This window comes from Hypanus sabinus, chromosome 9, assembly GCF_030144855.1.
Source record: "Hypanus sabinus isolate sHypSab1 chromosome 9, sHypSab1.hap1, whole genome shotgun sequence".
In the NCBI taxonomy this organism is placed as follows: domain Eukaryota; kingdom Metazoa; phylum Chordata; class Chondrichthyes; order Myliobatiformes; family Dasyatidae; genus Hypanus; species Hypanus sabinus.
Window position 1 is genome coordinate 96,322,422 of NC_082714.1, and position 142,917 is coordinate 96,465,338.

The 142,917-nt window shown below is 51.3% G+C and overlaps 2 protein-coding genes across 2 annotated transcripts; one reads left to right on the plus strand and one right to left on the minus strand.

Annotated features, from left to right (window-relative positions):
* Positions 1 to 315: 315 nt before the first annotated feature.
* On the minus strand, positions 316 to 9,063 carry LOC132400100 (uncharacterized; the record flags this gene model as incomplete). Its single annotated transcript, XM_059981175.1, has 7 exons — positions 8,815 to 9,063; positions 2,840 to 2,890; positions 1,695 to 1,917; positions 1,351 to 1,653; positions 1,077 to 1,280; positions 878 to 994; positions 316 to 545 (listed from the first exon to the last, which is right to left on the minus strand). Coding segments are annotated over exons 1-7 (1,377 nt in total), but the record flags the coding sequence as incomplete, so codon positions are not given.
* LOC132399664 (CUGBP Elav-like family member 3) lies at positions 8,895 to 116,734 on the plus strand. Its single transcript, XM_059980300.1, has 13 exons — positions 8,895 to 9,212; positions 44,622 to 44,704; positions 64,910 to 64,958; positions 67,870 to 67,998; positions 72,569 to 72,648; positions 80,057 to 80,200; positions 82,688 to 82,826; positions 90,670 to 90,807; positions 95,120 to 95,194; positions 96,586 to 96,672; positions 101,745 to 101,888; positions 102,670 to 102,805; positions 113,153 to 116,734. Exons 1-12 carry the CDS (start codon positions 9,068 to 9,070, stop codon positions 102,795 to 102,797), a joined length of 1,341 nt encoding a protein of 446 aa, XP_059836283.1. The 5' UTR covers positions 8,895 to 9,067; the 3' UTR covers positions 102,798 to 102,805; positions 113,153 to 116,734.
* The last annotated feature ends 26,183 nt before the right edge of the window (positions 116,735 to 142,917 follow it).

A 142,917-nucleotide genomic window follows, 5' to 3' on the forward strand; every position in this document is an offset into this window, starting at 1 on the left:
GGAGAGAGGGGGGGGAGAGAGGGGGGGGGAGAGAGGGGGGGGGAGAGAGGGGGGGGGAGAGAGGGGGGGGAGAGAGGGGGGGGGGAGAGAGGGGGGGGGAGAGAGGGGGGGGGAGAGAGGGGGGGGGAGAGGGGGGGGGGAGAGAGGGGGGGGAGAGAGGGGGGGGAGAGAGGGGGGGGAGAGAGGGGGGGGAGAGAGGGGGGGGGAGAGAGGGGGGGGGAGAGAGGGGGGGGAGAGAGGGGGGGGAGAGAGGGGGGGGGAGAGAGGGGGGGGGAGAGAGGGGGGGGGGAGAGAGGGGGGGGGGAGAGAGGGGGGGGAGAGAGGGGGGGGAGAGAGGGGGGGGAGAGAGGGGGGGGGAGAGAGGGGGGGGGAGAGAGGGGGGGGGGAGAGAGGGGGGGGGAGAGAGGGGGGGGGAGAGAGGGGGGGGGGAGAGAGGGGGGGGAGAGAGGGGGGGGGAGAGGGGGGGGGGAGAGGGGGGGGGAGAGGGGGGGGTGAGAGGGGGGGGAGAGAGGGGGGGGAGAGAGGGGGGGGAGAGAGGGGGGGAGAGAGGGGGGGGAGAGAGGGGGGGAGAGAGGGGGGGAGAGAGGGGGGGAGAGAGGGGGGGGAGAGAGGGGGGGGAGAGAGGGGGGGGGAGAGAGGGGGGGGGAGAGAGGGGGGGGAGAGAGGGGGGGAGAGAGGGGGGGGAGAGAGGGGGGGAGAGAGGGGGGGAGAGAGGGGGGAGAGAGGGGGGGAGAGAGGGGGGGAGAGAGGGGGGGAGAGAGGGGGGGGAGAGGGGGGGAGAGGGGGGGGAGAGGGGGGGGAGAGGGGGGGGAGAGAGGGGGGGAGAGGGGGGGAGAGAGGGGGGAGAGAGGGGGGAGAGAGGGGGGAGAGAGGGGGAGAGAGGGGGGGAGAGGGGGGGAGAGGGGGGGGGGAGAGGGGGGGGGAGAGGGGGGGGGAGAGGGGGGGGGAGAGGGGGGGGGAGAGGGGGGGGGAGAGGGGGGGGGAGAGGGGGGGGAGAGAGGGGGGGGGGAGAGAGGGGGGGAGAGAGGGGGGGGAGAGAGGGGGGGGAGAGAGGGGGGGGAGAGAGGGGGGGGAGAGAGGGGGGGGGAGAGAGGGGGGGGGAGAGAGGGGGGGGGAGAGAGGGGGGGGAGAGAGGGGGGGGGAGAGAGGGGGGGGAGAGAGGGGGGGGGAGAGAGGGGGGGGAGAGGGGGGGGGAGAGAGGGGGGGGGAGAGAGGGGGGGGGAGAGGGGGGGGGAGAGGGGGGGGAGAGGGGGGGGGAGAGGGGGGGGGAGAGTGGGGGGAGAGAGGGGGGGAGAGAGGGGGGGAGAGAGAGGGGGGGAGAGAGAGGGGGGGGAGTGAGGGGGGGGGAGAGAGGGGGGGGGAGAGAGGGGGGGGGGTGAGAGGGGGGGGGAGAGAGGGGGGGGGAGAGTGGGGGGGGTGAGAGGGGGGGGGAGAGAGGGGGGGGGAGAGAGGGGGGGGAGAGAGGGGGGAGAGAGGGGGGGAGAGGGGGGGGAGAGGGGGGGGGAGAGAGGGGGGGGAGAGAGGGGGGGGGAGAGAGGGGGGGGAGAGAGGGGGGGGGAGAGAGGGGGGGGGAGAGAGGGGGGGGTGAGAGAGGGGGGGGAGAGAGGGGGGGGAGTGAGGGGGGGGAGAGAGGGGGGGGAGAGAGGGGGGGAGAGAGAGGGGGGGGAGAGAGAGGGGGGGAGAGAGAGGGGGGAGAGGGGGGGGGGAGGGGGGGGAGAGGGGGGGGAGAGGGGGGGGAGAGGGGGGGGGAGAGGGGGGGGGAGAGGGGGGGGAGGGGGGGGGAGAGGGGGGGGGGAGAGGGGGGAGAGGGGGGAGAGGGGGGGGGGAGGGGGGGAGAGGGGGGGAGAGGGGGGGAGAGGGGGGGAGAGGGGGGGGAGAGGGGGGGGAGGGGGGGGGGGGGAGAGGGGGGGGGAGAGAGGGGGGGGAGAGGGGGGGAGAGAGAGGGGGAGAGAGAGGGGGGGAGAGAGGGGGGAGAGAGGGGGGGAGAGAGGGGGGGAGAGTGGGGGGGGAGAGAGGGGGGGGGAGAGGGGGGGGGAGAGGGGGGGGAGAGAGAGGGGGGAGAGAGGGGGGGAGAGAGAGGGGGGAGAGAGAGGGGGGAGAGAGAGGGGGAGAGAGGGGGGGAGAGAGAGGGGGGGAGAGAGAGGGGGGGAGAGAGAGGGGGGGAGAGGGGGGAGAGAGAGGGGGGAGAGAGAGGGGGGGAGAGAGAGGGGGGGAGAGAGAGAGAGAGAGAAAGAAAGAAAAGGTGCCTTTCTGGAGATGCCTACTGACTAGCCACTCAGTACACCACCATGCATTTTTACAATTATAATACTACAAAGTGCATTTTGTCCAAAAATTATTGCTGTCATACACATTTTACAATCATGGTATATGTTCTAATTATATAGTTAATGCATGATTACCACAGTTATCAATCCTGCTGTGCTTTTATACTTTGTCATAGATATTGACAGATGTTGTGCAATACATATTCTATTGTACATTAACATAAGTAATAATGCAGACTATTAAATATTTAAATATAATTGCCCAAATTAAGTATTATCAATGATAACCAATATTATACACACTATATCATATATATGCCTAATAGCATTAGATATACACTCAGTGGCCTTTTTATTGGGTGCAGGAGTGTACCTAATAAATTGACCACAGGAGTGGAACCTGGTGTGGTCTTTTTCTGCTGCTGTAACCCATCCATCTTCAGACTGTGAGGCATTGTACGTTCAGAGATGCTCTTCTGCACACTACTGTTGAAACGTGTTTACTCAAGTTACTGTCACCTTCCTGTCAGCTTTAACCAGTCTGGCCATTCTCCTCTGACCTCTCTCATTACCAAAGCACTGTCACAACAGAACTGCTTGTTCTTCATGCCATTCTCTGTAAACTGTGCATCAAAATCCCAGAGGATCATCAGTTTCTGAGATACTCAAGCCATCCCCATCAGGCACTAACAATCATTCCACATTCTTCCTCATTTTGATGTTTGATCTGAACAACTGAACCTCTTGACCATGTCTGCAAGCTATGTGTTGAGTTGCTGCAACATGATTAGCTGGTTAGATACTTGCATTAATGAGTAGGTGTACAAGAGTACCGAATAAAGTGGCCACTGAGTGTAATAACAACATATTGTATAATCAACATTACATTTAGCCTGCATAGTACATTATATGAAATAATGTATCTCGCAGCAATGCGCCTAAGATTTCTGTAGGTATTGTTTTGACATTTAATTAATACGTTCTATTGGAGGTACAATAGTGAGGGAGCAAAGTTCAAAGGAAATTTATTATTGAAGTAAATAAATGTGTGTGTAAACATACACACTATCCTAATTCATTGTCTTGCAGGCATACTCAATGACCATAATAGAATCAATGAAAGACTGCACTAACAGGGTGGACAACTATTGTGCACATACAAAAAGAAAGGGTAAATAAATAAACAAACAAACAAGCAAACAAGCAACAAATATCAAGAATATTTCATGAGTCCTTGAAAGTGTGTCATAAGGTGGGCGTTGGGAACGGACCCAAATGCAAGTCACAGACACTGAACTACCAGGAACAGGACTAGGTGTGAGAAGGAAGCAAGGGAAGTGAGAAAGAAAGGACACTGGACATGACACAGGCCCTACACGAAACAGGATTCCTGGCCTGGGCAAGGACTTGACTAAGATAGCGGAACCAGGGCATGGAACTGGGAACTAGAAGCCTGGGCTTGGACTCCGAGCCAGAGACTGGGCAAGGACCCAGAACCTGGGTCTTGACTCAAGCTCGGATTCCAGAACTAGGCGAGGGCAAGACGTGGCTACAGGACAATGAGAGACAACAGGACTGAACGTGAGACTCCTGGACAGGACGAGGGAAACCCAGCACCGGGCTGGGTGAGACACATGGACAAGACAAGAACACAAAGCCGTGGCTTGGACAGAACAAGGTTCTTGGACATGGCTAGAACTGGACAAGACCCCAAAGCCTTGACTTGGTTGAGGAAGAGACAGGAATGCAGAGTCTTGGTCAAGGGAGAGACAGTAACATGGAACACAGAGCTGGGACCCCTCCTTGGAAACAGGACATAGGGCCAGGACTCATACACAGAACACAGAGCCAGGATCCCTCCGTGGGTTCAGGACGTAGGGCTGGGACTCATTACACCATCAATACAATGAGATGGTTCCCAACACAAGATAGCAGCAGACAGCTGGACCTACCTAGTGAAGGCATGGACACTGTCAGCTCCCAACACTAGGTAGCGGCAGACGGCCAGACCTACCTAGCGAAGGCGTGGACTCAGAGACAGTTCAAAACAACGAAAGACAGTTCCTTATCTTGCTCCAGTGGTTGAACTTGACAGCAGTGAAGGCGAGGCTCCAGGAGGAAGGTGAAGGGAAGGGGTTTGGACAGCAACAATCCAGCAGCCAGAGGCTGAATCCTGAAGCTATTTATGAAGTCAGCCCAAACGCGAATCAGCTGCCTCAACAGAATCTGGGGAAACCCGGAAAACCTGGAATAAGGAACATGGACCAGACCGTGAACTGGAATGTGAATTTCATGGACTGGACCATGACAAAGTGAGTCTAATTTGTGGGAACAGTTCAGTGATGGGGCAAGTGAAGTTGTCCACTTTGGTTCAAGAGCTTGATGGTTGAAGGGTAATAACTGTTCCTGAACCTGGTGGTATAGGTCCTGAAGCTTCTGTATCTTCTTCCTGATGGCAGCAGTGAAAAGAGAGCATGGTATGGCTTTTGTGGTAGTTGTCAGATGCTTACTCCACCTCTTTACTTTTGAGTCCTGATAAAAGGTCTTGGTCCAAAACATTGACTATTTGTTCCCCTCCATAGATGCTGCCTGACCTGCTGAGTTCCTCCAGCATTTCAAGTGAACTGCTCAAAGATTTCCAGCCCTACAGAATCTCTTGTGTTTAGAACTGTTAGAGGTAGGGTGGCTTGTGAGGTTCCTTCACAGCACTTTGAGGTTCTCAATGTCATGATTGCTCCTTCTAAAAGTCTGGACAGAGATGTGTGGATTCTGAGGAAATAATGTGGTTTCTTATCATAACGGAACACAAAATTTTTTATCCATGTTTGACATCATCTACAATACAGCTTTGGTCAACTGAAGAAATAGGAACTCAAACCTGGCAGAAAATACCTGGTCTACCATCAGTAGAGATCCGGCCCTGTAAACCTGACTACCAGGGAGGAATCATACCTCTGGTGAAGGGGCTTGGTGTTTCTATTCTGGGGCAGCTCACTCATCTTTTGTCCCAACCAGGGCTCTCACCTGTGGCTTCAAGTAGCTGTTTGCATGTAATAGCAATAACGACCACACCCCATTACACTGCCTCAACAGGCAGGCTAAACCAGGTTAGGGGAGCCAACTGCCTCATACGCTGGAGAGATAAGGTCCTAGTGTGTGAAGTCAGACTGGGCAGTGAGATCCAATGGACAGAAAGGCAGTTCTGCAATGCTTCATGGCAAATTATGGCCATCCACTGCAACAAAGGAAAATACCAGTTATGATGCTTGTTCATACCGCAAGACCCTGAATTCAGAGGTCAAGAGAGTGGAACTGCAATGGCTTGTCCACTTTAAAAACTCTTCGGCACAGGTCTCTTGCCATGATGGCCAACCAACACAGCAGGCACCTTAAGGCACTGGAACTAAATCCACCCACTAAATCCTACAACCTCAGGGGAAGGACGGGCAACAATGCCCTCTTCCACACAGCATGGGAAAGGCAGCACTGGGGGTGGGCAGCACTGAGGGTGAGCAGCACACTCCCAGATGGATTGTGTGGAGGTAGTACTTCACTCCTGGAAAGCATGTCTTTTAGACGGATACAGAAGAGGCTGTAGATGCTTGAACCCAGCGCAAAAATAAATTGCTGAAGGAACCCAGCAGGTCAGATCTGTGGATGCAGAGGGATAAGTTCAGGACCCTACATCAGGACTGATAGCCTTTTGGATGACACATTAAACATAAGAGATGGGCTGTCTCGGGTGGACCTAACAATTACACTCTTTCTAATCCAAACGCGAGATTGCAGATGCTAAAAATCCAGTCATACACGCAAATTACTGAAGGAACTCAGCCAGTCAGGCAGCATCTATGGAGAGGAATAAACAGCCAACGTTTCAAGCAAGATTTATGAGAGTCTTCAAGATTTGTTTCTTTTTCCTCTCCTTGGATGCTTCCTGACCCGCTGAGTTCTTCCTGCATTTTGTGTGTATGCGTGTTGCAGAATTTTACTGGGTTCAGTAATGGTTTCAGCACTGGCTCACGGCAGTCTGAGAGACGCTGGAGATGGAGAGCGCCCAGCTCAAACTAGACTGCCTGATACAGAGATGGCGTTCCTTTGCGGCATTCAGGGACGTAGATGGAGCTACTGAAATTCAAGGCTCAACCCGGGTGAACCCGGAGAGAAGGGGTGGGGTGTCCGAGCAACACCGCCGCCTGCTGACAGGTGCAGTTGCAATGTGACTTTCTGTCACTGTACGTATGGGACAGGAGAGAATGAATTGCGAATACGTGTGTTGGGCACAGGTCTCGACCTCTATCTCTAACCACAATGAACTCACACGGTCTGGTAACAGTACAGGCTTGTAAACATTAACGTGCAATAAGATGTGGTATGTGACATAGACAATGTTAGGTGCAGGGAGTTGGAAGGAAGCAAGTATGGATCTATTTCTATATTAATATTCTGATTCAAGATTGTTCATTGTCAATCTTCAATAAACAAGTGTAAAGGAGAACGAAGTGATTGTTACTCTGGATGCCATCTAGCATAAAAACAATAAATGTAACTACATAAGATTCGCTTATGTGCTTCCAATAGTGGGGGCAATAAAGGGGATAAGCCCCCACTACCTATTAAATGCTCCCAATGGCGTCCGCCTCAAATAGCCTCTGACAGCTCCTGGTCTTCACGGGTGGTTTAGCTGCTAAACCAGCGGAACCGTTCCCTCTGCCAGGAGAAGGGGCGCAAGCGGGATACTGGCGGCTTAAAACCAGTCTCTTCGGACAGATGGGGCTTGTCGGCAGTGGGTTGGCAGCTCATCGAGAAGAAGGAAGGCTCTGATCTCAAATTCCCGCTGTCTTGCGGCTGACACCTATTCAGCGGGGAAAGCTTCGGGAATAAACCCCGGGGAAAAATCCGGGGCTGGGGTCCCTACGTTGAGTTCAACGCTGACTGACAACTCCTGTGGCGCCGCTGGTGCCAAACTTGCTGCATGGGTAACAGCTTGCTCTCCATATCGTACTGCCCCGGTCTGCGTATCAAAACAGCTAGGACGCAACATGTGTGGTCGACCCCGACTAACGGTGGCTTTAGTGAGGACCAGAGGGCATAGCTTTGAAGAAATATAGAAACATAGAAATCTAAGCACGCATTACAGACCCTTCGGCCCACATTGTTGTGCCGACCATGTAACCTACTTTAGCAGCTGCCTAGAATTTCCCAGCAGCATAGCACTCTATTTTGCTAAGCTCTGTGTACCTATCTAAGAGTCTCTTAAAAGACCCTATTGCAGAGGGACGCCCGTTTAGAACAGAGGTGAAGAGGAATTTCTTTAGCCAAAAGGTAGTGAATCTGTGGAATTCATTGCCACACACGGCTGTGGAGCCCAAGTCATTGGGTATATTTAAAACGGAGCTTGGCTATTCAGGGCGTAAAATGTTTCGGGGAGAAGGCAGGAGAATGGGGTTGAGATGGATAATAAAACAGCCATAATGGAATGAAGGAGCAGACTCGATGGGCCGAATGGCCAAATTCTGCTCCTATACCTTATGGTCATATACATACGCTGATTACACGCACATAAAGTGACTGTACATAAGGTGACCGACAGGAAATGATAAATTAGTGGGTGGAGGTGTTGATCAGCCTGGCGGTTTGGGGGAAGGAACTGTTTTTGAGTCTGGTGGTCCCTCTTCATTGCGGTTCATTGGTTAAATGGGTACTTATTAACAGAGTTTGATAATGTTTCGGACACTTGTGTAATGTAACACAGGAACCGGGTCCTGTAAATTGTAATAATGCATTTATTACAGCGGAGTGGCGTACTGTTTTGACAATGATTGCGTGCGGAAAGAATTAACGGTGAAATACAATTAGAATTTTTTTTTAATGCCAGATGCCGCCTCAGAGCGAAATCCGTGCAGCTGGCTCGGAGCCGGCGGCAGAGAGCCTCAGGTGTCAGCACTCTGAGAGTCTGATCTTCCGCTCCACCGCTCTTCCGACCCCGCTTAACCCCTTCAGTGCCCGAATCTCCTCCCTCAATTGCGTCAGACCTTCTCCTCTCAACCCGTGACATCGAAGGAAGCCGTTTCGGCCCATCTAATCCATGCAAGCCCTCAGAACAATCCAATTCCACACACCCCGATCCAGTCAACTTACAAGCTCAGTATCTTTGGGATGCGGAAGTCACTGGGAGAGCGTGCAAACTCCACATAGTCAGTACCCGGGGTCGCTGGAGTTTTGAGCGGCACTACCCCCTGCCTTTATGTCTCCTCCCGCTGGATTCCCAGCCAAAATACAAATCAAAATTGCTAGATATTGCATTCAGTAAAACTTCTGAAAATGTTACATTAGATTTCAATGCATTCCTTTGACGTTGTCCCGTTTGTATTGGGCAAGATTGGAGTTAATGCACTTTGAAACCGCTATGTTAAGATTGAAACACTTTAATTGACGTTCCCGGAAATTGATTTGCCCTAAAGTCACTTTAGAAATGAACGCGATAAGTATGAGAAGGTGGGAGCGTTGAGTTTCCAGCTGTCTCGTTCGGTGATGAAAGGGTTACGGGTGATGTCAGTATTTTTTTCTCTTTCTCTCCCCTCCCTCGCTCGCCGGTATCCGGGTCTAATGTTGAAATGGCCGCAGACGAGAGAAGAGACTTCATCCAGACTCCAAGCTCTGCCACAATCAGCAAAGACCTGCCCATCAAAGCCACCAATAACTGCACCGCCGGCGCGGCCAGTAACCCGATCAATAGCCACGCTCCCAGCGCCGTTGCCAAATCCACCTTCCCACTGGCCAGCACTCCTTTCATCCGAATGAAGGACCAGGACGCGATTAAACTCTTCATCGGGCAGATTCCCAGGAACCTCGAAGAGAAAGACCTGAAGCCTTTATTCGAGGAGTTTGGGAAAATTTATGAGCTTACAGTGCTGAAAGACAGATACACCGGGATGCACAAAGGTGAGCGGAGAGCATCAACAACGATGCCCACAGAGAGAGCAGGTGCAACTGCTTATTATTGACGTGTAACCCTATTTTTAAACTGCAGATCTGGTGGAGAGGGGTAATGCTCTCCCTTATAGAGAGAAGCCGACACTAAAGAAAGCAGAGCAAGCAACCACTTTATGTTTTAAAAGCAAGAAATAGACAAAGAGAACAGATGATCCAGTGTTGGGGGAGCTGAGAGAATGTGGTTGAGGATTGGGAGAGAGGGCTGGAGGAAGGAGACTGGGAACAAAGGGATGGGACGCCTGTGGGTGATTCGGCTGGCTGGGAAACAGACTCCCCCCAAATGTGTACTGGTCTAGGTTAATCAACTAAAGCCACCACATCAGGCACGATGCGAGTGCATTGGCATAAAATATCTTTATGAAATAATAAACACAATGGATTGCGTTTTTTAAAAAAAATAAAAGCAAGATCTGGAACAAATGTTTAGTGCATGGTCACAAAATATCCTTATTAAATCAAAACACGAGAACACAATAGACTAGACTAAAACAAGCAAGAACTGGAACCAATATATTTATGACAATCATGTTGTGGGCTCCTCTATCTCTCCTGTACTCTGAAATCACAAGAGTACACATACTGATGGTAGTGGCAGGGGGTGGGGGGGGGGTGCGCGGGCGAAGAACGAGCGAGTTTGATCAAATATAGAGTTACATCGCTGCCGAGTTAAAAATCTGCAACGCTGATAAATTATACCCAGACAATAGACAGCACAATGAGAGAGAAGGACACCGCCAGGAGACTTCCCCATTCCATGCCTCATATTCCAGGGAGGAATGGTTTTCTTTTCTGGGTATAATCAGCTTTTTACGGGGTGGGGAGGGTATTGAGAGGCAGATTGAACAGGAGGCGAAGGGAAGAGGCAGGGTATCCTGGGTCAGCATAGGCCCAGCTGGGGGAACAGTGTTTCAGCAGAGCGAAAGAGAGCGGGATGGACCATCAGTTAAGCGGTTTGAAACAGAGGAAGCTTCCTTTTACCGCACATAAATTAGACAATACATGCTGTGCCTTCGGATATTAATCGGACAATATAACAGTGACATTTACAAGCCTTCAAAGGAGTGTATTAGACTAATGTGTGAGGAGGATTGGGTTACTCTGGATTTACAAGGTATCGAGGAGCACCACCATTCCCCTCCCCCAGTCCCCACCCTTCCCTCTTTGACCTAATAAATGGTTTGTGTCACTAAAACTGCAAAGAGTACAAAGTCGCTGATTGAACTTTGTCAAACCTGACACACAACTGAAATGATCAAAAATCAACTTGGACCACGCCAGTCACAGAGGGACGTCCCATGGTCTGCACACTGACCCAGTTACACGGGGACGTCCCATGGTCTGCACACTGACCCAGTCACACGGGGACGTCCCATGGTCTGCACACTGACCCAGTCACACGGGGACGTCCCATGGTCTGCATACTGACCCAGTCACACGGGGACGTCCCATGGTCTGCATACTGACCCAGTCACACAGGGACGTCCCATGGTCTGCACACTGACCCAGTCACACAGTGACTTTCCTTGGTCCGTACACTGACCCAATGGCAACAGGTTCTCCCGTGGTCTGCACACTGAGGCAGCCGCACTGGGACCTTCCGTGGTCTGGACTCTGACCCGGTCATACAGAGACCTCTCATTGCCCGTACATTGACCCAGTCATACAGTGTATAGTCATCCTTTGGTCCATACACTGGCCCAGTGGCAACAGGGATCTTCCATGGTCTGCACACTGGCCCACTGGTGACAGGAACCTCCCACAGTCCATACACTGCTTCAGCAGTGACAAGGACTACCCATGTCCACACACTGACCCAGTTGCACAAGGCCTTCCCACGGTCCCATCGGAAACAAGAACCTCCCATAGTCCCCACACTGACCCAGTGATGGCAGAGGCCTCAGGTATCAATGTGAAGACCACCGGAGCCCCTGTCACCACCGGCTCAGTGTGCAGACCATGAGAGGTCCCTATCACCACCAGATCAGATGGAGGTTCTTGTGTGACCAGGGCAACACGTGGACCACGGGGGTCCCTGTAGTCACTGGGTCAGTGTGCAGACCATGAGAGGTCCAGTCACCAGCAGGTCAGTGTGCAGACTATAGGAGGTTCCTTTGTTACCAGATCAATGTGTGGATCACAGGAGATCCCTGTCACCAGCAGGTCAGTGTGCAGACCATGGGAGGTTCCTTTGTTACCAGATCAACGTGTGGACCACAGGAGATCCCAGTTACCACCAGTTCAGTGTGCAGACCATAGGAGGTTCCTGTGTAACCGGGACAACATGGGGACAGAAGCTTCCCATGGTCTGTACATTGACCCAGTCACGCAGAAAGTTCCTGTGGGCCACACCTAGACCCAGTAGTGATAGGGAACTCCCATGGTCCGTACATTGACCCGATTACCCAGGAACCTCCTGTGGTCCTCACACTGACCGTCACACAGGAACCTCCCGTGATCTGCACACTGACCCAGTACCTATCGGAAAGTCCCATGGTCTGCACACTGACCAGTCACACAAGGATATCCTGTGGTCGGCACACTGACCCAGTGTCAACAGGGGTCTCTCAGGCTTGCACATTGACCAGGTCAGACAGGAAACCTCCCATGGTCGGCACACTGACACACTGGTGACAGGGACCTCCTCTGGTCTGCATATTGACCCTGTCACACAGGCGCCTCCCATGTCCGCACACTGACCCTGTGGTGACAGGGACTCCTGTGGTCTACACACTGACTGAGTCACGTCGGACCTCCCGTGGTCTGCACACTGATCTAATGTGACAGGGACAGCCTGTGCTCTGCCCACTGACCTACTGTGGTCCGTACACTGACCGTTCATGCCAGCAGCTCCCCAGCCACAATCTTGCGGGCGGTGGGGCAAGTACCACACATGGTACAGGTTTATGAAAAGTATGATTATAGAAGAATCAGATTTATTGGCCGACAAAAAGAAGTAAATGAAAATTTTGTTATTGTCTAAGGCTGAGGAACCAATAACTGAAGTAACAGATGCAGCGGTTTCATGTGATGGTGGTGGTGGAGTTTGTGAGCACCCTAAGGTGTACGTAATTTTGGATATAGAGACAAAGGTTGGGATATGTGGTTATTACAGACTTCAGTTTGAACAAAAGCATTATCATTGAGATGGAGTAATTTACAACAAGTCACTGTCTATCTCCACTGAATGACCTCAAAGAAAACTTTGACAATAAGTTAATTGAACTTTACATTTGGTGTTGCTCAGTTTAAAATGAAGTTAGAATGAAAATAATCTCTAATAAGACAAATGTGATGGAAAAAAAAGTGGCACAGGGTCCTCTTGTGGTTCACACTCTGAGCACACACAGGGGCCTCCCGTGCTCCATGCACTGACGCAATGGTGAAAGGGACCTCCCTCTGAATCAATGCCTTCTTTCCTCTGCCATTGAATTCAAAGCCACCTCCTTCCTGAATCCACACGTCCATCCCCCACCATCACAAATCCACACCTCCTTCCCCTTCAAAGCCATGCTTTTCTGCCCTCCCCCCAAGAATCTACACCTCTATTCCCCAGAGCCCACTCCTCTCCCTAACTCTTGGACATCACTTGAGGCCAACTCCACAGAAAACACAGTGAAATCCTGAAGGAAATTATGAAGAGAGTTGATAGGAATCCCTCTGGCTGGAAAGATGCAGATAGACATTGACGTGGTTTGTAGGTCTCTGAAGAAGGCACTAACAGAAGTGGCAAGAGAATGAGAATCAGGTTTAATACACAAAAATGTCGCAAAATTTGCTGTGTTGCAGCAGCAGTACATTGCAATAAAAACTAAACATTGCAAAAAGAAATATATAAAATAATTAAATTAAATAAGTAGTGCAAAAAGAGAGAAAAATATAGTGAGGTAGTACACGTGGGGTTTATTGTCCATTCAAAAATCTGATGGCAGAGAGGAGAAACTATTCCTGAATCATTGAGTGAGTGTCTTCAGGCTCCTATACCATAAGACTATAAAATATAAGAGCAGAATTAGGCCATTTGGCCCATCAAGTCTGCTCTGCCATTTCATCATGGCTGATCGAATTTTCCTCTCAGCCCCGATCTCTTGTCTCTCCCCGTATCCCTTCATGTCCTGACCAATCAAGAATCTTCAATTCCATCAATTTCAATATTGACTGTGCTGAGAGTTTAGTCTCTGCAGGCATGTTTACACACCATCCAGAAACTCTACACCAACACGCCTTGCACAGTAATAAGACAGACGGTGCTGTGCCCCCACCATACAGTCTCTCTGGGCTTCCGAATCTGATGCGAAGTGGTACACAGGAGTGTACAGACTGAGCGGATAAGGAAGCTGCCCCGCAGTGACAACTAACTAGTCTGGTGATGCCATCCGTTGACCAGCACTCCGGTTCCTCCGCATGCCACCAAGGTGGCTGTACCATTGCCCCTTTTGGATTCATCTGCCACAGACCCCATCAGACGCCCTGCTGCCAACGGTCTCATTGGGTGCAGCCTTTGCCTGAAGAGGCATAACCTACAAAGTAGCAAAGGCATGCTTACCTCCTTGACTTAGCCAGCCACGATCCTACTACTAGATCCAGTCTAGTAGTATACCGACGGAACATCACCTTCACGGCTACATTAGACCTGCCAGGGAATGAATCTCCCCCGTACTTCGCTGATGTTCGGTCAATGCCCCTCCTACACAACGGTGAGGCCGCAAGGTAGGATTTTGTAGGAGAGAATCTATCAACCTTGAATATGCATGTAGACTTGACTTCCACAGCTGCCTGTGGCGGTGAATTCTACAAATTCACCACTCTCTGGCTAAAGAAATTTCTCTTCATCTCCTCCTTGATGGTAGCAATAAGAAGAGAGCTTCTCCTGGCTGATAGGGTTCTATAATGATGAATGTTGCCTTCATGACACATTGCCTTTTGAAGATGTCCTTGATACTGGGGAGACTGATGGTCTGGGTGCTGGGGAGACTGGTGGACTGGGTGATGGGGAGACCGATGGTCTGGGTGCTGGAGAGACGGGTGGTCTGGGTGCTGGGGAGACTGGTGGTCTGGATGCTGAGGAGACGGGTGGTCTGGATGATGGGGAGACGGGTGGTCTGGATACTGGGGAGACTGGTGGTCTGGATACTGGGGAGACGGGTGGTCTGGATGCTGGGGAGACTGATGGTCTGGGTGCTGGGGAGACTGATGGTCTGGGTGATAGGGAGACTGATGGTCTGGATACTGGGGAGATGGGTGGTCTGGATGCTGGGGAGACAGGTGGTCTGGATGCTGAGGAGACGGGTGGTCTGGATGATGGGGAGACGGGTGGTCTGGATACTGCGGAGACTGGTGGTCTGGATACTGGGGAGACGGGTGGTCTGGATGCTGGGGAGACTGGGTCTGGGTGCTGGGGAGACGGGTGGTCTGGGTGCTGGGGAGACTGATGGTATGTGTGATAGGGAGACTGATGGTCTGGATACTGGGGAGACGGGTGGTCTGGGTGCTGGGGAGACGGGTGGTCTGGATACTGGGGAGACTGGTGGTCTGGATGATGGAGAGACTGATGGTCTGGGTGCTGGGGAGACTGGTGGTCAGGATGCTGGGGAGACTGGTCTGGATACTGGGGAGACGGGTGGTCTGGATACTGGGGAGACTGGTGGTCTGGGTGGTGGGGAGACTGGTGGTCTGGATGCTGGGGAGACTGATGGTCTGGTTGATGGGGAGACTGGTGGTCTGGATGATGGGGAGACGGGTGGTCTGGGTGTTGGGGAGACTGGTGGTCTGGGTGCTGGGTAGACTGATGGTCTGGGTGATGGGGAGACAGAGCCATCAACATACCTTATATGTTAACTTTTTCATTCCTGGGATCATTTGTGTGAACCTCCTCTGGCCCATCTCCAATGCCAGCATCACCTTTCTTACGCAAGGGGTCCAAAACTGTTCACAATACTCCAAGTAGAGTCTGACCAATGGGGGAGGGGGTAGATTGTGCATGAGAAACACATTTCACTTCTAAATGTGTTTTAAGAAGAACAAGGTGGTAGGCATTGTCTGCATGTACTTTAGTAAGGGCTTGATGAATTCACTTGTTGGCAGACCAGTCTGAAAGGTAAGATTATTTGGGATCTGGGGTGAGTTTATTGACTGGAATTGCCAAGGTGGAAGGGACAGAGGTTTGTGGAATCTGGGGTGAGTTTATTGACTGGAGTTGCCTTGGTGGAAGGAAGCAGAAGCTTCTCGTAGGGGGTTTGTTAAATTGGAGGCCTGTGGCAAGTGCTGTACCACAGGGATTTGGGCTGCCTTCCCTGTTGTTTGTCGTAAAGGTAAACAGTTTCAATGATGGCATAATTAATGTTAGATCCTAGCTGTCTACATGTACAAAAGCCAGGGCAGTATGACATGGAGAGTAAGCTGTTATCCATACAGGAGTCTCCTTCTCTCCACACAGCTGATGAATGCAAAGGATCAGCAGAATTCGATGCAGTTTGGCACCAGTGGCGTTGCAGGGGCTGCGAGTCCTTGCTAAACTCTTCATAGGACTGCCTCAGGGACTCAAACTCCAGATGTTTCCTCAGCCTTCCCCGTGAGTGGGTATAACTGCAAGGCAGTGGAGGTTTCAGATCGGAGTTTTCCTTCCAGATGAGCTGCCAACCACAGCTGATGAACCCCATCGGCCCAAAGCGACTGGTTTTTAGGTACTAGTAACCCACCTTTTCCCTTTGATAATACTTTTATTAGATGGCATAATTAACATTTGCCGATTGAAGGTGGGGTGGATTGTGAAGAAGGTTGTTTCAGATTGAACCAAGATCTAAATAAATTGGGGAAGTGGACAAGGAATGGCAGATGGAATTTAACTCTGATAAGTGTGAATTGATGCATTTTGGGGAATTAAATCAGTCAGTGACTCTTCTTGTGGTGCTGGGAAGTGTTGTGGAATGGAGACCTGGGGTATGAGTACATTGCCGACAGTGGTGACGCAGGTAGACAAGGTGCTGAAGAAGGTGTTTTTGATACCTTGTCTAAGGTACCAAATGGAAGCAGCAATGAGTACAAAAATAGGGATATCATGTTACAGATGGACAAGACACTGGTGAGACCATACTTGAGGTATTGGGACTGGATAAGCTAGGTATCCTCCAACCTAATGCATGAAAGTCGATTTCTCCCAACTTTTGGTAATCTTTACCCCCTCCTCTCTTCTTCAATTACCCACTTTGGCCTCTTCTCACTTTCCTATCACTTTCCCCTGGTGCCCCTCCTCCTCCTCTTTCTCCCATGGTCCACCCTCCTCTCCTATCAGATTCCTTCTTCTCCAGGCCTTTAGCTTTTCCAGCCACCTGGTTTCAACTATCGTCTTCCAGTCTGTCCTCCTTCCTCTTCCCCCCATCTTCTTATTCTGGCATCTTCCCCCTTCCTTTCTCGTTCTGATGATGGGTCCTGGCCTGAAATGTTAACTGTTTATTCCTTTCCATAGATGCTGCCTGACCTGCTGAGTTTCTCCAGCATTTTGTTTGTGTTGCTCTGGATGGGCTGGGACTGTTATCCCTGGAACAAACAAAGCAGAGGGGTGACCTTATGGAAGTTTATAAAATCACAAGGGACATAGATAATATGAATGGTCACAGTCTTTTTCCACAGTGTTGTTAAGTGCCATCAAGTCGTCGTAGACTCATGGTGACCCTATAGATAATTCCACTAAATAAGTTTCAATCCTCACGAAGGAGGCTCATTGTTGATAACTTCATGTTCATAACTGTCCTTATCATGTCCATCCATCTGATTCTCTCTTCCATTGTCCTTCCACCTTGCCATATCTTTTTCCAGGGAGCTGCTTGTTCCCATGATTTGCCCAAAGTACAATAGGCGGAGTCTTGTCAAGAGAGACTTGGTTTGATCTCATTGAGGACCGATTCATTTGTTCTGTGAGAGGTCCGTGAGGTGCACAGTATTTTTCTCCAGCACCACAGTTTAAAGGCGTTGATAAGCTTCATCTTCACTGTCCAGCTTTCACATCCATATATCGTTGAGAACACCATCGCCTGCACAAGTTGAATCTTTGTATATGGAGATAGATCCCTGTTCCCAAGAACCTTCTCTAAATCCTTCATGGCTGCTCTGCTGAAGGCGATTCGTCATTGGATTTCTTGACTGATTACCACTTTAGTGTTAATTATTGATCCAAGTTAGCTGCAACTGTCAACTGCTTCAATTTTCTCTCCATCGAGATTGAACTTGGTTGTGCTGCCAGTAGACACAATCTTAGTCTTCTTCAGGATAAGGTGCAGACCCAACTTGAGGCTACGTTCCCTGATGCTCGTTAGCAGTTGCTTCAGGTCCTCTTCGTTTTCAGCCATTATTGTCATGTCACCACCAGTCGTCCAGCATGTGCAACAATGTCTCTTGTTCCTCTTCCTTTCCTGAAACCTGCTTGCATCTTACAAAGCTCCCGCTGTAGATAAGTCTTCTTGCTGACTGAGGAATGAAGGCAATTGTATGATAATTTTCACACTCTGTTGGATCACCTTTCTTCAATATTGGTAAAAACGCTGATTTCCTCCGTTCATTTGGCCATGAAGTTTTTCTCCAGATCAGCTGGCAGAGTGCCGCCAGTTCAACAGCTGCGTCTGATTGCTGTAGAACTTTATTTGGAATTCCACCAATGCCAGGCACTTTGTTCTTTGCTAGAGCTTTTAAAGCTGTTTCAACTTCTTCCTTCATCACTATCGGCTCCTGATTGCAAGATATTGGATGATACTCCTGATCCAGTTGATCTTTCTGGTATAATGACTCACAGTGTTCCTTCCATCTTCTAACACTTCTAACACTTTGAACATGGTTTGTCGGCTTGTCATGCCATGAGGGCTTGTGTGCATCAATAATGCTGTTAGTTAAGTCATCGACAGTTCATCTGCTGGCAAGGTCTCCCATGACGGACAGGTGTCAGCGAGCTGAGGTGTCAAATTAATACATACCACCCACCTGGGCAGCGGCAGTATCTGTGCAGAAGAAAGGCCTGGCAATCTACTTCCATATCTTGCCACGAAAACCCCATGGATAACTACAGTAAAACAAAAGTAAAATATGACTTCACGCTGGAAGATGAGACCCCCCCCCCCCCAGGTTGGAAGAAGCTCAACAAGCTGATGACCCTTGAGAGTAAGGCCAAGATTATGATGTGGTTCAAGTAAAGCCTTCAGGATCTTCCATTGCTGGTGTTCTTGGGCACAAAATGAAGCTGCAAAAATACGTTGATTTTAGGTACATGGAATGTACGCAGTATGACTCAGGGGAAGATGGAGGCAATGAAAGATGAAATAAAATGCTTGCAAGTTGACTTACTTGTAATCAGCAAGCTGAAGTGGACTTGTATAGGACAGTTTCAATCTGACCTACACTGGATATACTATGTCAAAAATGACAAATACAGGAGAAACAGGGTCACATTCATAGTCACGAAGAAATTGGCTGGAGCTGTATTAAAATGCAATGCAGTCAGCAATCACCTAATCTCAATTCATCTACAAGGAAGACCTATCAACATTATCATCCTACAAATACATGCACAGACAACAGGTGCAGAGGAAGATGAAGTAGGTCACTTCCACTTCAGCAAGTGCAGGCTGAACCTGATGGAACATGCAAATATATTGATAACTATGGGAGATTGGAATGCAAAAGTTGGAAGTGGAAAGGATGGTCAAGAAGGTGGGAAATATAGACTGGGTATCAGAAGTGAGGCTAGACAACGTTTAGTCGATTTCTGAAAAACCAACAACTTGTTCATGTCAAACACGTTTTTCCAATGACACAAGTGAAGACTATACACTTGGACCTCTCCCAATGGATCACACAGAAACCAAATAGATTATATCTGCAGAAATCAACAATGGAAAAGTTTTATGATGTCAACAAAAAAAAAGCCTGGAGCTGACTGTGGCTCAGGCTACCGACTATTAAGAGCAAGCGCAAAGTAAAGTTGAGGAAGTGCAAGCCTTTCACCAGAGCACCAAAATATGATCTTCAAACCATTGCATCGGAACTCGAAGATGGCCTGAACAATTGTTTTGCTGCATGGTGTGTAAAAAGACTCAGCATAAGGCAAAAACACGGAAGAGACTGGAATGGATGAGCGAAGAAACTCTGAAAATCACACAGGCAAGGAAAGAAGCAAAGCTAAGGGGAAAAGGGTAGCAGTCGCAGTCCTCAATCGACCTTTCCAATGTTCCGCGAGGTGAGACAAAAAAAACTACCAGAATAATGTGTGAAGAAGTAGAAATGGAAAATAAGAAAGGAAGGACAGGATCATTCTTAAACCAACGAGAACCAAAGAGAAAATGCCAGCCTCACATGGGAATGCTGAAAGATGCACAAGGTGCCATGCTCAATGAATCTGAGAAGATCAAACAACGATGGAAGGGATACTGTGAGTCATGTTCCCCAGCGTAGGAGAATCTTAGCATAAAGGGCACAGGACAGTTTTTCAGATTTTCAATGTGTAGCTCATTGAAGATCCTTTCTCTCCCAAGGATGATGCTTTTGGAGGGTCTATTGCTGTTTCTGTAGAGCTGGGTTTTTATGGGAAGGTATTGCTAGCCCTATGTCCAGCCCTCCTCCTTTTGCAGCCAGGCTTTGGAGCATACATGGTGGAGTGGGTAATGTGTAAAAAACATCTGGACAGATATATGGACTGGAAATGTTTAGAGAGCTATGGGCCAAATTAAAGCAAATAGGACTAGGTCAGTATGGAAGAGTTGAGCCAAATGGTTGAATTTCCATGCTTTTAAGTCTATAATGGCAAAGAGAAAGAGTATGAAATTAAATATGATGGACATAGCGTAAAAATAAAACAGGGCTGGTAGCTCCAAAAGTAGACTTCAATAAAATATATCCCAAGCTCTGGGAAATGAGAGATGAAACCTCAAAAGTCTTCAGCCATCATCTTCCACTACAGGTGTAGACTGGAAAATTGCTAATGTGCTGGCATGGTTGATTACAGGTCAGTCAGTCCAGCCTCAGTGCAGAGAAAATTTACTGGCAAAGTTTGAGGGACAGCTTAAGTGAAACTCCCTTTTACTGGGCGTCTCTGGAAAACCGGCTCGTTAGCCTCTCTCTGACAGCCATTGGATTCTGTGGCGATAAACCCACCTCTCCCCGGCTTCACACAACTTTGCTGCCACCAGATGCATGAGGTTGGGATGTCTCATCCACCCAAACCCCGGTTTGTGTGAATGCTGTGTGAGTTACTGCCCCGGTATGAAATAACAGATCCTACACTGCATACAATTATAAAGAAGTATATTTAAGAATGTTTATTTAAGCAAACTCTTATTAAATGAAAGAAAAGAACGAAAGGTCCCATTACGCATAAACAGTCCAGTGTGCACTGAAGTTGGAGCTCATCTTGAACTTGTCTGCTTGTCCGTCACTCTTGCACTGGATCCTCAGTCTGCACAAAAGCATACACCACCTTCTGACTGTCACTCGAAATCCGTCTCGAACAAATTGGCTTTCCCACGGGAATCTTAGTCCTTCCTCCTTGAAGCCATTCATCTGCACAAAGCGCCTGTGCATGCTCAGCCATCTTCCCTCCTGGCTTCTCCCAGCTCGCGCCAACAAAGACCTTCAACCCAGCATTCTCCAGAACCTTCTACCAATTCCACTATCCTGACTGGCTGACAGCTCATCACTAAGTTGAACAACAAGCCTCAAACCCAAACACGCTGAAAGCAGAACAGACAGAACTGCTAAAATGAAATACCTGCAGCATAGCAGTAAAAATCTTAGTCACCTAAGTAATTATTCAAAAATAACTTGAGTTACTCTCGGGCAGTCAGTATGTGTGGCATGCTGTGTAATGAACGGAAAAGCCTATGAAAAGTATTGGCAGGGTCATGGGTAAAGCCCTCCTCACTTTTGAGCACATCCACTAGGAGTGTTGATGCAGGAAAGCAGCATCATCATCAGAGACCCCCATCATCCAGGTAACGCCCTCTTCTCGCTGCTCTCATAGAGGTACCCACGCCACCAGTTCAGGGACAGTTATTACTTCTCAAACACCAGGATCTTGAATCAGAGGGGATAACTTCACTCACCTCCATCACTGAGCAGATCTCATTGCCAATGGATTCACTTTCAAGGACTCTTCATCTCATGTTCTCCATATTTATCTCTGTTTATTTACTATTATTAATTTGTTTCTTTTTTTGCGGTTTCTTTGTACTTATTGTGAAAGTCCATGAAAAAATGTATCTCAGGGTTGTATATGGTAACATAAAATTTACTTTGAACTTTGAATGCGATCCTAGGGAAGGTGGCAAACTGGATTAAACATTGACAAGGAAGAGCAAGGAGAATGGCCAGTAAGAATGTTAGTATATAGTGAAATCTGGCACCATTGCTGGAGTAAGTACATGGACAGGAAAGGTTTAGGGGGATATGGGCCAAATGCAGGCAAAAGCTTAGAGTTGCATCTTCATGGGCATTGATAAGTTGGACCAAAAGACCTGTTTCCATGCTGTATTACTCCGTAACATTTCAAAGCTAGCAGCTGTTTGTGGTGTGTGGCAATAACTTACATGCAGGTCCAAGGCCAAATGCAGTTGTTAGTATTTGGTGGCTACCATGCCACCTCTAAACTACCATACCACCCCTACACCACCATGCTGAAGCCTTATGGACAGTATAGTGAGAATGCATCTCTAGACTGTTACATGTTGCTAATAAGTTTGGCTGCTTTGCCTTGAGTATTGATGGACTGAGGTCATCCACTTGTCTGCATAGCAACACTGCTGGCCTGTACCTTGTCGATGACCCCTGACCTGTACCTTGGCGATGACCTCTGATCAGTCCCTTGTTGACGGTGGAAAGGCTGTGGGGAGTTAGTTGGTGAGTTATTTGTCCCTGGATATTCCTGATCTGATCTTGGAGCCAGTTTTTGGAGGAGGTCCAGTTGAGTTTCTGGGTAGTATTAAACACTACCATGCTGACGATGGGGATGCAGAGATAGCAATGCCATTGAATGCCAGGTTTAGATTGGGGTTAGAGTGTGATACAGGAGATGGGGGAGGATTAATGGATAGGGAGAGGGTTTGGACTGTGGAAGGTGCTGGAGGAAGGGAATCAAAGTTCAATTGCAATACCATGCCACAGTCTCCCACAGCATTGTGAATTATATTGTGTATTTTGTATGATTTTACACACATCGGTAGTAAGCCACCTGGAGCCATGCTTCATCTTTACTCTGTCAGCCTTCTGCTCCTCTGTGGTATCACTGGGAATTGAGGACTGATGCCCATGTTTTTTCAGTTCCTCGTGCTTTCCCCAACTCAGAATTTTTGCCCAGTTGTGTACTTCAGCCAGGTGCATCCATTCCAGAATGACCTCCCCTCTGTAGGAGTGTATCAGTAAAATGGAATCAAGTTGAAAGGTGATTCAATTTGCAGTTGAGTGAGAGAGAGAGAGAGAGAGAGAGAGAGCAAATAATGAAAAAAACTCCCCAGCTGATGCCAGTTTTGGCAATGCCCAGGTCTCCCAGGAGTGTTTCAGGAGTCTCCATGCTTATCAAACTGTGAGCTTGCTGGCATAGTAACAAAGGGAAGAGATCCACAGCTGTAAACAAAGAAGGCAGAACACCTCCTAACACACACAAAATGCTAGAGGAACTCAGCAGGCCAGGCAGCACCTATGAAGAGGAATAAGCAGTCGATGTTTCGAGCCAAGACACTGCCGCAGTCCTGATGAAAGGTTTCAGGCCGAAAAGTCGACTCTGTATTCCTGTTGGATTCTACTGTTTTTAATCCAGGTTCTTTCAGAAGTCAGGAAGAAGGCATAAAACTTGTTGCTTCACAATTGTTTTATTAAGAGTTTGTAGAACAAAGGAAATTGAAAGTGGATAGTGATAGAGCTCTAGTAGGTGAAGGGAGAGAGGAAGCAAAAGAGATTGTGAGGCTTCATGGTCAATTCTTTTTATACCCTATAGATAAGAAACAGCCCATTCAAATTTGTAGATAAGAGTCCACCAATCAGATAGCCCCTATTCAAATAATTCAAATAAAACTAGAAAAGCTTCCAGAATGTTACAAAGAACTATAACCACTAGGGGACACACTGAAGCATTGCATATATATACAGTGGCCACAAGGAAACTGTTGCATGTGTATAAGTAGTTATAAAAAAATGCCAAGCTAATGACAAATAAACAGTTTAATCCAACATTCCTCTGCATAGATGCTTCTTCACCTGCTGAGTTCCTCCAGAATTTAGTGTGCATTACTCAGGAATTCTAGCACCTGCAGAATCTCTTGTGCTGTAGAAAACCTTTTAATCAGTGTGGCCCATCCCCAACCCCAGTCCAAATCCTTCCCTCCCTCCTATGCATCCAGGCCAGTGGTTTTAAAGAGTGTGGGCATACTACGGGCATTGGATACAAAGGTTTCAAACAATATCCCGAGTATTTCTGTAGGGATTTTGGATTTAGGATATGAGAGAGAGGACTGGGAAATCTAATATCGGAGATTGTGGGAGTTGGGATATCATAAGGGCTCTAAGATTTAGGGAATGAGGGAGGGGTTTTGGGACAAGATATGAGGAAGTGGCTTGAGGAAATAACTTTAGAGAATATTATAGGGGGTTGGATTATGAGTCGGAGGAGCTTTAGAAAATGTTAAAGGAAGGTGATTTGAAAGTTGGGGTATAGTTTGCAGGAGGAATGAAAGATTGTAGGTAGTTTGGGGAAAGGAGATGAGAGAGACGTTTGATATTTAGGGTGAAAGAGGAATGGGTTTCGTGGTATGTCAGGAGAATGGAACAACTCTGCTCTTCAAGTAACCTAATGAGGTCCTTAAAGTTGTCTAGACAGGACACGTATGACCTTGGTTTAAGATCTCATTCCCGGGGCAGCCCCTCGGACAGTACAGCATTTTCTCATTCCCAGTCTGCAGGTAAATGGCTTGAACCAATGAGCTACTGGCATAGCCAAGAGAGCTGCCTTTAGAGCCAAGGCTTAATCTCCTGGCTGTAATCAGACACATTGCACATAGCGTGTGGGGTGCTTATTTTGGTGGTGGCTGTCAGTATGGAATGGCATTGGATAGAACACCTGTGACCCGGGTTTAATCCTGATCTCCGACACTGTCTGTGTGGAGTCTGCAAGCTCCCCCTGTGACTCTGTGGGTTTCCTCTGGGTGTTCCAGTTTTATCACACTTCCCAAAGTGTTTGAATCAGAATGAGAATAAGGTTTAATATCACTGGCAAATATCGTGAAGTATTTTGTTTTGTGGCAGCAGTACATTCCGGCAAATAATTAAAACAATAAATATATATATAATGAAATTGGTCCACACCGGTCCCAATGACATGGGTTGGAGGGGTGATGAGATCCTGCAAAGTGAGTTTGGGATATAGTTGCTAACTAAAAGGACAGAATCTCCAGGGTTGTGATCTCAGGATTGCTACCCATGCAACGGGCTACTGAGGCAAAAAAATAGGCAGAGCATGCAGTTTAACACGTGGTTAAGGAGTTGGTGCAGGAGAGAGGGCTTCAGAGTTTTGTATCTTTGAGCTCTGCTCCAGGGCAAGTGGGACAGAAGTTGCACCTGACCCTGAACTGGAAAGGGACAAATATCCGAGCAGGAAGGTTTGCTAGGTGGTGGGGGGGAGGGGGCATTAAATTAGAGTTTCAGGGGGATGGGAACAAGAATGCCAGAGCAGATTGTGGAGTGGTTCTGGAGAAAATGTTACGGTTACATTCAAAGTGAGGGATCAAAATTTCGAGCACAGTGGGACCAATGTCCTGAGCTGTGTATATTTCAATACAAGGAGTGTTGTAGGAAAGACGGATGAGCTTAAAGCATGCAGCAACAGGTGGAATTATGACATTGTAGCCATTAGTGAGACTTAGTTGCTGGAGGGGCAGGACTGCCAGCTCTCTGTTCTGGGGTTCCATTGTTTTAGAAGTGATAGAGCAGGAGGAGTTAAAGGGGGAGAGAGGGCATTATAGTCAGGGGCAGCATGGTAGCATAGAGGTTAGCACAACACTTTACAGTATCGACAACCAAGTGTCAATTCTCACCGCTGCCTGTAAGGATTTTATATGTTACCCCCGTGACCACATGGCTTTCCTCCGGGTGCTCCAGTTTCCTCCCACAGTCCGAAGACATACGGTTGGTAGGTTAATTGGTCATTGTAAATTGTCCTGTGATTAGGCTCAGATTAAATCAGGGGATTGCTGGGCAGTGTGGCTTGAAAGGTCTATACCAGGGGTCAGCAACCTTTACCACTGAAAGAGCCACTTGGACCCGTTTCCCACAGAAAAGAAAACACTGGGAGCCGCAAAACCCGTTTGACATTTAAAATGAAATAACACTGCATACAACATTTTTTTTGCCTTTATGCTATGTATAAACAAACTATAATGTGTTGCATTTATGAAATTGATGAACTCCTGCAGAGAAAACGAAATTACATTTCTGCATGCAACAAAAACATTTTGAACTCCGAAAAAAAGACGTTGGGTTGAAGGTTACTTTTAAGTAAAATACTCAATGTCTATTTGAGTCCTTCTTGTATTTATGAAAAACGCTGAACTTAAATTTTCCGCCAGCAGCAAACCAAAAATAACGTCAGCCAGCTGTCAACCTGAAAAATAAAAGGACTATTTTAATGAACAATGAAAAAATATGAATATAAGTAAAACAATAGGCAATTAAAATATTTATCATACTTGGTTACTTGGATTTCTGCTCCTGGACCTCAGCGCACAGCGTCTGCACATCAGGGCTGTATGACGTCACCTTCATCTTTACACAGGATCGCAAGCTGTCATCTGTGAGGCGTGCGCGATGTTTGTTTTTAATAAAGTTCATGTTGGAGAACACCTGCTCACATACATAAATCGACAGGACTCCAAGCGCATACTTTTTAATGTTTACATAAATGTCGGGGATAGCATTCCATGTTTCGAACACAAGTTTGTCTGGTTTTAGGAGGTTTTCAGTATCACTCCATTTGTGATTCTGAGCAAGAACGGCCTTCTGACGGGCAACATCTTCAAGGTCTGCTGTCAAGCATCTAAACTTGGACACCCATATGTCTTTGTCGGGTATGTCGGCCAGTTCCATCTCAAGATCAGGTTTACTCACACCTGCCAATGCAGTCGTATTCAGTAGAGATGAATTGATGCTTATGGGAGTGACCGGGAAGGATAATGTGTTTTTTTTTCCTCTCTGAACTCACAGAAGCGTTTTCCAAACGATGTTTGCATTGCGATGATTGCAGAATGTAAATACTCCGAATTTATCATGTCGTGACCTTGTTTGAACTCTCTCAAATTGGGGAAGTGAGACAAAGTGCCTTTCTGTCAATCTCTGGCAAGCACTGTCAACTTGCGCTCGAATGCCAAAACATCCTTCAACATGTGTAGGGCTGTACGTCCTTTCCCCTGAAGAGCTGTGTTCAGCGTGTTCAGGTGCGCTGTCATGTCTACCATGAAGTGTAGCTTTTCCAGCTCTTTGCTGCCCAGGAAAGTTTTCACTTCTTCCAGACACGCGACAAAGCGTTTCAGCACCTCCCCTCTGGACAGCCACCGGACTTTGTTGTGCAGCAGGAGATCAGAATATGCGCTTTCCAGCTCGTCCAGTAACTAACGGAATTGACGGTGATTTAAACTTTTTGCCATTATTTTATTGACAATCTGAATGACAACATCCATTACTTCTGTGCATTCCGGAGGAAATGTTTGAGCGCACAGTGCCTCTTGGTGCAAGATGCAGTGAAAAATCAGCAGCTTTCTGTCCAGCGACTTCTGCAGTAAAACCACAATTCCCTTGTGCGTTCCCGTCATATTCGGTGCCCCATCAGTAACTACTGACACCAGGTGGGTAGTCTTTATTCCTTTGGCTCTTAAACAATTCAAGACAGCCTCACAGATGTCCTCCCCCCGTGTTTGGTCTTTTAGAGGTATCAACTCAATCAGTTCTTCCTGTGGCCCGGCAGAGTTTACATACCGGCAGAACAACGCTATTTGTTCAATATCACCTTTGTCTTTAGACACGTCACAGGCAATCGAGTAGGCCACAGCTGAATTGATGTCTTTAATTTGCTGTCTTGTGATGTCTTCTGCCATTTTTATGGTTCTGTCTTTGACAGTCTTTGCAGAGAGGGGCATATCCCTGATTTTCTGCACAATTTCACTCTTGTTTTTAAAGTCCGTGAATAGATGTTCTGAAATCTTAATGAAAGATTCTTTTATATATTCACCATCTGTAAACTGCGTCCCGTGCCTGACTATTTCATGAGCGGCAATATAACTAGCGTATGTCGTTGGTTTTCCGGACTTCATCCATTGCTTGAAATGATTTTTGCTCAGATCAACCTTCCGCATCAGTTCCGAAACGGCTTTTTTTCTCTCATCTCCATCCGGATATTTTTGAGCAAAGGCTGCGTGTTTATTCTGGAAATGCCTTGCAACATTTGACTTTTTGTTGTTTGCTAGTTTCTCATTGCATATTAAGCATACTGGTAAACCAGTCTCGTCAACAGTGAAAGCAAATGAATCTGTCCACGTATCATTAAACGTTCTGTTTTCTTCAGTCACTTTTCTTTTTTTAGAATTCTCCATAGTTGGCCTACCTTGGATCGAAAAATTAAAGAAATCGCGCATTGGCGGGTGTCAGGTATTGGCAGTGGTGACGTATATTAATAGCGATAAAAACACGTTGTAGCGGTGTGCTCACGCAGTCAGTAAACTGCAGTCGAATAACTTTGTTCGAACTAAACAGCCTTGCTTTTAAGCCTCCCTCAACCTGGCCCCCATGGACGCGGATGCTCCAAAAGACACGTACTCACAAACCCCCGTAGGCTATCTCCCTTAGCCTGAACGCTGGCTAATTGTGAGCCGGTTCCAATGTGCCAGGAAATGGGTCGCCACAACGTCTTATTTAGATTGTACAAGATCACCATAATCTTCAAATTTAGAATTACATTTCAAAAACTAACAAACTAACATAAAATACATTTTAATTAAATACTGACCAATTATTTCCCAAAGCAACAGGGAGCCGCAGCACTGAGGTAAAAGAGCCGCATGTGTCTCTGGAGCCGCGGGTTGCCGACTCCCGGTCTATACTGTGCAGTAGCTCAATAAATAAATAGATAAATAAGTCACATCGGTGCTCTGTCAGGACAGTCTGGACAGCTCATCTCATTTGGCTTTATTGGTAGAACTGAGGAAAATGAAAGGTATGACCATGTTAATGGGATTATATTATAGATCACCCAATGTTCTGCGGGATTTAGAGGAGCAAATTTATAGAGGTCAAAACGAAAGGTCGTAATAGTAGATTATTTTAACTTTGCTCATTGACTGGGACTGGGCTGGATGGGATTTCTGTCAAATGTATTCAGAAAAGTTTCTTTAATCACCAGATAGAAGTCCCAACTAGAGAGAAAGTGTACTACTAGATCTCCTATTCGAGAATGAGATATGGCAGGTGTCAGACATTTATGTAGGGGAACATTTTGCACCTAGTCATCATAATTCCAATAGTTTCAAGGTAATTTTGGAAAAGGATAGGCCTGGTCCTCAGGCTGAGATTCTAAATTGGAGAAAGGTCAATTTTAATGGTATCAGAAAGGAGCTGGTAAGTGTGGACTGGGACAGGTTGTTATCTGGCAAAAGTGTACTTGGTAAGTGGAAGGCCTTCAAAAGTGATGGTTTGAGAGTAGAGTTTGTCTATTCCTGCCAGAAAAAAAAGGCAAAGATAACAGGTTTAGGAATCCTTGGTTTTTTAGAGATATTGAGACCCTGGTTAAGAAAAAGGAGGTGCATAGTGGGTAGAGGCAGGTAGGAAATAATGAGGTTCTTGAGGAATATAAGAAATGCAAGAGAATATTTAAGATAGAAATCAAGAAAGCTAAAAGTCATAAGGTTGCTCTAGCAGACAAGGTGAAGGAGAACCCTACAGGCTTCTACAGATATATTAAGAGCAAAGGGACAGCAAGGGACAAAATTGGTCCTCTGGAAGATCAGAGTGAGAATGTATCCCTGGAGCCAAAGAGATGTGACAGATCTTAAACAGACATTTCGCATCTGTACTTACTTGGAAGATGGACACAGAGTCCATAGATGTGAGATAATGCAGCAGGACCCTGGTCAGACCCCACTTGGAGTACTGTGCTCAGTTCTGGTCGCCTCACTACTGGAAGGATGTGGAAGCCATAGAAAGGGTGCAGAGGAAATTTACAAGGATGTTGTCTGGATTGTGGAGCATGTCTTATGAGAACAGGTTGAGTGGACTCGGCCTTTTCTCCTTGGAGCGACAGAGGATGAGAGATGACCTGATAGAGGTGTGCAAGATGATGAGAAGCGTTGATCGTGTGGATAGTCAAAGGCTTTTTCCCAGGGCTGAAATGGTTGCCACACGAGGATACAGGCATAAGGTGCTGGGGAGCAGGTACAGATGAGATGTCAGGGGTAAGTTTTTTTACTCAGAGTGGTGAGTGTGTGGAATGGGCTGCCGGCAATGGTGGTGGAGGCGGATACATTCGGATCTTTTAAGAGACTTTTGGATAGGTACATGGAGCTTAGTAAAATAGAGGGCTATGAATAAGCCTAGTAATTTCTAAGGTCAGGACATTTTCGGCACAACTTTGTGGGCCAAAGGGCCTGTATTGTGCTGTAGGTTTTCTATGTTTCTACAGTCATGGACCCTATATGGATTATAAAGGAGCAGGTGTTTGCTCTCTTGAGGCAAATTAGAGTGGATAAGCCAGAGAGTGGTAGTAGATGGTTGGCTCTTTGTCTTGAGATTGTGACTAGTGGGGTGCCACAGGGATCGGTCCTGGGTCCACTGTTGTTTGTCATCTGTGTCAGTGATCTATGATAATGTGGTAAACTAGATCAGCAAATTTGCATATGACACCAAGTTTGGCGGGGTGCAGTGGACAGCGAGGAAGACTATCAAAGCTTGCAGCGGCATCTGGACCAGCTGGAAAATGGCAGATAAAATTTAATTCAATAAAGTGTGAGGTTTTGCACCTTTGGAGGACCAACCAGGACAAGATGAGCAGTAGGAGCTCTAAGGAGTGCAGTAGGACAGATAGATCTGGGAAGTCCTGACGAAGGGTCTCGACCCAAAACGTTGACTGCTTCTTTCAACGGATGCTGCCCGACCTGCTGAGTTCATCCAGCTTTTTTGTCCGTCTAGATCTGGGAATACTGATCCATAACTCCTTGAAAGTGGTGTCATGGGTAAATAGGGTCGTAAGGAGGGCTTTTGACACATTGACTTTTACAAGGAGCTGGGACATTGTGTTGAAGTTGTACAAGATGTTTGTGAGGCCTAATTTGGAGTATAGCGTGCAGTTTTCTTCACCAACCTACAGGAAATATGTAAATAAGATTGAAAGAGTGCAGACAAAATTTACAAGGATCGTGCCAGGATTTGAGGACCTGAGTTATAGGCTGAATAAGTTGGGACTTTATTCCCTAGAATGTAGAAGACTGAGGGGGGATTTCATAGAGTTATACAAAATTATGAGGGGTATAGATAAGATAAATGCAAGAAGGCTTTTACCACTGAGTTTGGGTGAGACTACAACTAGAGGTCATGGGTTAAAGGTGAAAGGTGAAATGTTTAAGGGGAACATGAGGGAGAAGTTCTTCACTCAGAGGATGGTGGGAGTTAAGCTGTTAGGTGGATGTGGGGTCAATTTCAGCATTAAAGAGAAATTTGAATCGGTACATGTACAGAAGAGTATGGAGGCTATGTTCCAGGTGCGGGTGATGGAATTAGGCAGATTAGTGGTTCAGCATAGACTAGATGGGCCAAAAGACCTGTTTTTATTCTATATTGTTCTATGACTCTATGACTAAATCAAATAAGAGATGAGAAAAAATTAATGAAGTAGTGTACAAGGGTTCATTGACCATTCAGAAATCTGATGGCATAAAGGAAGAAGCTGCTCCTTTCATGTTGAGTGTGTGTCTTCAGGCTCCTGTACCTCCTCCTTAATGGTGGCAAAGACAAAAAGGCCTGTCTTGGGTGATAGAGGTCCTTAATGATGGATGCTGCCTTCTTGACATCATCAGTGCTGGGGAGAATGGTGTCCTTGGTGGAACCTGCTGAGTTTGCAGCTTTCTTCAGCTTTTTCCGACCCTGTGCAGACCAGAATATGATGCTATCAGTCAGAATGTTCTCTACCTTAAAACGAGAGAAATTTGTAAGCCTTTCGTGACATAGAAAGTCTCCTCATAAATGAAGTGGAACTTCTTCGAGACTGCATCAAGGTGTTGCACCCGGGACAAATACTTAGGTATGTTGATATGCAGAAATCATATATATAAAAGACAGTAATAAGTATACTGCTCGGGGGGGAATGGCCTACTGGTGGAAGCCACAACGACTGGGTCTCTGGCACTGAGTTGGGCTCTGGGGCTCAGAACGGAAGTGGGGAGAAGAGAAGTCCGGTGTTGACAGGGGATTTCGTAATTATAGGAGCAGAGTGCAGGTTCTGTGGACGTGAAAGAGCCACCTGGATGGTATGGTGCTTCCAAGGTGCCGGGGTCAGAGATATCTCAGTGGGTTCACAGCATTCTAAAGGGTGAGGGTGAACAGCTTGAAGTTGTGTTACACAACAGTGCCATTGACGTAGGTAGGAAAAGGGAGGAGGTCCTGAAGAGAGAATATGGGGATTTGAGCAGAAAGCTGAAAAGCCGCTCCATTGTAGTAACCTTTGATTTGCTGTCTGTGCCACGTGCCAGTGAGGGTAAGAATAGGATGATCTGACAGATGAATTAGTGCAGGGAGTTGGGTTTCAGATTGCTTGATCACTCTGATCTCTTCTGGGGAAGGTAGGCCTATAGAAACAGGACAAGTTACAACCTGAACCCAGGGGGGACCAATATCCTTTCAGGCATGTTTGCTAGGGCTTTTGGGAAGGGTTTAAATTAATTTGGCAGGGAATGGGAAGCAAAATGATAGGGCTGAGGATGGAGCAATTGGTATGCAACTATATGCAGTGTATAGTGAGACTGTGAGGAAGGACAGGCAGATGATAGGGCAAAATTGAAGTTAGTGGGACAAGTTGAAGTGTAACATAGGGGCAAAATCAAAATGAGTGATGAACACTGTATTGAAGGTGTTATATTTGAATGCACACAGTATACAGAATAAAGTCGATGGACTTATAGCGCAGTTACAGATTGGCATGTATGATGATGTGGGCATCTCTGAGTCATGGCTGATAAATCATACTTGAGAGCTCAACGTTCAAGGGTACACCTTGTATCGAAAGGACATGTAGGTAGCTGGATGGGGTGGGTGGCTCTGTTGATAAAAAATGAATTCAGATCCATAGAAAGTGGTGACATAGGATCGGAAAATGGAGGATCCTTGTGGGTTGAGTTAGGAAATTGTAAGGGTAGAAAGACCCTGATGGGAGTTATATTCAGGCCTCCAAAGACTAGCCAGGCTACGAATTACAATGGAAGAGAGAAAAAAGCATATCAAAAGGGCAATGTTACAATTGCGATGGGAATTTCAAAATGCAGGTAGATTGGGAAAATCAGGTTGGTGCTAGACCTCAAGGGAGTGAATTTATAGAATGCCTACAAAATGGTTTTTAGAGCAGTTTGTGTTTGAGCCCACTAGGGGAACAGCAGTTCTAGATTGGGTGTTATTTAATGACCCAGGTTTGGTTAGGGAACAAGGTAAAGGAGCCCTTAGGAGGCAGTGATCATAATATCACAGAATTCACCTTCCAGTTTGAGAAGGAGAAGATAAAGTGAAATGTATCAGTATTACAGTGGAATAAAGGGAATTACAGAGGCTGGAGAGAGGAGCTGGCCAAAGTTCATTTGAAGGGGATATTCGCAAGGACGATGATAAAACAGCAATGGCTGCTGTTTCTAGGGGAATTTGTAAAGTGCAGGAAAAATCCATCCCAGTGGTGAAGAAGTATTCTAAAGGGAGGATAAGGCAACTGTAGCTAACAATGGAAGTCAAAGACAGCATAAAAGCTAAAGAGAGGACATATAATACTGCAAAACTATTGGATAGGAAGAAGATTTGGAAGCTTTTAAAACCCAGCAGAATACAACTTATAAAGTCGGTAGTGGGACCATTTCTTTTCATGTTATATGTCAGTGATTTGGATGATGGCATTGATGACTTTGTGGCCAAATTTGTGGACAATACGAAAATATGTGGAGAGGCTGGTAGTGTTGAGGAAACAGAATCTGCAGAATGTTTTAAATGGACTGGGAGAATTGGCAAAGTGGCAAATGCATTATTGTGTAGGGAAGTATATCGTCATGCACTTCAGTAGAAGGAATAAAAGTGTAGACTGTTTTCTAAACAGGGAGATCATTCAAAATTCAGAGGTGCCAGTGGACTTGGGAGTCCTTATGCAGGATTCCCTAAAGGTTAACTTTCAGGCTGAGTTGGCATTAAGGAAGGCAAATGCAATGTTAGGATTCATTTCAAGAGGACTACAATATAAAAGCAAGGATATTATGCTGAGGTTTTATAAGACATTGGCTAGTTCACACTTGAAGTAGTGTGAGCTGCTTTGAGCCCTTCATCCAAGAAAGAATGTGCTGGCATCAGAGAGGGTCCAGAGGAGGTTAACAAGAATTATTCCGGGAATGAAAGGGTTAACATGTAAGGACACTCTGACGGCTCTGGGCCTGTACTCACTGGAGTTTAGAAGAATGAAGGGGATCTCATTGAAACCTGTCAGATATTGAATTGTCCAGAGATAGTGGGTGCGGGGAGGATGTTTCTGATACAGTCTAGGACCAACTGACACAGCCTCAGAATAGAGGAACATCCATTTAGAACAGTGATGCAGAAGATCTTCTTTAGCAAGTGGGTAGTGAATCTAGAGCATATTGCTATGGCTGGCTGTGGAGGCCAAGTCATTTGGTATATTTAAAGTGGAGGTTCTTGATCAATCAGGGATTGAGAGGGATATGATGAAATGGTGCAGCAGACTCAATGGGCCTCTGTTTTATGCACTTATGGTCTTAACGTGAGTTGCTCACCCTATCCCTGCTGATCCCTTAATAAGGACTGGGGTATGTTTTCCTGACTTTCCTTCCTGAAGTCCACAGTCCCTTGATCTTACTGATGCTGAGTGTGATGTAAGCCAACCGATCTATCTCACTCCTGTACACCTCCACATCACCATCTGATATTTTACCAACAATAGTGGTGACATCTGTGGATTTATAAATAGTGTTTGATCAATGCTTAGCCACGCAGTCATGAATGCATAAAGAGCAGAAGAAGTGTGCTAAGCACACAGCCTTAATGTGTGCAGGAGGCGACTGTCAACAATAAATCTGCACTGACCGTGGTCTGCTGATGCGGAAGTCAAGGATCCATTTGCAGAGGAACATGCAGAGGCCCTGGTTTAGAAGCTTGGTGATTAGTACTGAGGGGATTATGGTATTGAACACAGAGCTGTAATCGATAAATGACATATGTTTTGTTGGTGTCCGGGTGTTCCAAAGTAGATGGAGAGCTAGTGAGATCGTGGTACTGTTTTGATTTTATTTCAACATTTCTTTTTCTTAAGATGTTGTTCAAGTATATAGTTATCCTAGATATAGGGTCTAAACGCCGTGAGAATGAGCTTTCTACAGCAGCAGCACAGTACATTACACAACAAGTTAACGTAAGTTATACATACTGTAACTCTGTAACTTTATGTGTGCACAGTAAATGAGAGAGATACTAGTGCAAGAGAGAGAGAGAGAGGGAGAGAGAGAAGAATATAGTCTGAGATAGCGTTGGGGGTTATCAGCTGGGTTGAAGACCCCGACGGCAGTGTGGAAGAAGCTGCTGTTGAATATTGAGGTATGGGAGTTAGTATCAAAGACTGTTTCACCACCTGGAGGTTTTCAATGTGATTTTCCAATGTGATCATCTTCAGGAATGTGTCCAATTGGAGTTGACAACCCAATGGCCCCCAAGTGAAGTGAAGGAGAACGGAGTGAGGTGAACTAAATGGCATCAGGGCACCATCTCATTGAGTGTCAGAATAGATTCAAGTTTTGGGTGGTGGCACTTCCAGTCTGAAATCACCTCAGCAGTGAGACTGGTTTGATTGTCCTGCCCTGCAATGTGGAATCACCTCAGCAGTGAGACTGGTTTGATTGTCCTGCCCTGCAATGTGGAATCACCTCACCAGTGAGACTGGTTTGATTGTCCTGCCCTGCAATGTGGAATCACCTCAGCAGTGAGACTGGTTTGATTGTCCTGCCCTGCAATGTGGAATCACCTCACCAGTGAGACTGGTTTGATTGTCCTGCCCTGCAATGTGGAATCACCTCAGCAGTGAGACTGGTTTGATTGTCCTGCCCTGCAATGTGGAATCACCTCAGCAGTGAGACTGGTTTGATTGTCCTGCCCTGCAATGTGGAATCACCTCAGCAGTGAGACTGGTTTGATTGTCCTGCCCTGCAATGTGGAATCACCTCAGCAGTGAGACTGGTTTGATTGTCCTGCCCTGCAATGTGGAATCACCTCAGCAGTGAGACTGGTTTGATTGTCCTGCCCTGCAATGTGGAATCACCTCACCAGTGAGACTGGTTTGATTGTCCTGCCCTGCAATGTGGAATCACCTCACCAGTGAGACTGGTTTGATTGTCCTGCCCTGCAATGTGGAATCACCTCAGCAGTGAGACTGGTTTGATTGTCCTGCCCTGCAATGTGGAATCACCTCAGCAGTGAGACTGGTTTGATTGTCCTGCCCTGCAATGTGGAATCACCTCACCAGTGAGACTGGTTTGATTGTCCTGCCCTGCAATGTGGAATCACCTCACCAGTGAGACTGGTTTGATTGTCCTGCCCTGCAATGTGGAATCACCTCACCAGTGAGACTGGTTTGATTGTCCTGCCCTGCAATGTGGAATCACCTCAGCAGTGAGACTGGTTTGATTGTCCTGCCCTGCAATGTGGAATCACCTCACCAGTGAGACTGGTTTGATTGTCCTGCCCTGCAATGTGGAATCACCTCACCAGTGAGACTGGTTTGATTGTCCTGCCCTGCAATGTGGAATCACCTCACCAGTGAGACTGGTTTGATTGTCCTGCCCTGCAATGTGGAATCACCTCAGCAGTGAGACTGGTTTGATTGTCCTGCCCTGCAATGTGGAATCACCTCAGCAGTGAGACTGGTTTGATTGTCCTGCCCTGCAATGTGGAATCACCTCACCAGTGAGACTGGTTTGATTGTCCTGCCCTGCAATGTGGAATCACCTCACCAGTGAGACTGGTTTGATTGTCCTGCCCTGCAATGTGGAATCACCTCACCAGTGAGACTGGTTTGATTGTCCTGCCCTGCAATGTGGAATCACCTCAGCAGTGAGACTGGTTTGATTGTCCTGCCCTGCAATGTGGAATCACCTCACCAGTGAGACTGGTTTGATTGTCCTGCCCTGCAATGTGGAATCACCTCACCAGTGAGACTGGTTTGATTGTCCTGCCCTGCAATGTGGAATCACCTCAGCAGTGAGACTGGTTTGATTGTCCTGCCCTGCAATGTGGAATCACCTCAGCAGTGAGACTGGTTTGATTGTCCTGCCCTGCAATGTGGAATCACCTCAGCAGTGAGACTGGTTTGATTGTCCTGCCCTGCAATGTGGAATCACCTCACCAGTGAGACTGGTTTGATTGTCCTGCCCTGCAATGTGGAATCACCTCACCAGTGAGACTGGTTTGATTGTCCTGCCCTGCAATGTGGAATCACCTCAGCAGTGAGACTGGTTGCATTCAGACAGAATGCAAAAAGTGTTGGATGGACCACCCTCTAACATGAGATCACCTTACCAGAGAGAATGTCTTAATTCAGATGGACATCCAAAAGTGTTGGATGGTCCCCCCTCCAAACTGAGATCACCCTGTTAGTGAGACTGCCTTCATTAAATAGACCTCCAATGTTGTTTGATCGTTCCTGCCCTCTAACATGCGATCACCTTACCAGTGAGCCTGCTTTCATTCAGATAGACCTACAAAAGTGCTAGGTGGTTCCCAGCCTCCAAAATTCAAAGTGAGTTTATTATCAAAGTAGATATGTGTCACCATGTACAATCTTGAGTTTAATTTTCTTGTGGGCATACTCATATTAGAAAAATAATCACAGTAGAATCAGTGAAAGACCACACCAACTTGAGCAATCAATCATTGTGCAAAAGGTAAACTGTGAAAATATATAAAAAAGAAATAATAATTAATTAATTAATTAATTAATTAATTGACAATAAAGTCAACCAGTAGGGGTGTCAGGCAGGATAGTTGAATGCTCCTCTTGCAGGATCTGGAAAGGCAGAGAGACCTCCAGTGTCCCTGTTGACTTCTCCTGTAAAAAGTGCATCCAGTTTCGAACATATTGCATTAAGGAGTTGAAGCTGGAACTGGATGAACTCCAGATCATTCAGAAAGCTGAGGGGTACATATAGAGAGGTACTTACACCCAAGGTGCAGGACACAGGAGACTGGGTTAAACAACCAGTACTCAGTGCGGCCAAGCCCCCTCTACAACAGATATAACACTTTGGATACTGTTTGGGAGAATGACTTAGCAGAGGAAAGTCACAACAGTCAGGTTTTTGGCACTGAGCCTGGCACTGTGATTCAGAAGGAAAGTGAGGAGAAGAGCTGAGCTGTGGTGGTAGGGGATTCATAAATTAGGGGAACAGAAAAGCAGTTTTTGTGGATGTGAATGAGAATCCGCGATGTTATGTTGAAAGAGGCCGCAAAGCTAGATAGGGTCGTAAAGAAGGCCATTGGCCTTCATAAATCGTAGTATCGAGTACAGGAGGTGGGATGTTATATTGAAGTTGTATAAGACATTGGTGAGGTCAGTTCTGTGCAGGAAAGATGTACTGTAAATAAGGTTTAAAGAGTGCAGAGAAAAGTTACAAGGATGTTGCCTGGATTGGAGGTCCTGAGTTATAAGGAAAGATTGAATAGGTTAGGACTTTATTCTTAGACCAGGGAAGATTGAGAGAATATTTGATAGAAGTATGCAAAATTAGGAGGGGTATAGCTAGGGTAAATGTAAGCAGGCTTTTTTCACTTAGACACACAAAATGCTGGTGGACCACAGCAGGCCAGGCAGCATCTATAGGGAGAAGCACTGCCGATGTTTCGGGCCGAGACCCTTCGTCAGGAACAGGCCCGAAACGTCGACAGCGCTCCTCCCTATAGATGCTGCCTGGCCTGCTGTGTTCCACCAGCATTTTGTGTGTGTTGTTGTTTGAATTTCCAGCATCTGCAGATTTCCTCGTGTTTTTTCACTGAGGTTGGTTGGAGTTACAACCAGAGGACATGATTCAAGAGTGAAAGGTGCTGTTGAAGGAGAATGTGAGGGGAAATTTCTTCACTCAGAAGGTTGTGAGAGTGTGGAACAAGCTGTCAGTGCAAGTGGTGTATGTGAGCTCTATTTCATCGTTTAAGAGAAGCTTCAATGGGTCCATGTATGGCAGGATAATGGAGGACTATGGTCCGGATGCAGGTTGATGGGAGTAGGCAGATTGAATTGTTCAGCACAGACTAGATGGGCTGAAGAGCCTGTTTCCAGGCTGTATTTCTCTATGACTCAATGAAGGGTCCTTGAAAGTGAGTCCATAGGTTGTGGGAACATTTCAGTAATGGGGCGAGTGAAATCCAGTGGTTATCCCCTTGGGTTCAAGAGACTGATGGTTGAGGGGTAATAATTATTCCTGAACCTGCTGGTGTGGGTCCTGATGCTCACGTTCTTGCTGAAGGCAGCAGTGGATGGTGGTGGTCTCTTCTGATCGATGCTGCTTTCCTGTGACAAAGTTTCGTGTAGATGTGCTTGGGGTGGAGAGGGCTTTGCCGTGATGGACTGGACCATATACTCAGCTTTTCTTAGGGATTTCCATTCAAGGGCATTGGCATTTCTCTACCAGGCTGTGATGCAGCCAGTCGATATACTCTCCACTACATATCTCTAGAAGTTCATCAAAGTTTTAGATATTATGCTGAATCTTCGATAACTGCTAAGGGAATAGAGGCTCTGCTGAGCTTTCTTCAGTATTGCACTTAATTGCTGGGCCCAGGACAGGTCGTCCAAAATAATAACATGGAGGAATTTAAAGTTGCGGACCCTCTCCACCTCTGATCCTCTGACGAGGACTGGCTCATGGATTTCAGGTTTCCAACTCCTGACGTCAATAATCAGCTCCTTGGTCTTGCTGTCATTAAGTAAGAGATTGTTATTATGGCACCATTCATCCAGATTTTCAATCTCCCTCCTATATGCTGATTCATCAGAACCTTCATTCGGCCTATGACAGTGGTATCATCAGCAAACTTGAACATGGCATTGGAGCTGTACTTAGCCACACTGTCATAAATGTAAGCCGAGTAGAGCAGGAGCTAAGCACACATCCTTGCGGTGCACCTGTACTGATACAGATTGTGGAGGAGATATTGCCAATCCAAACTGACTAGGGTCTGCAAATAAGGAAATCCAGATTCTAATTGCACAAGGAAGTGTTGACACCAAGGTCTTGGAGGTTATTGTTCAGTTTTACGGGAATGATGATATTGAATGCTGAGCTATAGTCGATGAAGAATATCTTTGCAGTCCAGATGTTCCAAGGATGAGTGAAGAGCCAATGAGATGGCATCTGCTGTAAACTTTTTGTGTTGGTAGGCAAATTGGAGTTGCTTCTCAAGCAGAAGTTGACATATTTCATTACGAACTTCTCAAAACACTTCATCACTGTGGATGTAAGTGCTACTGGACCATAGTCATTGAGGTAGTTTGTGACATTCTTCTTAGGCACCGGTATAATTGAAGTCTGCTTGAAGCAGGGGGTACCTCAGACTGCTGAAGCAAGAGGTTAAAGATCTCACTGAACACTGCAGCCAGTTGATTAGCACAGATTTTTAGTACTTGGCTGGGTTCCCCATCTGGGCCGAATGGTTCACATGGGTTTACCCTCCTGAGGGCTGCTTACATGTCAACCTCAGAGAATGAAATCACAGTTTCTTCAGGGGTTGTGGAAGTTCATGATGGTTCCTCCATGTTTTGAGAAGCAAAGCGAGCATAAAAGGCATTGAAATCATTTGGAAGCGAAGCCCTGTTGTCACCTATGTCAGTTGATTTAACTTGATGAGTTGATAGTGTTCTGCCACTACTGTTGAGGATCCTTCATCGATTCAAGTTTAGTCCAGAATTACCACTTTTCCTGTGAGATGGCTTTCCAGAGATCATACCTGGACCACTTGTAACTTCCTTGAGGACCAGGGATCTGGTCCTCAGCAGTCTGCGATTCTTATGGTTCATCCAGGACTGCTGGTTGGGGAAGACTGAATGATTGTGGGCTCACCTTATCAGTGAGCCTGTTGTCATTTAGATAGACCTCCAAAGGACTTCACATCTTAGTGATGTGACCTGCTGTGCAGACTGTGGGCTAGTACTTCAGTCAGGACAGTGAAAAGACCTTAAATATAATCAGACAACAACAGGAAAGGGGTCAGGAGTCTTGGGACCCACAGCACCATGTTCAGGAACAGTTATTCCCCTCAACCATCAGGCTCTTGAATCAGAGGGGATTACTTCAGTCAGCTTCTCTCACCTCAGCATTGAACGGTTCCTGCAAACCTTTGGATCCACTTTCAAGGACTCTTCATCTCATGTTCTCAATATTTATTACTTGCTTGCTTACTTACCTATGTGTTTGTTTGTTTGTTTATTTATTTATTGTATTTGTGCAATTTGTTGCCTTTTGCACACAAGCTGTTTGTCCTGCTGCATGCAGCTTTTCATTGATTCTGGTGTGTTTCTTTGTGTTTACACTGAATGCCCACAGGAAAATGAATCTCAGGGTTGTAAATGGTGACACATACTTTCTTTGATAGTAAATTTATTTTGAACTTTTGAACGTCATACTGGTACCCATCTGTGGGGAGTAGCAATTCCAAATAAGAGATGGCTATGTGGGACTGTCCACTTCTGCTGTAGTCTCCCACCTACATTATTAGATCTGTCTCTCTCCACCAGCACTGCTTGTAGAGAATACGGCTTTGACATGTCCTCTCTTGCTACTTGTCCTTGTTAACCATTCAACCCACAGTTTTACCTACACGTTAACCACAGAGGAGATCATACACCTCCACAAGATCACCTCTCAGTGTCCCAAGTTCCACTACATTAGACTATACTCGGAGTACATGCAGAGACCGGTTTCCACATGCTTACATTAGACCACACCACACCCAGTCTCCTACGCCCCACTACATTAGACTACACTCAAGGCTCATACAGAGACAGTTCCCATGAGCTTACATTAGACACCACCACGAACACCATGAACATTTCTGATCTCTTATATACCTTGGTTACTCTACACTTGGAACAATGTGCAAGGGCAGACATAACAAGGTATTTAAGAGTTCTGGCCTCATAACTGGAAGCACACTGGGACACAAAGAAAGGTGGGGAAGTGATTGCCAGATGAGGGATTACATGTACTTCAAAAGGCTGAATCTTTTTTCTCAAAGGAAAAGCAGAGACATGATCAGCAGAGCTGGCTTTAAGGGAAAACTCCATAAACAAAGGGAGTGGGAAGAATGGAAGGTTGTGCTGACACGATTAGTCAGTGGTGAGAGGAAGGTGGTGTGAAGCTTGGATCTGTTGGGCTCAATAATCTATTGCTGGGTCATAAATCCTGTGTAGCTTGGAGGCTGACAGACTCTGCCCTGGCATCAGAGTAGAACCTCCCCTCCTGCCATCAATCCAGTGATTAAACCTCAATAAAATACTTCAATTCTGCTATTCAACAAACCTCAAAACCTGGTTAAAATGATCACTAAGTCAGTTTTGCTTGTTGCTTTTCAGGATTGAAAATGCTCTCCCCTCTCATTGTAATCCCTTGCCACAGGGCGTGTAAGCGTGTGCAGAGGTGCAGCAGCCAGGGCTAAGGCAAGAGGGCAGGGAGAGGTACACATTTGCCATCTCTCCTGGGATCCCCCCGGAGGTTAAACTCTCATCTCCAGGACAGCTGTGAGCAGCAGCAGGAAGAAGCCTCGGGGGCTTTAAATAAAATTGTCACTTGTTTTCATCCTCCTTTCTTTCTCAACTTTGGTTTATCATTGTCACATGCAGTGAAAAGCTTTGCTTGCGTAATCACGATACAGATCAAATCATTACACAATGTGCTGGGCGAGAATAAGATAAACAACAGAAGTGCGGTGAAAAAGCTGCAGAAATGTGCAGTGCAGGTAAATGAAGGGCCAGACTGTAACGAGTCATCGTGTAAGGGGTTATGGGGCTAATTACCCAGGACCATGCCCACCCAGTGCAGGAGAGCCCAGAACGGGTAGATTAAAGGGGTGGCTAATGTTACAGGAGGCACCATGACTACTCTCTGTTGCCTCCTGGTTCAAAGGAGCCCCTAAACATTAGCTCAGCACACTGGAATAGCTGCTTCACAGCACTGGGATCCTGTGTTCCAGTCCTGGCCTTGGTGCTGTCTGTGTGGAGTTTGTACCCATGTGGGTCATTAGGTTTTCTCTTTCAAGCCAGAGGTTACCCCAGCCTTCCTTGCTATTTGATCATCCTAACCTCTTGGACTTCAGGCTGCAGCCCTAAATATTCAACTTTGCACAAATTTAAGTTTTGATCAGATTTACTGGAAGGAATTGTGAAGGAAGACTAGAGGGGGTGGGTTTATTCTCTTGGAAAGTAAATGGTCCTGAGGGAAATCTGATTCAGTATTTATAGGTTATGGAGAGTGAACTGTTTCCATTGCCAAAAGGATTAAGAGCAGGGTGGGGGTGCAGAGGATAAAGATGTCAATATCTTGTTGTAATCTGTTCCCACCCTCCTCACAATTTACTGAACCTCTGAGTCTGCTTTTGTCTGCAACTCAGAAGGGTACCCTGTTCACCCGTCCATTAATAAATATTCAGGAAACCCTGTACACTTGGCAACACAACAACTTCTGTACCATTTTCTACTTGTGCCACAGACCTGGTTTTGTGCCCATCGGTTTATATTGTCACTTTTCGTGCTTTTTATCAAAATGTATCTTGTTCAAAGGAACCAACAGCTCTATATACCTCAGTCTCAGTTTGCATCATTTTCCAGAGTTACTGGGAACCATACAGTGTAAAGTTTATTGTTTCATAAATGTTCCCACTGATCTTTGAGAGGTAGCTTTGTTATAATTAACAAAGTTGCTCAGACATACAGTATATGTCTTATGGTTTGAACTACCTTCGTTGTGTTATGAACACAACCTCATTATATTTTTGCGCTATTCATTTTGTAGTTTCAATAGGTATATTTAATGTCAGAGAAATGTATACAATATACATCCTGAGATTCTTTTTCTTTCTTTACAGTAACTTTATGTCTTTACACTACTACTGCCACAAGATAACACATTTTAAGATACGTGATTCAATTATCTATTTTGGAAAACTAATAAGAAATCAATATTTCTGATAATAAACCTGATTGTGAATATGGAGTCATAGAGCCGTACAGCTGAGAAATGGGCCTCTCACGCAGCTTCTCCATATGACGGCAATGCCATTCTATGCTAATCCCACAGACCTGCATCAGGCCCATATCCCTCTGCTCCTTTCTTGTCTAAGCACCCGTCAATACTCTGTAAGTCTTGTGAAGTCGAGTTTATTGTCATGTATACACGTCCATGCACAGGTGAGGCAGTGCCACCGGCGCATGGCATCACAGAAGCAGCGAGGCTCCCCATTGGTCGAAGTCGACGGTGGCTGTCGCGTCCCAACTGACTTCATGATGCGCAGCCAGTACGCAAGCCAAGGCGGTAGGAAATAGAGAGCAAACTGTCGTCCTTGCAGCTGATGAATCCAAATGAACGGCAGAGACCGTTCGGCACCAGTGTTGTCACAGGAGTTGCCAGTCAGTGTAGAACTCAACGTAGGACTGCCCTTGGGACTCCAGCTCCGCTCTGGATTTTTCCTCAGGGTTTACTCCTGAAGCATTCCCCATGAGTAGGTACAGCCGCAATATCAGAGATTTCCTTCTCCCTAGATGAGCTGACAAGCCCCATCTGCCCGAAACGTAAACAACATCCACAAGAGAAAGATCAATTTAAGCAGATTTCGTACCTCCTGCCAATGATAGCTGTGAGAAGTTGGCGATCTCTTATGATGAATGTTGCCTCCTTGAAGCAGTGCTCCTGTAGAAGCTGTAGATGTCCTGCAACAGTGTCAAGTTGATCTTAAACTCCTGACAACTCTAGGGAACTGCAGGTTAAACTTGAGCCCTGGGGTTACCTGCCATACCCACCAGTGACTGTTCTGAGATTACCATGGTGACTTTGTGATTTCTACTCCACAAAGGTTGTGCCTTCCTGACGTATTGTGCAAGGGAGTCTGCGTTGAAAGCACAGACAGCATTACATGAACAGAAGACACTGCCTGGGGTAAGTGAGAGTTGCCTTTACAAAGATGCTTAATCAGATAAACCGAACTGTCAGGAAAATTTGGGATTTCTTTTCCCAGAGTAGGGAGTCTAATACTAGTCTTATAATGAGCAATACGTAAAGGACCCTTTCTCCAAGTTCAGCTCTGTCAAAGTCGAGTTCATTGTAACATGAACAGTTACAATGAAAATCTTAATTGCAACAACCATCACAGGCACATAACATATAAGCAGTATTCACAAGGAAAACATAATTTAAGCATAAATTATACACAATTTTACATGAAAAACACAATTAGAATATATAAAAATATTGTGTTAGTGCAAAATGATCAAAGTTGTCTTAGTATTGCTAAACTATAATAATTAGAGTTACACAGAACAGTCCAGCACAGTAAAGGACCTTTCGCCCTCGATGTTATGCCGACCTTTTAACCTACTCCAAGATCAATCTAATCCTTCCCCCTGTTTTCCTGTTATCCATGTGTCTATCTAAAAGTCACTTAAATGTCCCTTATGCATTTGTCTCTGCCACCTTTGTGCCAATTGGTTCAGGAACCGAATGGTTGCAGGGAAGTAACTGTTCCTGAACGTGGTTGTGTAGGGAATGAATCTCAGAGTTGTTCATGGTGACATAGGTACATGTATATATATTTTGATAATAAATTTACTTTCAACTTTGAGCTCTGATATAGGGAGTTAGCCTATGAGGAGAGATCAAGTCGCCTGGGACTGTACTCACTAGAATTCAGAAGAGTTAAAGGGATTTAGGGATAGATAAGATAGAGGCAGGAAAGTGCTTCCAGTGGTGGGTAGGATTAGAACTAGGGGCCATAGCCTAAAGATTCTGGAGAATAGGTTTAAAGCAGAGATTAAGGAAAAATTGTTCTTCCCAAAGAGTTGTGAATCTGTGGAATTCACTGCCCAGGAGAGCAGTCGAGACTACTTCATTAAATATATTTAAAGATGCAGTTAGGTCAGTTTTTTCATAGCAGGGGAATTGAAGGAGGTAGGTGGAGCTGAGTCTATGGAGAGATCGGCTTGACGGGACAAAAGGCCGAATCCTGCTCCAATTCTTATGTTCTATTCAGATTATAAAACGACTCACAAGAACGGAACCCTGTTGTTAACCCGGAGAAAATCTGTATGGAATGAAATCAGTAAACGCTGGGAATCCTCAGCTGTCCAGGCAGCAACTTGAGGGTAAAGGAGCAGAGTTTGTGTTTCAAACTGATGGTTGTTGATCTGTAATGCAAACCATTTCTCTGCAGATGTTACTTGACCCATTGAGTGTTTCCATATTTCCAGCAGATCCAGTTTTTTTGCTTTTTGACTTTTCGCTTGCCACCCGGAGGGCTACTGGAGCATACTCAAGGATGTTTTCATAAGAATGGATAGATACTTGAAGTGAAAGAAAATTAACAAAATTATGGAGAGAGAGCTGAGAGGCCTGGGACCAATAAGAGCTAGAACAGGTAGATGGGCCAAATGCTGTGCTGTATCATTCTGTGAATTCCATCACTCAGTATTGCTCAAGTACGTTGGGAGAGGACAGAAGGTGGATGGGGATTAGAAGCTACTGCTGACCAGAATAGGGTCATGTTCAGAGTTAGACTCCATACTGTGAAATGTGTGGTTTGCTTTAAGATAACAAGGTTTGGAGTATGGATAATTGGAGATAAAGAGGGAACAAATTCTTACTTGCTCAGAAGAAGGGGAAGACTGTGGACCACAAGTCCATCCTTGTTGCAGATGAACTGATGAGATGAGTTGGTGGAGTTAGCTGGCAAGTCATTCTTTGATTGGTTATCCACCACATCCCACGATGACAGAAAACCCTGTTTTAGAGAGGAAAAGCTGTTGTACTGGGGTAGGTCCACTCTCTCAACCTCGGTCCAGGGTCCAGTAGTATGAGTAGCCGTTACTCCTTGGTTCCTTGATCATGACTTTTCCTGTCCCTTCACTCTTCTCGTAGTGAGCAGAACTTCCCTCCTGGTTGTTGATCTCATCCGCCCAGTCCGCTTGAGTTGACTTGACATGCCAGGACAGGCATGTCCGTACCTCAACAAGGTATGAGGCTCACTGGCTACCCTCACCTGCTTTAGTCCGCCTCTTGAAACAATGTACTGGTGTCACATGCAAGTGGCCACCTGGAGCCACAGGTGAGAGCTGAGTGCCCAGAGGGGACCAAAAGTAAGTGAGCTGCCCCGGAATGGCCTCGACAAGCCCCTTCGCCAGAGGTGCCACCCCCTCCCCCAGACACTATATATACTCCAGTAACTCATTCCTGCTGGACAGTGCAGGCTGGCATGATGGCTGGGGTTTTAAGAGATTGAAGAAGGGCAGTGTAGTGGCAGTGTCGGGGAGGAGGGAGGAGGGTTGGACAAAGAAGTGTATACAAGCTGCAGTAATCTTATCTCTCCTGGTCTAGATTAGCCATCAGCAGTAGTAGAGTGCAGAGTCTCCCCTGTGTCCACATGGCTCAACAGGTGGGAGATACTTGTTAAAGAAGCTTCGTCGTACAGCAGCATCTGTGCGCTGTGGGTCCCAAACACAAGTAGAACAGGCACACAAGAGATTCTGCAGATGCTGGAAATCCAGAGCAATGCACACAAAGTGCTGGAGGACCTCAACAGGTCAGGCAGCATCTATGGAGGGAATAAACAGATTCAGTTCAGATTCACATGTTGACGTTTCGGACCAATGCACTTCATCAGGGCTTGTCAGGAACAGCATGGAGCAGTTCAGAGGTGTAGGGCCTAGGGAGGAGGAACGGCTGCTGGGAGAATGATGTGTCTCAGAAAATGGATTCACCTGAGTAGACATTTACTAAATTACTTCTTTGGTTTATTGGGACTTTAGCTGTGAAGGTACCTTGAGGGAAAAATAAACTCTTGTCAGGTCCTTAACAAGTCTCCATATGAAGCCTGAGAGCACATGCCAGCAGGCTGAAGGACAGCTTCTACCCTGCTGTTATACATGTGATAGCGGGGATCATCAAGGATAAGTTATATAATTACAGTTTACAGTAAGACCAGAGAACACAGCCTCAGAACAGAAGGTTGTCCATTTAGAACAGAGATGAGGAGGAATTTCTTTAACCAGAGGGTTGTAAAATTATGGAATTCATTACCACAGATGCCTGTAGAGGCCAGGTCATTGGGTATATTTAATCCAGAGGGATAGGTTCTTGATTAGTAAGAGTATCAAAGGTTGTAAGGAGAAGGTATGAGAATGGGATTTAGAGAGTTATTAAGTCAGCCATGATGCAATGGCAGAGCTGACTTGATGGGCTGAATGGCCTAATTCTGCTCCTATGTCTTGTAGTCTTATGGTTATCATTCTATTAAATTGTCCCCTCATAATTGACCTAGTCATGGCCCTTGCACCTTATTGTCTGTCTACACTGTATTCTCTCTGTAACTCAAACACTTTATTCTGCATTCTATTATTCTATTTCCCTTTGTAATACCTGAATGCATCAATGTGAATAAATAATCTGTATAGGTGACATGCAAATCATAAATACAACATTCCATATGCTGGAAATCCAGAGTAATGCACACAGAATGCTGGAGGAACTCAGCAGGTCAGGCAGCATCTATGGAAATGAATGAACAATTGACATTCCGTGAGGAGATCCTTCAACAGTGCTAGAAAGGAAGGGGGGGGGTAAAAGCCATGATTAGAAGATGGGGGGGGGGGGAGGAGAACAAGCTAGAAGGTGATAGGTTCAAAGTTCAAAGTAAATTTAGTTATCAAAGTACATGCATGTCACCACATACAACCCTGAGATTCTTTTTCTTGCGGGCACACTTAGAAAATCTATAGAATGGTAACAGTAAACAGGATCAATGAAAGAGCAAGTGCGTAGAAGACAACAAACTATGCAAATGCAAATATAAATAACTAATAACAGCATGAAATAATGAGATAAAGAGACCTTAAAGTGAGATCATTGGTTGTGGGAGCTCTCGATAGATGAGTGTAATTCCTTTGTTCAGGAGCCTGATGTTCGAAGGGTAGTAACTTTTCCTGTACCTGGTGATTCAAGTCCAGCGACCTGAGGTGGTCAGGTCAGTGAGGGATGGGGATGAAGTAAGAAACCGGGTGGTGATAGGCAGAAAGGTGAAAACTGAAGAAGAAGGAATCTGATAGGAGAGGAGAGTGGACCATGGGAGAAAGGGAAGGAGGAGGGACACCAGGGAGAATTGAAGAGAAGACAATAAATAAGAGAGGGGCCAGAGTAGGGAACTGAGAAGAGGGAAAAATTATTGAAAGTTGGAGAAATCGATGTTCATGTCATCTGGTTGGGGGCTACCCAGAGAGAAAATGAGGTTTTGCTCCTCCATCCCGAGAGCAGCCTCATTGTGGCAATAAAGGAGGCTGGAGACTGTCATGTTGGGGATAGGGATTAAAATGGTTGGCCACATGAAATCCTGCCTTTTCAGATGGATCAAAGGTGCTCAACAATGCAGTTCCCTAGTCAACGTTGGGTTTGATCAATATAAATGAGGCCACATTGGGAGCAGCGGACACAGGAGACAACGCCTCACCAGGACAGTCTGTTTGGGGCCCTGATTGGAGGTGAGGGAGGAAGTGAATTGGTAGGCGCACCATTTCTGCTACAGGGGTAAGTGCGAGGAGGGAGGTTAGTGGGGAGAGATGTAGACAAAGGAATCGCACAGGGAGAGATCCTGCGGAAAGCGGAGAGTGGGAGGGAGGTAAGGGTGTGTTTGATGATAGGCTCACATTGAAAATGGTGGAGAATAATGTGCAAGATGCAGAGGGTCATGGGCTGCTACGTAAGGACAAGAGGCATTCTATCCCTGTAAGGTGGCGGTAAGATGGGGTTTTTCACTGTACCTTGATCACGTGACAATAAAAAAAACAATTTGCCAATTCTGCTTACGAACCTCAGCATTATCTCTGACTAAACCTCTGCTACATCTTGCCTCTCTCCTTTATACCCCCCTTTCTCCTTTCCCCATGCCCGGCTCTGTCCTCTCCCACTCCACCACCTTCCCTTCCCCCCCTCCCCTGTTTTCCTCCCCCACCTTTGCCCTGTGCAGCTTGCTATTGTTTGCTTGTTTCTATAGGGAACGATGATGATGTTGGCTCTGGTTTCTAAGTAACCCCAGTTTGCATGGTAACTGGTTTCTCACTCCCTCTCGCAGACAGATGGCAGGGTCGGAAGAGCAAACAAACAAGTTGTGTGGGAGCGGCTGCAAAGGTTGTCAGCTGCACTGGGAAACAGGAATCATTGTAGCTCACCGGGGGGGGGGGGGGGGGGGGGGGGGGGGGGGGGGGGAAAGAAATGAGCTTTAATTCAAGTGTGAACTGGAGTCAGATTACAAAGACTCCATATCTAGTTTGTTGACCCTTGAGATGGGTATCTCGTGGACTGCTTGTCCCACTCCCATCAGAGAAGAGGCTACATAACATCCATGCCCAGACCAGCAGGCTCAAAACAGTAAGGCAGTAAAGGTGATGATCATCTCCAGCCACTAACCCACTCCAGCACTATCAGTTCCTGTCAGTCACCTACAGATGCAGCTATGCTTACTGTCACTTAATTTTTATTTATATAGCAATACAGTACAGAGAAGGTCTTCCGGCACTTCGGGCCATGCTGCCCCGGCAAACCTGATTAATTGTCCTCAATCATGGGACAATTTACAACAACCAGTTAAACTGCCCGGTACATCTTTGGACTGTGGGAGGGAACAGGTGCAGCCAGAGAAAACCCACACATGCCGCGGGGAGGATGTATAGACGGCGCCAGAATTGAACCCAAAACTCCAGAACACCCCGAGATGTAAAAGTACTGAGCCACGACATGGACATACAGGCATACAATCTATCTATTTGTAATGCCCTGGTTAAGACTTATACTGCTACGCTGTGAGGTCATCTATGTTAGCAGGTTTCTGTAAAGGCAGTGTGAACTGCCGGAAAGAGTGTTCTGGCTTCGGCTAAAGAGAAGGAGCCATGTTGTCCAGTTTAGGAATGTGCGTCAGCCAATCAGGATTCTGGGATGTGAGAGCGAGCTGTAGGGAAGAGTTTTCTGGAGGACGGTGGTCTTGTTTCGGGTCTGCGGGAGCTGCGGAGCGCAGGACAAAGGAATTGGCTGCAGAATGCCATTGGAGGGAGAGTCTCCGTGGCATGAGTGCTTTGTGCTGACTGATGGCTCCGGGGAGGAAGGGCAATACTCCTGAAAGAGAGAGCCGGTTCATCTGAGATGGTCTTTAAGGGAAACTTGGAATGCGGCAGGTGCTTTCACACAGTCCGTGGGTCTAGCGTGTGAGTAGAGAGATATACCCACAACTACTCCAGAATGAGCTCCGATGTCTATGTGCATCTTGGACTGGTTTAACTGTAATGGGCACATTTATTTTCCTTTTTTTCCTGTAACTGTTTGTTATAGTTGAAAGTTTGTTAAATACACTTCCTCTAGAATTTTATGTTGGTGTATGATCTGTCATTTCTGGGCTACAGATGACTGTGTATGGGCAATACTTATACAGCATTCCCTATAACCTACGTTCCTTAATTGAAACATCTTAACTTTCCTGTTCGGTTGAACCCCAAATCATACCGACCCTAGACATATGTTGTTTATGAAATGTGGCCTTCTCATCGCAGAGTCACATAGCTGTTACCAGAATTAGCTAATGAGCCAATTTGGTATACAAGTTCCACTGAGAACGTTACATATGCATATAAGCTATTTTATGTATTTACTCTATATACAAAAGGAAATTTGCAAATGCTGGAAATCCAAAGCAACACATACAAAATGCTGGAGGCACTCAGCAGGTCAGGCAGCATCTATGGAAATGAATAAGCAGTCAACATTTCAGGCCGAGACCCTTATTCAGAACTGGGGGATGGAGGAGGGGACCAGGAGAAGTGATAAGCAGGTAAGAAGATGTTAAAGGTCAGAGTGGAGAATAGGGAAAGAGGGGAAGGGGGGGAATTTTTTTACCGGAAGGAGAAATAGATATTCATGCCATCAAGTTGGAGGCTACCCAGATGGAATATAAAGTGTTGCCCCTCCATCCAGAGGCACGCATTCAACTGCCGTCATAAATTAGGGGATTGCTTCATCAAGCACCTCCACTCCATCCACCACAAGCGGAACTACCCAATGGCCAAATACTTTAATTCCCATTCCCATTCCAATTTAGACATATCTGTCCATGGCCTCCTCTTGTGCCAAGATGAGGCCAATCTTTCTCCTATGGTCCACTCTCCTCTCCTATCAGATACCTTCTTCTCCCGTCGTTGACCTTCTCCACCCGCTTGGCTTCACTTATCACTTCCTTCTCCTCCCCTCACCTTTTTTTCCCCTTCCCTCTCAATCCTGAAGAAGGGTCTCAGCCTAAAACATCAAATGTTCATTTCCACAGATGCTGCCTGATATGCTGAGTTCCTCCAGCATTTTGTGTGTGTTGTTATGTATTTATATTTATTGTGTTTTTTATTATTATTATTCTATTATTTATTTATCTTTTGTGGGTTTTTTGTTCTGCATCAGATCCAAAGTACCAATTATTATGTTCTCCTTTGAAGTTGTGTACAGGAAACAACATTAAACTATCTTGAATCTTGAGTATCTGGTTCATCAAGCGTTGAGATTGGTATCGGTCCTGCCTCAAAAACAGTTTAGTATTAGTGCAGATTGACTGCTGGTTTCATTTCTGTCTGTGATCCAAGGCCAGATAGAGGGATTAAAATTAAATTAATCATCACAATCCTTAATGAAATAAAACATAACGATCTTCACCAGGAGGCAAAGCAAATGTCCCCAGGTCACATAAGGTAAGTGATCAGAGCAGTATCTTTAAGCTGCCCCTTCTTTGTTTGGTGAGAGCTAGCTTCCTGAAATTCTCAAGACAAAGACAACAATCAATGCAGCTGCCATGTCTGACTAAATCTGGTGCCTTTAACGGGAGCTTGCACAGTCCAGTAGGTTCTTCAGAAGTCAATGATGAGGCATAAATCGTGTGGTTACAGTGTTCATTACAAAGAAATTGCAGTTACCAACTTCCTGTACTGAAAGTGTGAGCTGAAGGAAGAAGACAAAGAAAAGGGAAAGGATTTGTGATCATCTTGTACTGAAAACTGGTTCAAACTAGATGGATAAGGAATTTCCTTGATAACAACAGACGATGAGACGGTTCAATTTATGGCTTGGCACAGGCTGTTGATAAACTACAAAAAATCACAAACCTGTTATACTGCAAATACCGAACATTTATGGACAAACAGGTGACTATAAAAATACATAAGCGAACAAAAAGCAAGTTAAACTACAAGACAAATGATAATTCAAACCCTAATCTAACAATATGGAACACTGCAGGAAATTCTCACAGGGCAAACTCCCATTCAGGGCAGCTGTGTAAATATGACCAGGTTTAGTAAAGTTGATAGGCCAGGACACTGGATGAATCCTGCTCTTCTTTCATAAAACATAAGACCATAAGACATAGGAGCAGAATGGGGCCATTCAGCCCTTCAAGTCTGCTCTGCCATTTCATCAAGGCTGTTCCATTTTCCTGATCAACCCCATCCTCCTGCCTTTTCCCCCTAACCTTTCACACCAAGACTAAAAAAGAACCTGTCAACCTATGCCTTAAGTATATCAAATGATCTTGCCTCCACAACCATTTGTGGCAATCAGATTCACCACCTTCTGTCTAAGGAACTTCCTCCTCATCTCTGTCCTAACTTAATGTCCCTCAATTCTGAGGCTGTGCCCTCAGGTCCTAGACTTCCTTGACAGAGGAACGTCCTCTCCACATCCACTCTATCTGGACCTTTCCATATTCTATAGATTTCAATGAGATCCCCTCACAACCTTCTAAGTTCCAGTGAGTACAGGCCCAGAATATAAAAGCTCCTCATATGTTAACCCTTTCATTCCCAGAATCATTCTCATGAACATTCTCTGAAAGTTATAAAGCCCCAGCATTAAGTCCTTGCTTTTACATTCTGGTCCTCTTGAAGTTAATGCTAACATTCCATTTGCCTTCTTCACCACCATCTCAACCTGCAGGTTAGCCTTAGGCAAATCCTGCAGGAGGGCTCCCAAGTCCCTTTGTCCCTTGGGTTGCTCAATTTTCTCCCTTTTTTGGATCTAGTCTATACTTCTATTCCTTCTACCAAAGTGCATGACCATACCCTTCCGGACAATGTATTCCATCTGCCACTTCTTTGCCCATTCTCCTCATCTGCCTAAGTCCTTCTGCAGCCTCCCTGCTTTCTCAACACTACCTGGCTCTCCACCTATCTTTGTATTGTCCGCAAACTTGGCCACAAAGCCATCAACTCCGTCTTCCAAATCATTGATATATTATGTAAAATAAAGCAGTCCCAACACTGATGCTTGCGAAAAACCATTAGTCACCGGCAGCCAACCAGAAAAGTCTTCCTTTATTCCCACTATTCACCTCCTGCCAATCTATCAAAGCTCTATCCATGCCAGTATCTTTCCTGTAATATCATGGGCTCTTATCTTGCTAAGCGTCCTCATGTATGGCACCTTATCAAAGGCCTTCCGAAAATCCAAGTGCACAATATCCATCAATTCTCTTTGGTCTATCCTGCATGTTATTTCCTCAAAGAATTCCAACAGATTTGACAAATCTTGTCACAGTATGTTGACAGACCGACTAGAGGGAATGCCATACTGGATCTTAATATTAGGTCACAGATCAGTCAGTGGGTGAGCATTTGGGGGACAGTGATCACCGCTCCCTGACCTTTAGCATTATCATGGAAAAGGATAGAATCAGAGAGGACAGGAAAATTTTTAATTGGGGAAGGGCAAATTATGAGGCTATAAGGCTAGAACTAGTGGGTGTGAATTGGGATGATGTTTTTGCAGGGAAATGTACTATGGACATGTGGTCGATGTTTAAGGATCTCTTGCAGGATGTTAGGGATAAATTTGTCCCGGTGAGGAAGATAAAGAATGGTCAGGTGAAGGAACCATGGGTGACAAGTGAAGTGGAAAATCTAGTCAGGCAGAAGAAGACAGCATACATGAGGTTTAGGAAGCAAGGATCAGGAGGGTCTATTGAGGAATATAGGGTAACAAGAAAGGAGCTTAAGAAGGGGCTGAAAAGAGCAAGAAGGGGGCATGAGAAGGCCTTGGCGAGTAGGGTAAAGGAAAACCCCAAGGCATTCTTCAATTATGTTAAGAACAAAAGGATGACAGGAGTGAAAGTAGGACCAATTAAAGATAAAAGTGGGAAGATGTGCCTGGAGGCTGTGGAAGTGAGCGAGGTCCTCAATGAATACTTCTCTTCGGTATTCACCACTGAGAGGGAACTTGATCTGACTAGATCTATGGGCATTTAGAGAATCATGGTCTGATCAGGGACAGTCAGCATGTTTTTGTGAAGGGCAGATCGTGCCTAACAAGCCTGATAGAGTTCTTTGAGGAGGTGACCAGGCATATAGATGAGGGTAGTGCAGTGGATGTGATCTAGATGGATTTTAGTAAGGCATTTGACAAGGTTCCACACGGTAGGCTTATTCAGAAAGTCAGAAGGCATGGGATCCAGGGAAGTTTGGCCAGGTGGATTCAGAATTGGCTCGCCTGGAGAAGGCAGAGGGTCATGGTGGAGGGAGTACATTCAGATTGGAGGTTTGTGACTAGTGTTGTCCCACAAGGCTCTGTTCTGGGACCTCTACTTTTTGTGATTTTTATTAACGACTTGGATGTGGGGTTAGAAGGGTGGGTTGGCAAGTTTGCAGATGACACAAAGATTGGTGGTGTTGTAGATAGTGTAGAGGATTATCAAAGATTGCAGAGACATTGATAGGATGCAAAAGTGGGCTGAGAAGTGGCAGATGGAGTTCAACCCGGAGAAGTGTGAGGTGGTACACTTTGGAAGGACAAACTCCAAGGCAGAGTATAAAGTAAATGGCAGGATACTTGGTAGTGTGGAGGAGCAGAGGGATCTGGGGGTACATGTCCACAGATCCCTGAAAGTTGCCTCATAGGTAGATAGGTTAGTTAAGAAAGCTTATGGGGCGTTAGCTTTCATAAGTGAGGGATAGAGTTTAAGAGACGCGATGTAATGATGCAGCTCTATAAAACTCTTGTTAGGCCACATTTGGAGTACTGTGTCCAATTCTGGTCACCTCAGTATAAGAAGGATGTGGAAGCATTGGAAAGGGTACAGAGGAGATTTACCAGGATGCTGCCTTGTTTAGAGAGTATGGATTATGATCAGAGATTAAGGGAACTAGGGCTTTACTCTTTGGAGAGAAGGAGGATGAGAGGAGACATGATAGAGGTGTACAAGATATTAAGAGGAATAGACAGAGTGGACAGCCAACGCCTCTTCCCCAGGGCACCACTGCTCAGTACAAGAGGACATGGCTTTAAGAGACACAATGTAATGATGCAGCTCTATAAAACTCTTGTTAGGCCACATTTGGAGGGGAGGGAAGTTCAAGGGGGATATTAGGGGAAGGTTTTTCACTCAGAGAGTGGTTGGTGTGTGGAATGCACTGCCTGAGTCAGTGGTGGAGGCAGATACACTAGTGAAGTTTAAGAGACTGTTAGACAGGTATATGGAGGAATTTAAGGTAGGGGGTTATATGGGAGGCAGGGTTTGAGGGTCAGCACAACATTGTGGGCCGAAGGGCCTGAACTGTGCTGTGCTGTTCTATGTCCTATTACACACACCCAAACCAGAATAGCCTTTCCCCTAGTGGGCTCAACCACAGGCTGCTCTATAAAACTATCTTGTAGGCATTCTTCAAATTCCCTCTCTTGAAATTCAGCCTGATTTTCCCAATCTACCTGCATATTGAAACTACCATAACATTGCCCTTTTGACATGCCTTTTCTATCTCCCATTGTAATTTGTACCCCACATCTTGGGTACCATTTGGAGGCCTGTGTATAACTCCCATCTTTTTACCTTTGCTCTTTCTTAACTCTACTCACAAGGATTCTACATCTCCCGATCCATGTCACCTCTTTCTCTCCATAGTGCATTTGTAGAAATTTGCAGAGTCTTTAGTGACCTGCCAAGTTTCCTCAACCTCCTAATGAAATGTACCCACTGTCGTGCCTTCTTTGGAATTGTATCAATATGTTGGGCCCAGGAAAAACCTTCAGAGATGTTGACACCCAGCAACTTGAAACAGCTCACCCTATCCTCTGCTGATCCCTCAATGAGCTGGGTGTGGAGAATTCATGCAGAGGATAGACCATTCAGTGGGGCAGAGAGTTGTTTGCCTCTGGGCTGGGTGACCAAAGCCCCCAGCTATAGGTTCATGAATGCAGGGCAATCCCATCTGGGGACCCCACCCACCCCCACCCCCCATTTGGCCAAAATAATCTCCCCGTCCTCAGGGGCAGCACCACACACCATTCACCATCTCACAGTAATGCCCTCTGTGACCTCCCACAAAAGCAGACGGTTGAGGCATTCCCGGTGAATTTACCACTTCCCTGCCCTTGTGCTCTGCATTTGCCATGGTGGCTCATTCTGCCATAAGTAAACGGCAGGTCTCTCTACCTGGGAGTTGCCCCCCTGTACATCAGGGACCGGGCTGGAGTGTGCTATGCTACGGCTGTTCAAGCTGGTTCACAGACCTCCCACCATCTGGACATTCTGTAGCCAGGAGGATATCCCCATGGAGGCGTTATAGCCCCTGTTGGAGTATTTGTAGGGGCTGCCCCTCAGGTTCCAGCTCCACTTCAGAATCCCCCATCCACCCTCCATTCAGCTGGTGTGGACCGGAGGGAGTCCGTTGGGAGATCACCCCCATCGGTCTGCGTTGCCATCCAGGGAATAGGCCATTCATCCCTGCTATGGAATGTCTCAAGTCTAGCTGCAAAAGCAGGAGGGTTGGTTATGGAGCTAACAACCCCATCTTTTAAAAACCCAGAGCCACAGAGGAAGTGAAATCCTCGTCCCTGTGGGTGGAAAGATCTTCGCCAGGGAGATGTACGAAGTCATGTGATGAAAACAGAGGCCACAGGGTCAATCAACCTTCATTCGGCCCGAGACAGAGGTCTCTGGCTAGCTGCTGTCAGCGGCCCGTTCCCCAGCAGGGGTGATAGGCTTAATAAGGTGAGTAAGCTGTCTGAGCCGAGTGCCTACCTCTCTACCCTGGATATGTCAGTGCCCAGGCCTCACTCAAGCAGGAGCACGTGGTGTCAACTGGCTTGCCGGACTGTCGCCAAGGCTAGCGAGTATCATAGGGGCTGGTTGTGTCCGGGAGAGGGGTGGTAGTGCTTTAATCCAAGCACAATGTAAATCTTGACATATTGGATTGAAAAGAATAAAAATATTGTAAATATTTAAATAAATATTTTCCTTAAATCAAAAGGAGTAGTGAGACACGCTGGGTCAGTTGGGACTGGACGTCCAACATTAAAGCAGTGTTTACAAGTCTGAACTCATTCTTTGGCTGTAACTGTTGTGGGACGTCCCAGATGTGTGACACATCCTCCAGTAACGACCTCATTGCTTTCCAGTACTCCCGTGTTCGTCACTCTCCTAGTATTACGGAAATATTCACATCATCTGTGCCTGACCACTGTGCTATCGCCCTGGCACGTTCCCCCTCACGTTTCTTCTTTTAACAAAAGTGACTACATTTAAAGGATGTCAGTAGCTCTCAGGAGCTTGGCGTCATGGGACTCCACTTTATTTTATAGCATGTTGTCTCATCTCTCGGTCCACTCCCTCCTCTGAATGTGTTTCTTTGTCTCTCCCTGTCCCCCACATTCTTCTCTCTGTCTCTCTCTCTTTCTCTTTATCTCCATACTCTCTCTGCCTCTCTTTGTCTCGCTGTATCTCTATATGTCTCTTTCTTTATCTTGCTCCTTTGCATCTCATTGTCAGCGTGACCCTCTCTTTTTTTCACCCTGTTTCTCTCTCTCTTGCCCTCTTCGTCTCTCTGTGACCCTCTCCCCTTTCTCTTTCTCTCATTCTCCCTCCCTCTCCCTTTGTCTGTGTGTACCTCAGACCTGCTCTGCCCCTCGTGCGCTACTGCCAGCTGCTGTTAAGGGAGAAGTCGTTTGATTGAGCTCTCCTGTTTAGCTGTCACACACCGAGGAGGGAGGGATTAAGCCTTTGGCGTGCAGCCGGGTTAAGTGTAGATGAATTTGCAGTAAAGTGTAATGGGCTTCCAGCTACAGCAGCTTAGCGAGACGCGAAGCTGCAGGAGAATTGGTGACTCAGAGCGCCTGCAGTCCTTTTGAGCGGTGTCACTGGTCCGCAGCTAAACCCTGGTCTGCAGGTCCAGAGCCTGTCACTGTACTAGAACCGCCACTGCCGAGGATGGTGACCTGAACTGATACCCCACCTCCTCCACAATGGTACATGGGTAGGAAAGTTCAGAGGGATGTGCTGTCCCTGGAGGGGCTGCAGGGGAACAATCCCCGGAATGAAAGGGTTAATGTATGAGCCCAGTTTGATGTCTCTGAGCCTGAACTCGCTGCAGTTCAGAAGTGGGGGGAGTGGGAGGGGGGGTATCCACTGAAAACTAAAAACCCTGGGTAGACAGACATGTAGAAAGTGTTCCCTGCAGTGGGCAAGTCTAGGACCAGAGGGCACAGTCTCAGAATAGAGGCACATCCCTTTAGAACGAAGGTGAGGGGAATTTCGGTAGACAGAGGCCGGTGAATCTGTAGAATTCATTGCTGTGTAGGCCGTCATTAAGGCAGGTTTTTGATTGGGGAGAGGGGTTAAAGGTTATGGAGTGAAGCTGGGAGAAAGGATATATTTAAAAGGAGCGTTAATTGAATGGTGGAGCAGACTTGATAGGCTGAATAGTTAATTCTGCTCCTATATCTTATGCTGATACAGGCCAAACACAGACAACTGGACTAGTTCAGGTAGGCGATTGGGCAGTGTGGACGAGTTGAGCCAAAGGGCCTGCTTCTATACTGTATAACTACCTGCAGCAGATCACACTCATGACCTCACCTACCTAACCTCCTGTCCCATGTTACGGGTAGGTGGGAGGGGCATGATGTTGGGAGGGGATAACGGTTGCTCTCTGGTGGAGAAAGTGAGTGTGCATAAAGTGATTCTGGTCTTTACAGTCCTGGTGTGTGTGTGTATGAGTGTGTGTGTGTCTGCGCGAATGAGTGTGTGTGAGTGTGTGTGTGTGTGTGTGTGTCTGAATGAGTGTGAGTGTGTGTGTGTGTGTGTATGTGTCTAGGTTAATTGCACACACTCTCTCTCACCCCAAACGCTCTGGTCTTCTCCACGTCCCGCTGGAAGGGCACATAGTTTAACTGGCTGTAACACATCACCCAGCGTGGAGGAGGGTGACAGCTTATTAATCGCCCTGTGAGAGAGAATGGGTTTCAGGGAAATTTAGACAGATGGGACTAATTAGATTGCTTTGAAGTTGTGTAGAATCGATGGGCTGAATCATCTCTTATATAAGAAAATATGAGGTCCCAGCAGCTTCATAGAAGGTCAAGAATAAAAAAGACCCCATGCCATTATTCCCAGGAGAAACAGAGAATACTCCTTGCTATCCATATCCCTAACATCACTCGATGGCAGATTATTACAGGACAGCTCACCTCGATGCTGCCTGGATTAGGGGGTATGAGGCTGGGCAAGGTGCGTTGTTCCATTGGAGACTGGGGAGAGATTGCTAGATGCTTTTAAATCTATGACAGACAGAGATAGGGTAGAAAGTCAGAATCTTTTCCTTAGGGTAGAAATGTTGAAGATGAATGTGAAGGGAACGGAGATGGATGATACGCCCAAGGAGGACATGTTTTTAAGGCTAGCAGGGATGTTTGAAGTCACTGTGAGGGCAGATCTTTTCACTGGAACAGGGGGAATCAGAGACTGGCAGAGTTTGAGAGGCTTTTAGAGAGACATGACATGAATATGGATGATACACAGAAGGAGGGCATTTGTATAAATTGGCATCAAGATCAGTACAGTATTGTGGGCCGAATGGCCTGTCCAGCGTTGTACATTCTATCATCTGGATTAAAGTAATGGATGGGAGTGATGAGAGGGAACTATTTGCAGTCAGAGGGTGGGAGGGCAGAAACCCTCCCCACACATGAAGAGCTGTGACCTGCAGGGCTACAGATCCACTATTTGGAACAGCACCAACAAAATGGCCCGAATTGTCTCCCGGCATTTCTCGGCTGCTATCACTATTTGTAGGATGCTTGCTGCTCAGAAAGAATCTGCCAAGCGGTGAGGAGACTGGAGAAAATCCAAGCTCACTCACTCATCTCCCAGCTTAAGGCTTTGAACAAACTCTTGTGCATTTCTTCTTTAATCTCTCTCTGTGATCAGCTTAAAAGGAATTTCGAGGGTTAGGCCGACACTAATTCCACACTAATTGGCTGTGAAAGGGTCAGTCTTTCAGGAAATCTTTGGTGCTGCTGCTTCACAGTTCCAAACACGCAGAGCTCACATTTCCCCTCGACTTGTCCACATTTCCCTCCCCACTGACTTCCTACATTGCCGAGATGTGCTGGCAGATGAAATGGCAACCCACTACAGGAAAAATGACATTAAAGATTCAAGATTGCTTAATGTCATTTCCTGTAAACAACTGTAAAGGAGAACAAAATAATTGCTACTCCGGATCTGATGCAGCAGTAAAAAGCACAATAAGATAAATAATAATAAAACAATAAAAACAATAAGATAAAGCACAATAATAATGAAAAACACAATAAATATAAACATATAAGATAACAAAAGTATATAGATTGACTGTATGTCCACAAAATGATACCAGGCTGTACATAAGGTGACCGACAGGAAATAATAAAGTAGTGGTGGGTTAGTGGGTGGAGGTGTTGATCAGCCTCACTGCTTGGAGGGGAAGTAACGTTTTTGCGTTTGGTTGTTCTGGCGTGGATGCTATGCCAGGACCTCCAGAAAAAACTGGAGAGGGTTCAGAAAACGCTTATGAGGATGTTGCCTGGTCTCGAGGGATTGTGATATACGGAGAGGTTGGACGGGCTGGGTCTTTATTGAGATGTGAATAAAGTCACAAGGGGCATAGATAGGGTGAGTGTACACCGTCTTTTTCCCAGGGTTGAGGAATCAAATCTGGAGGTGTAGGTTGGAGGTGAGAAGGAAGTGATTTAATAGGAACTTGAAGGGTATCTTTTTTTTACACAAAGGGTTTCTCCATATATAGGAAGAGTGTTTGAGTCAAGTACGATAACGACATTTAATAACAACACAGCATGATTGAAACCAGTGCTGTACTCGTCTATTTTCTATTAAGAGATTCTAAGATGGGCCCATGGATGTAAAAAAAATGTAGGGTTATCGGATGTGTGGGAGGGGACGGTTAGATTAATCATTGGCACAACTTTGTGGGCCAACAGGCCTGTACTGGGCTGTACCCTTCTATGTTCTAAATGGTTAGAAGGTTACGGGCCGAACGCTGGCAAATGAAACTAGCGCATAGGATTTTGGTTGGCATGGATCAGTTGGGCCGAAGGGCCTGCTTCTTTGCTGTATAACTCTGTGACTCCTGAGGAAACAACCAAAGGTTGTCCATGCTCTCTATTCTAGGACCCTCCACATTCTTCCTATAATGGGGTAGCATTCAACCTACAAAGAAAAACACCAACAAATCGAGCCCCCCATCCCACCCTCCCACCTACACAGACAGTCCTCCAACCCCAGGATGCACCATCTCCAGACTTCCAACCACCAGTTCCTGGCCTGGACTTGCAGACCTCTGACCTCTGGACATGCTGACCCAGAGGCTTTGACCTTTGGCCCTTGATCCCTGGACTCAATGACTTTGGTCTTTGACTTTCAGGCTGTTTCTTGCTGACTAAGTTACTGCCTGAGTTATAGCCCATATTCCTCTAAACTAGGGGTCCCAAACTGGGGTCCATTGTATAAAAAAGCCTTGGTTTCATGGTATTGGTCCATGGTATAAAAAAGGTTGGGAACCCCTGGTCTACACCTTTTCTATCCATGTTACCTGCTCAAGAGTCTTTCAAATGTCGTAATTATAACCACTTCTATTACTAATTTTAGAGTGGTAAGTGTTGCCTATTGGATCCCTTTTTAAATTGTTCACCCTCAGATCCCTTTTTAAATTGTTCTCTCTTACCCTAAACCTAGGTTTTCTAGTCTTAGACTCTCCTGGATTCTGATGTTTTTGATCCAGGGCTCTTTCGGAAGACAAGAAAGAGACACAAAAGTGTTGCTTCACAGTTGTTTATTTAAGTGTAAGTAGAACAAAGAAAACTGGAAAAAGACAGTGATAGAAGAGACTAGTAGGGGAAGGAAAAAAGAAGCAAAGCTGGTGGGCTGGCGTGTTCAGCTGTTTTTATACCATAGAGATAAAACATTCAATTCAGAATTTGTAGATAAGAGTTAACCAATCAGATAGCCCCTATTCAAATAATATGAAACCAAGTTTCCGGAATTATGCCAAGAACTGTAAGCACTAGGGGCATGCTGAACAGCTACATACTGTGACCACTTGGAAACATACTAAACAGTTACATGTGTATAGGTAGTTTTTCAAACAGATCTAAACGGTTAAACTGCACAGAAAAGAACAATTATACAGTCTAATCCAACAATTCCCATAGTCTGGTAAAAAGTCTGTGACCTTATCTACACCCCTGATGATTTTATAAACCATTATGAGGTCATGCCTCAGCCTTGTACACTCTAGAAAAAAATGCCCTCATAACTCAAGCCCTCTAGTCCCAGTGACATGTTTTATTTTCAGCACCTTCCCCAGCTTAGTCACTTGTTCCTCATAACTAGGTGGCCACATCGCACACAAAAGTCTGAAAAAATTGACCCTCATTAGTCGGGGGACTGAGTTCAAGAATTACAAGGTAAGGATGCAGCTCTATAAAACCCTGGTTAGATACCCTGGTTGGAGTATTGTGTTCAGTTCTGTTCGCCTCATTATGGGAAGGATGTGGAAGCTTCAGAGAGAATGCAGAGGAGATTTACCAGGGTGCTGCCTGGTCTAGAGGTCGTGTCTTATGAGAATAGATAAAGTGAGCTTGGGCTTTTTTTCTTTGGAGAGGAAGGCGAGAAGTAACTTGATAGAGAATCAGAATCAGAATCAGGTTTATTATCACCGGCATGTGACGTGAAATTTGTTAACTCAGCAGCGGCAGTTCAATGCAATACATAATCTAGCAGAGAGAGAAAAAATAATAATAAGTAAAATAAAGCATAATAATAAATAAACAAGTAAATCATATATTAAATAGGTTTTTTTAAATATGCAAAAACAGAAATACTGTATACTTAAAAAAAAGAGAGGTAGTGTCCATGGGTTCAATGTTCATTTAGGAATCGGATTGCAGAAGGGAAGAAGCTGTTCCTGAATCACTGAGTGTATGCCGTCAGGCTTCTGTACCTCCTATCTGATGGAAACAGTGAGAAAAAGGCATGCCCTGGGCCTAGGTGCTGGAGGTCTTAATAATGAACGCTGTCTTTCTAAGGTCTATAAGATTATAAGAGGCATAGATTGAGTGGACAGCCAGTCTTTTCCCAGGGAGGAAATGACTATTACAAGAGGAATAATCTTAAGGTAATTGGAGGGAAGTAAGGGGATTGTAGAGATAAGTTTTTTACACAGAGAGTGGTGACTTCCACACATGTGGTGTCAGGGTGGTGGTAGAGACAGATACATTAGGGATATTTGAGAAGAGACACCTAGAGGGGCACATGGATAAAAAAAAACAAGAGGGCTATACATGAGAGAAGCATTAAATTGACTTTGGAGTAGGTTAGGCATGATGGGCCAAAGGGCCTGTATTGTGCTGTACTGTTTGTTGTATGTGTGTTTACCAGTGTCTCATCCAGCTGTAACATGGCTTCTCAGTGACCAATGAAGGCCAGCCTTCTCTACCACCCTGCCTGCATCCGTTACCACCTACAGGGAGCTATGTAGCCGTAGCAACACACACACAAAATGCTGGAGGAACTCAACAGGCCAGGCAGCATCTATGGAAAAAAGTACAGTCAACCGTCAGAGAGTTTCAGCCCAAAACGTCGACTGTACTTTTTCCCATAGATGCTGCCTGGGCTGCTGATTTCCTCCAGCATCTTGTGTGTGTTGCTCAGATTTCCAGCATCTGCAGATTTTCTCTTGTTGATGTAGCTGTAGCCCTGGGTCTCCCTGTTTTACAGTGTGGTCACTGCAAACTCTCCTTGGCTTCTTGCAGATGAATCGGCCCATCCAGGTGAAGCCAGCGGACAGCGAAAGTCGGGGAGGTAAGAGCCGTCGTTGTTTTCTCTTATGTCAGACAGCTTTGTCTTGGTGAATCATCAGTGAGCTGGAACCCCACCCGCCCACCCTCTGGGTGAGGTGCTTTAATTCAGTGAGGAGGTGCCACTTCCCACTGATTGGACTGCCCACTCATTAAACTGACTCCAGCAAGAAACAGCAGTCACTGCCAGGACCACTGAATAGGTTGGGTCTATGTTCCCTGGAGTGAACTTGCCAAAGCTCTAATTGGATCACATCTAGTTCAAGTTCAGTTATCATTCAACCTTACACATGAGTACAGACAAAGAAAACAGCATTCTCCTGGGCCAAGGTGCAAAAGCACATGTGGCTCATAGAATTATGATAGTAGAAATACACACAGAAACAATTATTAAAAGAAATGATCATATAGCCCAAGTTCCTGAGGGTCAGAGGCTGTAGATTGATGGTGCATGGATATTGTTCTTGAACCACATTTCTGCAGAACAACCTACAGTCCTGTTCATCACGCTACAGGCTGGGTATGGTAGCAATAGAAACGGTGCAGAAGAGACTCAGCAGGAAGTTGCCTGGAATGGAGGGCAGTGGTTATAAGGAGAGATTGGGTTTGTTCTCACTGCAATGCAGGAGGTTGAGGGGTGATCTGGTATAGAGGGTGGCTGGAGTGGAGACACTGGGAGCAATACACAAAGGAGCTGGAGGAACTCAGCGGGTCAGGATGCATCTGTGGAGGAGAAATAGACAGGCCAAGACCCCTCATCTGGACACAAAATGAAGAGGGGCAATAACCAATATAAAAGGGTGAATAAGTTTGCAGTGGGTAGATGCCAGTGGGGAGGTGATAGGCAGGTGATGGAGGAGGCAAAATGGGAATGATGTCAGAAGCTGCAAGGTGATAGGTAGAAATAACGAAGGGTTGAATCTAATAGGTCAGTGGACTGTGGAGTAAACAGAGGGAGTTAGGGAAGGAAATGTTAGGAGGAATACGTAGGCAGTAGGCAGGGTGACAGGGGGCCAGTAGGATCAGAATGGGAATAAGTGGGGAAGGGACAGAAGAGGAGCAGTTACCGGAAGTTAGAAAATTCACTGCTCAGGCCACCAGGTTGGAGACTATTGAGGTGAAATATGAGATGGTGTTTCTCTAATCTGTGTCTAGCCTTGACTTGGACGAGGCTGTAGACCGACAGGTCAGTGTGGGAGTGAAAAGTGAATTAAACTGGCTGGCCACCCGGAGATCTCACTGACGGAGTGAAACTGCTGCACAGAATCATTTTCCCAGGGCAGAGGCGTCTAGAACCGGCCGGCACAGGCTTTAAATGTGAGGAGAGAAATATAAACAAGAACAAAGAGGTAATGTTTTCACTGAAGGACATTGAATGTCTGGAGTGAGCTGTCAAAGGAGGTGGTGGAGGTGTGAAGGGATATGAGCCTAACTATTGCAAATCAAGGATCAACTTTATTCATGTATGTATTAGGAATTTGTTGTGGTGTGTTGGCATGACATTCAATAATTATAAGGAATAAGTTCAGTTTTTTATCCATTTAGAACAGAGATGAGGAGGAATTTCTTTAGTGAATCTGTGGAATTCTTTGCCACAGAGAGCAGTGGAGGGCAAGTTATTGAATATATTGAAAATAGAGGTTGGTAGGTTCTTGACTAGTCGGGGCATCAAAGGTTACAGAGTGAAGACAGAAGAATGGGGTTGAGAGGGGAAATAAATCAGCCACGATTGAATGGCAGAGGTGACTCAGTGGTCTGAATAGCCTAATTCTGTTCCTATGTCTTATGTCTTTATAAGATATAAAGTTAAGCTGCGAATGTGAAATAAAACATGCACAAATACATAAATAGCATATATTTACAATGTAAATAACATTAAAAGTGAGTTAAGGAGCATTTCAGTGCAGTGACTGGCATTACAGATAGAGGGAGCCAGAGGGCTGGCTATCTAGAATGGGACCTGCATTAGACGGCATTATTGTTAGCATGAGCGAGGTGGGCTGAAAGGAATCATTTCTTTGCCTTATTTTTAAACATAAGCTTCTAAAGGGACATGATAGGAGAGATGTTTTCACTGGTGGGAGAGTTAGACAAGGGGACAAGGTTTTAAATAAACACCCGCAAATCACACAGCTGAGGTACGTCGGTGAATCTGAAATTCTCTACCACAGAATGCTGTGGAGCTTACATCATTACTATTTAAAGCAGAGTTAGACAGTGTTTGGAAAGATCGGGGGATTGACGACTGTGGAAGGGTCTGGTGCAGGGGAGGAGCTGAAGCCTGAGGCAGGTCATCTCTGAAGATTAGGGAATGTAGAGGAGGCGGGACCCAGACACAGAGCAGAGGAGACAACTCAGCGGTGAACAATAACTTTAATAACAGACTGCAAAACTAGCAAGTCACAAGGGGCCACAAAATGAAAAAGAGCAGATTTTAAACACCACAGACAACACGGTAACGGAAGGCTAGGAGCAATTGGTTGAGGCTGGCCGTTTCGGTGGGTGAACAAGGACTGTGGGTTTTAATAGGCTGCAGGCGATGATTGGAAACAAGGGGCAGGTGACTCCCATCAGCTGTGTGGAGGGTGGGAGATGCCTGCTTGTTCAGGCCTTGATATTGATTGCATTGAACGGAGGAGCATGCTTGAGGGACCAAGTAGTCCACTCAGATTCAGCTTTATAATCAGCGACATATGTTGTGAAATGTGTTGTTTTGTGGCAGCAGTAGAGTATAAGACAAAAGAAATTACACTACTCCTATACTCCTCCCTAATGGTAGTAATGAGAAGAGAGCATGTCCTGGGGGTGAGGGTCTTTAACCATGGATGCCCCCTACTTGAGGCTTCACCTTTTGGAGATGCCCTCCACCCCAAACCCCTTTCCCACATCTCAAACTTCTCATCTGTATTCTCCAGAGGACCGGAAGCTCTTTGTGGGAATGCTGGGGAGGCAACAGACCGACGAGGACATCCGGAAAATGTTTGAGGGTTTTGGGACCATTGAGGAGTGCACGATCCTGCGAGGACCAGACGGCGTCAGTAAAGGTAACTGGCTTCACTGCATGAGTTAGTTGCGCCGCAGGGCGTGTTCCTGTGTTGTACTGGTCTGAGTTCTGTGTTCTACCCAGGAGAAAGGGGCAGATGGGTAATTGGCCTCTTGACACAAACCTCTGACCTCACTGCACCAAGATTAACCCTTGATCCCCTCGCACTGCACAAAACCTCACTGTGTGTTTTAAACTCCATGTTTAAACTGGGTTGTTTCCCAAGTTGCCAACTTCATTCTTTGAGTGAAATTGTATTCAGCAGGTCAGAATCAGATCTATTATCTCTGACTTAAATGATGGGAATGCCGTTCTTTTGCAGCGACTGTAAACTTCAAGACAGGTTGCCCAGCAAACCCCAATTTAACTCTAGCCTAATCAGGGGTCAATTTATCCACTTTGGACTGTGGGAAGAAACGGGAGCACCACTTATAACACGAAGAGGACATGCAGGCTCCTTACAGACAATGTCAGAATTGAACTCCGAACTCGAAACCCCAAGACGAACTAGCATCACTATGCTACCGTGGCACCAAATTAAATTACAGAAGTGCAGAAACAGGAATAACAATGTCATAATGCCTTGACAGCGTCAGCAACACAGGTTCAATTCCTGCTGCGGTATGTAAGGAGTTTGTTTGTTCTCCCTGGGACTGCGTAGGTTTCCTCTGGTGCTCTGATTTCCTCCCGCTTCCCAAACACACAGGTTAGTAGGTTAATTGGTCACATGGTATAACCGGGCGGCGTGGAATCATTGGGCCCAAAGAGCCTGTTGCCGTGCTGTGTTGTTAAACTAACAGAATAAACAAGGTTGATGGACCGTTCAGGAATCTGATGGCATGTTTCTGAATCTGTGAGTGTGTGTATCTGCTGCCTAATGGTATTAATGGGAGACAAAGTTCCGTTGTTGCCAAGAGGGCTGGTGAGGACAAGTCATCAGGTGTATTTAAGGCAGAGGGTGACAGATTCTTGATAGGTATGAGGGGTTAAGGGTAGTGGGGAGGAGGAAAACTAAAGCATCTTTGAATGGTGGTGCAGATGGGTTGAATTACCTAATTCTGCTCTATATCCTGGTCTTTTGCTGAATATGGTGGTTGAGAAGCACCAGTTTTGATGGAGGTGGTGTATTTTCCAGCAAGGCTCATTGGAGCTGTAACCTTCCTTTGCCTTTCTTATAACGGCCACGTGAACTAGTCGAGCCGCTGCTCCCCAGCTCCAGTGACACAGGTTCAATCCCGGCCTCCGGCGCTGTCTGTGCGGAGTTTGCACGCTCTCTCTGGGACTATGTGTGTTTCTTCAGGCAGTCCGGTTTCCTCCGGCGTCCCAAGGGCATGCGGATTAGTAGATAATTGACCACTGTAAGTTGTTAGCAGTGTGTAGGTGGGACAAGGATAAGGGAAGAATGGGTTTCAGGGAAGATTCGTGGGAGAAATCAAGTTCAAGTTCAGTTTATCGTCATTGAACCGTACAAATATTTACCACCGTTCCCCTGGACCATATAACTCACACACATAAGGTAATATTATTCCTAGTAGAGGGGTGCATTCACAACACTAAGCTAAAAATTAAACAGTATAACACTCACAAAATGCTGGTGGAACGCAGCAGGCCGGGCAGCATCTATAGGAAGAAGCACTGTCGACGTTTCAGGCCGAGACCCTTCGTCAGGACTAACTGAAAGGAAAGATGGTAAGGGATTTGAAAGTAGTGGAGTTCTTCAAATATGATGAGACCAGGATGGTGGCAGGGAGTTCAGTAGTCTCATGACCTGGGGGAGAAATCTGTTTCCCATCCAAACAGTCCTTGTCCTAATGCCACATTACCTCCTGCCTGATGGGGGTCAAAGAGGGTCAAAGTGATCGTAGGATGGAAGGGTTGGGGGGGGAATCACTGACGATACCATGGGCCCTGCGTACACAATGCTGTCAGTGATATTGTATTGGATTAGAATGGTACTGGGTAGGCTTGTGGAGAAAATAGTCTCATCTATGGAGATACAGGAGACCACTTATTAGCTGTGGAATTATTTGCTGGAATTTGCAAACCTAAACTAATTCAACAACCACACACTCACATTCACGGATTCTCCACTCATGTTCTCAGTATTGGTTTTATTTGCTCAATTTGGCTTTTGTACATTGATTGACTTTGTTTATGTATAGTTTTTCATAACTGCTATAGTATTTCTTTATTTTTCCTGTAAATGCCTGCAAGAAAGTGAATCTCAAGGTAGTATATGGTGACATGTACATATGTTAGTAATAAAGTTTCTTTGAACTTTGAAACTGGAGCAACACAATCGGCAGGAGGAAATCAGTGGGTTGAACAGCATCTGTGGGAGGGGAATGAGTCAAAATGCTGGGGTGGATGAATGAGATTAGTGTAAATGGGTGTTTGATGGTCAGTATGGAATTGATGGGCCAAAGGGCTGGGCAGAGAGGTGCAGAGGGGATTTATGAGGTGTTTGCCTGACGTATACTAGAAGAGCAGAGGACACAGTGCTGGGAGGTGGGATTACACGGCAAAGCTCAAAGAGTGCCATGGTTAGGCAGCGGTTATGATGTCACTATTACAGCTCGGGGCATCGGAGTTTGGAGCTCAATTTCAGTGTCCTCTGTACGTCTTCGCTGTGGAATGTTCTCCAGGTCCTTGGTTTCCTTCCGCAGTCCAAAGATATACCAGTTAGTAGGTTAAAGGTTGTTGTAAAATGGTTAGGGCTAAGTTGGGGGTTTCTGGTTGACATGACTGGAAGGGCCTACTCCACTCTGTATAAGTAAACTACGTACTGAGCTACGATGAGAATCGTTGTTTCACATGCCATACATACAGTACTTTTCAAAAGTGCGAAAGCAATCAGACTGCAGAACGTAATCGCAGATTGCAGTTACCGAGCAGGTTGACAGTAGTGTGCAAGGGCCACGGCACCGTCGATTGATGGCTGGGGCTCAGCTTTACCCATTATATGGGTCGTATAATGGCGGGGTAGGAACTTTCCTCAAGCCTGGTGATACCTTCTGCCTGATGGATGGGGAAAGAAGGGGATAGGTTTGGGGTCTTTGATTATGTCCGCTGCTTCCCTAAGGGAGCACGAAGTGTAGATTGAGTGAGTGGAGGAACATTTAGTCTTCATGATGGAATAAGGGGTGTCCACAACTCTCTGTAAACTTCTTCATGACTTTACCTTTTCTGTGCTGTAAGGCAGAGGACAGCCACAGAGTTTCCAGTCTCACCCTCACAGCATCCCAGCAAATCTCATCTCATTCCATTCTCTGCAAGAATCTTACTTTCTGTAAATGGCTGCCCAACCTAGATCAAGAGTCTAAATCAAGACATAAAATGCTGGAGGAAATCAGCAGGTCCAGCAGCATCTATGGAACTGAATAAACAGTTGAGATTTCAGGCCTAGACCTTTTATCAATGGTCCTGAGGAAGGTTCACAGCCTAAAACCTTAACTGTTTATTTTCCTCCACAGAAGCTGCCTGACCTGCTGAGTTCCTCCAGCGTTTTGTGTGTGTTGCTCTAGATTTCCAGCATCTGCATAATCTCTTATGTTTACCAACTAACTGAAGGCAAGTTTCACCGCAGCCTTGGCCTCTTCACTCCCTACCATCCCTTCATGTCTCCTTACCAGCTCCAGGTTCTTCTTCACTTCCCATCCATCAGTAGCAGCTGCCTCAGTGTGAACCCCGATTCTCTCCCTGACTCTCCTCAGCTCTCTCCTCTCGAAGGATCACCCCCACGGCTGATCTCTTTGGCCAGCTTTAAGTTGGCACAGTGATACCAGAGGTCAGGTTCAAATCTGGCCTCCCTTGCCGTCTGTGTGGAGTTCGCACGTTCGGCTGTGACTACGTTTCCACTATGTGCTCCGGTTCCCTCCCACATTCCAAAAGCGTGCAGATGGTTGGCATCTGTGTTGCTGCTGCCTTGTGGGTAAGTGCTAGAATTAAGTCAGTGTAAATGGGTGCTGGTGGTTTGTGTGTTCACAGTGGACAAAGTGCTGGCTACCCTATATCTACGACTCTTGGATTTTAGGCTTGTCACTGGCTCCAAAGAACCCGTTTCTTATTTCGAAGACCTCTAAAAAACTTTCATTTTTCTATAGTAGTGCTGATATATACAAGGCAAGTAATGTTGCAGCTTAGAATTGTTTCTGCCCAGGAGTATGTGATGACATGAGCTACAAACTACGAACTGTGTCTGACCCTGGAAGTATGATGGGACAGTACAGAGTGAGATGGGACAGTGTGGAGGGGCATTCACTCTGTGTCTGACCCTGGGAGTGTGTGCTGGGATGGTGTGGAGGGGCATTCACTCTGTGTCTGACCCTGGCAGTGTGATGGGATGGTGTGGAGGGGCATTCACTCTGTGTCTGACCCTGGGAGTGTGTGATGGGACAATGTGGAGGGAGTGTGTGGAGGGACAGTATGGAGGGAGCTTCACTCTGTGTCTGACCCTGGCAGAGTGTGATGGGTCTGAAGTGTTGTGGACTGAACTATCGATGTCCCTTATTTTGACAGGAACACAATTTTTGTCCTCGGATCATTGAATTATCCTTTTCCTATTGCTGCAGGTTGTGCCTTTGTAAAGTTCCAGACGCATGCGGAAGCGCAGGCGGCAATCGTTGCACTGCATGGGAGCCGAATGCTGCAGGTAAGGCAGCCTCACCCTTTCACGTGCTACAGGCTCTAATGAAGCGAGTTGGACCTCAAGGGAAGGTTGTGGTAGACTTGCTGGTTGTTCCTGGTCTGAAGGCATGTCAAACCCTTCATTGCAAATGGAAGTCCAGTATTGCTGCTGACGGAATTGTGGCAACTAACATGCAGAGCAAGGTCCATGTGTCAATGCGACACAGATTGTTAAGGTGGTAAAGAAGGTGCAGGGCTTGCTTTGGGGTCACCCAGTGGAGATACGTCTCTACAAAAGGAGGTGTAAGGTGCTCCTTCCCTCTACTAGCCTGCAGGTCACCCTTGGACAAGGCGTAGCACCTGCTTAGCCCCACGATCAGGGTCACATGAAGCCATGGGAGCAGGTGGTGAGCAGCACGTGCTTGTCACGAGTCCTGGCTATGCGACCACTGACAACCTGCAGTCAGTCTCTGCAGAGTATTGATAATGACTGGGATCACCCATCTTGTAAAGACACTGCACAGAACAAGGCAATGGCAGACCAGTTCTGTGGAAAGATTTGTCAAGAACAATCATGGTCTAGGACCATGATCGCCTGTGTCATATGACATGGCAAATAATAATGATGGCGATGATTATGGTGGCAAGCTCACTCTTATCAGTCAAGGCACTGAGTTCAATAGTCAGAGAATCATGCATCTTTTTTTAAACCTTGGTTGAGCGGCATCTAGAGTATTGTAAACAGTTCTGGTCACTCCGTTATACGAAGGATGTGCAGGCTTTGGAAAGGTGCAAAAGAGGCTCATCAGGATGTTGCCTGGATCATGAATGGGGAGGGGTGGGTCCATTGGGATTGAGAAAGGGAAGGAGCTGGGTCCATTGGGATTGTGAATGGGGAGGAGCTGGGTCCATTGGGATTGTGAATGGGGAAGGAGCTGGGTCCATTGGGATTGTGAATGGGGAGGAGCTGGGTCCATTGGGATTGTGAATGGGGAAGGAGCTGGGTCCATTGGGATTGTGAATGGGGTGGGGTGGGTCCATTGGGATTGTGAATGGGGTGGGGTGGGTCCATTGGGATTGTGAATGGGGAGGGGTGGGTCCATTGGAATTGTGAATGGGGAAGGAGCTGGGTCCATTGGGATTGTGAATGGGGAGGGGTGGGTCCATTGGGATTGTGAAAGGGGAGGAGCTGGGTCCATTGGGATTGAGAAAGGGAAGGAGCTGGGTCCATTGGGATTGTGAATGGGGAGGAGCTGGGTCCATTGGGATTGTGAATGGGGTGGGGTGGGTCCATTGGGATTGTGAATGGTAAGGAGCTGGGTCCATTGGGATTGTGAATGGGGTGGGGTGGGTCCACTGGGATTGTGAATGGGGAGGAGCTGGGTCCATTGGGATTGTGAATGGGGAGGGGTGGGTCCATTGGGATTGTGAATGGTAAGGAGCTGGGTCCATTGGGATTGTGAATGGGGTGGGGTGGGTCCACTGGGATTGTGAATGGGGAGGAGCTGGGTCCATTGGGATTGTGAATGGGGAGGGGTGGGTCCATTGGGATTGTGAATGGGGAGGAGCTGGGTCCATTGGGATTGTGAATGTGGAGGAGCTGGGTCCATTGGGATTGTGAATGGGGTGGGGTGGGTCCATTGGGATTGTGAATGGGGAGGAGCTGGGTCCATTGGGATTGTGAATGGGGAGGGGTGGGTCCATTGGGATTGTGAATGGGGAGGGGTGGGTCCATTGGGATTGTGAATGGGGAGGAGCTGGGTCCATTGGGATTGTGAATGGAGAGGAGCTGGGTCCATTGGGATTGTGAATGGGGTGGGGTGGGTCCATTGGGATAGTGAATGGTAAGGAGCTGGGTCCATTGGGATTGTGAATGGGGTGGGGTGGGTCCATTGGGATTGTGAATGGGGAGGAGCTGGGTCCATTGGGATTGTGAATGGGGAGGGGTGGGTCCATTGGGATTGTGAATGGGGAGGAGCTGGGTCCATTGGGATTGTGAATGGGGTGGGGTGGGTCCATTGGGATTGTGAATGGGGAGGAGCTGGGTCCATTGGGATTGTGAATGGGGAGGGGTGGGTCCATTGGGATTGTGAATGGGGTGGGGTGGGTCCATTGGGATTGTGAATGGGGAGGGGTGTGTCCATTGGGATTGTGAATGGGGAGGAGCTGGGTCCATTGGGATTGAGAAAGGGAAGGAGCTGGGTCTATTGGGATTGTGAATGGGGTGGGGTGGGTCCATTGGGATTGTGAATGGTAAGGAGCTGGGTCCATTGGGATTGTGAATGGGGAGGGGTAGGTCCATTGGGATTGTGAAAGGGGAGGGGTGGGTCCATTGGGATTGTGAATAGGAAGGGGTGGGTCCATTGTGATTATGAATGGGAAGGAGCTGGGTCCATTGTGATTATGAATGGGGAGGGGTGGGTCCATTGGGATTATGAATGGGGAGGGGTGGGTTCATTGGGATTATGAATGGGGAGGGGTGGGTTCATTGGGATTGTGAATGGGGAGGGGTGGGTCCATTGGGATTGTGAATGGGAAGGGGTGGATCCATTGTGATTATGAATGGAGAGGGGTGGGTCCATTGGGATTGTGAATGGGAAGGGGCTGGGTCCATTGTGATTATGAATGGGGAGGGGTGGGTCCATTATGATTATGAATGGGGAGGGGTGGGTTCATTGGGATTATGAATGGGAAGGGGCTGGGTCCATTGTGATTATGAATGGGGAGGGGTGGGTTCATTGGGATTATGAATGGGGAGGGGTGGGTCCATTATGATTATGAATGGGGAGGGGTGGGTTCATTGGGATTATGAATGGGGAGGGGTGGGTCCATTATGATTATGAATGGGGAGGGGTGAGTTCATTGGGATTATGAATGGGGAGGGCTGTGTCCATTGGGATTATGAATGGGGAGGGCTGGGTCCATTGTGATTATGAATGGGGAGAGGTGGGTCCATTATGATTATGAATGGGGAGGGGTGGGTTCATTGGGATTGTGAATGGGGAGGGGTGGGTCCATTGGGATTGTGAATGGGAAGGGGTGGATCCATTGTGATTATGAATGGAGAGGGGTGGGTCCATTGGGATTGTGAATGGGAAGGGGCTGGGTCCATTGTGATTATGAATGGGGAGGGGTGGGTCCATTATGATTATGAATGGGGAGGGGTGGGTTCATTGGGATTATGAATGGGGAGGGGTGGGTCCATTGGGATTATGAATGGGGAGGGGTGGGTTCATTGGGATTATGAATGGGGAGGGGTGGGTTCATTGGGATTGTGAATGGGGAGGGATGGGTCCATTGGGATTGTGAATGGGAAGGGGTGGATCCATTGTGATTATGAATGGAGAGGGGCGGGTCCATTGGGATTGTGAATGGGAAGGGGCTGGGTCCATTGTGATTATGAATGGGGAGGGGTGGGTCCATTATGATTATGAATGGGGAGGGGTGTGTTCATTGGGATTATGAATGGGAAGGGGCTGGGTCCATTGTGATTATGAATGGGGAGGAGCTGGGTCCATTGGGATTGTGAATGGGGAGGGGTGGGTCAATTGGGATTGTGAATGGGAAGGGGCTGGGTCCATTGTGATTATGAATGGGGAGGAGCTGGGTCCATTGGGATTGTGAATGGGGAGGGGTGGGTCCATTGGGATTGTGAATGGGGAGGGGTGGGTCCATTGGGATTGTGAATGGGGAGGGGTGGGTCCATTGGGATTGTGAAAGGGGAGGAGCTGGGTCCATTGGGATTGTGAATGGGAAGGGGTAGGTCCATTGGGATTGTGAATGGGGAGGAGCTGGGTCCATTGGGATTGTGAATGGGGAGGAGCTGGGTCCATTGGGATTGTGAATGGGGTGGGGTGGGTCCATTGGGATTGTGAATGGTAAGGAGCTGGGTCCATTGGGATTGTGAATGGGGAGGGGTAGGTCCATTGGGATTGTGAAAGGGGAGGGGTGGGTCCATTGGGATTGTGAATAGGAAGGGGTGGGTCCATTGTGATTATGAATGGGGAGGGGTGGGTCCATTGGGATTATGAATGGGGAGGGGTGGGTTCATTGGGATTATGAATGGGGAGGGGTGGGTTCATTGGGATTGTGAATGGGGAGGGGTGGATCCATTGTGATTATGAATGGAGAGGGGTGGGTCCATTGGGATTGTGAATGGGAAGGGGCTGGGTCCATTGTGATTATGAATGGGGAGGGGTGGGTCCATTATGATTATGAATGGGGAGGGGTGGGTTCATTGGGATTATGAATGGGAAGGGGCTGGGTCCATTGTGATTATGAATGGGGAGGGGTGGGTTCATTGGGATTATGAATGGGGAGGGGTGGGTCCATTATGATTATGAATGGGGAGGGGTGGGTTCATTGGGATTATGAATGGGGAGGGGTGGGTCCATTATGATTATGAATGGGGAGGGGTGTGTTCATTGGGATTATGAATGGGGAGGGCTGTGTCCATTGGGATTATGAATGGGGAGGGCTGGGTCCATTGTGATTATGAATGGGGAGAGGTGGGTCCATTATGATTATGAATGGGGAGGGGTGGGTTCATTGGGATTGTGAATGGGGAGGGGTGGGTCCATTGGGATTGTGAATGGGAAGGGGTGGATCCATTGTGATTATGAATGGAGAGGGGTGGGTCCATTGGGATTGTGAATGGGAAGGGGCTGGGTCCATTGTGATTATGAATGGGGAGGGGTGGGTCCATTATGATTATGAATGGGGAGGGGTGGGTTCATTGGGATTATGAATGGGGAGGGGTGGGTCCATTGGGATTATGAATGGGGAGGGGTGGGTTCATTGGGATTATGAATGGGGAGGGGTGGGTTCATTGGGATTGTGAATGGGGAGGGGTGGGTCCATTGGGATTGTGAATGGGAAGGGGTGGATCCATTGTGATTATGAATGGAGAGGGGTGGGTCCATTGGGATTGTGAATGGGAAGGGGCTGGGTCCATTGTGATTATGAATGGGGAGGGGTGGGTCCATTATGATTATGAATGGGGAGGGGTGGGTTCATTGGGATTATGAATGGGAAGGGGCTGGGTCCATTGTGATTATGAATGGGGAGGGGTGGGTTCATTGGGATTATGAATGGGGAGGGGTGGGTCCATTATGATTATGAATGGGGAGGGGTGGGTTCATTGGGATTATGAATGGGGAGGGGTGGGTCCATTATGATTATGAATGGGGAGGGGTGAGTTCATTGGGATTATGAATGGGGAGGGCTGTGTCCATTGGGATTATGAATGGGGAGGGCTGGGTCCATTGTGATTATGAATGGGGAGAGGTGGGTCCATTATGATTATGAATGGGGAGGGGTGGGTTCATTGGGATTGTGAATGGGGAGGGGTGGGTCCATTGGGATTGTGAATGGGAAGGGGTGGATCCATTGTGATTATGAATGGAGAGGGGTGGGTCCATTGGGATTGTGAATGGGAAGGGGCTGGGTCCATTGTGATTATGAATGGGGAGGGGTGGGTCCATTATGATTATGAATGGGGAGGGGTGGGTTCATTGGGATTATGAATGGGGAGGGGTGGGTCCATTGGGATTATGAATGGGGAGGGGTGGGTTCATTGGGATTATGAATGGGGAGGGGTGGGTTCATTGGGATTGTGAATGGGGAGGGATGGGTCCATTGGGATTGTGAATGGGAAGGGGTGGATCCATTGTGATTATGAATGGAGAGGGGCGGGTCCATTGGGATTGTGAATGGGAAGGGGCTGGGTCCATTGTGATTATGAATGGGGAGGGGTGGGTCCATTATGATTATGAATGGGGAGGGGTGTGTTCATTGGGATTATGAATGGGAAGGGGCTGGGTCCATTGTGATTATGAATGGGGAGGAGCTGGGTCCATTGGGATTGTGAATGGGGAGGGGTGGGTCAATTGGGATTGTGAATGGGAAGGGGCTGGGTCCATTGTGATTATGAATGGGGAGGAGCTGGGTCCATTGGGATTGTGAATGGGGAGGGGTGGGTCCATTGGGATTGTGAATGGGGAGGGGTGGGTCCATTGGGATTGTGAATGGGGAGGAGCTGGGTCCATTGGGATTGTGAATGGGAAGGGGCTGGGTCCATTGTGATTATGAATGGGGAGGGGTGGGTCCATTATGATTATGAATGGGGAGGGGTGGGTTCATTGGGATTATGAATGGGAAGGGGCTGGGTCCATTGTGATTATGAATGGGGAGGAGCTGGGTCCATTGGGATTGTGAATGGGGAGGGGTGGGTCCATTGGGATTGTGAATGGGGTGGGGTGGGTCCATTGTGATTATGAATGGGGAGGGGTGGGTCCATTATGATTATGAATGGGGAGGGGTGGGTTCAATGGGATTATGAATGGGGAGGGGTGGGTCCATTATGATTATGAATGGGGAGGGGTGGGTTCATTGGGATTGTGAATGGGGAGGGGTGGGTTCATTGGGATTATGAATGGGGAGGGGTGGGTTCATTGGGATTGTGAATGGGGAGGGGTGGGTCCATTGGGATTGTGAATGGGAAGGGGTGGATCCATTGTGATTATGAATGGAGGGGGCGGGTCCATTGGGATTGTGAATGGGAAGGGGCTGGGTCCATTGTGATTATGAATGGGGAGGGGTGGGTCCATTATGATTATGAATGGGGAGGGGTGGGTTCATTGGGATTATGAATGGGAAGGGGCTGGGTCCATTGTGATTATGAATGGGGAGGGGTGGGTCCATTATGATTATGAATGGGGAGGGGTGGGTTCATTGGGATTGTGAATGGGGAGGGGTGGGTCCATTGGGATTGTGAATGGGAAGGGGTGGATCCATTGTGATTATGAATGGAGAGGGGTGGGTCCATTGGGATTGTGAATGGGAAGGGGCTGGGTCCATTGTGATTATGAATGGGGAGGGGTGGGTCCATTATGATTATGAATGGGGAGGGGTGGGTTCATTGGGATTATGAATGGGAAGGGGCTGGGTCCATTGTGATTATGAATGGGGAGGGGTGGGTCCATTATGATTATGAATGGGGAGGGGTGGGTTCATTGGGATTATGAATGGGGAGGGGTGGGTCCATTATGATTATGAATGGGGAGGGGTGGGTTCATTGGGATTATGAATGGGGAGGGGTGGGTCCATTATGATTATGAATGGGGAGGGGTGAGTTCATTGGGATTATGAATGGGGAGGGCTGTGGCCATTGGGATTATGAATGGGGAGGGCTGGGTCCATTGTGATTATGAATGGGGAGGGGTGGGTCCATTATGATTATGAATGTGGAGGGGTGGGTTCATTGGGATTATGAATGGGGAGGGGTGGGTCCATTGTGGGTGGTGTCACTGACTTGAACCTTCATTTGGATCACTGAAGAGATTGAAGCTGCCTAGGTCATGGCACAGGGAGATGGTGAACTTGGCCATCTTGGCGCCCTCCCTCTTGACGTTGTGTGTTTGTTTCACGGGCAGGGAGCGTCATCGAGCCTGGTGGTGAAGTTTGCGGACACGGACAAGGAGCGCGGCCTCCGGCGGATGCAGCAGCTGGCCGGGCAGCTGGGGGTCTTCGCCCCCATGGCCATACAGTTCGGTGCATATGGCGCATACACACAAGCGGTCAGTGGGCAAAGAATTATTGAGTCACGGTGGAGGACTTTGGGGAGGGTGGATTTATGGTGGGGCAGGTCACATTCTGATGCCTGTGTGAGGGACTTTGGGTACATCTCCTGTCCATATCACTGTCTCAGGATGGGCCCACTGGATTTTAGAAGGACGTGGAGTGGGGGTGGGGGGCGGATCTCTTTGAAACCTGTCAAATGTAGAAAGGCCTAAACAGAGTGGGTGTGGAGACAACGTTTCCTATAGTGGGTGGGTCTAGGACCACAGGGCGCTGTCTCACTACAGAGGATGTCCATTTAGAAGTTGTGCTGGTGAAGTCATTGTCCCCGCCGGCTTTGGAGGACAAGCTATTGACTATATTTCAGAATCAGGTTTAATATCACCAGCAGATGTGGGGAAATTCTTTAACTTGACGGCTGTAGTACAAGCCATGTATGATAAGTAAATACAGAGAAACAATACTGAATGACAGTTAGCATATGCATGTCTATTAAATAGTTAAAAATAAGAAGTGCCAAAAAAAAACAGAAATGGGAGAAAGTATTGGGGTAGAGTTCACGGGTTCACTGTCCATTTAGAAATCAGACTGAGGCTGATGGGTTCTTGGTTAGTCAGCATGCCAAGGGTTACAGAGAGAAGGCAGGGGATTAGGCTTGAGAGGATAATGAATCAGCCGTGGTGGAATGGCAGGTCTGTCTCGATGGGCCACATGGCCTATGTGCTCCTTTGTCTTATGGCTTTATTAGCACTCCCCTCAGCCTCTGCTGCTCCAGAGGAAACGACCCCTTGTCTTCTGGGCCAGTCACTCCTCTCGGCTGGGAACGTTTTATCACTGGGGGTGGGGAGTGTGGGATTCTGGGAGCGGGTGGGTTGGAGGGAGTTGCTTTGCAGTGTCTGGCGGTGGGGAGAGTGGGATTCTGGGAGCGGGTGGGTTGGAGGGAGTTGCTTTCCGGTGTCTGGGGGTGGGGAGGGTGGGATTCTGGGAGCAGATAGGTTGGAGGGAGTTGCTTTCCAGTGTCTGGGGGTGGGGAGTGTGGGATTCTGGGAGCGGATGGGTTGGAGGGAGTTGCTTTGCAGTGTCTGGCGGTGGGGAGAGTGGGATTCTGGGAGCGGGTGGGTTGGAGGGAGTTGCTTTCCGGTGTCTGGGGGTGGGGAGGGTGGGATTCTGGGAGCAGATAGGTTGGAGGGAGTTGCTTTCCAGTGTCTGGGGGTGGGGAGTGTGGGATTCTGGGAGCGGATGGGTTGGAGGGAGTTGCTTTGCAGTGTCTGGGGGTGGGGAGTGTGGGATTCTGGGAGCGGGTGGGTTGGAGGGAGTTGCTTTCCGGTGTCTGGCGGTGGGGAGTGTGGGATTCTGGGAGCGGGTGGGTTGGAGGGAGTTGCTTTCCGGTGTCTGGGGGTGGGGAGTGTGGGATTCTGGGAGCGGGTGGGTTGGAGGGAGTTGCTTTCCAGTGTCTGGCGGTGGGGAGTGTGGGATTCTGGGAGCGGGTGGGTTGGAGGGAGTTGCTTTCCAGTGTCTGGCGGTGGGGAGTGTGGGATTCTGGGAGCGGGTGGGTTGGAGGGAGTTGCTTTCCAGTGTCTGGCGGTGGGGAGGGTGGGATTCTGGGAGCAGATAGGTTGGAGGGAGTTGCTTTCCAGTGTCTGGGGGTGGGGAGTGTGGGATTCTGGGAGCGGATGGGTTGGAGGGAGTTGCTTTGCAGTGTCTGGGGGTGGGGAGTGTGGGATTCTGGGAGCGGGTGGGTTGGAGGGAGTTGCTTTCCGGTGTCTGGCGGTGGGGAGTGTGGGATTCTGGGAGCGGGTGGGTTGGAGGGAGTTGCTTTCCGGTGTCTGGGGGTGGGGAGTGTGGGATTCTGGGAGCGGGTGGGTTGGAGGGAGTTGCTTTCCAGTGTCTGGCGGTGGGGAGTGTGGGATTCTGGGAGCGGGTGGGTTGGAGGGAGTTGCTTTCCAGTGTCTGGCGGTGGGGAGTGTGGGATTCTGGGAGCGGATGGGTTGGAGGGAGTTGCTTTGCAGTGTCTGGGGGTGGGGAGTGTGGGATTCTGGGAGCGGGTGGGTTGGAGGGAGTTGCTTTCCGGTGTCTGGGGGTGGGGAGTGTGGGATTCTGGGAGCGGGTGGGTTGGAGGGAGTTGCTTTACAGTGTCTGGGGGTGGGGAGTGTGGGATTCTGGGAGCGGGTGGGTTGGAGGGAGTTGCTTTCCGGTGTCTGGGGGTGGGGAGTGTGGGATTCTGGGAGCGGGTGGGTTGCAGGGAGTTGCTTTCCAGTGTCTGGGGGTGGGGAGTGTGGGATTCTGGGAGCGGGTGGGTTGGAGGGAGTTGCTTTCCGGTGTCTGGGGGTGGGGAGTGTGGGATTCTGGGAGCGGGTGGGTTGGAGGGAGTTGCTTTCCAGTGTCTGGGGGTGGGGAGGGTGGATTTTTGGTGGGGTGCAGTGCGCCCTGATGCCCGAGGATCTCTGGGTGTGCCGTCCCCTCTAACTCCTGCTCTCCGCCAGCAGCTGATGCAGCAGCAGGCAGCGCTGATGGCCGCCACGCAGTCCACCTACCTCAGCCCCATGGCCACCGCCGTCCAGATGCAGCAGGTAGCAGCCATCAATGCCAGCAGCCTAATCGCCAGCTCGCTGACGCCAGCCTCGGGTAAGAGAGGGTGGGTGGGGGTACTCCTTCTCCCAGAGGCTGACCCCAGCACTCAGTCCTCATCCCTCCCTCCGTCTCCCCTTTCACCCCCATCACTCACCCACTGTAATTCAAAAGGTAAAGGCAGGATTTTTCAATGTTATTGTTTTTTATTAATTAAATTATTTAAATATGCTTTAAGTAAATTGTATTTTTCCAGTACTAATATTTTAGTGCCTTTGAGCTGATTTAATTGGCTCTCTTAATAATAGCATTTTGTGGACTTTCATGTCAGCTATCTGTCAGAAAGCCATCGGCCGGTTTGATGTGTAGCCTTTCTACCTCTGTTCCCCCTCTCACCCACTCTGTTCCCCTCCTCCCTTTGCCTTTCCTGCCTCTTCCTCTCCCCCACCTCCCTCCTCCTCTGTTCCTCTTGCACCTTTCCATCCCCCACCACTCCTCTCTCCCTCCTCTCTCTCCATACCCCGTTCTTCCTGCCCTCTCCCTCACCATTCCTCTCTCCCTCCTCTCTTTCTTCATACCCCCATTCCTCCTGCCCTCTCCCTCACTGCTCCTCTCTCCCTCCTCTCTCTCCATACCCCATTCCTCCTGCCCTCTCCCCGTTTCTCTCTCTCCACATCCCCCATTCCTCCTGTCCTCTCCCCGTCCCCCCATTCCTCCTGTCCTCTCCCCGTCCCCCATTCCTCCTGTCCTCTCCCCGTCCCCCCATTCCTCCTGCCCTCTCCCCGTTTCTCTCTCTCCCCGTCCCCCATTCCTCCTGTCCTCTCCCCGTCCCCCCATTCCTCCTGCCCTCTCCCCGCCCCCCATTCCTCCTGCCCTCTCCCCATTTCTCTCTCTCCCCGTCCCCATTCCTCCTGCCCTCTCCCCCTGTTTCTCTCTCTCCCCATCCCCCATTCCTCCTGCCCTCTCCCCCTGTTTCTCTCTCTCCCCGTCCCCCATTCCACCTGCCCTCTCCCCCTTTCTCCCCATCCCCCATTCCTCCTGCCCTCTCCCCCTGTTTCTCTCTCTCCCCGTCCCCCATTCCTCCTGTCCTCTCCCCGTCCCCCATTCCTCCTGTCCTCTCCCCGTCCCCCTATTCCTCCTGCCCTCTCCCCCTGTTTCTCTCTCTCCCCATTCCCCATTCCTCCTGCCCTCTCCCCCTGTTTCTCTCTCTCCCCATCCCCCATTCCTCCTGCCCTCTCCCCCTTTCTCCCCATCCCCCATTCCTCCTGCCCTCTCCCCCTGTTTCTCTCTCTCCCTGTCCCCCATTCCTCCTGTCCTCTCCCCGTCCCCCATTCCTCCTGTCCTCTCCCCGTCCCCCCATTCCTCCTGCCCTCTCCCCGTTTCTCTCTCTCCCCGTCCCCATTCCTCCTGTCCTCTCCCCGTCCCCCCATTCCTCCTGTCCTCTCCCCGTCCCCCATTCCTCCTCTCCTCTCCCCGTCCCCCATTCCTCCTCTCCTCTCCCCGTCCCCCATTCCTCCTCTCCTCTCCCCCGTTTCTCTCTCTCCCCGTCCCCCATTCCTCCTGTCCTCTCCCCGTCCCCCCATTCCTCCTGCCCTCTCCCCATCCTCCCATTCCACCTGCCCTCTCCCCCCATTCCTCCTGTCCTCTCCCCGTCCCCCCATTCCTCCTGTCCTCTCCCCATCCCCCCATTCCTCCTGTCCTCTCCCCGTCCCCCCATTCCTCCTGCCCTCTCCCCCTGTTTCTCTCTCTCCCCATCCCCCATTCCTCCTGCCCTCTCCCCCTGTTTCCCTCTCTCTCCCTGTCCCCCATTCCTCCTGCCCTCTCCCCATTTCCCTCTCTCTCCCCGTCCCCCATTCCTCCTGTCCTCTCCCCGTCCCCCATTCCTCCTGCCCTCTCCCCCTGTTTCTCTCTCTCCCCGTCCCCCATTCCTCCTGTCCTCTCCCCGTCCCCCATTCCTCCTGTCCTCTCCCCGTCCCCCTATTCCTCCTGCCCTCTCCCCTTGTTTCTCTCTCTCCCCGTTCCCCATTCCTCCTGCCCTCTCCCCCTGTTTCTCTCTCTCCCCATCCCCCATTCCTCCTGCCCTCTCCCCCTGTTTCTCTCTCTCCCCGTCCCCCATTCCTCCTGCCCTCTCCCCCTTTCTCCCCATCCCCCATTCCTCCTGCCCTCTCCCCCTGTTTCTCTCTCTCCCCGTTCCCCATTCCTCCTGCCCTCTCCCCGTTTCTCTCCTCTCCCCGTCCCCCATTCCTCCTCTCCTCTCCCCGTCCCCCATTCCTCCTCTCCTCTCCCCCGTTTCTCTCTCTCCCCGTCCCCCATTCCTCCTGTCCTCTCCCCGTCCCCCCATTCCTCCTGCCCTCTCCCCATCCTCCCATTCCACCTGCCCTCTCCCCCCATTCCTCCTGTCCTCTCCCCGTCCCCCCATTCCTCCTGTCCTCTCCCCATCCCCCCATTCCTCCTGTCCTCTCCCCGTCCCCCCATTCCTCCTGCCCTCTCCCCCTGTTTCTCTCTCTCCCCATCCCCCATTCCTCCTGCCCTCTCCCCCTGTTTCCCTCTCTCTCCCTGTCCCCCATTCCTCCTGCCCTCTCCCCATTTCCCTCTCTCTCCCCGTCCCCCATTCCTCCTGTCCTCTCCCCGTCCCCCATTCCTCCTGCCCTCTCCCCCTGTTTCTCTCTCTCCCCGTCCCCCATTCCTCCTGTCCTCTCCCCGTCCCCCATTCCTCCTGTCCTCTCCCCGTCCCCCTATTCCTCCTGCCCTCTCCCCCTGTTTCTCTCTCTCCCCGTTCCCCATTCCTCCTGCCCTCTCCCCCTGTTTCTCTCTCTCCCCGTCCCCCATTCCTCCTGCCCTCTCCCCCTTTCTCCCCATCCCCCATTCCTCCTGCCCTCTCCCCCTGTTTCTCTCTCTCCCCGTCCCCCATTCCTCCTGCCCTCTCCCCCTTTCTCCCCATCCCCCATTCCTCCTGCCCTCTCCCCATTTCCCTCTCTCTCCCCGTCCCCCATTCCTCCTGTCCTCTCCCCGTCCCCCATTCCTCCTGCCCTCTCCCCCTGTTTCTCTCTCTCCCCGTCCCCCATTCCTCCTGTCCTCTCCCCGTCCCCCATTCCTCCTGTCCTCTCCCCGTCCCCCTATTCCTCCTGCCCTCTCCCCCTGTTTCTCTCTCTCCCCGTTCCCCATTCCTCCTGCCCTCTCCCCCTGTTTCTCTCTCTCCCCGTCCCCCATTCCTCCTGCCCTCTCCCCCTTTCTCCCCATCCCCCATTCCTCCTGCCCTCTCCCCCTGTTTCTCTCTCTCCCCGTTCCCCATTCCTCCTGTCCTCTCCCCGTCCCCCATTCCTCCTGCCCTCTCCCCCTGTTTCTCTCTCTCCCCGTCCCCCATTCCTCCTGTCCTCTCCCCGTCCCCCATTCCTCCTGTCCTCTCCCCGTCCCCCTATTCCTCCTGCCCTCTCCCCCTGTTTCTCTCTCTCCCCGTTCCCCATTCCTCCTGCCCTCTCCCCCTGTTTCTCTCTCTCCCCATCCCCCATTCCTCCTGCCCTCTCCCCCTGTTTCTCTCTCTCCCCGTCCCCCATTCCTCCTGCCCTCTCCCCCTTTCTCCCCATCCCCCATTCCTCCTGCCCTCTCCCCATCCTCCCATTCCACCTGCCCTCTCCCCCCATTCCTCCTGTCCTCTCCCCGTCCCCCCATTCCTCCTGTCCTCTCCCCATCCCCCCATTCCTCCTGTCCTCTCCCCGTCCCCCCATTCCTCCTGCCCTCTCCCCCTGTTTCTCTCTCTCCCCATCCCCCATTCCTCCTGCCCTCTCCCCCTGTTTCCCTCTCTCTCCCTGTCCCCCATTCCTCCTGCCCTCTCCCCATTTCCCTCTCTCTCCCCGTCCCCCATTCCTCCTGTCCTCTCCCCGTCCCCCATTCCTCCTGCCCTCTCCCCCTGTTTCTCTCTCTCCCCGTTCCCCATTCCTCCTGCCCTCTCCCCGTTTCTCTCTCTCCCCGTCCCCCATTCCTCCTGCCCTCTCCCCCTGTTTCTCTCTCTCCCTGTCCCCCATTCCTCCTGTCCTCTCCCCGTCCCCCATTCCTCCTGTCCTCTCCCCGTCCCCCTATTCCTCCTGCCCTCTCCCCCTGTTTCTCTCTCTCCCCGTTCCCCATTCCTCCTGCCCTCTCCCCCTGTTTCTCTCTCTCCCCATCCCCCATTCCTCCTGCCCTCTCCCCCTGTTTCTCTCTCTCCCCGTCCCCCATTCCTCCTGCCCTCTCCCCCTTTCTCCCCATCCCCCATTCCTCCTGCCCTCTCCCCCTGTTTCTCTCTCTCCCCGTTCCCCATTCCTCCTGTCCTCTCCCCGTCCCCCATTCCTCCTGCCCTCTCCCCCTGTTTCTCTCTCTCCCCGTCCCCCATTCCTCCTGTCCTCTCCCCGTCCCCCATTCCTCCTGTCCTCTCCCCGTCCCCCTATTCCTCCTGCCCTCTCCCCCTGTTTCTCTCTCTCCCCGTTCCCCATTCCTCCTGCCCTCTCCCCCTGTTTCTCTCTCTCCCCATCCCCCATTCCTCCTGCCCTCTCCCCCTGTTTCTCTCTCTCCCCGTCCCCCATTCCTCCTGCCCTCTCCCCCTTTCTCCCCATCCCCCATTCCTCCTGCCCTCTCCCCCTGTTTCTCTCTCTCCCCGTCCCCCATTCCTCCTGTCCTCTCCCCGTCCCCCATTCCTCCTGTCCTCTCCCCGTCCCCCTATTCCTCCTGCCCTCTCCCCCTGTTTCTCTCTCTCCCCGTTCCCCATTCCTCCTGCCCTCTCCCCCTGTTTCTCTCTCTCCCCATCCCCCATTCCTCCTGCCCTCTCCCCCTGTTTCTCTCTCTCCCCGTCCCCCATTCCTCCTGCCCTCTCCCCCTTTCTCCCCATCCCCCATTCCTCCTGCCCTCTCCCCCTGTTTCTCTCTCTCCCCGTTCCCCATTCCTCCTGCCCTCTCCCCGTTTCTCTCCTCTCCCCGTCCCCCATTCCTCCTCTCCTCTCCCCGTCCCCCATTCCTCCTCTCCTCTCCCCCGTTTCTCTCTCTCCCCGTCCCCCATTCCTCCTGTCCTCTCCCCGTCCCCCCATTCCTCCTGCCCTCTCCCCATCCTCCCATTCCACCTGCCCTCTCCCCCCATTCCTCCTGTCCTCTCCCCGTCCCCCCATTCCTCCTGTCCTCTCCCCATCCCCCCATTCCTCCTGTCCTCTCCCCGTCCCCCCATTCCTCCTGCCCTCTCCCCCTGTTTCTCTCTCTCCCCATCCCCCATTCCTCCTGCCCTCTCCCCCTGTTTCCCTCTCTCTCCCTGTCCCCCATTCCTCCTGCCCTCTCCCCATTTCCCTCTCTCTCCCCGTCCCCCATTCCTCCTGTCCTCTCCCCGTCCCCCATTCCTCCTGCCCTCTCCCCCTGTTTCTCTCTCTCCCCGTCCCCCATTCCTCCTGTCCTCTCCCCGTCCCCCATTCCTCCTGTCCTCTCCCCGTCCCCCTATTCCTCCTGCCCTCTCCCCCTGTTTCTCTCTCTCCCCGTTCCCCATTCCTCCTGCCCTCTCCCCCTGTTTCTCTCTCTCCCCATCCCCCATTCCTCCTGCCCTCTCCCCCTGTTTCTCTCTCTCCCCGTCCCCCATTCCTCCTGCCCTCTCCCCCTTTCTCCCCATCCCCCATTCCTCCTGCCCTCTCCCCCTGTTTCTCTCTCTCCCCGTTCCCCATTCCTCCTGCCCTCTCCCCGTTTCTCTCTCTCCCCGTCCCCCATTCCTCCTGCCCTCTCCCCCTGTTTCTCTCTCTCCCCATCCCCCATTCCTCCTGCCCTCTCCCCCTGTTTCTCTCTCTCCCCGTCCCCCATTCCTCCTGTCCTCTCCCCGTCCCCCATTCCTCCTGTCCTCTCCCCGTCCCCCATTCCTCCTGTCCTCTCCCCGTCCCCCCATTCCTCCTGCCCTCTCCCCGTTTCTCTCTCTCCCCGTCCCCATTCCTCCTGTCCTCTCCCCGTCCCCCCATTCCTCCTGACCTCTCCCCATCCCCCATTCCTCCTGCCCTCTCCCCCTGTTTCTCTCTCTCCCTGTCCCCCATTCCTCCTGTCCTCTCCCCGTCCCCCATTCCTCCTGTCCTCTCCCCGTCCCCCCATTCCTCCTGCCCTCTCCCCGTTTCTCTCTCTCCCCGTCCCCATTCCTCCTGTCCTCTCCCCGTCCCCCCATTTCTCCTGCCCTCTCCCCCTGTTTCTCTCTCTCCCCATCCCCCATTCCTCCTGCCCTCTCCCCCTGTTTCTCTCTCTCCCAGTCCCCCATTCCTCCTGCCCTCTCCCCCTTTCTCCCCATCCCCCATTCCGCCTGCCCTCTCCCTCTGTTTCTCTCTCTCCCTGTCCCCCATTCCTCCTGTCCTCTCCCAGTCCCCCATTCCTCCTGCCCTCTCCCCCTTTCTCCCCATCCCCCATTCCGCCTGCCCTCTCCCTCTGTTTCTCTCTCTCCCTGTCCCACATTCCTCCTGTCCTCTCCCCATCCCCCCATTCCTCCTGCCCTCTCCCCCGTTTCCCTCTCTCTCCCCGTCCCCCATTCCTCCTGTCCTCTCCCCGTCCCCCATTCCTCCTGCCCTCTCCCCCTGTTTCTCTCTCTCCCCGTCCCCCATTCCTCCTGTCCTCTCCCCGTCCCCCATTCCTCCTGTCCTCTCCCCGTCCCCCTATTCCTCCTGCCCTCTCCCCCTGTTTCTCTCTCTCCCCGTTCCCCATTCCTCCTGCCCTCTCCCCCTGTTTCTCTCTCTCCCCATCCCCCATTCCTCCTGCCCTCTCCCCCTGTTTCTCTCTCTCCCCGTCCCCCATTCCTCCTGCCCTCTCCCCCTTTCTCCCCATCCCCCATTCCTCCTGCCCTCTCCCCCTGTTTCTCTCTCTCCCCGTTCCCCATTCCTCCTGCCCTCTCCCCGTTTCTCTCTCTCCCCGTCCCCCATTCCTCCTGCCCTCTCCCCCTGTTTCTCTCTCTCCCCATCCCCCATTCCTCCTGCCCTCTCCCCCTGTTTCTCTCTCTCCCCGTCCCCCATTCCTCCTGTCCTCTCCCCGTCCCCCATTCCTCCTGTCCTCTCCCCGTCCCCCATTCCTCCTGTCCTCTCCCCGTCCCCCCATTCCTCCTGCCCTCTCCCCGTTTCTCTCTCTCCCCGTCCCCATTCCTCCTGTCCTCTCCCCGTCCCCCCATTCCTCCTGACCTCTCCCCATCCCCCATTCCTCCTGCCCTCTCCCCCTGTTTCTCTCTCTCCCTGTCCCCCATTCCTCCTGTCCTCTCCCCGTCCCCCATTCCTCCTGTCCTCTCCCCGTCCCCCCATTCCTCCTGCCCTCTCCCCGTTTCTCTCTCTCCCCGTCCCCATTCCTCCTGTCCTCTCCCCGTCCCCCCATTTCTCCTGCCCTCTCCCCCTGTTTCTCTCTCTCCCCATCCCCCATTCCTCCTGCCCTCTCCCCCTGTTTCTCTCTCTCCCAGTCCCCCATTCCTCCTGCCCTCTCCCCCTTTCTCCCCATCCCCCATTCCGCCTGCCCTCTCCCTCTGTTTCTCTCTCTCCCTGTCCCCCATTCCTCCTGTCCTCTCCCAGTCCCCCATTCCTCCTGCCCTCTCCCCCTTTCTCCCCATCCCCCATTCCGCCTGCCCTCTCCCTCTGTTTCTCTCTCTCCCTGTCCCACATTCCTCCTGTCCTCTCCCCATCCCCCCATTCCTCCTGCCCTCTCCCCCGTTTCTCTCTCTCCCCGTCCCCCATTCCTCCTGCCCTCTTCCACCCGCTTCTCTCTCTCTCCATCCCCATTCCTCCTGCCCTCTCCCCGTCCCCCCATTCCTCCTGCCCTCTGCCTCACTCGTTTGGAGAAGGGTGTAAAGAGGGTCTGAGAGTAAAGGAGATCTCTCACGTGGCAGGGGTCTCACCTCTGAGACGAAGCTGCACCAGCATTCATCGTGTTGTGGCCTTTCTGCCCCCCAGGAAGCAGCACCCCCCCAGGGATTTCAGCGGCCCAGGTCCCTGCCATCGCCATCAACGGTTACAGCCAGATCACTGCTCAGACCGACGGTCAGACACCCTCCGAGGCCGTCTACACCAACGGCGTCCATTCCTATCCAGGTAACCACAGGGTACTCGCGCCAACCACTATAGAGTCAAAGACCCAAAGGCCCTTCAGCCCAACTCATCGATGCTGACCAAGATGCCCATTTAGGCATAGTCTTGTTTGCCAGCATTTGACCTACCTCCGTCTAACCTTTCCTATCCACGTTCCTGTCCAACCGTCTTTCAAGGTTGTTACTGTATCAGCCACACCACTTCCAAGGGCAGCCGATTTCAGAGAGGTCCCGTCATCTGTGTAAAAAGAAAAGTTGCCCCTGAAGTTCCTCTGAAGTCTTTTCCTCTCAGCTTAAACCTCTCCTCTCAAATTCCCGAAAGCCAGCTCTGCGTGAAAGACTGAATTTCATACACCTCTATAAGGTCACCTCTCAAGTCCTAGCCTGTCAAGCCTCTTCTGAAACTCAGACCGTCAAGTCCTGGCAGAATCCTCTGCACTCTGCAGTTTCACAACATGGATGATCAAAACTGAACGTGATACTCCAAGTGTCCTGCACAGCCACACTATGACCTTCCTAATGTTATACTCAGTACCCTGACTTTAAAGGCCTTCTTGCCAAAAGCCTTTTTCACTCACACTGTATAACTGTGACTCCACTTTCAGGGAACCATGTTCAGTCACCCTGCTGAACAGCACTCCGCCATTCACTGTGAAAGTCCTTCCTGAGTTTGACTTTCCAAAATGCAACACCTCACACTTACCTGAACTAAACTCTGCCTTTCCTTGGCCCACTGACTCAGCTGATCAAAACTCCCCTGTAATTTCTGATAACCTTCATCATTGTCCATTATACAGCGTATTTTACTGTCAAACTAAACCTTATGTAAGTTGTTGAACGATGACCCCTGAGGCACACCTGAAACAGCCTTCTAGCATCACCTCTGCTTTCATGAAACAACTACACATCCAGTTAGACAGCTCTTCCCAGATTCCGTGTGACCTCAACTTCCAGAGCAGCCTGCTGCGGACTTCCCCAAAGTCCACAGACACCAGGTCAGAATCAGGTTTAATATCACTAACATATGTCATGAACTTTGTTGCTCTGCAGTAGCAGTACATTACAACACATAATAACAAAAGCCATATAAATTACATCAAGAAATATTGTTCAGATAGAAAAAGAGTAAAAGATTGAGAGTAGATATTCGACTGCTGAAAAAAGGACGCTGGAGAGGAAGAAATGGGGGGGAGGGCAAGGAAATGGCGGAACAACTGAAGAAGTATTTTTCATCAGTCTTCACTGTGGAAGACTATAGAAATGTGCCGGAAGACCAGGGGGCTGAAGTGAGCTCCTAGGGAGAAGGTCCTTGGGAAACTGAAAGATTCAGGGGTAGATAAGACAGATGGTTCAGATGAACTACACCCCAGAGTTCTGAAAGATGTTGCTGAAGAGATTGTAGAGGCATTAGTAATGATCTTTCAAGAATCCATAAGCTCTAGCATAGTTCCAGAGGACTGGAAAATTGTAAATGTTACTCTACCATTCAAAAAGGGAGGGAGGCAGAAGAAAGGAAATTATAGGCTTCTTAGCATGACCTCGGTGGTTGAGAAGATGTTGGAGTCAATTGATAAGGATGTGATTTTGGGGTACTTGGAAGCACCTATTAAAATAGGCCTAAGTCAGCATGGTTTCCTTAAGGGAAAATCCTGCCTGACAAACATGTTGGAATTCTTTGAGGAACTAACAACTAGGATAAACAAAGGAGAATCAATTGATGTTGTGTACTTGGATTTTCGGAAGGCCATTGGCAAGGTGCCGTAAGTGAGGCTGCTTAACAAGATTAAACCCCAGGGTATTACAGGAGAGATACTAGCATGGCTGGCGCGAGACGAAGAGTGAGAATTAAGGGAGCTGTTTCTGATTGGCTGCCTGTGACTAGTAGTATTCCACAGGAGTCTGTGTTTGAACCATTTCTTTTCACTTTGTAAGTCAATGGTGGATGGCAGAATTGAGGGCTTTGTGATGAAGTTTGCAGGTGATATGAAGATAGATGGAGGAGTAGGTAGGATTGAGGAAGCAGAGAGTCTGCAGGACTTAGACAGATTAGAAGAATGGGCAAAGAAGTAGCAGCTGGAATAGAGTGCTGGGAAGAGTATGGCCATGCACTTTGGTGGAGGGAATAAGAGTGTAGACTATTTTCTAAATGGAGAAAATTCAATAATCTGAGTTGCAGAGGGATTTGAAGTCCTCGTGCCAGATTTTGTAAAGGTTAATTTGCAGTTTGAGTTTGAGGAAGGCAAACGCAATGTTAACATTCATTCGAAAAGACTAGAATATAAAAGCGAGGATGTAATGCTGAGGCTTTATAAAACACTGGCAGACTGCATAAGGAGTATTGTATGCCATTTTGGACTCCTTATTTAAGAAAGGATGTACTGACATCGGGGAGGGTTCAGAGGAGGTTCGTGAGAATGATTCTGGAAATGAAAGGCTGATCATATGAGGTACTCACTGGAAATTAGGTGAAAGAGGAGTGATCTCATTGAAACCTATGAAATGGTGAAAGGGCCTCGATAGAGTGGATGAGGAGAGGATGTTTCCTGTGGCGGGGGAGTCTAAGACCGGAGGCAACAGTGTCAGAATAAAAGACATTTATTTGTAATGGAGGTGAGGAGGAATTTATTTAGCCAGAGGGTGGTGAATCTGTGGAATTCATTGCCAGAGGCAGCTGTGGAGGCCAAGTCATTTGGTGTATTTAAGGTGGAGGCTGATAGGTTCTTGATTAGTCGGTGTGTGGGGAGAAGGCAGGAGATTGCGGGTGAGAGAGTAATGGAGCAGAGTCGATGAGCGGAATGGCCTAACTCCACTCCTATGTCTTATGGTCTCATAAAAAAATTTAATTAAGTAAATTGTACCAAAAGAGAGCAAAAAATAGCAAGATAGTGTTCACGGGTTCATTGTCCATTCAGAAATCTGATGGTGGAGGGGAAGAGCTGTTCTTGGAATGTGGAGTGTGTATCTTCAGGCTCCTGTACCTCCTCCTTGATGGTAGCAATGAGAAGAGGTGATGTGGGTCCTCAATGTTGGATGCCACCTTCCTGCAGCATTATCTTTTAAAGATGTTCTGGAAGTTGGAGAGGCTCGTGCAGGTTTCCCCAGCGCTGCTCAGTTGTCCCTCCGTACCAGACAGTGATGCAACCAGTCAGAATGCTCTCCCTGGGATATCTGATACCACTTCTACAGCCCCTCCCTCATCAACGTTCTTGGTTACGTTATCAAAAAAAAACTCAGTCATGTTTATAAGACATGATGTCACAAAGCCATGCCAACTACCCCGATTAACCCCCATCTTTACACGTGTCTCTTGGAATTCTTTGCCACAACTGACCTACCTCAGATGTTATACTTACCAGACTACAGTTCCCACGTTTTCTTAGCGTCCCTTCTGAAATAAAAGCCTAAAATTCACCAGCCTCCAGTCTACCAGCACCTCTCCTGTGGCTAATAATGATACAAATATCTTAGCCATAGCTCCTGTAATTTCTTCTCTGGCCTCCTATCCTGAATAAACCTGGTCAGGCCCGGGTGATTTCACACAACACAGGACAGGCCCCGTGGCCCAGAACGCTGATCAATCCAACAATTCCCTCCCACATAGCCCTGCATTTCTTCTTTTCTCCACACACCTATCTAAAAGTCTCCTAAGTGTCTCTTGTATCTGCTTCTGCCACCACCCCTGATAGTGCGTTCAATGCACTCACCACTCTGTGAGAAAAGCCCACGTCAGCGCCCCCATACTTCCCTCCAATCATCTTAACATAATGCCCTCTCATTTTCACCTCGGGAAAAGGTCTCTGTCCAAGCTTCTTAACATCTTGTACAACCTGACCAAGTCACTTCACGTCCTCCCTCACTCCTAAGAGAAAAGCCCTAGCTCAGCAACCTTTCCACAAATAACAGGGGTGGCGATGAGGAACGCCGGGTCACTCAAGAAGGGAGGGGCATGCAGCAGGTGGGGGCAATGAGGAGGATGTGCCAAGCCATGGGAGGGGCAGTGATGGGGAGGGAGGGTGGTGGGGAAAGAGCACCATGCTACAGGAAGGGCAGTGCCAAGCGGACTGTACAGATTGTCGTTGCAGTGTGATGTTCTTTACCCCTGCCCACTGCGAGACTTTTCCATTCCTTCACTGCCGACCATCTGTTTTTTTTTTAATTTCTGCGCCAGTTTTGGGCTTCACAGTAGGCAGGGGCCACCTCTCCAGCCTCCCTCGGGGCCAGTACCATTGTGAGAGGGTGGATGGCACGCCGTTAGGGGAAGGTGGGCGCTCGGATTCCCTGTGGCACTGACTACATGCGGGTACTTCCTCCCACAGCACAAAGCCAAGCATCCGGCCCGACAGCCATGGACCCCCTACAACAGGCGTACGCGGGCATGCAGCACTACACAGGTAACTGTGCTCCCCAGCCCAACAGAGCCACTGCTCGAGACCATTGAGGGGGTGGGGAAGGGAGTGGGAACTGCCAGCCTTGTGGCTTCCTGGGTCACTGGAACCCACTGCCTGAGGCAGGGATCACAGAAGCAGTATGTCCTGGAGCCTGCTCCAGGGACAGAGGGACAGAGGCAGCTCTACTTAACTGGACTACAAACACAGGCAATGAAGGATCCTAACTGGGGGAGAATAGCATGGTGGGTTACATTCCAGTAGCCTGGATAGCTGGAATAGTACTCAGATTCACTCTGCGTCTCACCCAGGCATATCTCATGGGACACTAGAGGGAGCTTCACTCTGTACCTGACCCAGGAGTGTGTGATGGGACAGTGTACAGGGAGCTTCACTCTGTGTATGACCCCGGGAGTGTGTGATGGGACAGTGTACAGGGAGCTTCACTCTGTGTATGACCCCGGGAGTGTGTGATGGGACGGTGTGGAGGGAGTTTAACTCTGTGTCTGACCCCGGGAGTGTGTGATGGGACGGTGTGGAGGGAGATTCACTCTGTGTCTGACCCCGGAAGTGTGTGATGGGACGGTGTGGAGGGAGATTCACTCTGTGTCTGACCCCGGGAGTGTGTGTTGGGACGGTGTGGAGGGAGCTTCACCCTGTGTCTGACCCAGGAGTGTGTGATGGGACAGTGTACAGGGAGCTTCACTCTGTGTCTGACCCCGGGAGTGTGTGATGGGACGGTGTGGAGGGAGATTCACTCTGTGTCTGACCCAGGGAGTGAGTGATGGGACGGTGCGGAGGGAGATTCACTCTGTGTCTGACCCCGGGAGTGTGTGATGGGACGGTGCGGAGGGAGATTCACTCTGTGTCTGACCCCGGGAGTGTGTGATGGGACGGTGCGGAGGGAGATTCACTCTGTGTCTGACCCCGGGAGTGTGTGATGGGACGGTGCGGAGGGAGATTCACTCTGTGCCTGACCCCGGGAGTGTGTGATGGGACGGTGCGGAGGGAGATTCACTCTGTGTCTGACCCCGGGAGTGTGTGATGGGACAGTGTAGAGGGAGCTTCACTCTGTGTCTGACCCCGGGAGTGTGTGATGGGACGGTGCAGAGGGAGTTTCACTCTGTGTCTGACCCCGGGAGTGTGTGATGGGACGGTGTGGAGGGAGATTCACTCTGTGTCTGACCCCGGGAGTGTGTGATGGGACAGTGTGGAGGGAGATTCACTCTGTGTCTGACCCTGGTGTGTGTGATGGGACCGGTAAAAGGGAACTTCACTTTGTGTCTGACCAGTTCTGTCCCTGCCTGAATGAAAGGTTGAAGGCCCCCCCCCCCCCCCCGTCTGTGGGAGATGATCAGAGACTGTTTAACCCTTTGTTCATCTCCAACTATTTACAGCAGCCTACCCAGCCTACCCAGCCACCTACGGAGTTGTCAGTCAGTCGTTTCCACAGCCGGCTCTTGTGTCACAGCAGCAGCGAGAGGGTAAGTGGGGACGTCCTAACTGTGTGGCAGTGACTCGGGCCTCCGATCGACGGGTAGTAACAGTGGCACTGAGTGGCCACCTTCGGTTATAGGGTGATCCTGACCTAAACGCTAGTCTGGCTCACACACACACACATTTACTCAGTCACACAGTCTCTCACACATACAGTAAAGGAACAGTAAAGGAGGGGTGGCGAAATTGGGAAAAGGTTTGGCCTGGGGATGGAAAACCAGCCTCTCCCCTGATTCTGTCTACACCTCCCGCTGCCTCTGGAAGTGAAGGAATGACCAACCCTGGACAATCCTCGGTGCTCCCTCCACTCCGAATCAGGCAGAAAGTTCATGCTACCAGGCCCCACAAGAGTTTCTATGCCACCATTATGACAGAATTAAACAAACTTCATACAATTCAGATGAACCCTTGATCTCTGCGTCTACTTTGATCCTGTGTTTGATTTGTCTGTTGCACTGTACTTGCTCTGAAGATGAGACACAGCCTTCTGTACTTTGATTATTTTCCTTTGTGTGGCCTTGGTGGACTGGTGTATAGAATAAGCTGTCTGAATGGTGTATAGAGTCCTGAAACACTGCAGCACAAAAACACGTTCTTCGGCCCATCCAATCCATGCCGCACTATTAACCTGCCTAGTCCCATTGATTTGCACCTGGTCCATGGCCCACCGGACCCCGCACGTCCATATACCTATCCAAATTTCTCAAAATGTCGAAATTGAACCCACATCCACTATTTGTGCTGGCAGCTTGTTCACACTCTCACCATACACTGAGTGGAAAAGTTGTCCTTCATGTGCCGCTTAAATATTTCACTCTTTACCGTTAACCAATGACCTGTAGGTCTCGTCTCCAGCAACCTCAGTGGAAAAAGCCTGCTTGCATTTCCCCTGTCTATACCCGTCTATCAAACCTCCTCTCAATCTTCTGCGTTCCAAAGAATACAGTCCAAATCTATTCAATCTTTCCTTATAACTCAGGCCCTCCAGACCTGGCAACAAACATTCATGTAAATTTTCTCTGCGCTCTTTCAACCTCATTTACATCTTTCCTGTAGGTGGGTGACCAAATCTGCACACAATACTCAAAATTAGGCCTCACCAATGTTTTATACAAGTTCAACATAACATCCCATCTTTTGTACTCAATATGAGGAAATCTGCAGATACTGGAAATTCAAGCTACACACACAAAATGCTGGTGGAACGCAGCAGGCCAGGCAGCATCTATAGGGAGAAGCACTGCTGATGTTTCTTCGTCGGGACTAACTGAAAGGAAAGATGGTAAGAGATTTGAAAATAGTGGGGGGAGGGGGAAATGTGAAATGATAGGAGAAGACCGGAGGGGGTTGGGGTGAAGCTGAGAGCCAGAAAGATGATTGGCAAAAGAGATACAGAGCTGGAGAAGGGAAAGGATAATGGGACGGGAGGCCTAGGGAGAACGAAAAGGGGAGGGGAGCACCAGAGGGGGATGGAGAACAGGCAGAGTGATGGACAGAGAAAAAAAACAAAAAAGAGGGGGGAAAAAACTAAATATATCACGGATAGGGTAAGAGGGGGAGGAGGGGCATTAACGGAAGTTAGAGAAGTCAATGTTCATGCCAACAGGTCTTCTCCTAACATTTTGCATTTTCCGCTCCCGCTCCTACTTTCAAATCTCTTACTATCTTTCCTTTCAGTTAGTCCCGACGAAGGGTCTCGGCCCGAAACGTCGACATTGCTTCTCCTCATAGATGCTGCCTGGCCTGCTGTGTTCCACCAGCATTTTGTGTGTGTTTCTGTACTCAGTACATTGATTTATGAAGGCATTTCATAAAGCTTTCTTTAGGACCCTATCGACCTGTAACGCCACTTTCAACAAATTTCATACCTGTATTCCCAGATCCCTTTGTTCCACCAACTCCTCAGTGCCCTGCCGTTCACTGTGTAAGACCCACCCAGGCTGGTCCTGCCTACGTGCAAAACCTCGTCCTCGTTTGCATTAAATTCCATCTGCTATCTTCAGCCCTATCAACCTGTGACACCACTTTCAAGGGATAATGGATCTATATTCCCAGATCCCTCGATTCTACTGAACGCCTCAGTTCCCTACCACTCAGCGTGTAAGACCTGGTTGGACCTGCACTCACACTTGTCTGCATTAAATTCCATCTCCCATCCCTCAGCCCATATTTCCAGCTGATCCAGACCCTGATGCAAGCTTTGATAGCCTTCCATGCTGTCGGGTACCCCCCCACCCCAATTCTTGTGCCAGCGACAAATTTGCTGATCCAATTAACCACATTATCATCCAGATCATTGATATAGAGCAATGGACCCAGCACTGTCCACTAGTCACCAGGCCTCCAGTCAGAAAGTCAGCCCTACACTACCACTCTCTGGCTTCTCCCACATGCTGAATGTCAGGTGTCTGAACCTTCTTCATCAACCTGCCATGCGGGACCTTGTCAAGTGCCTACTAAAGTCCACGTAGACAACACCTTGCCTTGCCTTCATCAGCTTTCCGAGAAACATCCTCAAAAAACTCTGTAAGACCTACCACACACAAAGCCATGCTGTCTATTCTTAATCAGACCATGTCTATCCAAATACTTATATCTGGTTCTTTAGAATGCACTCCAATAACTTTCTCACAGCTGATGTCAGACTCACCGGCTTATAACTTCCTGGTTTCTGTTAGAGCCTGTTTTAAACAGCAGAACAACACTGGCTATCCTCCAATCCTCTGGTACCTCTCCTGTCACGAAGGATGTTCTAAATCTCTCTGTTAGGGCCCCGGCAATTTCTACAGTTGCCTCCCGTAGGGTCGGAGGGAGCAGCTTGTCAGATCCAGGGGATTTACTCACCCTGATTTGCCTTAGAGTAGCAAACACCTCATCCTCTGTAATCTGTACAGGTCCCATGATGCCACTTTGCCTCGCTTCTAGACACCATATTAGTCTTCCGAACAAATACGGATGCAAAGAATGCATTTAAGATCTCACCCATTTCTTCTGGTTCCACAGATGGATTACCATTCTGGTCTTTCAGAGGACCAATGTTTTCCCTTGCAATCCTTTTGCTCTTAACATATCCATAGAATCCCTTGGGATTCTCCTTCACCTTGTCTGGTAGAGCAACCTCATGTCTTCTTTTAGCCCTTCGTATTTCTTTTTTAAGTGTTCTCTTGCAATTCTTGTACTCCTCAAGTACCTGCCTATACCTATTATGCACCTCCTTTTTTCTCTTAACCAATGCCTCAATATCTCTTGCAAACCAGGGTTCCCTACACTTGATATCTCTACCTTTTATTCCTACAGGCACATACCAGCTTTGCACTCTCAGAATTTTATTTTTGTGGGCTTCCCACTTTCCAAGAACACCTTTGCCAGAAAACCGCCTGTCCCAATCCACACTTGCCAGATCATTTCTGATACCATCAAAAAATTGGCCTTTCTCCAATTTAGAATCTCAACCTGAGAACCAGAACTATCTCTTTGCATATTTACTTTGTAACTAAAGGCATTGTGGTCACTGGATGCAAAGTGTTCCCCCACGCAAACTTCCGTCACCTGCTCTGCCTCTTTCCTTAATCCAGGATCGCACGCTCTCTCATTGGGACTGCTGAAGGAAACTTCCCTGAACACATTTGACAAACTCAATCTCATCTAGTCCTTTTACAGTATGGGAACACCTTCAACATAACATGCAAACAAAAGCTTTTCACAGTATCTCGGTGCAGCGCAATAGAGTACGGAAGCAGGTCCTTAGACTTACCTGATCTGAACAGCCCAAGACGTCCATACAAGCTTGTCACATTTGCACTTTTGGTCCATGTCCCTCTCAAGCCTGCTTATCCAAGTACCTTGTAAAATGTTGTTATTGTACCTGTCCCAATCAGCTTCATCAGCTCATTTCATATGCTCTGGGTGAAAAAGATCTCCCTCAGGTTCCTATTTGCTCTCTCCTCTCCTACGTGAAACCTATGCCCTGAGTTCCTGATTGTCCAACCCCTGGGAAAAGTAGTGAGTCCTCTCACCCTCTCTCTGCTCCCCCTGATTGTATAAACTTCTATAAAATCAATCCTCTTCTATTTACTTTTTTACCTAGTGAGATACAATGTGGAGCAGGACATTCTGACCTGCAAACTGCGTCGCCCAGCAACCTCCGATTTAACCCTAACCTAATTTCGGGACAATTTACAACAACCCATTAGCCGACTAACTGGCAGGTCTTTGGACTGTGGGAGGAAACGAGAGCACCCGGAGAAAACCCATGCATTTCACAGGGAGGACGTACAGACTCCTTACGGATAATGTCAGAATCGAACTCTAACACCCTGAGCCATAGTAGGGGCATGCTACACTACCATCACAACCTCCTTCACTCCATGGGTAAACTCCAAACCCCTCTCCATAACTCAGACCCTCAAGACTCAGTAACATCTTCATGAAGCCCCTTGGCACACACAAAATGCTGGAGGAACCCAGGAGATCAGGCAGCATCTACGGAAATGAATAAACAGTTGACGTTTTGGGCCGAGACCGTTCATTAGGACTGTAAAGAGAGGGGGTGGAAGCCAGAATAAGAGGGTGGGGGTGGGGATGGAACACAAGCTAAAAGGTGATAGGTGTAGCCAGGTGGATGGGGGAGGCGGATGGAGTGAGAAGCTGGGAGGTGATAGGTGGAAAAGGTAAAGGGCTGAAGAAGGTGGAATCTGATTGGAGAGGAGAGTGGACCATGGGAGAAAGGGAAGGAGGAGGGGCACCAAGAAGAGGTGATAGATAGGCAGTTGAGGAAAAGTAAGAGGCCAAAGTAGGAAACAGAAGAATAGGGAAGGAAGGAGAGGGGGGGAAAGTTACCGGAGGTTGGAGAAATCGATGGCTGTGCAATCAGGTTGAAGGCTACCTAGACAGAATAAGGGATGTTGCCACTCCGACCTGCACTGTGACAGTGTGGCACCTGTGACATTAGTAAAACAATGTCTTATTTGGGTGGGATGGGTCGGGGGGGTAGTATATGGCTGTGGGTGGTCCCACCGCTGCCCTTTGTGATCTGCTCTCTGTCCCTGTCCGATGCCAGGCCCAGAGGGTTGCAACATCTTCATCTACCACCTGCCCCAGGAATTCACCGACTTCGAGTTGCTGCAGATGTTCCTGCCGTTCGGCAATGTCATTTCTGCCAAGGTGTTTGTCGACCGCGCCACCAATCAGAGTAAATGTTTCGGTGAGTGGTGCCCAGGGTAGGGGGGGTGGTCGGTCTACAGCTTGTGGTTTAACCCGTGTTGTTACCGGACGCTCAGTGCGTGGTGACGGTGAAACTGTGGAATATAAGGACACACTTGTATATCAGCGTGACCCTCAGCACAACACAGCACTGGCAGTGTCACAGAGAAACTCTGTATTGTTGAAGGGCAGTGAGGGAGCACCACACTGTGGGGAGACAGTGAGGGAGCATCACACTGTGGGGAGACAGTGAGGGAGCATCACACTGTGGGGAGGGGTAGTGAAGGAGCAACACACTGTGGGGAGGGGTAGTGAGGGAGCACCACACTGTGGGGGTGCAGAGAGGGAGCACCACACTATGAGGAGAGGCAGTGAGGGAGCACCACACTGTGGGGGGTGTGGAGAGGGAGCACCACTCTGTGGGGAGGGACAGTGAGGGAGTATCACAGCTGTTGGAGGGGTGGTGAGGGAGCTCTGCACTGCAAAAAAGGATGGTGAGGGAGCTCCAGTCTGTGGGAGTTGAAGCCTCTCTTTGTCCAATCAATATACTTCACTGGAAGTGGTGATTGCTATAGTAATGGAATCTTGCTGTGCATGAACTGACCACTGCCCCCCCCCCCCCCAATCACAGCAGCCAGCATACTAAAGCCAGTTGCTGCTGGCTATTCACGGAGCCTACTCGCCTGGGAGGTGGGAGTCAGACGGCGATGTGTTTGGGCAGGGAGGGGTGCGGGGTAGATCCACGTCTCTTTACCCTGTTTACTCCTGCGACCCCCGGGCAGGGTTCGTCAGCTTCGACCACCCGGCCAGTGCTCAGACCTCCATCCAGGCCATGAACGGATTCCAGATCGGCATGAAAAGGTTAAAAGTGCAGCTGAAGAGGCCGAAGGATGCCAACAGGCCGTACTAGAGCAGCAGGTACGTGGCTACGTGTCCAGGCACAGAATAAACCCACCCTCCACTGACCTGAGATTAACATCCCCAACTGCCAGAGAGTTCAGGGTCCACAGGACAAAGGGGCAGAATTAGGCCATTTGGCCCATTGTGGCTGATTTATTACCCCTCTCAACCCCATTCTCCTGCCTTCTCCCCGTAACCTTTGACACCCTGACTATCAAACTCTGCTTCAAATATACCCAACAACTTGGCCTCAACATCCATCTGTGACAATGAATTCCACAGGTTCACCTCGTCTGGCCAGAGAGATTCCCCCTCATCCTTCTAATATGAGGCTGTGCCCTCTGGTCTTAGAATCTGCCAATACATGAAACATCCTCTCCACATCCGCTCTGTCTGGGCTGTTCAGTATTCCTTATGAACATTGAACAATGAATTCTACAGTTTCACCGTCCTCTAGATTTAAAAATAAATCCTCTGGCATTGACTATTCCCTGGACTGGATCGGAACATCAGCTCACCCACACATTTCCGCGCCCCCCCCCACCCCCCCGCATCCCTGAGGGCAGTGATGCGTTAAACTCATACCTTCCCATGGGTGTTGCCCTGTTTCTGGAAGCTACAAGTGAATTGGCCATTGACGCAGTGAAGCCACCAGTGGGAGGGGGGTGAGGGTTGATTTTGAGGTCACTCTGAGGTTGGGGAACGGGTAACAGGGGCTCACTCAGTTTAGGGCTGCAGAGACAAAGAGTGACCTGGGGTGCAAGGTTTCTGCACCCCATTATAGCCAGATCAGCACTCAGCTTGTGTGTGAGAGAAGGAAGGCTTTAAATAATCCCCAAATCAATTAAAGGCCAAGCCACGTGTAGGGTAAAACCAGGGCTGAAATGAAAGCCATTGTCCAGCCACCACTTTCCTCATAGGCCCCTCTGCTGATCCCAAGTCACACGCCCTGCTCCGCCCCTCGCTGAACAGTGCGGAGCAGTTCGATTGTCAGGCAGTCTCACATCCTCAGGAGCCCTGCCACTACCCTGAGCGTTCTCGTTTAGCCACGTACCGTCTGCCCGCACTGCAGCGAGTTACGGGCCTAACACCACACGGGACTGTTCACTCCATCGTTAGCTGGGAATCCTCAGCCCCACTGACTACCCCCTCCTTGTGTCTCCACACCCCCCGCATCAGGCCTTGGTGCATCTCTCGAGCTTTTCGATGACTGACATGACACCGGCCGCCTTGATTCCACTCACCCCGATCCGACCTCCTCGTCAAGCCTGCAGATGACGGCGTTGCTGTCATTGTCTGGCAGAGGCAAACACCAACTTTCTGATGCCCCCAGCTTGACCCCACTGTCCAAAACCAGGCCACCATATTCTAGACCATTGCACGTCTCATCACATCAGCCTATCTCCTGTCCCCTGCTCCAGCCTGATAGTGCCCCAATCCCGTGCTGCCCACCTCTGTCTCTGATCCAAGAACTGTAAAGAGGACTTACGGTTAGGGTAAGACAGGACCTCCACCACTTCAGTAACTCCTGGTACCAATGTCCTGGTCTTGACTGGCTCATCTGTAACATGGACGTTCAGTGTCTGCACTCATCCATCACCAGTCAGGAAGCTCTCTCTCTATCCTGAACAAAATTCCAATGGGAACACCTCCATCCGCACACTCATTGGCTGGGCAGAATTTCTCCAGGCCCTCTACCATCTCCTTCGAATCTTCCCACTTCCTGATGAAGGGGGTATCTCTGGCCCCCAGCTACATGGAACAGTTCTTCTTCCCAGCCTATTCTGGTGTCCCTCCATGTGGAACACATTGATCTCATCCCCTTTGTCACCAGACACCCCTCCGCTCCAGTTCACCTGCACAGCTTCTAATGTTTCCCTTCCCTTTCTGGATCACGGAAGGCAGGATTATCGTCTGTACCTTCTGTAAACCCACCGACTCCCACAGCTACCTCGACTGCACCTCCTCCTGCAGGAACACTGCCCCTTTCCCTCTATTTCTCCAGCTCACTCACATCTGCTCTCTAAAATGTCCCAGAAACATGACTTCCCTCTGTCGTCATTGGCAGAACCCTCACACATCTCTCCATTTCCCACACACCTGCTCCCGCCATCCCCAACAAGCCCTCTCCCCAGATGAAACAGAAATAGATCCCCTCGTTTCTCACTTTTCACCCCAGCAGCCTCTGCGTCCAACATACTTTCCGCCACCCTCTCCGAGTTCTTCTGTGATCCCACCACCAGTCACATCTCTCTTCCCCACCCCCTACTTCTGTTTTGTGGACCACTCTCTTTGCAACTCCCTGGTCATCTTATCCATCCCCTTTCCGCAGGTGAAACAACAATAGTCATAACTTCCCCTCCTCCCTACCACCTCCCTCCTGCTTTGTGCAAGGACCACTCACTTTGTGCCTCCTTGGTCACCTCATCTTTCCTCACCCTGCCCTCCCCACCTTTGGCACCATGCCCTGCAACCATAGGAGTTGTAGCGCCTGTCTCTCTACCTCTTCCCTCACCACCATCCAAGGACCTAAAGAGCCCTCCCGGGTAAGGCAGCTCTTCTGACCCAGCCAACTGCATTCAGTGCTCACAATATGGCCTCCCCTACTTTGGCGAGACCGGGCACAGACTGGGCAACTACTTTGTGGAGCTCCTGCCTTTGGTCTGCAGTGATCATCTTGAGCTTCTGGTTACTCAGAGACACTGGCCCCTCTGCCCCATGGCCGGGGTGAGGACAAGAGTAAATTGAAGTCTGACCTCTCACTTGGAGTTGACAACCCAATGGTATTGACATTGAACTTTGCAGTGTCAGGTGAGCCCCCACATGGTCTTCTTTCTCTTTGTTTACCGCTCCCACCCCCTCCCAACCTCGTTCCACCAATCTCCTACCAGCCTCTCTGCCTCCGCCACATATATTTCTTCTCAGTCTGGACCTGAGATGTTGACTTACGCCTTCAGCCTCCACAGATGCTGCCTGACCCGTTGAGCTTTCTGGGCATTCTGCCTTTTGTTCCAGTGCTGAGCCGGAGGAAGAGCGATGTTAAACGGTGGAGTCAGACTGGATGGCACTTTGAAGGAGGGTGGGATATTGAAGGGTACTAGTGTGTGATGTTCAAATGTGTGGGGCTGGGAAGATGACAGGGGGTGTGGGGGTGACGGGGCTAGGATGGGATGTTGCGGTGAAGGAGGAGCTGTAGATGGGGAATGCTCTTCATCTCAGCTGGTTAACATAACGGAACCCTTTCCGCCCTGTGATCAAATCAAACAAGAAGAAAAGCCTTTGGGGTTTTTTTTTGAAATATGTGAAATAATTTCAACTAACACTCCCGTGACAAGTTCCCCAGCTTTCCCCAGCTGGCACCACCAGCTTCTGAGATAATGTTTTCAGAACCGTTTGGTGAGATTAGAATGTTATTAATGATCAGTCTCACCATGAGAAAGGGTTTAACAAACCTATCTGTGATGGCTGTTGCCACGGAGACCGGGTTCCTCTATTTCTCTTTTCCAAACATTGTTTAACATTGGGGTACAGATTCCATTAACAAACTGACACATGAAGCTTTTTGTTTTGATAGTGGAGCAACCAAGTTCTAAATGAACTCCAGTTCCATCAGTAGTACATAAGTATTTTGTTCATTTTGTAGACTTACACAAGTTTCTTCAGTAATGGACAACGAGGCTGCTTATCAACTTTGCAGGTCTATGATAACTTGTCAGAGCAGAAATGCCAAACACTGCCACCCTTTAATTTCCAGCTTCTCTCCCAATCGCTCAGTTCCCAGCATAAGGTGGTTCTGAATTCCCAAAAGAAGCCGGGATTTTTCTCCCACTTTCCACCATCCTAAGTAGCAAGGCTGATGCCTGCACCTCCTTCCACCAACGTTCCCCCCCGCCCGCCCATACTGCTCTTCCATTTCACTTAGAAGCCAAGTTGTGAAATCCTCTTTTGAGTATAGATATACAATCACAGAGCACTACAGCACAAAAACAGGCCCTTTGGCCCATCCAGTCCATGCCAACCTGATTCTCTGCCAAGGCCCATTGACCCTTACCCGGACCATAGCCCTCCATACCCCTTCTGTCCATACACTAGCCAAACTTGGTTAAGTATTGCAATCAAACCCACATCTACCCTTTGCACTGGCAGCTCATTCCACATACCCACCACCCTCTGGCTGAAGAAGTTACCCCTCATGGTCCCCTTAAACATTTCACCCTTCACCCTTAACACATGATCCCTGGTAATAGTCTCACCCAACCTCAGTGGAAAAAGTCTGCTTCTATTCTATCTATCGATACTTTATAATTCTGCATATCTCTACCAAAACTCCCTGCGTTCTCCTACGCTCCAGGTGATAAAGTCTTAACCTTTTCATCTTTTCTCTATAACTGAGAACCTCTAGTTCCAGCAACATCCTTATAAATTATCTCTGCACTCTTTCAATCTTATTTACATCTTTCCTATGTAGGTGACCAAAACTGCACACAATGATGTTGATAAGATATCGGAGCAGAATTAGGCCATTCAGCCCATTGAGTCTACTCTGACATTCCATCATGGCTGATTTACTGTGCGTCTCTACCCCATTCTCCTACCTCCCCCAGTAACTTTTAATGCCCTGACCTCTGCTTTAAATATATCCAGTGAATTGGCTGTCCATGGCAATGAATTCCATAGATTCACTACCTTCTGGCTAAAGAAATTCATCTCATCTCTGTTCTAAATGGACACCCTTCTATTTCGAGGCTGTTTCCTCTAGTCCTAGATTCCCTCACTATAGGAAACATCCTCTCCACATCCACTTTGTCTAGGCCTTTCACTATTCCATAGCTTTCAATGCGATCCCCTCTCATTCTTCTAAATCTCAGCTAGTACAGGCCCAGAGCCATCAAATGCTCCACATATAAGCCTTTCATTCTCACAAACCTTCTCTGGACTTCCTCCAATGCTAGCACAAACTTTCGTAGATAAGGGGCTCCAAACTGCTCACAATACTCCAAGCGTGGTCTGATCACTGCCTTATGAAGCCTCAGCTCAGCGTCCTTGCTCTTATATCGCCTCAAAATGAATGCTAACAGTGCATTTGCCTTCCTTATCCCCAGCTCAACCTGCAAACCAGGGAATCCTGCACAAGAACTCCCAAGTCCCTTAGCACTTGGGATTTTTGAATTTTCTCCCAGTTTAGAAAGTAGTCTAAACATTTATTTCTTCTACCAAAGTGCATGACCATACATTTCCTTACACTATATGCCATTTGTCACTTCTTTGCCCAATCTCCCAATCTGTCCAAATCCTTCTGCAAACTACCTGCCCCTCAACCTATCTTTAGATCATCTGCGAACCTGGCCACAGAACCGAGTCATTGACACATAATGTCAGAAGAAGTGGTCCCAATGCCAAACCCTGTGGAACACCACTTGATATCAGTCAACCTGAATATTTTGACTCTTTGGTTCCTGCCATCAGCCGGTCGTCTATTCATGCTAGCACCTTTCCTGTAATACTTTGGGTTCTTTGTTAAGAGCCTCATGTGCAGCACTTTGTCAAAGGCCTTCTGGAAATCCAAGTAAATAGCATCCACCGACCCTCCTTCGACTATTCTGCTTGTTATTTCCTCACAGAATTTCCAGACAAGAAGGGGCAAGATTGCCCCTTTAAAAAGCAATGCTGGCTTTGGCCTATTTTATCATGTACTCAAAGAATCTCGAAACCTCAACCTTAATAATGGACTCCAACAACTCTCCAACCACTGAGGACAGACTAACTGGTCTATAATTTCCTTTCTTCTGCCTTCCTCCATTCTTAGAGTGGAGTGACATTTGCAATTTTACAGTCCTCAGGAACTATTCGAGAATTGAATGATTCTTGAAAGATCATTACTAATGCATGCACAATCTCTTCAGCCACCTCTTACAGAACCCTGGGGTGTAGTACATCTGGTCCAGGTGACTGATCTACCCTTGGGCTTTTCAGCTTCCCAAGCACCTTCTCTTAAGTAACAGCCACAATGTTCACTTCTGCCCCCGACACTCGAATTTCCAGCACTCTGCAGGTGTCTTCGGCAGTGAAAACAAATGCAAAATGCTCCTTTTTTTTAAATCCCCCATGAATACCTCCCCATAACTACCAGCCATTGCTGTTCTGCCGTCGTCCCTGCCAGTATCCCCTTCCAATCAACTTTGGCCATCTCTTCGCTCAGTTTTTAAAAATCTACAGCACATTACAAACCCTTTGGCCCACAAATTTGTGCTGACCATGTAACTTACTCTGGATACTGCCTAGAATTACCCTACCACATAGCCTTTTATTTTACTAAGCTCCGTATACTTAAGAACTCTTAAAAGACCTCATTGTGTTTGCCTGTACCACCACCACTGGCAGTGCATTCCACACACCCGTAATTCCCTTTACTCCACTGTGTTATTGTTATACTCCATTTTATCTTCTCCTTCTCGTACTGCAGGGTGAATTCTTTGTGATCCTATGTACCTGTGATGCCACTTTCAGGGGATTATGGATCTGTATTCCCAGATCCCTCTGTTCTGCCGTAATCCTCAGTGTCCTACTGCAATAAACCGCAAGGCAAGCTTCTCACTGTATATTGGTACATGTGACTATAAGAAGTGACATCACCATCTATCCTTCCAAAGTGCAACACATTCACACTTTCATACATTAAATTCCATCTGCCATTTTTCGAGTTGGCCCAGATCGTGCTGCAAGCTCTGATGGTCTTCCTTGCTGTCCACCACTCCTCCAATATCTTGCACTCAGGCCCAACACTTCCACCCCAGCACCTCCCCTATCAGCTGAGGCCTGGCCCCATGAGAGTGGGAACAGAGTCGCACACGTGCTCTCCCAACCATCCCCTATGACTCACATCAGAAACCAGTGCCGAGGAGGTACATTCAAACTGTGGGGAAGGTGGATTCTGACCCCACATCCCCCGCCCGGAGGAGAGCCTCACCACTGGAGGGTTCACCCTGTGCCGGGGTGGAACGAAGGGGACCTTGCCTCCGACGGCAGAGTGGGCTGAGCTGATGGGTGGTGAGGAACCCAGGAGGTCAAACGGTGTGGGATTGGTGTGGATTTGTGTTGTTGTTTGTGTGCCTGACCTTTCAGCTGAGCTGATGTCACCCTCCTACCCTTGTTCAGTCTTTGTGTCGTACCCTGTGTGTGAACCCCGCCCCTTTCACTTTCTCCCTTATAGACCCTTTTATTAGAAAAAAACAAAACTATTGTGTTATAAACAAAATCTGATGCTGACTTTTCTTTTCCTTTTTTCTGTTTTTTTTATTATTTGAATCTATCCCTTCTTCACCAACACCTCTCCGCCTCCCCTCCCCTACTCACTCCATCCCTCCCTACTTACCTCTTCCCTCCCTCCTTTCTTCCTGCCCCCCTTTTTCCCCTTCCTCCTTCCCTCCCTCTCTCCCTCTTTCCCCCCTTCCCGCCCTCTCTTTCCGCCCCTGGCCTTCTTTGTTTGAATTTCATTTGGACAAAAACAAAACTAACCCCACCAGTAAAGCCCCCAAACCCGAGGGTGGTGCCCGAGAGGGGGGTGGGAGGAGAGTCACTCCCCACACAAACCAAACTGTTCCTTTAAACACAAAAGCGTATTGGGGACAAGAGTGGACGCGCACTCAGCACCACCCCTCTCGGCCGGTGCCCAGCAGGCCCGTGGGTGTCGCTGGAGGCTCGTAGGTCCCGCCTTGTAAGTTGCATCGCTGGAACTGTGGTGTTTTTTTTGCAAACAGTAAAGATATCTGAAAGCTGTCACGTCACAGTCTCGCTGCATTGCATGACGTGTGCCCAGTATTTTATTGCAATTGTGCCGTGTATTTTCTTTCTTTGACCGTGGTTCCAGTTGCATAGATGTTGTTTCATTGGATTTTATGTTCTGGTTGGTTTTATTTTCAATCATCTCCTCTGCTGCCTTCAGAGAATCAAATTCTCACGTTACAGTGTGGTTCACGTGTTACTTGCCTCAGTGCCAGTAGTAGCTGAACTTTGACCTGCTCTCTGTCTGTCCATCACTCTCATTTATTTACTTAGAGGTACAGCGCAGAATGGGCCTCCTGGCCTACTAAGCCGCACAGCCCAGCAACCTCTGACAACCCCAATTTAGCCCGAGCCTAATTTACAATATCATTTAACCTATCCAGTAGGTCTTTGGACTGTGGGAGGAAACCAGAAGACCCGGGGAAAACCGTCGTGTTCCACGTGGTGGAGGTACAGACTCCTTACAGAGGACACCGGAATTGAACTCCAAACTCCGTAATAGTGTCATGTTAACTGCTACACTACCCTGGTGCCCAATCTGCTACCCATTCCTACCCCTGCCACTGCTGGCGGTTCACCTAGTGCCCACCGACTGAGCTGGACAACAAGACACTGGGCATCGGGTCAAGGTATTGCCTGGGTGGTCCAATTTCTTCTCCAGAGCAGCCAGGAGAACAGCGCTGAGCAGTCAGTGAGGGTTCATCAAAAGCACATTGAGTCTGACTGAGGGAGATCCACCAAAAGGGGCTGAATAGAGTGGATGCAGAGGGGATGTCTCCATTAGTAGCTGAGTCTTGCCTTCAGCAGTCAGGGCACTGGGTACAGGAGGTGGGATGTTATGCTGCAGGTGAACCTGTACTTGGAGTAGTGTACAGCCTTGGTCACCCTGTATTAGGAAAGACGTCATGAAACTGGAAAGAGTGCGGAAGAGATTTACCAGGATTTTGCCTAGACTCATGGCCCCGAGCTACAAGGAGAGACTGCATAGACTGGAATTTAGGAGATTGAGGGCAGACCTGATAGATCCAAGGTCATGAGGGGCACTGATAGGGTAAAAACAAACAGCCTTTCTTCCTCTCAGGAGGAGGTGCCAAAACACAAGAGGGCACAAGATTACAGGCAAGAGATTGAAGTGGGCACATTAACAACCATCTAGATAAGTACAAGGATAGAGATCTATGGACCAAAGACAGGCAGAGAGGACTCACTCACTGGGCAACAAAATCACCATGGACAAGATGGAGTAAAGGGACTTGCCTTGTGCGGTATGCCTCTGAAGGGTTTGTCTCTGGCTGGAGGATCTGAGGGCACAGTCTCAGAACTGAGGAGGAATTATTCTTCATGTGGAATTTGTTGCCTTCGAGGGCTGTGGAAGTTAAGTCACTGGGTGCATTTAAGGCAGAGACTGATTGATAAGGGGGTTAAGGTTTATAGGGACAAGGCCGGAGAATGGGTTTGCAAAGCATAATTGAATGGTGGGGTGTACTCGATGGGCTGAATGGCCTAATTCTGATCTTGTACCCAATGGCTATGCAGAGGTGTTGACCAGTAGATGGAGCTCCAGAACCTAGGAGGCTGGTCAACAAGAACACAACAGACAGGCTAGGGGTGATGTCCCTGTATTGATGGAGATCGGATCACGAGGGAGGGTGAAGAGGTGAGAGTAAGTCATCTTTCTGTGAGCTGCCAGGGCTGTCCACATCTGTGGCCGTGAGTTGGCTGGGGGAGCCAAGTTGGGCTGAGGATTCACGACAAGGTGGGACCCTCAGAGCGAGAGGTTGGAGTCAATTAATTACCCCTTTCATTGGGCGAACGTGGCAGGATTCCCCAGCTGGGAACCGACCACCGCGTGCAACCGCTCCACTGCTCCGTCAACAGCAAGGTTAGTCAAGCCCAGGACGGGGAACTCTGTCCCACTCACCAGCACGTCCTTCCGTGAGCTGGGCAAGTCCACGCTGGCCACTGCTCAGTAGGCAATGATGGTGGGGTGGGGAGGGCACGGGAACGACGAAGCTCACGGGGCATTTCCAGCAACCAGTGTGTTTTGTTTGTGCCTGTGTGTTTTAAGTTGATATATTGGTATCCACATCTGTATTCTGCACACGTGTGGCCTGTATTTGCAGTGTGTTGTGTGTGTGCCCAGTGCTTGCAGCAGCCATGAGCGCCCGCGCTAGGTGACGGCACCGCAATGGACCATGGGTAATTGCCCAGCCACCCAGACCTTGGCCGCAGGTTTCACGCCAACCTGAGGGGAGGTGAGCAGGTTCCGCACCTTCCACCATCCGTGGGGAGAGGTTGGGGGATGGGGGGAGGGTCATTCCTTTACTGTTCCCAGGCTCCCTGCAGGATATCACCCAGAATTGGAACTGCAGCCAGACGTTGAGGGGCGCCTTACCCATAATCCATTGCAGTGCAGCTGATGGCAGCATGTTTTACCTGTAGCTGAATGGGGAGCGTCTGGCTGTCCATCTGTACTCACTGCAACATCTGTCACCTTCTTTCTCCATCTTCCCATTGCTCTCTTCACCCCTTTGCCCCCCCCCCACCCCCTCCCCGGCTCTCTTCCTCCTGTCTCCGTTCCAGGGCTGAACTCACTGCAGACAGAAGAAGCCAACTTCGTCCCCGCCCCGCCCTTCCCACTTCAAGTTCTGCCTCGCCCACCCCCCAACCGGTTCCTGGCACGATGACAGATCAACGGAGACTCCTCGCTGGACAGCCCAGCCGATTCCACGGGCGTGAAATGTCACGCGGACCCGAGCACCCACTGCCAGAATGGAGCAGACGGTCCCACCATCTCCCCTCCTCCACCCAGGCAGCATCACAGGGTGGGTACCGTGATCTGGGGTCCCGACGCACTGCCTGGGACAGGGTGCAGGGAGGTCACACACAGGGGTCATGGTGGGTTAGGGAAAGAGAGAGAGAGAGACACTAAAGCATTCTAACCTTAAGGACATGGTCAGCAATCTCCCTCTCTCTGAGGGGTCTTAGCATCTCACCCCCCCCCCACTATTTCCCCTTTGTGTGGGGAACAGCTGCCCACCCTCCCCTCACCCTGCTACTGCAACAAAACCACCCATCCTGCTTCAGACATCATAAGGTGGTGGGGGTGGGGGGAGTGAGGTGAGACATTTCCTCTGCCTCCCCAGAGCAAAGTGGAAGGGGAGAGGCCACAGTGACTGCCCCAGATCCGGTTCCCCAGGGCGCTCATGACCGCTGTCACGGGATAACAAGACCCTGCCAGCCCGGAGCGTTTCCCTTCCCACCCCAGGGAGCAGACCGCCAGCACGCTCGGACACCAGACAGGGTGGGTGCGGGAGGGAGGCTGCACGGTGACGGAGCTCCCAGGCCCCACCAGACATACCAACTGGACAAGTTCACAACAACCAGCCTTCGCATTCACCGACGGGGCGTCAGCGTCTGCTGGAAAACAGGCTGCTCTTCACCCTCTCTCTGGAACCTATTTAATATTTATTGTACATAATCAAATGGATTAAATTAATTCCAGCCTGAATCTAACTAATTCCATGTTGCCAGATGGTGGCGCCTAGAATGTATGAGGGAGAGGCTTGTGTTAACACAGTGTGGCAAATTAAAACCCCACACAGTATCCACAATGTGTACACCTTCAGTTATCCTAGCAGACTGTCACTCAGGAGTTATGTCCAGGCCTCTCCAAATGGAACAGGGTTAGAAAAAATTCAGGGTTTAATAAATCTGGAATCGGGTTCTGATTTTAAGGTCTTAATTTATTGTTAATTTATTCTCTTTTATTTAAAATTGACAAAGGCAATTTTGTTTTTTGCTGTTTTAATTGCATTCAATAAAGAATTTCCAAAAACCTAACCTTTTTAATGTGTGTCCAGCCCCAAGCTTGGCGGCACCTCCTCAGGCATTTTATACAGGAAGATCACTACAAAGACGCCAGGGTAACTTCAACCAAATTTATTTTTCATAAAACAAGGCTTGTGTGTAAAATATATATCTTTTAAATTGCTTGCCAGCTTTCCTTCTTGTAAAAAATAAATTATACCAGAGGGAAATAGTAATAATACAGGGTTAATAATGTGTGCAGGCCGGCAGTCAACTTTGGGCCTTATGGGAGGAACGTTTCTGCAGTAAAGCTCCCACTCACAAGTTTGAAATACGTTCACATAAACAAGACCCACAGGTGAAAGACGCCCAGAGCTGATTACATACACCACTTGCTTATACCAGTTCACACAGAGACAGAAACATTCATTATTTCCTGGTGTTGACAAACATCCTTTTTTTAAAAATCTTCCTTTATTTAAGACCTCCAGAGCCCCCACCCTCCACTTCAGCCCAGCGTTCGGAAAGGACACAGGGGTAAGGACCACACCAAAATCCCTACCCTCATCTCCACCACACTACCCAGGAACCAGCTGCCACACCAGTACCAGTATCTTCAATAACAAACCCCATCCGTGTAGTATCATCAGTAGGCAAGGCCATCAACACAGAGCACCAGTTTAACATGTCCAGTGGTAGGAAAAGGCTGTCTCACACACACCCAGGGAAGGGACAGCACAGGTCAAGGTGAAGCTCCCTCCACGCCGTCCCAGGGTCAGACACAGAGTGAGTCTCCTTGTATAGCAACCTGAAGTCAATGGCATTAAGATAAATGGTTGGGAACCCCAGCTCTGCACTGTGCCTTCACACACTCCTGAGGTGCGGGTATAATCTCACTACCTGACCCCCTCAGCGACCGGAGAGTTTCAGTGGTTAAATATGCAGCTGACCCAATTGGAGACTCACCTGCCCCTCAGAAAACAACCTCAAAAAGGCAATTACTCCAGATCTTACCGACGATAGCCACTTACCGAGAAGCAGTTATCAGCGGTGAGAACCTCCTGAAGGCAGACTGTTTCGGAATGACTGAAGGGACCTCCATACCACACCATGAGTGGGTTGCAGGTGGGGAGCTTCCTGTATCTGATCACCACCCAAGGGTGGGTCTAGCCTGCTCGGGATGGAGATCCACCTGAGGTTTTTAACTGAGGGGAAACCGAAGGGAAAGTTTACAAATTAATGATTTCCATGGTGCAATTCCTTTGAAATAGTTCCCAGCAACAGGTAACAGAAGCCTCTGATTTGTACTTTATGTAAGTTTTTATGGCAGAAGAACAAGGGAAGCAGGGGAGAGCGTACAGAGACTGATTCATCAGGATCTGAGACAGTGAGGTGGACAAGGGTGCTAGACGGTGAGAGCGATCTGGCCACTCGACTGTCTGACCCGTGTCCTCCCCCTGAAGACCGGGGGCCACGGAGGGCCAGGTCTGGTGGTAAATGTTCACGGGAGTCATCGGGCTGGAAGCAGCTCCTGATCCCCACGGACATCCTGCTTCAAGGGAGGAGAGGATAGGTGCTCATGGGGAAGGAGAGGAGGGGAGAGGGAGTGCGGGAGGGGAGGGAGAAGTAGAGGAGAGGGGAGGGGAGATGGTGGGAGGAGGAGTGCAGGGAAGAAGGAGAGGGGAAGGAGGAGGAGAGGGGAGGGGGTGTTGGCAGCGGAGGGACAGGTTGGAAAGATAGGGGAGAGGAAGAGAGGGAGGAGGAAGGAAGGAATGGGGGAGGGAGGGAGGAGGAAGGAATGGAGGAGGAGGGAGGGGGCTGAGGGGAGAGTGGGAAGGAGTGGCTGTCCAAGGTTATTGAAAGAGAGTTGAGAGCGGGGTGAAGGGTGCGGAACAAAGAAGCCTGCAGAGAGGGAGGGTGCGATAAAGTCTGGAGGAAGTTGTGAGACTCCAGCGAAGACTGCTGCCCAGGACAAGGTCCGGAGTGTGGTGAACCGTTGCCCCTGGACAGAGCCGGTGACACAGTGCCACAACCTCTACCATCGAATATAATAAATAAATAAATAGTTTTGAGCACATTCCTGATCCGAGTGCTTGGTCTTATAGAGGAACTATCATTGCGTCTGTTAGAGTTTAGCTGTGGTTATGCTGAAAGTTCGCTCACCCGAGGATGAGCCCAGGGATCGAGCAGACGAGTGGACAGATCTGGGTGAAATAAAGACCCGTGAGAATTCTGGCCCCCATCCACGGGTTCAGGCACCCGCCGTACGGCCCGCTGCTCTAGATCGCTGGCCGTTCATTCGCCGCTCGGCGTGGGTACACGAGGCACAACATATCATCTTGTAGTAGGAGTAGACACAGAGGCGAGCTTGCACCACCACCGCGCAGTTGTAGTATGTGTCCTTGCAGCTGGCATCTGCGGGAAAGCGAGGGGCAGTCAGGCAGGATGTGTGGAGGGGCTACCTCATTCAAACTCTCCACCTCCCACCTCCCCAAATAACCCCCTCCATCCCTTTCCATCCTCTTCTCCCACACCCACTCCTCAGTCCTTCCGTCTCTCCTCCCATCCCTTCCCCAACCCCTCTCACCTCTCTTCCATCACTTCACCTCCATCCCCTCCACCACTCCCACATCCCTTCTCCCCATACCCACCATCCCTTCCCTCTTCCCCTTCTCCTTCAACCCACCTCCATCCCTTCCCCATCCCACTTCCCCTTCTCCCCACCCACACCATCCCATCCCTCTTCCCCTTCTCCCTCAACCCACCTCCATCCCTTCCCCATCCCACTTCCCCCCACCCACACAATCCCTTCCCTCCTCCCCTTCTCCCTCAATGCACCTCCATCCCTTCCCCTTCCCTCCTCCACTTCTCCCTCGACCCACACAATCCCATCGCTCTTCCCCTTCTCCCTCAACCCACCTCCATCCCTTACCCATCCCTCCTCCCCTTCACCCTCCACACACACCATCCCTTCCCCAGTCCTCTTTCACTTCTCCCTCCACCCACCACCATCCCTTCCCCATCCCTCCTCCCCTTCTCCCTCCACCCACCTCCATCCCCTTCACCATCCCTCCTCCCCTTCTCCCTCCACCCACCTCCATCCCTTCCCTAACCCCCTCCCTCCACCCACCTCCCTCCTCCCCTTCTCCCTCCACCCACACAAAAGCAGCTCCACTCTTCCATCTCTCCCCCACCCAGCTCCAACCCCTTCTCCAACCTCTCCCCCACCCAGCTCCAACCCCTTCTCCAGCCTCTCCCCCACCCAGCTCCCCCTTCTCCAACCTCTCCCCCACCCAGCTCCAACCCCTCCAGCCTCTCCCCCACCCAGCTCCCCCTTCTCCAGCCTCTCCCCCACCCAGCTCCCCTTCTCCAGCCTCTCTCCCACCCAGCTCCAACCCCTTCTCCAGCCTCTCCCCCACCCAGCTCCAACCCCTTCTCCAGCCTCTCCCCCACCCAGCTCCCCCTTCTCCAACCTCTCCCCCACCCAGCTCCAACCCCTCCAGCCTCTCCCCCACCCAGCTCCCCCTTCTCCAACCTCTCTCCCACCCAGCTCCCCCTTCTCCAACCTCTCCCCCACCCAGCTCCAACCCCTTCTCCAACCTCTCCCCCACCCAGCTCCAACCCCTTCTCCAACCTCTCCCCCACCCAGCTCCAACCCCTTCTCCAGCCTCTCACCCACCCAGCTCCAACACCTTCTCCAACCTCTCTCCCACCCAGCTCCCCCTTCTCCAACCTCTCCCCCACCCAGCTCCAACCTCTCCCCCACCCAGCTCCAACCCCTTCTCCAACCTCTCCCCCACCCAGCTCCAACCCCTTCTCCAACCTCTCCCCCACCCAGCTCCAACCCCTTCTCCAGCCTCTCCCCCACCCAGCTCCAACCCCTTCTCCAACCTCTCCCCCACCCAGCTCCAACCCGTTCTCCAGCCTCTCCCCCACCCAGCTCCCCCTTCTCCAACCTCTCCCCCACCCAGCTCCAACCCCTCCAGCCTCTCCCCCACCCAGCTCCCCCTTCTCCAGCCTCTCCCCCACCCAGCTCCCCTTCTCCAGCCTCTCTCCCACCCAGCTCCAACCCCTTCTCCAGCCTCTCCCCCACCCAGCTCCAACCCCTTCTCCAGCCTCTCCCCCACCCAGCTCCCCCTTCTCCAACCTCTCCCCCACCCAGCTCCAACCCCTCCAGCCTCTCCCCCACCCAGCTCCCCCTTCTCCAACCTCTCTCCCACCCAGCTCCCCCTTCTCCAACCTCTCCCCCACCCAGCTCCAACCCTTCTCCGACCTCTCCCCCACCCAGCTCCAGCCTCTCCCCCACCCAGCTCCAACCCCTTCTCCAACCTCTCCCCCACCCAGCTCCAACCCCTTCTCCAGCCTCTCCCCCACCCAGCTCCCCCACCCAGCTCCAACCCCTCCAGCCTCTCCCCCACCCAGCTCCCCCTTCTCCAGCCTCTCCCCCACCCAGCTCCCCTTCTCCAGCCTCTCTCCCACCCAGCTCCAACCCCTTCTCCAGCCTCTCCCCCACCCAGCTCCAACCCCTTCTCCAGCCTCTCCCCCACCCAGCTCCCCCTTCTCCAACCTCTCCCCCACCCAGCTCCAACCCCTCCAGCCTCTCCCCCACCCAGCTCCCCCTTCTCCAACCTCTCTCCCACCCAGCTCCCCCTTCTCCAACCTCTCCCCCACCCAGCTCCAACCTCTCCCCCACCCAGCTCCAACCCTTCTCCAACCTCTCCCCCACCCAGCTCCAACCTCTCCCCCACCCAGCTCCAACCCCTTCTCCAACCTCTCCCCCACCCAGCTCCAACCTCTCCCCCACCCAGCTCCAACCCCTTCTCCAACCTCTCCCCCACCCAGCTCCAACCCCTTCTCCAACCTCTCCCCCACCCAGCTCCAACCCCTTCTCCAGCCTCTCACCCACCCAGCTCCAACCCCTTCTCCAACCTCTCTCCCACCCAGCTCCCCCTTCTCCAACCTCTCCCCCACCCAGCTCCAACCTCTCCCACACCCAGCTCCAACCCTTCTCCAACCTCTGCCCCACCCAGCTCCAACACCTTCTCCAACCTCTCCCCCACCCAGCTCCAACCCCTTCTCCAACCTCTCCCCCACCCAGCTCCCCCTTCTCCAACCTCTCCCCCACCCAGCTCCAACCTCTCTCCCACCCAGCTCCCCCTTCTCCAACCTCTCCCCCACCCAGCTCCAACCTCTCCCCCACCCAGCTCCAACCCTTCTCCAACCTCTCCCCCACCCAGCTCCAACCCCTTCTCCAACCTCTCCCCCACCCAGCTCCAACCCCTTCTCCAACCTCTCCCCCACCCAGCTCCAACCTCTCCCCCACCCAGCTCCAACCCCTTCTCCAACCTCTCCCCCACCCAGCTCCAACCTCTCCCCCACCCAGCTCCAACCTCTCCCCCACCCAGCTCCAACCCCTTCTCCAACCTCTCCCCCACCCAGCTCCAACCTCTCCCCCACCCAGCTCCAACCCCTTCTCCAACCTCTCCCCCACCCAGCTCCAACCCCTTCTCCAGCCTCTCCCCCACCCAGTTCCAACCCCTTCTCCAACCTCTCCCCCACCCAGCTCCAACCCCTTCTCCAACCTCTCCCCCACCCAGCTCCAACCCCTTCTCCAACCTCTCCCCCACCCAGCTCCAACCCCTTCTCCAACCTCTCCCCCACCCAGCTCCCCCTTCTCCAGCCTCTCACCCACCCAGCTCCAACCCCTTCTCCAGCCTCTCTCCCACCCAGCTCCAACCCCTTCTCCAGCCTCTCCCCCACCCAGCTCCCCCTTCTCCAACCTCTCCCCCACCCAGCTCCAACCCCTCCAGCCTCTCCCCCACCCAGCTCCCCCTTCTCCAACCTCTCTCCCACCCAGCTCCCCCTTATCCAACCTCTCCCCCACCCAGCTCCAACCCCTTCCCCACCCAGCTCCCCCACCCAGCTCCAACCCCTCCAGCCTCTCCCCCACCCAGCTCCCCCTTCTCCAGCCTCTCCCCCACCCAGCTCCCCTTCTCCAGCCTCTCTCCCACCCAGCTCCAACCCCTTCTCCAGCCTCTCCCCCACCCAGCTCCAACCCCTTCTCCAGCCTCTCCCCCACCCAGCTCCCCCTTCTCCAACCTCTCCCCCACCCAGCTCCAACCCCTCCAGCCTCTCCCCCACCCAGCTCCCCCTTCTCCAACCTCTCTCCCACCCAGCTCCCCCTTCTCCAACCTCTCCCCCACCCAGCTCCAACCTCTCCCCCACCCAGCTCAAACCCTTCTCCAACCTCTCCCCCACCCAGCTCCAACCTCTCCCCCACCCAGCTCCAACCCCTTCTCCAACCTCTCCCCCACCCAGCTCCAACCTCTCCCCCACCCAGCTCCAACCCCTTCTCCAACCTCTCCCCCACCCAGCTCCAACCCCTTCTCCAACCTCTCCCCCACCCAGCTCCAACCCCTTCTCCAGCCTCTCACCCAACCAGCTCCAACCCCTTCTCCAACCTCTCTCCCACCCAGCTCCCCCTTCTCCAACCTCTCCCCCACCCAGCTCCAACCTCTCCCCCACCCAGCTCCAACCCTTCTCCAACCTCTCCCCCACCCAGCTCCAACCCCTTCTCCAACCTCTCCCCCACCCAGCTCCAACCCCTTCTCCAACCTCTCCCCCACCCAGCTCCCCCTTCTCCAACCTCTCCCCCACCCAGCTCCCCCTTCTCCAACCTCTCTCCCACCCAGCTCCCCCTTCTCCAACCTCTCCCCCACCCAGCTCCAACCTCTCCCCCACCCAGCTCCAACCCTTCTCCAACCTCTCCCCCACCCAGCTCCAACCTCTCCCCCACCCAGCTCCAACCCCTTCTCCAACCTCTCCCCCACCCAGCTCCAACCTCTCCCCCACCCAGCTCCAACCCCTTCTCCAACCTCTCCCCCACCCAGCTCCAACCTCTCCCCCACCCAGCTCCAACCTCTCCCCCACCCAGCTCCAACCCCTTCTCCAACCTCTCCCCCACCCAGCTCCAACCTCTCCCCCACCCAGCTCCAACCCCTTCTCCAACCTCTCCCCCACCCAGCTCCAAACCCTTCTCCAACCTCTCCCCCACCCAGCTCCAACCCCTTCTCCAACCTCTCCCCCACCCAGCTCCAACCCCTTCTCCAGCCTCTCACCCACCCAGCTCCAACCCCTTCTCCAGCCTCTCCCCCACCCAGTTCCAACCCCTTCTCCAACCTCTCCCCCACCCAGCTCCAACCCCTTCTCCAACCTCTCCCCCACCCAGCTCCAACCCCTTCTCCAACCTCTCCCCCACCCAGCTCCAACCCCTTCTCCAACCTCTCCCCCACCCAGCTCCCCCTTCTCCAGCCTCTCACCCACCCAGCTCCAACCTCTCCCCCACCCAGCTCCAACCTCTCCCCCACCCAGCTCCAACCCCTTCTCCAACCTCTCCCCCACCCAGCTCCAACCTCTCCCCCACCCAGCTCCAACCCCTTCTCCAACCTCTCCCCCACCCAGCTCCAACCCCTTCTCCAACCTCTCCCCCACCCAGCTCCAACCCCTTCTCCAACCTCTCCCCCACCCAGCTCCAACCCCTTCTCCAGCCTCTCACCCACCCAGCTCCAACCCCTTCTCCAGCCTCTCCCCCACCCAGTTCCAACCCCTTCTCCAACCTCTCCCCCACCCAGCTCCAACCCCTTCTCCAACCTCTCCCCCACCCAGCTCCAACCCCTTCTCCAACCTCTCCCCCACCCAGCTCCAACCCCTTCTCCAGCCTCTCCCCCACCCAGCTCCCCCTTCTCCAACCTCTCCCCCACCCAGCTCCAACCCCTCCAGCCTCTCCCCCACCCAGCTCCCCCTTCTCCAACCTCTCTCCCACCCAGCTCCCCCTTCTCCAACCTCTCCTCCACCCAGCTCCAACCTCTCCCCCACCCAGCTCCAACCCTTCTCCAACCTCTCCCCCACCCAGCTCCAACCTCTCCCCCACCCAGCTCCAACCCCTTCTCCAACCTCTCCCCCACCCAGCTCCAACCTCTCCCCCACCCAGCTCCAACCCCTTCTCCAACCTCTCCCCCACCCAGCTCCAACCCATTCTCCAACCTCTCCCCCACCCAGCTCCAACCCCTTCTCCAGCCTCTCACCCACCCAGCTCCAACCCCTTCTCCAACCTCTCTCCCACCCAGCTCCCCCTTCTCCAACCTCTCCCCCACCCAGCTCCAACCTCTCCCCCACCCAGCTCCAACCCCTTCTCCAACCTCTCCCCCACCCAGCTCCAACCCCTTCTCCAACCTCTCCCCCACCCAGCTCCAACCCCTTCTCCAGCCTCTCCCCCACCCAGCTCCAACCCCTTCTCCAACCTCTCCCCCACCCAGCTCCAACCCCTTCTCCAGCCTCTCCCCCACCCAGCTCCCCCTTCTCCAACCTCTCCCCCACCCAGCTCCAACCCCTCCAGCCTCTCCCCCACCCAGCTCCCCCTTCTCCAGCCTCTCCCCCACCCAGCTCCCCTTCTCCAGCCTCTCTCCCACCCAGCTCCAACCCCTTCTCCAGCCTCTCCCCCACCCAGCTCCAACCCCTTCTCCAGCCTCTCCCCCACCCAGCTCCCCCTTCTCCAACCTCTCCCTCACCCAGCTCCAACCCCTCCAGCCTCTCCCCCACCCAGCTCCCCCTTCTCCAACCTCTCTCCCACCCAGCTCCCCCTTCTCCAACCTCTCCCCCACCCAGCTCCAACCCTTCTCCGACCTCTCCCCCACCCAGCTCCAGCCTCTCCCCCACCCAGCTCCAACCCCTTCTCCAACCTCTCCCCCACCCAGCTCCAACCCCTTCTCCAGCCTCTCCCCCACCCAGCTCCCCCACCCAGCTCCAACCCCTCCAGCCTCTCCGCCACCCAGCTCCCCCTTCTCCAGCCTCTCCCCCACCCAGCTCCCCTTCTCCAGCCTCTCTCCCACCCAGCTCCAACCCCTTCTCCAGCCTCTCCCCCACCCAGCTCCAACCCCTTCTCCAGCCTCTCCCCCACCCAGCTCCCCCTTCTCCAACCTCTCCCCCACCCAGCTCCAACCCCTCCAGCCTCTCCCCCACCCAGCTCCCCCTTCTCCAACCTCTCTCCCACCCAGCTCCCCCTTCTCCAACCTCTCCCCCACCCAGCTCCAACCTCTCCCCCACCCAGCTCCAACCCTTCTCCAACCTCTCCCCCACCCAGCTCCAACCTCTCCCCCACCCAGCTCCAACCCCTTCTCCAACCTCTCCCCCACCCAGCTCCAACCTCTCCCCCACCCAGCTCCAACCCCTTCTCCAACCTCTCCCCCACCCAGCTCCAACCCCTTCTCCAACCTCTCCGCCACCCAGCTCCAACCCCTTCTCCAGCCTCTCACCCACCCAGCTTCAACCCCTTCTCCAACCTCTCTCCCACCCAGCTCCCCCTTCTCCAACCTCTCCCCCACCCAGCTCCAACCTCTCCCCCACCCAGCTCCAACCCTTCTCCAACCTCTCCCCCACCCAGCTCCAACCCCTTCTCCAACCTCTCCCCCACCCAGCTCCAACCCCTTCTCCAACCTCTCCCCCACCCAGCTCCCCCTTCTCCAACCTCTCCCCCACCCAGCTCCCCCTTCTCCAACCTCTCTCCCACCCAGCTCCCCCTTCTCCAACCTCTCCCCCACCCAGCTCCAACCTCTCCCCCACCCAGCTCCAACCCATCTCCAACCTCTCCCCCACCCAGCTCCAACCCCTTCTCCAACCTCTCCCCCACCCAGCTCCAACCCCTTCTCCAACCTCTCCCCCACCCAGCTCCAACCTCTCCCCCACCCAGCTCCAACCCCTTCTCCAACCTCTCCCCCACCCAGCGCCAACCTCTCCCCCACCCAGCTCCAACCCCTTCTCCAACCTCTCCCCCACCCAGCTCCATCCTCTCCCCCACCCAGCTCCAACCCCTTCTCCAACCTCTCCCCCACCCAGCTCCAACCCCTTCTCCAGCCTCTCCCCCACCCAGTTCCAACCCCTTCTCCAACCTCTCCCCCACCCAGCTCCAACCCCTTCTCCAACCTCTCCCCCACCCAGCTCCAACCCCTTCTCCAACCTCTCCCCCACCCAGCTCCAACCCCTTCTGCAACCTCTCCCCCACCCAGCTCCCCCTTCTCCAGCCTCTCACCCACCCAGCTCCAACCCCTTCTCCAGCCTCTCTCCCACCCAGCTCCAACCCCTTCTCCAGCCTCTCCCCCACCCAGCTCCCCCTTCTCCAACCTCTCCCCCACCCAGCTCCAACCCCTCCAGCCTCTCCCCCACCCAGCTCCCCCTTCTCCAACCTCTCTCCCACCCAGCTCCCCCTTCTCCAACCTCTCCCCAACCCAGCTCCAACCCCTTCCCCACCCAGCTCCCCCACCCAGCTCCAACCCCTCCAGCCTCTCCCCCACCCAGCTCCCCCTTCTCCAGCCTCTCCCCCACCCAGCTCCCCTTCTCCAGCCTCTCTCCCACCCAGCTCCAACCCCTTCTCCAGCCTCTCCCCCACCCAGCTCCAACCCCTTCTCCAGCCTCTCCCCCACCCAGCTCCCCCTTCTCCAACCTCTCCCCCACCCAGCTCCAACCCCTCCAGCCTCTCCCCCACCCAGCTCCCCCTTCTCCAACCTCTCTCCCACCCAGCTCCCCCTTCTCCAACCTCTCCCCCACCCAGCTCCAACCTCTCCCCCACCCAGCTCCAACCCTTCTCCAACCTCTCCCCCACCCAGCTCCAACCTCTCCCCCACCCAGCTCCAACCCCTTCTCCAACCTCTCCCCCACCCAGCTCCAACCTCTCCCCCACCCAGCTCCAACCCCTTCTCCAACCTCTCCCCCACCCAGCTCCAACCCCTTCTCCAACCTCTCCCCCACCCAGCTCCAACCCCTTCTCCAGCCTCTCACCCACCCAGCTCCAACCCCTTCTCCAACCTCTCTCCCACCCAGCTCCCCCTTCTCCAACCTCTCCCCCACCCAGCTCCAACCCTTCTCCAACCTCTCCCCCACCCAGCTCCAACCCCTTCTCCAACCTCTCCCCCACCCAGCTCCAACCCCTTCTCCAACCTCTCTCCCACCCAGCTCCCCCTTCTCCAACCTCTCCCCCACCCAGCTCCAACCTCTTCCCCCACCCAGCTCCAACCCTTCTCCAACCTCTCCCCCACCCAGCTCCAACCCCTTCTCCAACCTCTCCCCCACCCAGCTCCAACCCCTTCTCCAACCTCTCCCCCACCCAGCTCCAACCTCTCCCCCACCCAGCTCCAACCCCTTCTCCAACCTCTCCCCCACCCAGCTCCAACCTCTCCCCCACCCAGCTCCAACCTCTCCCCCACCCAGCTCCAACCCCTTCTCCAACCTCTCCCCCACCCAGCTCCAACCTCTCCCCCACCCAGCTCCAACCCCTTCTCCAAACTCTCCCCCACCCAGCTCCAACCCCTTCTCCAACCTCTCCCCCACCCAGCTCCAACCCCTTCTCCAACCTCTCCCCCACCCAGCTCCAACCCCTTCTCCAGCCTCTCACCCACCCAGCTCCAACCCCTTCTCCAGCCTCTCCCCCACCCAGTTCCAACCCCTTCTCCAACCTCTCCCCCACCCAGCTCCAACCCCTTCTCCAACCTCTCCCCCACCCAGCTCCAACCCCTTCTCCAGCCTCTCACCCACCCAGCTCCAACCCCTTCTCCAGCCTCTCCCCCACCCAGTTCCAACCCCTTCTCCAACCTCTCCCCCACCCAGCTCCCCCTTCTCCAGCCTCTCACCCACCCAGCTCCAACCTCTCCCCCACCCAGCTCCAACCCCTTCTCCAACCTCTCCCCCACCCAGCTCCAACCTCTCCCCCACCCAGCTCCAACCCCTTCTCCAACCTCTCCCCCACCCAGCTCCAACCCCTTCTCCAACCTCTCCCCCACCCAGCTCCAACCCCTTCTCCAACCTCTCCCCCACCCAGCTCCAACCCCTTCTCCAGCCTCTCACCCACCCAGCTCCAACCCCTTCTCCAGCCTCTCCCCCACCCAGTTCCAACCCCTTCTCCAACCTCTCCCCCACCCAGCTCCAACCCCTTCTCCAACCTCTCCCCCACCCAGCTCCAACCCCTTCTCCAACCTCTCCCCCACCCAGCTCCAACCCCTTCTCCAACCTCTCCCCCACCCAGCTCCAACCCCTTCTCCAGCCTCTCTCCCACCCAGCTCCAACCCCTTCTCCAGCCTCTCCCCCACCCAGCTCCCCCTTCTCCAACCTCTCCCCCACCCAGCTCCAACCCCTTCTCCAACCTCTCCCCCACCCAGCTCCCCCTTCTCCAACCTCTCCCCCACCCAGCTCCCCCTTCTCCAACCTCTCCCCCACCCAGCTCCAACCCCTTCTCCAACCTCTCCCCCACCCAGCTCCCCCTTCTCCAACCTCTCCCCCTCCCAGCTCCAACCCCTTCTCCAACCTCTCCCCCACCCAGCTCCAACCCCTCCAACCTCTCCCCCACCCAGCTCCCCCTTCTCCAACCTCTCCCCCACCCAGCTCCAACCCCTTCTCCAACCTCTCCCCCACCCAGCTCCCCCTTCTCCAGCCTCTCCCCCACCCAGCTCCCCCTTCTCCAACCTCTCCCCCACCCAGCTCCAACCCCTTCTCCAGCCTCTCACCCACCCAGCTCCAACCCCTTCTCCAGCCTCTCCCCCACCCAGTTCCAACCCCTTCTCCAACCTCTCCCCCACCCAGCTCCAACCCCTTCTCCAACCTCTCCCCCACCCAGCTCCAACCCCTTCTCCAACCTCTCCCCCACCCAGCTCCAACCCCTTCTCCAACCTCTCCCCCACCCATCTCCCCCTTCTCCAGCCTCTCACCTACCCAGCTCCAACCCCTTCTCCAGCCTCTCTCCCACCCAGCTCCAACCCCTTCTCCAGCCTCTCCCCCACCCAGCTCCCCCTTCTCCAACCTCTCCCCCACCCAGCTCCAACCCCTTCTCCAACCTCTCCCCCACCCAGCTCCAACCCCTTCTCCAACCTCTCCCCCACCCAGCTCCAACCTCTCCCCCACCCAGCTCCAACCCCTCCAACCTCTCCCCCACCCAGCTCCAACCCCTTCTCCAACCTCTCCCCCACTCAGCTCCCCCTTCTCCAACCTCTCCCCCACCCAGCTCCAACCCCTTCTCCAACCTCTCCCCCACCCAGCTCCCCCTTCTCCAGCCTCTCCCCCACCCAGCTCCCCCTTCTCCAACCTCTCCCCCACCCAGCTCCAACCCCTTCTCCAGCCTCTCCCCCACCCAGCTCCCCCTTCTCCAAACCTCTCCCCCACCCAGCTCCCCCTTCTCCAACCTCTCCCCCACCCAGCTCCCCCTTCTCCAACCTCTCCCCCACCCAGCTCCAACCCCTTCTCCAACCTCTCCCCCACCCAGCTCCCCCTTCTCCAACTTCTCCCCCACCCAGCTCCAACCCCTTCTCCAACCTCTCCCCCCACCCAGCTCCAACCCCTCCAACCTCTCCCCCACCCAGCTCCAACCCCTTCTCCAACCTCTCCCCCACCCAGCTCCCCCTTCTCCAACTTCTCCCCCACCCAGCTCCAACCCCTCCAACCTCTCCCCCACCCAGCTCCAACCCCTTCTCCAGCCTCTCCCCCACCCAGCTCACCCTTCTCCAACCTCTCCCCCACCCAGCTCCCCCTTCTCCAACCTCTCCCCCACCCAGCTCCAGCCTCTCCCCCACCCAGCTCCAACCCCTTCTCCAGCCTCTCCCCCACCCAGCTCACCCTTCTCCAACCTCTCCCCCACCCAGCTCCCCCTTCTCCAACCTCTCCCCCACCCAGCTCCAGCCTCTCCCCCACCCAGCTCCAACCCCTTCTCCAACCTCTCCCCCACCCAGCTCCAACCCCTTCTCCAACCTCTCCCCCACCCAGCTCCAACCCCTTCTCCAACCTCTCCCCCACCCAGCTCCAACCCCTTCTCCAGCCTCTCACCCACCCAGCTCCCCCTTCTCCAACCTCTCCCCCACCCAGCTCCCCCTTCTCCAACCTCTCCCCCACCCAGCTCCCCTTTCTCCAACCTCTCCCCCACCCAGCTCCCCCTTCTCCAGCCTCTCCCCCACCCAGCTCCAGCCCCTTCTCCAGCCTCTCCCCCACCCAGCTCCCCCTTCTCCAACCTCTCCCCCACCCAGCTCCCCCTTCTCCAACCTCTCCCCCACCCAGCTCCCCCTTCTCCAACCGCTCCCCCACCCAGCTCCCCCTTCTCCAACCTCTCCCCCACCCAGCTCCCCCTTCTCCAACCTCTCCCCCACCCAGCTCCCCCTTCTCCAACCTCTCCCCCACCCAGCTCCAACCCCTTCTCCAACCTCTCCCCCACCCAGCTCCAACCCCTTCTCCAGCCTCTCCCCCACCCAGCTCCAACCCCTTCTCCAGCCTCTCCCCCACCCAGCTCCCCCTTCTCCAACCTCTCCCCCACCCAGCTCCAACCCCTTCTCCAACCTCTCCCCCACCCAGCTCCAACCCCTTCTCCAACCTCTCCCCCACCCAGCTCCCCCTTCTCCAACCTCTCCCCCACCCAGCTCCCCCTTCTCCAACCTCTCCCCCACCCAGCTCCAACCCCTTCTCCAACCTCTCCCCCACCCAGCTCCAACCCCTTCTCCAACCTCTCCCCCACCCAGCTCCAACCCCTTCTCCAACCTCTCCCCCACCCAGCTCCAACCCCTTCTCCAACCTCTCCCCCACCCAGCTCCCCCTTCTCCAACCTCTCCCCCACCCAGCTCCCCCTTCTCCAACCTCTCCCCCACCCAGCTCCCCCTTCTCCAACCTCTCCCCCACCCAGCTCCCCCTTCTCCAACCTCTCCCCCTCCCAGCTCCAACCCCTTCTCCAACCTCTCCCCCACCCAGCTCCAACCCCTTCTCCAGCCTCTCCCCCACCCAGCTCCAACCCCATCTCCAGCCTCTCCCCCACCCAGCTCCCCCTTCTCCAACCTCTCCCCCACCCAGCTCCAACCCCTTCTCCAACCTCTCCCCCACCCAGCTCCAACCCCTTCTCCAACCTCTCCCCCACCCAGCTCCCCCTTCTCCAACCTCTCCCCCACCCAGCTCCCCCTTCTCCAACCTCTCCCCCACCCAGCTCCCCCTTCTCCAACCTCTCCCCCACCCAGCTCCCCCTTCTCCAACCTCTCCCCCACCCAGCTCCAACCCCTTCTCCAACCTCTCCCCCACCCAGCTCCAACCCCTTCTCCAACCTCTCCCCCACCCAGCTCCAACCCCTTCTGCAACCTCTCCCCCACCCAGCTCCCCCTTCTCCAGCCTCTCACCCACCCAGCTCCAACCCCTTCTCCAGCCTCTCTCCCACCCAGCTCCAACCCCTTCTCCAGCCTCTCCCCCACCCAGCTCCCCCTTCTCCAACCTCTCCCCCATCCAGCTCCCCCTTCTCCAACCTCTCCCCCACCCAGCTCCAACCCCTTCTCCAGCCTCTCCCCCACCCAGTTCCAACCCCTTCTCCAACCTCTCCCCCACCCAGCTCCAACCCCTTCTCCAACCTCTCCCCCACCCAGCTCCAACCCCTTCTCCAACCTCTCCCCCACCCAGCTCCAACCCCTTCTGCAACCTCTCCCCCACCCAGCTCCCCCTTCTCCAGCCTCTCACCCACCCAGCTCCAACCCCTTCTCCAGCCTCTCTCCCACCCAGCTCCAACCCCTTCTCCAGCCTCTCCCCCACCCAGCTCCCCCTTCTCCAACCTCTCCCCCACCCAGCTCCAACCCCTCCAGCCTCTCCCCCACCCAGCTCCCCCTTCTCCAACCTCTCTCCCACCCAGCTCCCCCTTCTCCAACCTCTCCCCCACCCAGCTCCAACCCCTTCCCCACCCAGCTCCCCCACCCAGCTCCAACCCCTCCAGCCTCTCCCCCACCCAGCTCCCCCTTCTCCAGCCTCTCCCCCACCCAGCTCCCCTTCTCCAGCCTCTCTCCCACCCAGCTCCAACCCCTTCTCCAGCCTCTCCCCCACCCAGCTCCAACCCCTTCTCCAGCCTCTCCCCCACCCAGCTCCCCCTTCTCCAACCTCTCCCCCACCCAGCTCCAACCCCTCCAGCCTCTCCCCCACCCAGCTCCCCCTTCTCCAACCTCTCTCCCACCCAGCTCCCCCTTCTCCAACCTCTCCCCCACCCAGCTCCAACCTCTCCCCCACCCAGCTCCAACCCTTCTCCAACCTCTCCCCCACCCAGCTCCAACCTCTCCCCCACCCAGCTCCAACCCCTTCTCCAACCTCTCCCCCACCCAGCTCCAACCTCTCCCCCACCCAGCTCCAACCCCTTCTCCAACCTCTCCCCCACCCAGCTCCAACCCCTTCTCCAACCTCTCCCCCACCCAGCTCCAACCCCTTCTCCAGCCTCTCACCCACCCAGCTCCAACCCCTTCTCCAACCTCTCTCCCACCCAGCTCCCCCTTCTCCAACCTCTCCCCCACCCAGCTCCAACCTCTCCCCCACCCAGCTCCAACCCTTCTCCAACCTCTCCCCCACCCAGCTCCAACCCCTTCTCCAACCTCTCCCCCACCCAGCTCCAACCCCTTCTCCAACCTCTCCCCCACCCAGCTCCCCCTTCTCCAACCTCTCCCCCACCCACCTCCCCCTTCTCCAACCTCTCTCCCACCCAGCTCCCCCTTCTCCAACCTCTCCCCCACCCAGCTCCAACCTCTCCCCCACCCAGCTCCAACCCTTCTCCAACCTCTCCCCCACCCAGCTCCAACCCCTTCTCCAACCTCTCCCCCACCCAGCTCCAACCCCTTCTCCAACCTCTCCCCCACCCAGCTCCAACCTCTCCCCCACCCAGCTCCAACCCCTTCTCCAACCTCTCCCCCACCCAGCTCCAACCTCTCCCCCACCCAGCTCCAACCTCTCCCCCACCCAGCTCCAACCCCTTCTCCAACCTCTCCCCCACCCAGCTCCAACCTCTCCCCCACCCAGCTCCAACCCCTTCTCCAACCTCTCCCCCACCCAGCTCCAACCCCTTCTCCAACCTCTCCCCCACCCAGCTCCAACCCCTTCTCCAACCTCTCCCCCACCCAGCTCCAACCCCTTCTCCAGCCTCTCACCCACCCAGCTCCAACCCCTTCTCCAGCCTCTCCCCCACCCAGTTCCAACCCCTTCTCCAACCTCTCCCCCACCCAGCTCCAACCCCTTCTCCAACCTCTCCCCCACCCAGCTCCAACCCCTTCTCCAGCCTCTCACCCACCCAGCTCCAACCCCTTCTCCAGCCTCTCCCCCACCCAGTTCCAACCCCTTCTCCAACCTCTCCCCCACCCAGCTCCCCCTTCTCCAGCCTCTCACCCACCCAGCTCCAACCTCTCCCCCACCCAGCTCCAACCCCTTCTCCAACCTCTCCCCCACCCAGCTCCAACCTCTCCCCCACCCAGCTCCAACCCCTTCTCCAACCTCTCCCCCACCCAGCTCCAACCCCTTCTCCAACCTCTCCCCCACCCAGCTCCAACCCCTTCTCCAACCTCTCCCCCACCCAGCTCCAACCCCTTCTCCAGCCTCTCACCCACCCAGCTCCAACCCCTTCTCCAGCCTCTCCCCCACCCAGTTCCAACCCCTTCTCCAACCTCTCCCCCACCCAGCTCCAACCCCTTCTCCAACCTCTCCCCCACCCAGCTCCAACCCCTTCTCCAACCTCTCCCCCACCCAGCTCCAACCCCTTCTCCAACCTCTCCCCCACCCATCTCCCCCTTCTCCAGCCTCTCACCCACCCAGCTCCAACCCCTTCTCCAGCCTCTCTCCCACCCAGCTCCAACCCCTTCTCCAGCCTCTCCCCCACCCAGCTCCCCCTTCTCCAACCTCTCCCCCACCCAGCTCCAACCCCTTCTCCAACCTCTCCCCCACCCAGCTCCAACCCCTTCTCCAACCTCTCCCCCACCCAGCTCCAACCTCTCCCCCACCCAGCTCCAACCCCTCCAACCTCTCCCCCACCCAGCTCCAACCCCTTCTCCAACCTCTCCCCCACCCAGCTCCCCCTTCTCCAACCTCTCCCCCACCCAGCTCCAACCCCTTCTCCAACCTCTCCCCCACCCAGCTCCCCCTTCTCCAGCCTCTCCCCCACCCAGCTCCCCCTTCTCCAACCTCTCCCCCACCCAGCTCCAACCCCTTCTCCAGCCTCTCCCCCACCCAGCTCCCCCTTCTCCAACCTCTCCCCCACCCAGCTCCCCCTTCTCCAACCTCTCCCCCACCCAGCTCCCCCTTCTCCAACCTCTCCCCCACCCAGCTCCAACCCCTTCTCCAACCTCTCCCCCACCCAGCTCCCCCTTCTCCAACTTCTCCCCCACCCAGCTCCAACCCCTTCTCCAACCTCTCCCCCACCCAGCTCCAACCCCTCCAACCTCTCCCCCACCCAGCTCCAACCCCTTCTCCAACCTCTCCCCCACCCAGCTCCAACCCCTTCTCCAACCTCTCCCCCACCCAGCTCCAACCCCTCCAACCTCTCCCCCACCCAGCTCCAACCCCTCCAACCTCTCCCCCACCCAGCTCCAACCCCTTCTCCAGCCTCTCCCCCACCCAGCTCACCCTTCTCCAACCTCTCCCCCACCCAGCTCCCCCTTCTCCAACCTCTCCCCCACCCAGCTCCAGCCTCTCCCCCACCCAGCTCCAACCCCTTCTCCAACCTCTCCCCCACCCAGCTCCAACCCCTTCTCCAACCTCTCCCCCACCCAGCTCCAACCCCTTCTCCAACCTCTCCCCCACCCAGCTCCAACCCCTTCTCCAGCCTCTCACCCACCCAGCTCCCCCTTCTCCAACCTCTCCCCCACCCAGCTCCCCCTTCTCCAACCTCTCCCCCACCCAGCTCCCCTTTCTCCAACCTCTCCCCCACCCAGCTCCCCCTTCTCCAGCCTCTCCCCCACCCAGCTCCAGCCCCTTCTCCAGCCTCTCCCCCACCCAGCTCCCCCTTCTCCAACCTCTCCCCCACCCAGCTCCCCCTTCTCCAACCTCTCCCCCACCCAGCTCCCCCTTCTCCAACCGCTCCCCCACCCAGCTCCCCCTTCTCCAGCCTCTCCCCCACCCAGCTCCCCCTTCTCCAACCTCTCCCCCACCCAGCTCCCCCTTCTCCAACCTCTCCCCCACCCAGCTCCAACCCCTTCTCCAACCTCTCCCCCACCCAGCTCCAACCCCTTCTCCAGCCTCTCCCCCACCCAGCTCCAACCCCTTCTCCAGCCTCTCCCCCCACCCAGCTCCCCCTTCTCCAACCTCTCCCCCACCCAGCTCCAACCCCTTCTCCAACCTCTCCCCCACCCAGCTCCAACCCCTTCTCCAACCTCTCCCCCACCCAGCTCCCCCTTCTCCAACCTCTCCCCCACCCAGCTCCCCCTTCTCCAACCTCTCCCCCACCCAGCTCCAACCCCTTCTCCAACCTCTCCCCCACCCAGCTCCAACCCCTTCTCCAACCTCTCCCCCACCCAGCTCCAACCCCTTCTCCAACCTCTCCCCCACCCAGCTCCAACCCCTTCTCCAACCTCTCCCCCACCCAGCTCCCCCTTCTCCAACCTCTCCCCCACCCAGCTCCCCCTTCTCCAACCTCTCCCCCACCCAGCTCCCCCTTCTCCAACCTCTCCCCCACCCAGCTCCCCCTTCTCCAACCTCTCCCCCACCCAGCTCCCCCTTCTCCAACCTCTCCCCCTCCCAGCTCCAACCCCTTCTCCAACCTCTCCCCCACCCAGCTCCAACCCCTTCTCCAGCCTCTCCCCCACCCAGCTCCAACCCCATCTCCAGCCTCTCCCCCACCCAGCTCCCCCTTCTCCAACCTCTCCCCCACCCAGCTCCAACCCCTTCTCCAACCTCTCCCCCACCCAGCTCCAACCCCTTCTCCAACCTCTCCCCCACCCAGCTCCCCCTTCTCCAACCTCTCCCCCACCCAGCTCCCCCTTCTCCAACCTCTCCCCCACCCAGCTCCCCCTTCTCCAACCTCTCCCCCACCCAGCTCCCCCTTCTCCAACCTCTCCCCCACCCAGCTCCAACCCCTTCTCCAACCTCTCCCCCACCCAGCTCCAACCCCTTCTCCAGCCTCTCCCCCACCCAGCTCCAACCCCTTCTCCAGCCTCTCCCCCACCCAGCTCCCCCTTCTCCAAACTCTCCCCCACCCAGCTCCAACCCCTTCTCCAACCTCTCCCCCACCCAGCTCCAACCCCTTCTCCAACCTCTCCCCCACCCAGCTCCCCCTTCTCCAACCTCTCCCCCACCCAGCTCCCCCTTCTCCAACCTCTCCCCCACCCAGCTCCAACCCCTTCTCCAACCTCTCCCCCACCCAGCTCCAACCCCTTCTCCAACCTCTCCCCCACCCAGCTCCAACCCCTTCTCCAACCTCTCCCCCACCCAGCTCCAACCCCTTCTCCAACCTCTCCCCCACCCAGCTCCCCCTTCTCCAACCTCTCCCCCACCCAGCTCCCCCTTCTCCAACCTCTCCCCCACCCAGCTCCACCTTCTCCAACCTCTCCCCCACCCAGCTCCCCCTTCTCCAGCCTCTCCCCCACCCAGCTCCCCCTTCTCCAACCTCTCCCCCACCCAGCTCCCCCTTCTCCAACCTCTCCCCCACCCAGCTCCAACCCCTTCTCCAACCTCTCCCCCACCCAGCTCCAACCCCTTCTCCAACCTCTCCCCCACCCAGCTCCAACCCCTTCTCCAGCCTCTCCCCCACCCAGCTCCCCCTTCTCCAGCCTCTCCCCCACCCAGCTCCCCCTTCTCCAACCTCTCCCCCACCCAGCTCCCCCTTCTCCAACCTCTCCCCCACCCAGCTCCAACCCCTTCTCCAACCTCTCCCCCACCCAGCTCCAACCCACTGCACCATCCCCATCTCCCTCTGCTCCCCTCCCACACATAAATCTCCCCTCCACATCTCCCACTCCCCACATACCCCTCTCACCTCTCCTCCACCAGTCCCCCCACTCCACCTCCCCGTCACCAAATCCCAGCTCAGACGGGATGGACCAAAGGACCTCTTGCTGTTCTTGCTCTTCCCCGACACCACCCCACCTGAATCTCAGCTCCAGATCCCTCTACACTCGGCGTGGTGGGGAGTGAGAGGGTGGGCAATGGGAAGGTGGAGGAGCATTCTAACAGGTTGCATCACCATCTGGTATGGAGAGTATCGGGAAACCCGGCTCCATCGTGGGCACTCGCCTCCCCAGCATCGACAACATCTTCACAAGGCGACGCCTCAAAAAGATGGCATCTGTCACTCAGGACGCATGTCCTCTCCTCATTCCTACCAGCGAGGTGGTGATACAGGAGCCCATACACGTGTGCGCACACTCACTCACAGACACACACACACACACACACACACACACACACACACACACACACACACACACACACACACACACACACACACACACACACACACACACACACACACACACACACACACACACACACACACACACACACACACACACACACACACACACTCCATTTCAGGAACACCCTGAAGATTTCTGAATGGACAATGAACCCATGTACGCTGCCTCGCGATTTTCCCCTTTGTGCACTATTTATTTTATAAGTATACATTTCTTGACATATGCCAGTGATACTAAACCTGATTCTGAGTTGTGGGTGGAGGAGGTGGGGAGAGGTGGAAGGGGGGTGCTGTAGGAGGGAGAGGTGATAGGGGTTAATGCTGGAGGTGGGGAGGGCAGTGTGAAGATGCTGGGGTGGCCTGTACTATGGGTGAAGGACCCAGGGCATGTTAAGACCAGGAAAAGGGCCAAGAGCAGGGACGAGGCCCATCCCCAGCAGCCTGCATCCGCCTGGGGGCCCCAGCAGGAAGGGCTGACCATCAGCAAACGACCAATCAGTGATGACACTTCAGAAAATGTCAGAAACATCAGTGGGGGGGGGGGGGGTTAGGGGAGGTTGGGTCTTTAGTCGTGGCAGAGGCCAGAATCACTGGTCATCTCAATCACACAAAGCCCCACTAATTACTAGGATCATGTTGCCCCAGTCCCCGACCCCTGTGCAGGGGACAGCTGGCCAGGTGTTGACTCACCAAGTTCGGGCAGGCAGGGGTGATTGTGACACACCCGCTGTTCCACTGGCCTCTCCTGCTCCGGGCACTGGCTGCTAGGGTGAGCGGCTTCGTCCAGGCACCGCACCTCCCTCGTCTGCACTCCCCCCCTGGCATGACTTGGAGCACTGCCGGAACACAGGAGACGGCCATCAATTCCCTCCCTTGGCACAACACTCCCTCAGTATCTCCCTTTTTCGTTTAAAGTAACTACAGATGTTTATTTACACAAGAATACACAACCTAAAGTATTTACAAGATAGTGAAACGAATTTAAATTAAAATATGATTATTACTATCTATGAAACAGTCAATTCCCAGGGCGGCGGGAGGCACCATACCATTGTGAGCATATACTCCCTCTCCAAGGACAACCGAGGAGGGGCAGGAAGTCGGCCCTGGCAGAGAACTGGACTTTCCGCCCCCCCCCCCAGACACGTGAACAGCCATCTTCGCCAGTCCCAGGAACAAGCCATCAGTAGATACGGCTCCAGACATCAGGAGTGCGGGGCTGAAATGCAACCTCTGGGTAATCACACAGGGGCTGCAAACTCCCGTATTCCTCAGAAATCTGGTACCCGAGTTCTCCCAGCTACAGAGTGGATGGGGCGTCCCCAACGTACAGGGGAAGGACCCCTGTATAGAGAGATTTCCGCTGGGAACACAGACTGGTCAGCAGACAAAGGCCAGGAACTGAAAGGTGAGCAGCAACAGCCCGTACAAGGAATGCCTCGGCACAACGGGCATCCCGCGAAACGGTTCGCGTTGTGTAGGACCCTCTCCCGTGAGGGATCCTGACGCCTGGGTCCAGTAAGCCATTCCAGCGGACCAGGTGTCAGTACAGCCACACCCCCCCCGAGCCCCCTCGACACCCACCATAATAGGATGCAACCAGTCCCCCTCGCACCGACCCCCAACAGCACAGGAGCACCCTGCCTGGGTGAGACCAGACCCCATACCCTCAACAGCCCTCGGTAAGAGCGAAGCAGGTCCCTGAAAGCAGCACAGCTGATGGTGTCCTCTGGAAGCCCCATCTCCTCCCGCTGGAGAAAGGGTGTCGCCAGTGTGTGCCATTGGGGGGGGTGGTCGCTGTACAGGTATCTCTGCAGGGTCCTGAGGCGGAGGGCCACCAGCTGGGTGAGCACACAGACCAGTGACTGACCGCACTCTGTGACTGGAAGACTCAGAGCCCCAATGCCCCTGAAGAAGTCCGCCAGCCTCTTCTGGGTCCTGAAGACAAAAGCAGAGGGTGGGACTAAAGTAACCAGCCGGTACCGTATCATAGAGGCAACCAGCCAAGTTATTACCAATGCCCTACCCCGGTGTGAGGTTGCACGGAGGAGCCCTGACCTGCGTCCCAGCCAGGCAGAGACTTTTTTCTCCAAGTCCTGCCAGTTCCCCTGCCGAGCTCAGGTAGAGGAGGTTCATGGTGCCTCACTCACAGGGTCTCAGCCCCTCAGGTAGGGAGCCCACCTGCCACTGACCCACCAGGAGGCCTGCAAACGTTTCCCAGTCGACCCTGGCAGAGGTCGCGGCCGAGAAGATCACAGCCTCTGCAAGTCCACTGGGTGAGTGACCGTGAGGAGAATGTTGTCGGCGTAAGCTGAGAGAACGACCTCCATGTCTGGTTTGTGAGGAACCAAACCAGTTAACTCTTACAGTGAAGGCACAGGAATGGCTCCAAGCAAAGAGGGTACATCTGAGCCAACATGGGGCACCCTGATACAAACCCCCTCCCAAATCACAGGGGCACTGTCAAGGACCCGTTCACCTTCACTAGGCACTCCACAACAGAGCACAGGCCACACACTGTGGCCCAAATCCTGACTCTTGCACAGTCCCAAAAAGGTACTCGTGGCCCACCCTATCAAACACCTTCTCTGACTGACCAGCTTCTCTGCACAGGTAAATCAGGTTCTGAATGAGGCGGGTACTGTCCTAGCACCGTGTAGAACTGACCGGGGGGACCCACTTGAGCCAGCACAGACACCAGACAGCTGGCCATTGCCCGGGCAAAGATGTTACACTCTGCACTGAAGAAAGTTATTGGGCGCCAATTCCTTAGGCAATGGAGATCTTTGGCAGCAGGGTTGCAACTGCTCTGCACCAAGAGAGGGGCATCTCACCCATCACCCTGATACCCCTGCACATTCAGCCCCTAGGATGACCCTGAAGGCCCAGAGAAATACAACAGTCAAACCATCCCGACCAGGGGACTGCCTCTCTACGGCTGGTTGAGGGCACAGGTCAGCTCCTCCAGAGAAAGCAGAGCATCTGGCCGCTAACCCTTGGTAAGTCCTCCCACAGAGCCCTACGGCATCTTCACCGCACGGGTCCGGCGAGAATACTGCCTCATAAAAGGAATGGACTTTGTAATAACTCTCGTCGGATCCGTGACGCAGGAGCCAGCAGCTCCTCGAGCTGCCTGCAGAAACCTTCTCGACATCAGCCAAGTCAGAGGATACAACCAACTCCCTTAACTTTCTTACTGATGCTCAACTCTGAGGACCAGAGTGCAATCCTCTCCTCAAGGGGGCAATTGAAGTTACCTCATGGGATAATGCACTCGCTGTGATCCATGGACACCTTTTGGAACAGGAGCACCTGCAGGGAACCATGCTTGGGAGGTACAGGCAGCCCCCGGGATACGTACAAGTTCCGTTCCTGAGCCCGTCTTTAAGTCGGATTTGTACGTAAGTCGGAACAAGTACATCCGGTATTATTTAGCGTCAGTTAGTCAAATATTTGTCTTAGTATATAGTATATATTTTACCTTTCTATGTATATAAAACACTTAAGAAACATATGTATTCCAATAACTAAACCACTGTGTTGCTTAGTAATAATTGTAGCTTTCATCGGGGCAGGGCCTTTCACCTGCTCCATTATTCTCACTTTATCCTTTAAAATTGTTCCGATCGTTGACTGACTGTAGCCTAACGCTTTTCCAATGACCGATGGCATTATTATTTCCACTTTATTTTCAACTGTGATCCCTTCCCATCAATGGAACTGAAACACTGCTGGTGGCGGGTCCCGACCTCCGCCGGCTCCTGAGGGCCGCTGGGCCCTAAGGACCGCCGCACTGAATTCCCCTGGTCCAAAAGTCCATCGCTTTCACACAGGTTAAATGGGACAAGTGGGGGCTGTGCCGGGTTTGGGTATTTGATCCTCCACAATATTCCGCGTGGGAATTTAAACTGGAGGTGGCAGTGTTTTTTTTTTACGAGGTCAAGTTGCGAGCTCGACATCAACCCGGCACAGATGGTACAGGAGTCACTGGATCGACATCAACCCGGCACGGGAGCGGTCTGTCACTAAATCGAACTCGGGAACCTCCGTTCTCCAGCCCAGCTCCAGCTGACCAGAAAAAGGGAGGGGGGTCAAGGTGAATCTTGCTAAGAAAAATTTAAGCCAAATACAAATTACACACTCAACACAGTGTCAACAGCAACGACTTAAAATGGCGGACAGCATTGTGATCTGACTTTAAATGGCAGACGGTGTTCTTCCTCGGTTCGTAAGTACGAGTTGTCTGTTTGTCGGACGTTCATAACTCGGGGACTACCTGTACACATTTACAAAATCCATTAGTGCACCAACCTGGCGCATGGCGAGGTGAAGCAAATGGCCTGGCACGAGTTTCACAAGATCAGTAGATCTGGGGTTGAGAGGGTGAACAGCTTTAAATTCCTCTGCATTAACATCACCGAGGACCTCACGTGGTCTGTACATACCGCCTGTGTGCTGAAAAGGGCACAACAGCGCCTCTTTCACCTCAGACGATTGAAGAAGTTTGGTATGGACCCCCAAATCCTAAGAACAATTGAGAGCATCCTAACTGGCTGCATCACTGCCTGGTATGGGAACTGTACTTCCCTCAATCACAGGACTCTGCAGAGAGTGGTGCAGACAGCTTAGCGCATCTGTAGTGGTGAACTTCCCATGATTCAGGACATTTACAGTGACAGGTGCGTAAAAAAGGCCCAAAGGATCAGTGGTGACCTGAGTCACCCCAACCACAAACTGTTCAGGCTGCTACCATCCGGGAAACTGTACCAAAACATAAAAGCCAGGACCAGCAGGCTCCAGGACAGCTTCTTCCATCAGGCCATCAGACTGATTAATGCTGATACAATTGTATTTCTATGTTATATTGACTCTCCTGTTGTACATACTATTTATTGTAAATTAGTATAAATTGCACATTTAGATAGAGACGTAATGTAAAGGTTTGTACTCCTCCTGTACCTGAAAGATGTCAGTAATAAAGTCAATTCAATTTGGCCTGCAATATGTCAGGCTGGACAAAAGAGGCCAACAAGATAAAGAGGATTCACCTCCTGGAATTCCCGCTAGAAGCTCACTGTATATCTCCCATCCCAGAGGCCAGAGGGATGATGGGAACTGCGGAGAGCCCTCCTACTGCCATGGACATTCAGGACTGCAACACGTAACTTCGTGACACACCTTATCGAGATCCCTCACCAGAGCTTGAGGAAGAAGGAGCAGAGCTCTCCCTCGAGCCCTCTCCCATCAACCCTTCTCCAGGAGTCTCTCAAACTGGCCTCTCCTTACAGGCCACTTCAGCTCCCTCTCTCTGCTTCGGGAGAGCAGTGAGAACAGAATGAACGACCCCTTAGGAAACCCGGCCGTCGGTCAGTGACCAGCTCGGCCTTGGAAGCTTCCCTCTGCTCCACAGAGGTGGGCTGTGGGTTGAGGAGGTCTGTCATCTCTGCTTGAAAAGAGCCCTCCTGTGCGCCTGTGCCTGTGGTGGGGTCCTCCTCTTCCCCTTCACCACGTCCCACATTCTCTTCACCCCTCCAAGCAGCACCCAACGTGTCCACCTCACTCCTCCATGGAGACCCCACCACGGGCACTACCCTACCCCCAGGACTACTGATAGAGGGAGGCCCCTGGGTCCAGGATACCGGCCTGCTGTGCCTTGCCCACCTCCACATCCTCGTCACACTCCCCAGGATCAGCACTCGGAGAGGCCCCTTTAGGACACACTCCCTCTCATGAGCTGCTCCAGGATCACTCTGGCTCCCCTCCTGGACTACAGCAGGACACTCGGCCTCGACTGAGGCAACAATCTGGAAACTAATCCCACGGGCGACCCCTCCCCAGGGAATAGGCACTCCGAGTGCGCACTCTCAAACGAAGGCTGGTCTGTCTGCCCACACGGCCCCTCACCAGCCAGAGGGCATGTGTTCTGGAGATGCCACTCTAGCAGAGGGTCTATCCTCCAGCTCTGAGGGGGCATATCCCACATCTTCGGCCTTTACCGGCGGTAAATCCTCCAGCTCTGAGGGGGCATATCCCACATCTTCGGCCTTTACCGGCAGCTCCAGCCACACAAACCTTAAACCCTGACTCCGGGCCAAAAACACACCCCACACCAACTTCAAATACGAAACAGTCTTCCCACTCAAAGCCGGACATAACGATGTCATCACGGCCTCCGCCGTGGTCCCATGGCGACACAGCACACTGGACAACACCCTTTAAAGTCAGTCACTTGAACGGGTGCTTCTCTTCGTGAGCTGAACCCCTGCAGCGTCTGCAGATGATGGATGGGCAAACCACCCTGACACAGTCGGAATTCAGAGGTTCAACACCACCGTTGCGATATTACACAGTCTGTGCCCAGCGGAACACCAGCAAAGCAGTCAAAAAGACACTCAGAGACGAGACGGGACAGGAGTGGACAAAGAAGGGGAAGTCACAGCACTGATAAAAACTTCAACGCCGCGTGTGCCAGTGGGAATAAAGGCATCTCCCTGGGCCAGCCCGTTCTTCGTCGGCCGCTACGAAGACCGGAGTCATCTTCGCCCAGTCGCCTGCACTAGCCTGTCCGCTGGGAATAAACTCAGCCCTGCTCCCGGCAGAGTTAGACTCAAAACACCCCACCTCACAGCGCTGAAGAGACACAGACTCTTCCGGGAAAGAAAACTGTTTCAGTCCACTGCTGAGACTATACTCCACACTGCCAAAGTCCTCTGGCAGTCTCCAAGACTGTTCTTTGTGATTTTTCCCCCAACAGCGCGAGGCTCTCTCAGCACAGTGCTCCCCCGTACTCACCTCACCCCAGCCGGTGGAGAACCAGCGGGCTCCGCAGGGTCCGGCACTGCACAGCTGCACCGTGGCCGGTTTGTTCAGGTGGGCGCAGTCCGAGGGCTGCTTCACCATGAAATCACTCCCCGACTTGGTCACACAGATCAGGTCCCGGCTCTGCGTTCCATTGCCACACTCCACAGTGCACTGCAGAAGGACAGCAAGGAGTGTTAGCCCCGTCCCTTTTACCCACTTCCCCATCTCTGTGACCCCCTCTGATATTTACACCCCTCTCCGTCCCTGTAACCCTCTCTGACCCCTACGCCCCTCCCCATCTCTGTATCCCTGACCCCTACACCCCTCCCCATCTCTGTGACCCTCTCTGACCCCTACGCCCCTCCTTACCGCTGTGTCCCTCTCTGACCCCTACGCCCCTCCCCATCTCTGTATCCCTGACCCCTACACCCCTCCCCATCTCTGTGACCCTCTCTGACCCCTACGCCCCTCCCCATCTCTGTAACCCTCTCTGACCCCTACACCCCTCCCCATTTCTGTGACCCTCTCTGAC

Bases quoted from the DNA above. Each gene is read 5' to 3' on its own strand.
- LOC132399664 (XM_059980300.1), top strand. From the start codon at position 9,068: ATGAAGGACCAGGACGCGATTAAACTCTTCATCGGGCAGATTCCCAGG. The intron at 90,808-95,119 runs GTAACCACAGGG...TTCCTCCCACAG, and splicing joins CGGCGTCCATTCCTATCCAG to CACAAAGCCAAGCATCCGGC. The intron at 101,889-102,669 runs GTGAGTGGTGCC...ACCCCCGGGCAG, and splicing joins CAATCAGAGTAAATGTTTCG to GGTTCGTCAGCTTCGACCAC.